The sequence below is a fragment of the Elgaria multicarinata genome, chromosome 11 (genome assembly GCF_023053635.1).
Source record: "Elgaria multicarinata webbii isolate HBS135686 ecotype San Diego chromosome 11, rElgMul1.1.pri, whole genome shotgun sequence".
In the NCBI taxonomy this organism is placed as follows: Eukaryota; Metazoa; Chordata; class Lepidosauria; order Squamata; family Anguidae; genus Elgaria; species Elgaria multicarinata.
Window position 1 is genome coordinate 36,349,348 of NC_086181.1, and position 132,742 is coordinate 36,482,089.

The 132,742-nt window shown below is 44.9% G+C and overlaps 6 protein-coding genes and 4 non-coding genes across 10 annotated transcripts in view; 3 read left to right on the forward strand and 7 right to left on the reverse strand.

Moving 5' to 3' along the window:
• Positions 1 to 46,441, reverse strand: part of SLC39A2 (solute carrier family 39 member 2) — a 378,852-nt gene extending 332,411 nt beyond the window's left edge. Inside the window, exon 1 of the mRNA XM_063137951.1 lies at positions 46,425 to 46,441. The gene's annotated coding sequence lies outside the window, so the exon portion shown is untranslated. The remainder of the gene's footprint in view (positions 1 to 46,424) is intronic.
• Positions 24,976 to 29,065, reverse strand: LOC134405712 (ribonuclease-like). The gene is made up of 2 exons (XM_063136958.1): positions 29,051 to 29,065; positions 24,976 to 25,437 (listed from the first exon to the last, which is right to left on the reverse strand). The coding sequence occupies exons 1-2, from the start codon at positions 29,063 to 29,065 to the stop codon at positions 24,976 to 24,978; spliced, it is 477 nt and encodes a 158-aa protein (XP_062993028.1).
• Positions 30,980 to 37,085, forward strand: LOC134406457 (ribonuclease-like). The gene is made up of 2 exons (XM_063137889.1): positions 30,980 to 31,101; positions 36,334 to 37,085. Exon 2 carries the CDS (start codon positions 36,367 to 36,369, stop codon positions 36,871 to 36,873), a length of 507 nt encoding a protein of 168 aa, XP_062993959.1. The 5' UTR covers positions 30,980 to 31,101; positions 36,334 to 36,366; the 3' UTR covers positions 36,874 to 37,085.
• A 17,564-nt stretch (positions 46,442 to 64,005) lies between the features above and the next one.
• On the forward strand, positions 64,006 to 67,676 carry LOC134406378 (C-type lectin LmsL-like). The gene is made up of 5 exons (XM_063137770.1): positions 64,006 to 64,072; positions 65,557 to 65,648; positions 66,224 to 66,364; positions 66,990 to 67,104; positions 67,609 to 67,676. Exons 1-5 carry the CDS (start codon positions 64,006 to 64,008, stop codon positions 67,674 to 67,676), a joined length of 483 nt encoding a protein of 160 aa, XP_062993840.1.
• A 2,823-nt stretch (positions 67,677 to 70,499) lies between these two features.
• On the forward strand, positions 70,500 to 74,578 carry LOC134406387 (ribonuclease-like). The gene is made up of 2 exons (XM_063137786.1): positions 70,500 to 70,580; positions 73,967 to 74,578. Exon 2 carries the CDS (start codon positions 73,979 to 73,981, stop codon positions 74,441 to 74,443), a length of 465 nt encoding a protein of 154 aa, XP_062993856.1. The 5' UTR covers positions 70,500 to 70,580; positions 73,967 to 73,978; the 3' UTR covers positions 74,444 to 74,578.
• Positions 74,579 to 74,938: 360 nt separating this feature from the next.
• On the reverse strand, positions 74,939 to 75,010 carry TRNAP-AGG (transfer RNA proline (anticodon AGG)). Its single transcript has one exon. It is a non-coding gene; the product is annotated as a tRNA-Pro (tRNA).
• Positions 75,011 to 77,690: 2,680 nt separating this feature from the next.
• TRNAT-UGU (transfer RNA threonine (anticodon UGU)) lies at positions 77,691 to 77,763 on the reverse strand. Its single transcript has one exon. It is a non-coding gene; the product is annotated as a tRNA-Thr (tRNA).
• Positions 77,764 to 78,429: 666 nt separating this feature from the next.
• TRNAP-UGG (transfer RNA proline (anticodon UGG)) lies at positions 78,430 to 78,501 on the reverse strand. The gene has a single exon. It is a non-coding gene; the product is annotated as a tRNA-Pro (tRNA).
• A 13,521-nt stretch (positions 78,502 to 92,022) lies between these two features.
• On the reverse strand, positions 92,023 to 92,094 carry TRNAP-AGG (transfer RNA proline (anticodon AGG)). Its single transcript has one exon. It is a non-coding gene; the product is annotated as a tRNA-Pro (tRNA).
• A 4,090-nt stretch (positions 92,095 to 96,184) lies between these two features.
• Positions 96,185 to 121,523, reverse strand: PNP (purine nucleoside phosphorylase). Its single transcript, XM_063137949.1, has 6 exons — positions 121,255 to 121,523; positions 101,757 to 101,926; positions 101,508 to 101,611; positions 100,193 to 100,368; positions 99,321 to 99,511; positions 96,185 to 97,405 (listed from the first exon to the last, which is right to left on the reverse strand). The coding sequence occupies exons 1-6, from the start codon at positions 121,506 to 121,508 to the stop codon at positions 97,188 to 97,190; spliced, it is 1,113 nt and encodes a 370-aa protein (XP_062994019.1). The 5' UTR covers positions 121,509 to 121,523; the 3' UTR covers positions 96,185 to 97,187.
• Between the last annotated feature and the right edge of the window lie 11,219 nt (positions 121,524 to 132,742).

Below are 132,742 nucleotides of genomic sequence, written 5' to 3' on the forward strand. Positions count from 1 at the left end.
CAGGCCATGTCAGAATGAAAAGGTAAGACTTGAGAAGATCTACATTAGAGCTCCTTGAGTGTGTGAAACAACGCTGCAGCAGTATTTCTTCAAAACACAATAACTTCCATTGTGGAACACACTGATGAATGGGTTGCAGTGTCTGTCATGTTTATAATGCCACACAAAATTGCAAAGAGTTCTCATTACAGGAGGAGGAGACTGAAAGGTCACGTAGGTGTAAATCTGGCTCTAAAGCCAAAGGCATGTTTGATAGCCACTGCAATCCAACAACATCTGGAATGCCATATCTGTATCAGAAGCAGTAAACTATATACACCAGTTGCTGGGGAACATGGGTTTGAGGGTTCTGTTGCACTGTGTCCTGTTGGTGGGTCCCAGGTCAGCCACTGTGTGAACCGAGTGCTGGACTAGATGGAGCCTTGACCTGATCCATCATGGGTCTTCTTATATTCTTATGTTCTAATACAATTGAGTAAGTGAAGGACTGAGATGGGAGCTATCAGAATAAAAAGGTAACACTTGAGAAGACCTACATTAATGCTCCTGGAGTGAGTGAATCAACGCCACAGCAGTATTTCTTCAAAACACTGTCATTTCCATTGAGTAACACACTGATAAATGGGCTTCAGTGTCTACCATGTTTATAATGGAAAAATTGCAAAGGGTTCTCATTACAGGAGGAAGAGATTGAAAGGTCATGTGGGTGTAACCGTAAATCCGGCTCTAAAGCAAAATGCATGTTTGATAGCCACTGCAGTCCAACATCTGGAATGCCACATCTGTATCAGAAGCAGTAAGCTATATATACCAGTAGCTGGGGAGCATGGGTGGGAGGGTGCTGTTGCACGGTGTCCTGTTGGTGGGTCCCAGGTCGGCCACTGTGTGAACCGAGTGCTGGACTAGATGGACCCTTGGCCTGATCCATCATGGCTCTTCTTATGTTCTTATGTTCTAATACAATTGAGTCAGTGTAGGGCTTTGATGGGAGCTGTCTGTTGATCTTTCTCTCTCTTTTCTCTCCCTATTTCTCTTCATTTGTTTCTTCAGATGGCTGCAAAGGGATCCTGTGTGTTCTGGTTCCTTTTGGCATCCTCCTGGATAGTGATGAAGAGTGATGCAGCTGACACGTTTGAATCCTTCAAATGGCAGCATATTGATTATCCGAAGACTGAAGCTCCAACTGCTGATGCATACTGCAAAAAAGTTATGGGGGGAAGAGGCCAGGCCTACCTCAAATACAACACTTACCTTCATACCCCAGTCAGTGTATTTGTAGCCCTCTGCAAGCTATATTCGAAGAACCTTTCTTATCAATATGCCATCTCCTTCTCTCCCATTCCAAACACCACGTGTCGGTATATTCATGGACAGTTCATTGCTTCATCCGGGAGAAGAAGGATTAAGGTTCTGTGTCTGAACAAAGAGCCGGTTGCATATAGAGGGGTTCAATGAATAACCAAATAACTATACGGAAAAACTTTCTCATGAATATGGCCTGTCCTCTCCCGTTCCAACCACCACGTTTCTGTATACTGATAAAATGTGATTCATTTAATAATCATGACAGCAAATGCCTTCCCTCTGTCTGCTATTACAGTCAATGCTCCGTATACAAAGATTGGAAGAAGGGGGTGGATCTAGATGATGAAAGGGCATAGGCAGCAATTTCAGTGAATTTGGGGTCATGGAAAATACATTTTGATTTTTCACGTTCTCTACATTTCCATGTGCAAAATTGAGCTGCACTGTTTTGTCCACTTGGCATCTCCTCCAGGACATCCAGCCTCCATTTTGGTTGGGATCCCACAGTGCCTGGCTGGTCTCTCTCTGTATATTAGGCACCTGTGTCTAAAGCAGACTTCCAGAGATGTCCAGGCAGAAGGAGAAACTTGGGCCTCCACCCTTCTTGACAGATCAGGTAAGACGATGGTCTCCTGTGCTCGGTTGTGAAACTCTCTCTAACATTCCATTGGGGATAGAGAAAGGGAATTTGTAGGCTGAGATTTGTTTATGACAGTATTCGGAAAACCCAAGACCGTTCGAGAGAGAGCAAGTCAGGCTCTCAGGTCTTCCTGAATTAGTAGAAATAACATCCCCATTTCTTTTTGTCCTCACAAACTTTTTTATTCTAGTAGGCCTTTAGCACTTTATTTAGTGCTATTTTTCTTCTTTATTGTTGTGCTTTAATGTATTTGTTTTACAATTGATCAATGTAGTTTTCTTGTTTTGTGTTAGTCCCTATGATGGTAAGCCACACTGAATGCAATTTCTTTGTAGAAAGGCAGGGCACAAATATAGTAAATACATTAACAAGTAGGGATCCTGGAGGTGAGAAGATCTTTAGGATGTAGATTCATCAATTTTGAGTCTTCCAGGGAAACACAGACACCTGGAGTTTATGGCATTCATTTCTGATTCACATGTTCAAATGCTCCATTCCTTTGGAACTTGGACTTGGAAAGAACTAGTTATTCATTTGTCTAAACCACCCACACCATACCCATTTCACATTGTATATCCAGATATATTCATTTTGAATAAATTTGATTAATTTTCCATTTCAGCATACAGCAGAGTATACAATTCAATCACATTGATATATCTCTCGTACCGTTACATAGGTAAGTATGATTTTGTCTTCTTAGCTTTGTTACTTACAATTCAACTGAATTTTAATCTTTTTTAACATCTTGAACTATAACAACAGTTTCTATGGCAATCAGAAATACTTGCCATTTTCAGAGAGTTTTTCTCCGAAATGGCATCCACTCTTTATGTGCACAAGCAGAGAAAACTCTGGGTGGAAGCTCCTGCTCACTTATGACCATGTCTGGAAGGGGAATGCATGCCAGGGATATCAGGCCATGTCGGAATGAAGTGGCAAGTCTTGAGAAGATCAACATTAGAACTCCTCCAGTGTGTGAATCAATGCCATGGCAGTGTTCTCGTTACAGGAAGAGGAGATTGAATGGTCAAGTAGATGTAATCATAAATCTGGCTCTAAAGCAAAAGGCATGCTTGATAGCACTGCAATCCAACTTCTGGAATGCCACATCTGTATCAGAGGCAGTAAACTATATTCACCAGTTACTGGGGAACATGGGTGGGAGGATGCTGTTGCACTGTGTCCTCTTTGGGGTCCCTGGTCGGCCACTGTGTGAACCAAGTGCTGGACTAGATGGACCCTTGGCCTGATCCATCATGGCTCTTCTTATGTTCTTATTTTCTAATACAATTGAGTAGGTGAGGGGCTGAGATGGGAGCTGCCTGTTGATCTTTCCATCTCATTTCTCCCCCACTTCTCTTCATTTGTTTCTTCAGATGGCTGCAAAGGGATCCTGTGTGTTCTGGTTCCTTTTGGCATCTGCTTGGATGGTGATGAAGATTGATGCAGATGACACTTTTCCATCCTTCAAATGGAAGCATATTGATTATCCGAAGACTGAAGCTCCAACTAATGTTGCATACTGCAAAAAAATTATGGAGGCAAGACACCAGACCTACCTCAAGGACAATACATTCATGCCCCAGTCAGTGTATTTATAGACCTCTGCAATAAATTTTCGATAAAAGCTTCTTATCAATACTCCATCACCTCTCCCCTTCCAACCACCAACTGTATGTATTATAATGGACAGTTCTTTGCTTTGACCCACACAGGAAAGATTAAGGTTCTGTGTGTGAACGGAGAGCCGGTTGCATTTAGAGGGGCCAACCAATAACCAAATAAATCTTTCCTCTCTTAGCTTCTGAATTAGAAGTATAGACATAGGCCGAATGAGATCTAGAATCCTGCCCGGTTCAATGCTGCCTTGGTTGAACTTGACTGTATCGAGAGTAAAACTTCCACCTCACTCCCTTTGGGTACTATACTCCCCCATGTGAACCCCAGCATCTCCTTTTTATTTGTATAATCTGATTTCCTTTCCTGCTTTTCTTGCTATGAAATTGTATTAGGTAGCATGTGCAAGTTGCGGTTTGTGTCCTCCATGTCTACATTTATGCCTTTACTAAAATAAATATTTTCCTCGATTAAGCAATAGATCAAGTCCTTGATTCTTTGGAAGTGTATCACCAAAGTGTCCCTTAGATTGGAGGGGGGAATTAAGGGAGCCTCACCCCTAGATTTCTCTTCAGCAATAGTTTGCTTTTGTAATTACATTAAAACACCTCAACCTGGTAAATCTATGGTAGGGTTTGGAACAAAACTAAGAAAACTGCTACTAAAATGGGTGGATGAAGCTAAGGCTGTTAGCAGGGGAAAAGTGCTAGAAATCATGGCTCTGGATCAGTTTTATTTTCGGTTGCCCAGGGAAATAAAGCAGAAGGTTAAGGACAAAGTTCCTGAAAATGTAAACCAAGCTGCTGAAATGGTGGGCAAACTGATTGAAAACTGGGAAGGGTTAGGCCCCAGGGTGGAGTCTGAGAAGAAGGAGGGGAGGAGAAACCCCAGGTAAAAAGGAATTTTAAAAAGCTCCAACTGATTCCTTTTGCCCCAGAGATAGAGCCTGCTATTCATGTGGTCAGACAGGCCATATCAAGAGCAACTGCCCCAAGTTACAGACACCATCACCAGCTAAACTGGGTGTTCCTAAATCTGAACAAAACAAGCCCCAAGGTGTAGCAAGTGTGAAAAAGTCTTATAATTGTGGATTTGTGGTTACAAACCAGGAAGAGATTAATAATCAATTTAGAGAACCTGTTGATGTTAAAGATAAAACTATCATGGCTATGTTGGATTCTGGGGCAGATGTTTCTCTGATCCGGTCTGATTTGGTGTCACCTGAAGATCTGGTACCAGGAATGTACATTGAAATCCAAGGAGTGAAAGGTCCCTCATTTGATGTCCCAGGGCTTTGCTAGACCTGCCGGCTTATGCCGGCAGGGAGGCGGGGCGGCAGCGTGCTGTCGTTAGCGTGCACCGCCGCAGCTTCCAGACGCCGGACGCGCAGGGACATCGGATCCCTGCAGCGTCCGCCATTTTTTGTTTTTGTTTTTAAAGGGGCCGCGTGTGCCCCGAAGCCGCTGGAGAAGGTAAGGTTTTTTTTATTTAAGTCCCCCCGATCCGCCCCCCTCCCCATCTCCATCTCCCATTCGCGCCCTCCGCCATCCCCTTCCCTTTCTCCTTCGTTGCCCTCCGCCATCCCCTCCCCGGCTCCTTCGTCGCCCTCCGCCATCTCCCCCCGCCCCGGATCACACACACCCCCGGCACGATGGGCACAGCGCTCGTATGAGCGCTGTGCCAGGTCCACGGCTTTTCACGGCTACTCGCGAGTAAGCGAGTAGCCGCAAAAAGCCACGGAAGTAGCTAGACTTCCCCCAGCCCCAGCCTGAGGCCGGAGCTGGGGAAAAGGCGCGCCATAAGCGAATTCGCTTATGGCGCGTTAGACGAGGCCTCAGCGCGGCCTGCCACCGGATTCCCCTATGCGTCATGTGGACGCACAGCAGGGAAACCGGCCCACAAAGCGCGCTAAGGCCTCATCTAGCAAGGCCCCCAGTGGCAAGGTTATCCATAGAATGGAGGGGACTGCGAGGGTTGTATAAGGTGGGTGTGATGGAACCTCAAGCCCCATTTGCCCCTATCATTGTGGGAAAAGATATAATGGATCCAGATGCTCAAATATGTGTGGTGACTCGCAGGCAAAAGAAAAAGGAGGAAGCTTCAAGGGAGGACCAGGCAAAAGCTACTCTGGAAAAAGAAAAAGTACCAGAAATACAACCTGTGCTGATTCCTGAGGTTTTAAACCAAACCCGAGAACCTCTCCAAGACAAAGAAGCAGTACAAGCTTCTATGGAACCTGCAGACAATAACCTGATTAACCCCAGTGAAGTAACTGGGGCAGGTGGTTCTGTAGAAGGAAAGGTTCTAGAGACCCCGTTTCCTGATTTAGGTGGAGTAGAGGAGTTCAAGCAGGAAGTCCTCAATGATCCTATTCTGGAGCCTTTAAAAAGAATTGCTCTCTCTCAAGAGGTACCCTTCTCTGAGGAAGAAAGGGAGCAGATTATTTGGGGGAAAGGGTTGCTGTATAGACTCTGGTTACCAAAAACTCAAAAGCTAAATTGGGAACCATTAAAGCAATGGTGGTACCTAAATAATTCTGGCTAAAGTTGCTGGAACTGCCTCATGATGTGCCATGTGCAGGGTACTTGGGGAAGAACAAGACTAAACAAAGGCTGCTGGCAAATTTATTTTGGCCAGGAATTGCAAAACAAGTGGCTGAGTACTGCAGATCTTGTGAAACCTGTCAACGTGTGGGAAAGGCAGGGCACTGCAGTATAGAATCATAGAATAGCAGAGTTGGAAAGGGCCTACAAGGCCATCGAGTCCAACCCTTTGCAACCTCTGCCTATTATAGGAGAGGCTTTCTTCAGGGTAGACATGGATATTGTGGGCCCCTTCACTAAACTCACCCACAGAGGAAAAAAGTACATCCTCACAGTGGTAGATTTTGCCACAAAGTACCCAGAAGCGGTAGCATTAGCCTCTATAGAGGCTTTGTTGGGGGGTTTTTAGAACAAGATTTCCCTCTGAGATTTTGACAGATTGTAGGACAAATTTCCTCTCAGAGATAATGGAATATCTGTGGAAATGCTGTGGGGTAAAACACTTGAAGACCACTGTTTATCACCCCCAATGCAACAGCATGGTTGAAAGATTTAACACCACCCTTAAAGGAATGATTAGGGCTTATGTAAGCACACACCCTAATGACTGGGATGACAAACTGCAACATCTACTTTTTGCCTACAGAGAAGTTTCACAAGACTCAACAGGATTCTCGCCCTTTGAGCTATTGTATGGCAGCAGAGTGAGAAGCCCTCTTGATCTCCTAAAGGCAAACTGGGAAGATAAACTTGTGCAAAACAAAACATCTGTGGTAGATTATGTGCTGAAACTTAGGCATACCCTAGATATGCTTTGTAAACTGGTTCAAGTAAACGTAACCAAGGCCCAAGAGGTGCAAAAATTCTGGTACGATCAAACTGCACGCTCTAGGGTATTTGAAGTAGGGGATCTAGTAATGATATTTCTTCCCCTGCGCAAAGACAAGCTCAAAGCTGCTTGGGAAGGCCCCTATGTAATTAGAGACAAAATGGATGATTTAACATATGTGGTGGTTAAAGAAAAGTCTGAGAAAAACCCGAAGGTGGTTCATGTAAATATGATAAAGCCATACCATACAAAAAGTGGAATGGTTTTAAGAGTGCATAAGGTCCCTGAAGAAAATATGGAGCAAGGGGAAGAAGAGGTGTTAGACATCTTAGGGCACTGGTTGGAAGAATGCAATCCAGACCAGCTAAGATGGTCAGAACAACTCACCCTTAGAGACAGGAAAAAAATACTGACAGTGGTAACAGAGTTTTCTGACGTTTTTCAAAACAAACCTGGAAAAACTGATTTGGCTGTACATAGCATTGACACAGGAGACCATCTCCCAATAAGGTCACCTCCTTATTGAGTCAATGAGAAGGTGTTGGGAGATATACACAGGGAGGTTGAGGAAATGTTAAGGTTAGGGATCATCAAACCCTCTGTAAGCCCCTGGTCAGCCCCTGTGGTCCTGGTGAAGAAACCAGATAACACCATCAGATTTTGTATTGATTTCAGAAAATTAAATTTAATAACTAAGCCAGATGCATATCCAATGCCCAGAACTGATACACTTTTAGATCAGTTGGGAGCCGCTAAAATCATTTCTACTATTGATTTGTGCAAGAGATTTTGGCAGAAGAACTTGGATGAAGCTGCCAAACCCAAAACAGCGTTTGTCACACCAGACGGGTTATTTGAGTTTAACGTATTGCCTTTTGGATTAAGAAATTCTCTAGCATCCTTCCAAAGGCTAATTCATCGATTGCTGAATGGATTGAGTCCATTTGCAGTAGCATCTATCAATGCTATAGCCATTTTTAGCGAAAGTGTGGAAGATAATTTAGTACACCTAAGAACTGTATTAAAGGCTATACGTGATGCTGGTCTAACAGTAAAACTGAGCAAATGTCAGTTTGGAATGCCTGAAGTAGTGTTATTAGATCACAAGGTTGGAAATGGTCATATAACACCTTTATGAGACAAAGTTGAAGCTATTAAAACTTGGGACATACCTACAACCAAAAAACAGGTTAGGTCATTTTTGCGATTTGCTGGGTATTGCAGGAGATTTGTTCCCCACTTTGGTGAAATTGCTGGACCTTTGTCTGATTTATCAAGATGGGTAAGTGAAAGATTCTAGAGATACTGACAAGAGAATCCAATTGTTTCAAGTTCAGATGTATTTTAATTCCTATCGCTTTTCTCAAACTACAAATATATTACTGTGTTTGCTATGAACAGGGGTGGTTGGGGTGGGTGAACCCACCTGTGCTCGCCTTGGTGGGTTCACTCCCCCATCACCGCTACCTGCCAGGTGCTCACCCCATCACCAGCGCCACCTGCTGGGCTGTGCGAGCCTCTTCTGAGGCTCGGCTTGGCCCAGCTAGTGCTCAGCAGCTGCCCCCACACAAGCTGAAATCACACCCTTTCCCCTCCCTGTATCAGTGGCAGCCACCATTGCTTCAACAGAGGGGAAGTGAGCAATTTTGAGAACCTCTAAAAACTGTGCACTGCAGGAATGCTCCATTCATGCCTTTACCCTTGCATCAATGGTGTTACTTGTTTATTTTTGCATTTATATCCTGCCTTTTTTCCCCTCTAAGTAACCCTGGCGGCATACATAATCCTCCTCCTCTCCATTTTTACCTCACAACAACAACCCTGTGAGGTAGGCTGGGCTGAGAGTCTCCAAAGTCACCCAGGGGGTTTCCATGGCCAAGTGGGGACTAGAATCCCCAGGGAGCTTTGGCTATTGGGCGGTATAAAAATGCAATAAATAATAATAACAACAACAATAATAATAATAGAATCCATATCTCCTGACTCTCAGTCCAACATGGAGCAAGGGGAAGAAGAGGTGTTAGACATCTTAGGGCACTGGTTGGAAGAATGCAATCCAGACCAGCTAAGCTGGTCAGAACAACTCACCCTTAGAGACAGGAAAAAAATACTGACAGTGGTAACAGAGACTCTCAGTCCAACACTCTAACCATTACACCACACTGGCTCTGTTATGGCTGGCATCGGCAAGAGGGAGGAAGTGTACAATTTACAGAAGCTCCCGAAATCGTGGACGTCCCCTTCCTGCATCAATGGCAGCCTTGAAGACCCCATGTGGATTTTCTGGGTCGCTGGTGGGGAAAGTGGGATAACACTAATAAAGTTTTGTATCTAGCTAAGCACAGCATGCCCTAGAGAGGTACAACCAATATACTTTCTTTCCTTGTGTTGAGACTTGAGAACTTAGAGAAAATAGAGGATCTGCACTGTATTTTTTTTTAATTACTGTGTTTTGCAGTACTGCCCTTGGAAGTCCCATGAGTAAACAAAGCCCCTCATGTGAAAAAAAAAATACATACCCCAAGCAGCCCGTTAATACGCTTACGCTACGCTCAGTCAATAAAGACTCCTGTCCAAACAATTTGCTCCACCACAATCTGGGATGCTAATTTGAGGCAGGCAACATTCTGTCAATTGAAGGCTTTCTGTATCTTCCTCCAGGACTGATACTGCTGATGTTGTCCCTCAGTGAACATGAAGTGGGCTGGTTGGGGGTTTATTCAGATTTGTCACCATTCCGGCTGATTTTGCTGTTGCTACTACTGCACTATTCTTCCAGCAAGAGTTTGAACTCCTCCAATCATAGCTGGAGGACAACAGTTCAAACTCATTCATACAGACCTTCAGATGAGATTATCATTGGGCAGTTTGTATCCATGACACTGAGTCAAATCACTACCCAGGAGTTTACAAAACACCCAAGTTTTTCCATTGAAGGAAAAGCTTAGTAAGTAGCTCTTGTTCATTCTTTCTTTCATTTATTCATTCTCTCTCTCTCTCTCTCTCTCTCTCTCTCTCTCAGGCCATAGCTAAACCTAAGGTTTATCCCAGGATCATCCTGGGTTCATCCCTACCTGAGAGCTGGATGCCCTGTGTGGCACTTAGATGAACAGGTTTGACCCCAGGACAATCCTGGGCTAAACCTTAGGTCTAGCTACGGCCGCACACACACACACACACACACACACACACACACACACTGTTGTACTAGGCCCAGTAATCATTCTTAGCTTCAGAAAACAGATTACTAATTTTAAGCTCTTAAACTCTTACCAGTTTACCAGTCTTTTCCTTCAATCTTCCATTCTTCTCTAGGCGTAGTATAGTGCAAGCTGGAACATACTTGATTTAATAATAAAGAAAGAAAATCTCATTGCAGCATGATCCCTAAAAATTACCAGCATTTCCTTGCCTTCATTTTTGCCATTTGTGAGATCAACAAAAATGCTGAATTGTTACCCAACATTACCCTGCATCCCAAGATATATGACAGTGCTTTTAATACAAGGAAAAACTGTTGGGGCATTCTGAATATTATTTACACAGGTCAACAGATTCCTCCCAATTACAACTGTGTCAGAGAAGATAAATTAATGGCTGTGATTGGAGGGCTCACCTCTCAAAACTCCATACAGATGGCCAACATCTTAAATACCTACAAGATCCCACAGGTATGTGTTTAGGGTTAGAGAAATGCAAGCATATGGGGAGTTCATACTTGCATCAAAACTGTTGAGGATAAAAGTCTCGGTCCAGCCAAAAAAGGTCTTTCTTGACTGTACAGCCATTACAGTATCGATGTCAATTCCTGGAATAAGAACATGCACACTAAGGACCCCAAGATATGATTGGGGCAAAGCAGAGTTGTAAATGTTTAGAATTCTGTTTGTTTTTCATCATGCTTAGAATCTATTCTCAGTCTGTGAACTGAAATGAGTTTGGTAGGAAATATGAGATGTGATTGTTAGTGACCACAATGTTTGTGATAAGATTATATTGAATGTGATGAATACTTTGGCAGATGTTTGGATGAAATCACTTCTAATCAAGAACCATGTAATGGTTTGTTCAGTACTGAAGATATAACTTTCCTCCCATCAGCTCAGCTATGGCTCCTTTGACCCAGCACTGAGGGACAAAACTCATTTCCCTTCTTTCTACCGGATGGTCCCAAATGAAGACCTTCAGTATGTTGGGATTATTCAAGTACTCAAGCATTTTGGATGGAATTGGATTGGCCTCATAATATCAAATGATGACAGTGGAGAAACCTTTCTTCGAAGCCTGAGACCAAGGCTCTTGCAGAACGATATTTGCATTGCTTGGACACAGGTGATCCCAATCGTGACACTGTTTTTTAAAAACGAAATACTTCTAGAAAAACTGAGACCAATTCTATCAACTCTCCCATTGACTGAAATCAATGTGATTCTTGTATATGGTGACAGTCAGTCTCTGGAGGCTTTACGACTAGTCTTATACTACAAGGAAATTGTTGATGTGGATCCTGTGCAGAGGGTATGGATCACAACAGCTGAATGGGCTTTCACTGCTTTAGTAATTGGGAGCAAATTCCCCACGAATTCCTTCAATGGCACCTTGTCATTCAGACTCCATACAAATGTGGTACCAGGTTTCCAAGGTTTTGTTGAGATGATCAGTCCCTTCCAGACAACGTTTTATTTCTTCCGTCAATTCTGGATCAATGTATTTCTCTGTTCCTTCCCTATGTACAACCTCTATGTCCCGATCAAGAGAAATTGCACTGGGGAGGAGAAGTTGGGGACCCTCCCTGGATCTGTCTTTGAACTGGGATTGTCCGGCCAGAGCTACAACATCTACAATGCTGTCTATGCTGTTGCACATGCGCTCCATGCCATAGTTTCATCAAGAGATAGATACAAAGTAATGGGAGATGGAGGAACATGGGATCTCTTGGAAGTTCAGCCATGGCAGGTAGTTGCAGCTCCAGGAGACAAATTGCAAAACATCTTAAAACTCCATCGCAAAATTAATCCAAAATACAACAAGAAACAAAATCATAAATAAATCAACAGCAGAAAAAAGAGTTACCAAACTTAATTTCTTAGACCACCACAGAAAACAAAGGCCTCACTCTGTGTTTGGAACAGGGTGTCTCATCCAAACATTTATTTTAGCCCCATTAAATGCTGTCTATGCTAGACCCATCTCCACTGAATTATGCATTCTCTTCCTTTAGGAGATCTATTGCCAATCAATTGATTTCACTGGGTGACTTGAAGGTCCAGTATTAGAAGTAAAAAAATAAAAAAAAATCATCTTCTGCTTCTTATTTATTTATTTATTTATTTATTACATTTTTATACTGTCCATCAGCCAAAGATCTCTGGGCAGTGCACAATCCTTAATTATATAAACCTCCATCGTACCTCTCCTTAGTCATCATTACTTTTTAAATATGATGAACCAAAAGATTCCTGATCTTTTGTTTGCACTCTTAGACCTAGATGGTTAAACAAGAATGATGGAGAGCACCCAGCTGATAAACCTACTTGGAACAGGCCACATAACTATGATACAAACACAGAGACCAGATTGTGCAAAAAAAAAAAAGCCAGATGGCAGCTCTGTCCCCATATCTACTCCATAAAACAAAAATGACAAGGTCCACAAGTATGAGATCAATATTAACACTCCTAGTGCAAGAGGCCTACAAAATAGCACTGGGCCAATTAGCTGCAAAATTTATAAAAGAAATACTCACAAGTGCAATTGAGCCAATTGGTTCACATATGTACACAGAGTATTCGCACCTTTACTGTCACATAGATGGCACCTTTATGGCTGCCATTTATGCAACAGGGAAAATGCACACAATAGAGGCTCCATAAATTACATATTTCCTCCACTACATAAATGGCAGCTCTAAAGGCCCCATTTAAGGCAAGAGTAAAGGTGCAAAGAGAACTAGTTCTGGGTAGATGGTGTTCTTCTGCTGGTGCTCTGATCAATGTTAGTTGACATCTTCTTTCCCACCTTTGATAGATATTTTTTAAAGTTTGGAAAGTACGAGATCTTCTGGATTCATTTTTTGGAGGCAATGATTCGGTGACTAATAAGTACTGAAAATCAACTTTGCATAGAGGTGATATTAACAGGTTTCATGCTATTTGGCGCCGTTCATAATTTTTCTCTTTCCTTTTAGCTTCACGGGTTTCTGAGAAACCTCCGTTTTAACAATAGTGCTGGTGAAGAAATATATTTCAATGATAATGGGGATTTGGCAGGAGGATACGATCTCATCAACTTGGTCACCTTCCCCAATGAATCCTTCCAGAGGATACCAATTGGAAAGGTGGACCCCCAGGCTCCTGCAGGGAAAGAGTTTACCATTGATGGAAGCCTCATTACTTGGAATCAGAGATATAATCAGGTAGGAATGGCCACTGCCATCCTCATCACCATCATCATCATCACCATCTCTTACGCACATATCTGTGTTTAGATTTAGCAGCTTCCTTCAGGCACACCTAATATGATGGAGATAAATTTCTCAGCCCCTCCCTGCTCTTCTCCTTCTCCACTCTTCTTTTGTATTTGATCCTGAGATGTATTCAAGAAAATTTCATGTAGGGTCAAATGTCACAAGCAAAAAACGGTATCAAGATTGACAGGAATGTCTCCTTCCTCTGTTGGAATGGGCAACTCTAACCATTTCAGTTTCTCCCCAAACCAATCTTTTTGTTTTGTTTTGTTATCTCAAGTTACTTCTCTCGCCGATATGAACTTCACCAATTTTGGTAATATCTAATTTGAAAAGAAATTGTCACCCATCTGCACCAGCCAAATTGAATGGATGTAAGTGCAGGATGCAGCATTCCTGTCCGAAAGAAGAAGGACCGAGGGGACAGGAGCAGGCAGAAGTAACATCGGGGCCTGCTCCTGCTGGACTCTTCCCCCCCCCCACAGGGCAAACTGCCATCTTGGCCCTGTGGGGAAGAAGAAGGACCGAGGGGACAGGAGCAGGCAGAAGTAACATCGGGGCCTGCTCCTGCTGGACTCTTCCCCCCCCCCACAGGGCAAACTGCCATCTTGGCCCTGTGGGGAAGAAGAAGGACTGAGGGGACAGGAGCAGGCAGAAGTAACATCGGGGCCTGCTCCTGCTGGACTCTTCCCCCCCCCCACAGGGCAAACTGCCATCTTGGCCCTGTAGGGAAGAAGAAGGACCGAGGGGACAGGAGCAGGCAGAAGTAACATCGGGGCCTGCTCCTGCTAGACTCTCTCTCTCTCTCTCTCTCTCTCTCTCTCTCTCTCTCTCTCTCTCTCTTTCTCTCTCCTCCCTCCCTCCCTCCTTGACTCCTTTTCCTTGTGTGTCATGTCTTTATTAGACTGTAAGCCTGAGGGCAGGGACTGTCTTTTTTGTTAAATGTAAGCCGCTCCGAGAGCTTTTTTTGGCTGAGGAGCGGGGTATAAGTATGATAAATAAATAAATAAAAAATAAAATGGGTGCAGCTATTCCAAGCATAATGAAGACTATTCCTCTCATTGTTGTCAGATTCCAGAAGGGGAAGTAAATTAGACTCGCATTTTCCTGAGATTCCTTGTGACAAAAACATACAGTAACCTTTGAGAATTTTGATTTAACTCTGGTAGCCGACAATCCCATATGAACTATCTCTGTATCGGCATTCTTCCAGAGTTTTAAAATAGCCTTGCAAAGTTTTGATATTTGGATTGTTTGGGGGCTTCTGATTAAATGTTTAGAGTGTAGAGTCTATAGCCATAGCTCAGAGGTAGAGCATATACTTTGCCTTCAGATAGTCCCAGTTCTCATCCCCAGGGTATGCAGGTTATGGCTGCCCATTGCAAGCACAATAGAGGGGCGGGGAAAATAAAGAGACAAGACCAGTATGTATGGTTTCAAATTTGGGCCACATGTATTAAGATCTGCAAAGGAAGCACTGGGCGGGCCCTCACTGTGCCCGCAAGTAGCAGTTGTTTTAATGGTCGAAACATTCTATACATGATGAGTGGCATCTACTTGATTGCACCCACAGGCCTACCCTTTCGGGGAGGGGAGGCCTTCCTGTGTCACTCCCCCCTCCCCGATCTGCAAGGCATCAGGTGGAGTGAGGTGAATTGGCCTCACAGGTAACCCTTATCCCCCCACTGGGGCCGCAAGAACCCTCAGCAGAAGGCCTCAGGCATCACCTGTCACCAAATAATGGTGCCACAGAATGATCACCATCACTGTTTTCTAAACATGCCCGCCCCTAACAGCCTAGGCTGAATGTGACCAATTGGTAAAATCCAACTCCTAAGACACTCTCTCCAGACTTACAGTGTGAAGTAGGTGAAAAACACAGAGCCCCAGCCAATCGGGCTATGTGAAAAAATCTTGTCACCAAACGGGTGACAAGATAACCCACGTAGCATACTGGGAGGGAAGGAGGGAGCCACAATCCAGCAGAGCCCAGGGGCTGGGTGAGTCCACCTAATATCGGCACTGCCGCCCCACCCCTAACCAGTGGTGCTATGGAGCCACCTCCAATAGCGAGGAGGCACGTCTCTTTCTCTCCCCCACCCTGCCTGCAACAGCCTCCCCACGGCCATGTGAAAAGGACATGGGCGAAGGTCCCTTGTTGGGAAATCTGGCCCTTTCTGATGTATTCATGCCTTGGCATATGCCCAAAGATACTAACCTGATCCAAGTCATGAGATCTTGTTATGTTCTGAAGAAAAAGAGATTAGTTGAGAGGGAAAATGAGCTCATTTTCAACCAGATAGCTTTCCTTGTCATTGCCCTTAGATGGTGCCCAGTTCCACCTGTGTGAAGAGTTGCCACCCTGGACAGAGCATGGTCGTCCAGCAAGGGAAGCAGATGTGTTGCTATGATTGTGTTGAATGCCCCCAAGGGAGGATTTCAATCCAGATGGGTAAGTGAAGGATTCCAGAGATACTTACTCAAAAACCCAAAGTTTTCAAATTCAGATGTGTTTTGATTCCTATCAACTTTATGTCAATAATATATACATTACTGTGTATACAATGAACAGAGAGGAGCAGAGGAAATGCTGATAGAATCGCTATCCCTGATGCTGAAGAAAGAGGATTTATTTTATGAGCTTGCCTTAAAAGATTCAAGCTAAATAGAGGGAACATTTCTGAACTCAGAAAATATAACGTCTTTGCTCATTACTTTCAGATGCAGACCAATGTGAGACATGTCCAGAAGATCAGTACCCAAGCAGGAATCAGGACCATTGTATTCCTAAAGTCATCACCTTCTTAAGTTATGAGGAACCTTTGGGAGCAGTTCTCACATCGTTGACTCTTTTCATTTCTGTGATCACACTTATGGTTTTGTGTACCTTCATTCAGCACCACAGTACACCCATTGTCAAAGCCAACAACTGGAGCATCACGTGTACCTTGCTCTCCTCTCTGCTGCTTTGTTTTCTCAGCTCCTTCTTATTTATTGGGTGGCCTGGGAAGGTGACCTGCCTGCTGAGGCAAACTGCATTTGGTGTTGTTTTCACCATCGCTGTTGCTTGTGTGTTAGCAAAAACCATCACTGTGGTTTTGGCCTTCATATCTACGAAGCCTGGAAACAGGATGAGGAAATGGGTTGGGAAGAGGCTTCCTGTTTTGGTGATATTTTTTCTCTCTCTGATTCAAGCTGGGATCTGTTTTGTGTGGCTGGCCATTTCTCCCCCTTTTGCAGAGTTCGACATGCACTCCCAAGTCAGTATGATCATAGTTCAATGTAATGAAGGCTCAACCTTAATGTTTTACATTGTCCTGGGCTACATGGGGATTTTGGCCATCATCAGCTTCACGGTGGCTTTCTTGGCCAGGAAGTTGCCTGATACCTTCAATGAAGCCAAGCTGATCACTTTCAGCATGTTGGTGTTCTGCAGTGTTTGGGTGTCTTTTGTGCCCGCCTACATGAGCACCAAGGGGAAATACATGGTGGCTGTGGAGGTCTTCTCCATCTTGGCCTCTGGTGCTGGCTTATTAGGTCACATCTTCCTTCCCAAATGCTACATTATTATATTCAGGCCTGAACTGAACACCAGAGAACAGTTAGTAAGGAAAAGAAAATAGTCACAATTTGGGAGACAAGTGATGCCATCCTTGATTTCAGATTATCATGTTTTTTACCTATTTCCCAACCTGATGTCACTAAAGTGTGACACAAATGGTTCTCCACATTTGCAATGCCAGTTTGTCCTATGGAATTGGTGGCGGCAATTTTGGTTACTATTGGTGGTGGTGTTCAAACTCCATTCACTTCTGGGTGGTGGTAGTTGCCATCATCTAAGATGAGGCATCAAAGAGTTCAGAGAATTTTTCTAATTACAGAGACAAAAATGTTGACCACTCACAAATTTTCCTATAGCCCCTAGGATGCCATGTGGGGGCCTGATAAAGTTGTACTGTAGCTCACTTTGTCTTAGATCCAGGTATCCACAAAGATCCATTTTTCCAACCCCTGATAGAATGAAGATAGCTTCTTATATTAAACCACCCTGTTTAGCTTTCACAGGATCATAAACACACTGTATCTAGTGTATAACTGCATTTTGTGTTGATTCATATTCCTGTTACTAAATATTTATAAATCTTTTGAATGTTTTGTATGAAATATAAAATAAGAATAAAGATAAATTAGGATGCAATCATATGAAGGTTTAGATGGAAAGAGGTCCTACCATTCTTGAAAGTGGACTGAGATTGGGTTGGGTTTCATCCTCATCTTTTTGAGCCAGACATAATTAAATTATTCCTACCCATTTCACTTCTCTTTCCCTCACACCCAGTTAGAAACTGACTTTCTTCCTTCAAAACAATCCTACTTCCTTTATTCTTTCAAACTGGATGCTGATTCTTCTATTTCTTTATCATATTTTGTATCCCAAATTCCAACACCTAGTTTAAAGAGCTTAGATGGCCTACAGAGATCATCCAACATTACTCTCAGAACTACCGTGAGATACTGAGCTGGCTATACCCAGTAAGGATTGAACTCAAGCTTTTCCACACTTTTGATCCTTGACTTAGGCCTCATCTACACCAAGCAGGATATTGCACTATGAAAGCAGTAGGAAAGTGGTATATGAAAGGCAGGAGCCACACCAAGCAGGATATAGCGGTATGGAAGCAGTATATGGCATGTGTCAACGGGCCCCAACAGTTATCAGTGCACTTCAGGACCACTATAAAGCAGTAGTGTGGCTCCTGCCTTTTATATACTCCTTTCATAGCACTTTCATAGTGGAATATCCTGCTTGATGTAGATGAGGCCCAAGTTTCTTGACAAAGCCTCTAGAAGGGCTTATACCAGCTGAATGTGGGGGTGGGGAGCCAACTTCAAGTATAACCCGATGGGATCTGAGCTGGTAGTGACTGACCAAGAAAGAGATCTTGGGGTTGTGGTAGACAATTCAATGAAAATGTCACCTGTGGCTAGATCTACACCAAGCAGGATGTAACACTTTGAAAGTGGTTTGAAAATGGTATATAGAATGTATTGTAGGCTTCAACAGTTGTCAAAACCATTATAAACCATTTGAAAGCAATAGTGTAGAACCTGCCCCAGTGTGTGGATGCTGTAAAGAAGGCAAACTCCATGTTGGGTATTATTAGAAAAGGTATTGAGACGAAAACTGCCAGTTTCATACTGCCTTTGTACAAATCTATGGTGCGACCGCACTTAGAATACTGTGTACAGTTTTGGTCACCACACCTAAAAAAATGATATTATAGAGCTGAAGAAACATACAGTGTGAATGGATCGAATGAGTGTGATGTGGATGGTGAAGGTTTTTCTCAGTGCCCTTGATTGGAAACCCTTGAAATGAATTTCCAAAATAGCAGGAGCCAATCAGCCTTTCTTCAGATGGGTGTTGCTGTTTTGTGATTAATATTGAACAGTTCCTTCAACAGAGTTCCATATTTTGGAGTTCCAACCTTGCCTCTTTTCCAGAAACATCAGGACAATTCCTCTCATTAGCACTGGCTTTAAAAGCACTTTGCAACGTAGCTGAGCTTCTTTGCAAATTGTGTTTAATTTTAATCTACAACCCACCCACCCCCATGCCTGGCAGCAGCTTCTAGGGTCGCTAAGTCAGCCGGGCCTTGAAGGGATCCTCAACTTTGCCACATGCAGGAATAAAGCTGAGGCACAAAAACTTCAAGCTCAGCTGCTCCAAAAGACTTACTATGTAAAATTAATATAGGAAATCCTGGAAGAAATGCCAAAAGCAGAACTGGCCCAAATGGTTTGGATATAAAGCTAAATTAGCAGATATATTGGGTGAGTATCAGCGAGAACTTTGATCTAAATCAATGATTTCAACAGGCCTTTCTCCTCCATGATGATTTAAATCACCATGAATTAAAGCTATCCCACCCACTGGTACATACCCCCTGGGGTCGCTCAGAGAGTCCTTCCCCGACTCTGTATCTTGGCACCCCTAGAGGGGGTCATGAAGAAGGTCTAATTTTAACTGAATGTTAACCTGCAGTCAAGTATCTCAGTGAATGATTTAGCTATCTCTACCTACCAAATATGAAGTGGTAGGACTTTCTAGTGGCTTGGCTAAGAGGTAGGGTGACCATATGGAAAGGAGGACAGGACTCCTGTACCTTTAACAGTTGTATAGAACAGGGGATTTCAGCAGCTGTCATTTATATGCATGCAGCACCTGTGGAAATTCCCTCTTCATCACAGCAGTTAAAGCTGCAGGAGCCCTGCCCTCTTTCGCATCTGGTCACTCTAGCTATACTCCTGCGTAGGGTGACCATATGAAAAGGAGGACAGGGCTCCTGTATCTTTAACAATTCTATTGAAAAGGGAATTTCAGCAGGTGTCATTTGTATATATGGGGAACCTGGTGAAATTTCCTCTTCATCACAACAGTTAAAGCTGCAGGTGCCCTGCCCAGCCCTGCCCTGCCCTGCCCTCTTTTAAATCTGGGCACTCTACTATAGCTCCTGCACCTTTAACTCTTGTGATATAGAGGTAATTTCACCAGGTTCTCAATATATACAAATGACACCTGCTGAAATTCCCTTTTCTATGCAACTGTTAAAGATACAGGAGCCCTGTCCTCTTTTCCATATGGTCACCCTACTAAGAGGCCTGAGGCTGGGAGGAAGGCTAGCGAGAAAGTAAGATGGCCTTGATGACCAGATTGAACGAAAGACCAAACTTAGCACTTTTAAGCTTTACAATTTGACCCTTTACTTCCCAATTCCCTGTGACGTGCCACTCCTTTTCCCACTCCCTGACAAAATGATTATCAAGCCGGCATCATAAATACGCTTAATGGAGGGAACTATCCTGCCTCCCCCACTCCCCCAAACCATGTCTGGGATAGTTTGGTTTCCTGGCTCCAAGGTTGGAAACAGGGCTCTGGCCTTGCAGCCTCAGAACCACACTAGTCTTTCCCTCCCCCAACCCATCCACCCCTGTCATAGCCAGTGCAGAGAGAACTGTGTCAGCCTCTTCAGCATACTTGGAAAAAGGAGATGGAGAAGAGGGGACATTACTCAGGGTGGGGAGGGGAGGAGACCTGGGCAGCTGTGATAAAACTTATCTGGTGGTGGTCCCAATCTACTTCCCTTTTCCTCTGAGGCGCCATCTAGCCCAATTGCCCATCTAGCAGAACTGCAGGGCGGTTGGAGTGCGGAGGCAAAAAAAAAACACCTTAGGCTGCAATCCTATACCCGTTTACCTGGGAGCAAGTGCCATTGAACTCAGTGGCCTTTACTTCTGAGTAGGCATATAACCAGAAGCCTCGTGTGGCGCACAGTGGTAAGCGGCAGTTACTGCAGCCGAAACCCTCCCCAAAGCCTGAGTTCGATCCCAGCAGAAGCTGGTTCTCAGGCAGCCGGCTCAGGTCGACTCAGCCTTCCATCCTTCCGAGGTCGGTAAAATGAGTACCCAGCTAGCTTGGGGAAAGGTAACCATGACTAGGGAAGGCAATGGCAGAGGATTAAAATGTCTCATCTGCATCACTCTTCATCACTATCCAGGTGGATGCCAAAAGTAATCAGAACACACAGGATCCTTTTTCAGCCATCTGAAGAAACAAATGAAAGAAATAGGGGGAAAGATGAGATGGAAAGATAAACAGACAGCTGTCATCTCAGCCCCTCACCTACTCAATTGTATTAGAACATCATAACATAAGAAGGGCCATGATGGATCAGGCCAAGGGTCCATCTAGTCCATCTAGTCACACAGTGGCCAACCAGCTGTCAACCTGAGACCCACAAACAGGACACAGTGCAACACCACCCTCCACCCTCCATGCTCCTAGAAAACCAAGGAAACCCTCCATGAGAGGTGCCTGTCCAGCCTCTTCTGAAAAACCTCCAGAGATGGAGAACCCACCACCTCCACTGTTGTACAGCTCTTACCATCAGGAAATGTTTCCTTATATTTAATCGAAATCTAGGTAACTGTCACTTATACGCATTATTTCAGGTCCCCATTTCTGTGGCAATGAAAAATAGCTCTTGATCATCCCCTCTGTAGCAACCTTTGATGTTGCTGAGCTGAAACTCCACATGGGAGTGGCAATGAAATAGTTACAGTGGGCAGAGCTCCTGTTCTGGGTACCAGCCACTCCATTTCATTGTCCCAGTTTTCCGCCCTCAAGGATCAGTCCACATTTTGTGCCTACTGAGCATGCTCAGTCTTCATTGGCCTGTGCGGTGTGTGTGTGTGTGTGTGTGTATGTGTTCCGTTCTCTGCAAAACTGCACAAACATGTCATATAGATTTAATTCCATCTGGTATCAATATATATGTTATGCCAGTGATTGTATAAATTAAACTAAAAGAAAACAAGAATAGATGCACCCATCTGACAACAGGTAAACCTTCTTATTTGATGCAATGCAGTGATGTCGTTCAAAGAATGGGCCTGAAGTTCTTCTTCTTGAGATCTTTCTGAATCTCCTTCAGCCACCGGTGCGCTTTACATACAGAGGACAGGGGTGGGTTCTTATGCAAGATTGGTACGGGAAGGCTGGGATGAAATGCCAAGGATCAGGACTTCCCAGCAGAGAGATGGAAATGAAGCAGAATTAGTAGACCAACCTGAAATTCTGCTTGTTAAAGAGTCTGAATTCTCCAAAGCAGCTGAGCAGTGCTGTTCTACAGGAAATATACAACTTTTCCTCAACTGGTCCATGGTACAGCTGGCATTTTCATCCAGCCTTATGTGAACTTTTTTTTATTACATATCTCAGGAATATTGTTCATTGTATCCTGAATGGACAGGCCTGTATCCGGCAAGATTTACAATATTTACAGTTCCTATTCCCTCTCCAAATACAATCATTCTCTCTATTTTATCTCTATTTTGGTCTTTTGGTCATTCACTGGAAAATATGAATATGCCAAAAGTAACCAGAACACACAGGATCCCTTTGCAGCCATCTGAAGAAACAAATGAAGAGAAATAGGGGGAGAAATGTGATGGAAAGATCAACAGACAGCTCCCATCTCAGCCCCTCACCTAGTTATTCCCCCTTTCCCGGATTTATTACCCCAAATTCTGACAAATCTGGGATTTTCCTGTCACTTGTTTCATTTCACAACACCACCAAATTGCTTTATTCAATGTATCATTACAATTACAAAATTGTGGAGTTGGAATGGACAACAAGGATCGTCTAGTTCAACCCTCCCCAGTTTTCCACCCTCAAGGGTCAGTCCACATTCCGTGCTGACTGAGCATGCTCAGTCTTCATTGGCCTGTGATGTGTGTGTGTGTTCCTTTCTCTACAAAACCGCACAAACAAGCCATATATATTTACTGTACAGAGTAGCCTAAGTGTGCCCACATCATATATTTATATACAGGAGATATGAGAATGGCAGTTTTATTTTTTGACGCCTTTCCAAATAATCTCCAATATGGAGTTTGCTGTGTTTCACAGCATCTACACCCTGGGAACCTGCCTTCACGGTGCTGAGTTAGCACCACGCTGCCAGCAAACCCCACGGAATCACTGCTGTGGAGTGGCAGACAGTAATCCTCACTGGAAGAGGCAATGCATGCTTTCCAGTGGCCATTTGGCTCACTGGGCCCACAACCTGCCCCTTTCTCGGTTTCCGGTGACCCATCAGAGGTCAACTTCCACCCAGGAATGCCTCCCAAGCGACGCTGGAGTGAAAACAGGTGACAGAAGAGTGACCTCACTCAGGTGACCTCATTCTGGTGACCTCACTCTGGCAGGAAAAGCTGGGGCAAATCCCCAACTTTCCAGGGCGCATCTCCATGGGAAATCCCTGCAGTGGCTGCGAGATGGTTGCTGTGTTCTATAACCTTATAGACAGCCCCTGGGTTGACATTTTCATCAATTATCCATCTCAGCGCCATGATCCCTTTCCTGCTCAGCCATTGCCAGCTTGGACTTCATCAACATACATTTGAAGTTAGGATTTTTTGTCCCAACGTGCGTCACTCTATATCACGCTCTGCCCTCATTTGTATCTGTTAAGGAAAGCAAGGTTCCTCGGGTTTTAACTGTTGTGAAGAGGGCATTGCACCCGGTGCTGCATGCCTACAAATGACACCTGCTGAAATTCCCTGTTTGGCTTGCACTCTAATATGAGGTCGCCAAATTCACACTTCCTGAACAAGATACAAACAAGAGAGCCACTTTCTGTCGAGATCCAAACATTTCCAAAGATCGTGATGCCAACAAACCAAAGAAACAAAAACAAAGTGTGCACCAAGATTGCATTCATCTCAAAAAAGGCTCACAAAAATACATGCATTTTAAAAATGTGCCCAAAATACACGTATTTGAAAAAGAAGTGTGTAAAATGGATTATTCATTGAGAGTCGTTTTTAAAATGTGTAAGTTTGTAAAAAAAATATACACAAAAATAAACAAACATGGATTCAAAATCTGCCACGAAACCAAACATTAAGAAATCAATTTCTGAGAGCCTTTATTGTGTTTATATAGAGTATTTCATTAGATGCTGCTTTGAAGAAATGAATCTTAAAAGGTTTGCTTCTCTTAATGCACTTTTTTAAAAAGAAAGAAAAATGTCTTGACTTTTTTTCTTCTAACATGTGCAGTCAAATACATTCCAGTACAATGTCACACATTTATGTAAGGTTAGAAACATGTATATTTGTAGTAGCAGTAGAGTAATAGTTGTAATGAATACAGAGCAGTCAATATATACAGCACTTTACAAGAGTAACAAGCAGTAAAGACAGAACCCTGCCCCAATGAGCTTACAAACTCTGTTTTGAATGGGGATGGGGCACGGGGAAGATAACAAAAACAGGGGAAGGGAGAAGAAAAACATTAAAAAGGGGAGAAGGGAGGTTTATAAGGAATGAATGTGAGCAAAGCCATTATGTATATTTGGATTCCATTTTTGTTGGATTACTAGAAACGCCCTTTCCCCGTGTCCCAGGATGTGGCCACGGGAAGTCTTTTTGCCTACTTCACACTGTAAGTCAGGAGATAGTGTCTTAGGGAAATCATTTATTTTGGCTATAGGTTAATTTGGTCATGAATTTCAGGCAGGTGGGGCGGGCACACTTAGCGAAAGGTATGGTCAGCATTCTATGGCACTGTTCAGGTGGCAGGTGAGGCCTGAGGCCTTCCACTAAGGGTCGTGCGGCCCCAGTGGGGGGATAGGGCTTACCTGTGAGGCCAACGCAACTCATTCCACCCGGTGTTGGGCAGCCCAGGGGGAGAGTGATGAGGGACGGCCTCCCCTCCCCAAAAGGGGTATGGCCTGGGGGTAGCTATCGTAAAACACCACTCATCAGACATAGAATGTTTTCGCCCAATACAACACACAGCATAGTTGCTGGCGTAGAATAGGGCCTGCCCAATCTCCCTTTGCAGATCATGAATAAAATGTGGTCCGAATTTTAACCATATATACCTGTCTCATCTCTTTATTTCCCCCCTTTCCTCTGCAAGACTAAAGTCGACAAAGAGCGTAGCACTTAAATGGAAGTACTTTTGAGATTCAGCTGGGATGTTTCGCCCCGCTTGGGCTCAAGCAGCCATCACAATCTGGCTTTCATCGTAGTGGACGGGCCATCCGCCTTCGCAGCCGATGACGATGTACCTGGGGGAGGTGTTCTCCTTATACTCGCAGGGCGGGAGGGTTGAGCCACCCCTGAGGGTGCAGCTGGTGACCCTGAAGTGCCGTCGGCTGCGCCGCAGCTCCCCGGAAGGAACCCCTCCTTCGGCGCACACCGCCCGGATCTGCCTTTTGGAGCCGTGGATGAAGGTGTTCATTTCCTTGCACTGGGGTTTGGTCAGGCCACGGCTGCCCATCAGGGTGTCGCAGTACCGGCCGTGGAATCTGCTCCTTGGCTCGTCCCGGTGCTGTTTCAGGAACTTCTCATAGCGTGGATTGTTGCCGCAGGACACGCTGGGCAGCAGTTCAGCCACCAGCAACACGAGGAGAAGAAGGTAACAGGCTCCTTTGGAAGGCCTCATTCTGTGCAGCACCTGTGAGAGAAAATCATGGTGCTGGTAACCCAATTTCGCCACTGGGGGGCAGTGTCGGTTACTGGCATCTCCACGCAGACTGGACAACAAATCTCCATGGCTTTGCCAAAATAGATGTGACACAAATGTTCCATGATCAGATCACATACCACGAGGCAGGGTGAGACAGCTGCCTCAGGAAGCAGATTTGGGGTGTCACTTTTAGGCGACAAATTGTTAGTTCTTTACTTGTATTTCTACTTGCAGGGATGGGGAAAGGCTCTTATGGGATTTTGGATTTCATGCACCAAAAGAAGGTTGTCTGGCTTTGGATATAGACACCTTGATTTGAGGGGGGACAGGGGGGCACCATTTCATGCTCTGCCTCATGCAGCCAAATGTCTTGGGCCGGCCCTGAGATCACCCCACTGATTTATCTTTAGTTCAAAGCAGTCGTGGAGAGGAGAGAGGTGCTAACTTGATCAGCTCAGCAGTGCAGGCAGACTGGGTGCTTAGCTCTTGGATCCTGCACCGTTTGCCCATTCCAAATCACCACACTTCCTGAAGCTGGGAAGAGAAATGATAGAAGTAGATATAGTTTCTTCCCCTCAGCCCCCAAGTAAGGCTATAGGTGCATCAGGTGGGGAGGGGGAGTTTAGATTGGGCAAACTATGCAGGAGGAGTTAAATGCTCCTGCTACAGCAGCCCTTTTGAGTCGATAAGGGACCTCCCACGTCACACCTGTTTTGGAGCTCATATGAGCTCTGATATGTGCACCCAGCTAGGACCTGGGAAAAACAAAATTGGACCAATCTGCTCTTCTTCCTTTTAACAAAAGCTTAAATTTGCAGTTGATGTTTTTCAAGGGGTGGGAAGAAACACAAAGCATGCAAAGAACCCTAACTGCTGTTGCAGGCACAGCTTCAGTGGCGGCTGAAAAGTTGGCAACTCTATAGCCAACCTGCTCCCTGTCTCTACCCAATGGAAGCCCCGAGGTGGTTCCGAATCTGTGCTGCCGAATCTGTGCCAAGGATTCGGAGCCCAGCATCCTGCCTGAGTGAGGTCAGTGCTGTTCTTCCGCCATCTCCCCTTGCTCTGGCACTACTACAGGGGTGTTTCCAGGTGGAAGGCAACCTCCCATTGATTGCCAGAAGCTTTGGATGGAGAGGGGTGGGCCCTGTGAGCCTAAAGGCCACTGAAAAGCCCGTGATGCCTCCCCAAGTGGGGATTTTCTACCGCCATCCTGCACCAGCAATACTGCGGTGGAGCAGCGCCAGCTTGGCGCCATGAGGACAGGCCCTTAGGCTTCTAACAGCCCAGAAGCCTCATGCTTGACCCACACATGTCCTCAGGGCAAAAACATGAAACAAAACGCCATTGCGTGCAAGGCCTGAAACACAAGTAAGTACAATTTTAGAGGTCCTGTGACATAAAGCATTTTAGTCCATTTACACTGTGTTCTTGGCGTTGTACAGTAAATAGAATGGTTTCAAATGACAGAGGACATACAGCTGGTGATCTGCCTCAATAACTGTGGCAATCTAAGACGTTGATCCCTTAGAAGAGCTTCCAGATTGTTTGGGACTTCAACTCCCACCAGCCCCAGCCAGCAGGGCCAATCATCAGGAATGCTGGGAGTTGTAGTTCAAAATGTCTAGAGTGTGCCAGGCTGGGGAAGGCTGTTTTTCACAGTCTAGAAAAGGGAAAACCACAGGGTGTGTCAGAAGAGGGGAACTGGAGAACTCCCCTGTGGACAAATGGAAGAAAGAAGCCAGGATCCTAAAAGGGATCAGGAAAAGCAAAGACAGCAGAGGACCAGGGGAAAGGGGACATGAGGAACTCACCTTTTCCAGAGACAACAGCGTTCGGTCTGGTTCTCAGCAGATCAGACTGTTAATTTACAGTCCCCTTGTGGTTTGGAGCCAATGAAAAGTTAACGGAAAGTTCCATCACTGCTCGTCAGGCAGAAATGTTGGATCGGCCCAAACTCGGGGTTATATAAACTGCATCTCTGCCTTGCAGTTATTCTTTTGCTGTTTCTAAAAAACTTTTTTTAAAAAAAAAGATTAGGATGAAAACTTCTCTCTCTCTCTCTCTCTCTCTCTCTCTCTCTCACACACACACACACACACACACACACACACACACACAAATAAATGTGCTTTACTCTGTGTGAAGTTTACATGGGTAATTTTGTTGCAATATTCTGCAGACGGAGCTAAACTCTTTGCCTTCCGCCAGAAAGATCTCTTTCTCCTCTGGTCCATTTTATTTGTTGAACATCTAGTCAGTGAGAAAGTTTGGTGTAACTCCAAAGCTTGCACACGCCATTGTGAACCCTGCTGGATTTGAACAAAAGATTTACTGCTTCTTTTTGAAGTTTTTGTGTTCTTGGGTCGGGGGGGGGGGATGGAGGATGCCGCTGTGAGCTACTGGATGAAATTAGAGGATAATCTATATAATTGCCCCATGTAATTCCACACCACTGGCAATTGAGCCTGCAGTGTATGGGGACACGTGAGGAATTCGATCTGTGCAAATTCCTGTTTGAATTGATGTGATCCACACCTCCCAGACTAATGTATAGATTGGAACAGAGTGGTCCCCCAATTTTTGCACAAACACAATTCTTGTCTTTAAAAAAAAGAAGTCTCCAGATGTGTTAAAATGGCATCTTTGGAGAGAAATGCATTTAGAAAGGTGTACTTTGGTTTAATTTTACCATAGCAATGTTGAGTGAAGAAACTCAAATAAAAAGAAAGAGAAGGCCACCAATCTATGGTACACAGCTGAAAATGAGGCCTTCTGAAGCTCTGTCTCTAGTGCTGTGGTCTTGGAACAGCTTCCCCCTTGACATGTGTGTCTCAATCTAAATTGGTTGATGGTTTTGGATGTGCAAGCAAGAGTGGGTTATGACACCATTGTAAGGCTGAACAGGCCTCAGCCACTTACTCAACAGGAAAGACCGGGAAACTGGAAGAAGCCTTAAGAAAGATTGGGACATCTTTTTAGGAGCCTTCATCCAATGAGAGTCTTGACCTGCCAGGTCTTGTATGAAAACCCAACTGTCTTTTCACAGCAGTGCGTCTGAATGGACTTCTTTCATGGATGGTATTTTGCCAAAAGCAAGAAAAAACCATCTACCATTTAGCAAGCTCAAGTGACAGTAACTCTAATTTAAAAATGTGTAAGTCTAGAAATTCAGCTGGTGAAGCTTTATGGAGATGATTAGATGGGAAAAGCCTGAAGTAACTAATTTCTATATATCATGGTTCTATCCAAGGCATGTGAGCAATTAAGGGTGCAATTGTATGCACGTTTAGAGAGAGAGAAAAGCCTACAATTTCCAGCGTGCACCCAGCCAGTGAGTTGTAGACCTTTCCTTCTGTCTAAACTTACATAGGATTATGCCTTTCACTGCATCCTTAAACAGGCATAGGATTGTGCCTTAACGCATTCAGCTTTCCCCTTTGGCTAAAAAAGAGGAAGGGCCAAACCAGACTGGATGTTTGAGTTGATGGGCCGTTTTAGGCCTATATGTGAGAGTTTCTAAGAGATAAGTCCTACTTAGGCATGCATTAGTCACACTGTTCTAATCACATGAGGGAAACTGGGGGGGGGGGGGTGTGCTTACTGTCCCTGTCCCCATGCCGGCCTCATACTCATTTTGGGGTGGAATGTCTGCATGGATGGGGCCAGTGAGGGCATGGTGTGGGTAGGTCCAGCGAACACAGCCTTGATCTTTCCCTCATGCATCTTGGAATCACATGAGTAATGAATCCCCGAAGTGGGCTACGGTGACAAAGAAATGCCAGAAACAGATGCAAATTGATATATGAGATGCTTTTTGTTTTCAGGGCTGACCCAAGACATTTTGCTGCCAGAAGTGGAAAAGCAAATTTCTCCCTCTCCCAGAGAAATGTAGATTATGGGGTGGCCTAATAATAATAATAATAATAATAATAATAATAATAATAATAATAATAATAATAATAATAATATAGGGCAGTATCCAAAGTGAGATTCAACAGCCCTAGTGTAGAAGGACTGTGAGCTTCATTCAGTTCTTCTACTGAAAACAAATTTCTGGGCTCAGCATTCTTTAATTTTAAGTATATGGCTTTTGAATCAGACTGGGGTTGATAGATCCCATATGCCAAAGGAGATCCTGTGTTGTCTTGGAGTCGCAACACACTCTCCCACGCTAGAGGCATTCAAGAGGCAGCTGGACAACCATCTGTCAGGGATGCTTTAAGGTGGATTCCTGCATGGAGCAGGGGGTTGGACTTGATGGCCTTGTAGGCCCCTTCCGACTCTACTGTTCTATGATTCTATGATAAGAGGGCCTCAGAAGATGAATGCAGGTTCTGGGGAGGCTCATCATGCAGGAGGAGGTAGTCTCACATATACCCAGACCCCAAGGGAAGTTCCACGTAGGGCATATTACAGTAGTCTAAATGCAAGGTCATAAAAGCATGGGCCAATGTGGCTAGATCCAGTAGTCAGAATGTGACAGGTAGCAATTTCAGACAACCACCTGCTCCCACTCCCACACCAAAATGCTACCTTTTCGCTACCTTTGGAATATGTAAACAGTGTTTGGGTTCAGACCATCAGCAGGGGAAACCATGAAACATCTGTTATTTCCCCTGCTCCCATGCGTGTCGGTCGTGCAACTGGGATTGTCTAAATTACCTGTGCTGTGTCTGGGTTGCTGTGTCGTTCGAACCAGGGATGCAGTGGGGATGCAGTGCATTTTCACCCACCCTATAACCCATGGCTTACAATAGGGGTTTTAGAGTGAGTGAGAACGCAGAGGCTATGTGCTGGGTTTGGACAACACAGCAACCTGCAAGGTGGTCATGGTAATTAGGGTAATCCCGGCTACATGATCATGTGGGAATGGGGAAAACAACGGACACCTTGTTGTTTCCCCTGCTGATTGTGAGGAACCCAGGAGAGTGGTTCAAGTGAAAGAGTTTGAGAAGAAGCTATTCTTGACAGCTATTTCTTTTCACAGCTACAGAACGTGGGGGTGGGTGGGAAAGGATGGTGATCCAGGTAGCACATCCTGAGAAGTAGTGTTTTCACACAGTCCAAAAATGCTACCTCTCTGATATCTTATCCTTTGACTTTGAAGGTAGGACGTGGTCGAGGGGAAAGGTTCCTCCAGGGAAAGGAAGATAACAGTCCAAGTAGCAGATACTGACAGGTAGCGATTTCAGACAGACAACCTGTCAACCTCTCCAAAAGCAATGGTTTCAGTATGATTTTGCTGCCATTGGACAGAAAGACAGGTGCCTCAATGAAACAGTTGGATTAAAATTTGCAGCTCTCATGAAAACAGGTTTGGGGGCTAAGTCCTGATGAAGCTTTACTCAAACAAGGCCCTGATCAACTGGAAGAAGGGCTGAAAACGTTTTTTTCATTTCACAGGGTGCTTTTATTTTGCCCACCCAGTGTTGTTATAGCAGAGTTACTCAAACAGAAGGTTACCCAAATAGGAAACTCACTGGAAGGACGAAACTTCTTCATACAACCACAGGCTTGCACTGAGCACGGACAAGAGATATATAGCTGGAACCCTGAAAGGAGGAAGATCATCCAGCTGGCATCCTCCCCTCTGCTGATAGTGGGATCCATTCTTCTAAGAAGAACCCTGACAGAAAAGATAAAGAATATTTGGTGAGTTCAGCGTCATGGATCACGTCCATTTTCCAAGGCGGTTGCACCATTAGTGTCATAGAGTGTTTATGGATGGAATGGGTGTGTCTGTGGCCTTGTCTAAACCTAAGGATTATCTCAGGAAAATGGAGAGATGGTCTCTGCCTGCTCCCGGGATCCCCTGTGTTAGGGTGACCATATGAAAAGGAGGACAGGGCTCCTGTATCTTTAACAGTTGCATAGAAAAGGGAATTTCAGCAGGTGGCATTTGTATATATGGAGAACCTGGTGAATTTCCCTCTTCATCACAACAGTTAAAGCTGCAGGAGCTATACTAGAGTGACCAGATTTAAAAGAGGTCAGGGCACCTGCAGCTTTAACTGTTGTGATGAAGAGGGAATTTCACCAGGTTCCCCATATATACAAATGACAGCTGCTGAAATTCCCTTTTCAATTCAACTGTTAAAGATACAGGAGACCTGTCCTCCTTTCCATAGGATCACCTCACCCTGTGTGTCATTTGCATGCACAGGAATGATCCTGGGACGATCCCTGGAAGAAAGGCAGGTGTAGAAATGGCCTGTGTGGTAGGAACCTAGGAAGTTACTGAGTCAAACCATTGTTTCATCTTGCTCAACCCAATATTGTCGACACTGACTGGCCGCAATGCCACTCCAGGGTTTCAGGCAGGCCATTGGTCCATTTAGCCCAATATTGTCAACACTAACTCCAGCGGCTCTCCAGGCAGGAATATTTTCCAGCCTTACCTGCCAATGCCGGGGATTGAACCTGGGACCTTCTGCATGCAAAGCAGATGCTCTACCACTGAGCCATGTCCCCTCCTTCATTGAGGTAGTCCACTAGGTTTAGATTTACATATGAACTGGTAGACAGAACTCTTAGGTTCTGTTCATGAACAACACTCAGAGGCTACAATAACTGGAGACATTAGCAAAACTTAAATTTGCTGGCTTGGAAACATGAGGACCTCCTAATGCTCATCTCAGATATGATAGGGTGACCAGATGAAAAGGAGGACAGGGCTCCTGCAGCTTTCACTGTTGTGATGAAGAGGGAATTTCACCAGATGCTGCAGGCCTACGGTTGAAATCCCCTTTTCTATGCAACTGTTAAAGATCCAGGAGCCCTGTCCTTCTTTTCATAGGGTCACCCTAGATATGAGGTTTGTATTATAACCACATGTTCTTCTCTGGCTCGGATTTAATTCAAGCCAGGGAGGAATTAAACTCTTTCCCCTCTTTCACCCAGCCAGTTCCAATTCCCTCTGTTCTACCCAGCCAGCCCCTAAACTCCCAAACCTCCACCCACCCACCAATAATCCTCCAAGAAACAGACACCATTTCCCTGTTTCTCTCACATGTCCTTCCCTGGCTGTTTCTGTGGCTTGGGCAGTGGCAAGCAGACAGGAGGCATGATGGGAGGGAGATCTCACCCCCTACTCATTGCATGTTGCTATGGAGTACACCAAGCAGACCCAATGTGGGAATGCTGTGGATGTCATATATCTTGACTTCAGCAAAGCTTTTGACAAAGTACCACATGACATTCTGATTAACAAACTAGCTAAAAGTGGGCTAGATGGAACAACTATTAGGTGGATCCACAGCTGGCTACAGAATCGGAGTCAAAGAGTACTTATCAATGGAACCGTCTCAAACTGGGGAGAGGCAACGAGAGGGGTGCCGCAGGGCTCAGTCCTGGGACCAGTGCTCTTCAACATTTTTATTAATGATTTGGACGAGGAGGTGCAGGGAACGCTGATCAAATTTGCAGATGACACCAAATTGGATGGGATAGCTAATACCCTGGAAGACAGAAACAAACTTCAAAGTGATCTTGATAGGCTGGAGTGCTGGGCTGAAAACAACAGAATGAAATTTAATAGGGATAAATGCCAAGTTCTACATTTAGGGAATAGAAACCAAATGCACAGTTACAAGATGGGGGACACTTGGCTCAGCAATACTACAAACGAGAAAGATCTTGGAATTGTAGATCACAAGCTGAATATGAGCCAACAGTGCGATATGGCTGCAAGAAAGGCAAATGCTATTTTGGGCTGCATTAATAGAAGTATAGCTTCCAAATCACGTGAGGTACTGGTTCCTCTCTATTCGGCCCTGGTTAGGCCTCATCTAGAATATTGTGTCCAGTTCTGGGCTCCACAATTCAAGAAGGATGCAGACAAGCTGGAGCGTGTTCAGAAGAGGGCAACCAGGATGATCAGAGGTCTAGAAACAAAGCCCTATGAAGAGAGACTGAAAGAACTGGGCATGTTTAGCCTGGAGAAGAGAAGATTGAGCGGAGACATGATAGCACTCTTCAAATACTTAAAAGGTTGTCACACAGAGGAGGGCCAGGATCTCTTCTCGATCCTCCCAGAGTGCAGGACACAGAATAACGGGCTCAAGTTAAAGGAAGCCAGATTCCGGCTGGACATCAGGAAAAACTTCCTAACTGTTAGAGCAGTGCGACGATGGAATCAGTTGCCTGGTGAGGTTGTGGGCTCTCCCACACTAGAGGCATTCAAGAGGCAGCTGGACAACCATCTGTCAGGGATGCTTTAGAGTGGATTCCTGCATTGAGCAGGGGGTTGGACTCGATGGCCTTGTAGGCCCCTTCCAACTCTGCTATTCTATGATTCTATGATTCTATGACCCCAGAAATGCAGCAGTCCCGAAGGCAACTGGCATTTGCGGTAGCCCACGGATAACCATCACTTCTCAGGTCTTCTTCTTGACAGGGCAGCAGGAATATTAAGGAAGAAAGAGGTCCATCCCATCACCTTTCCTGCTTCCTGGAACAAAATCAGCCAGCTAAATACGTGGCAACAAAAGGATGGTTGGGTTTGGAGGAGCATTGATGGTGGGAGAGAGGACCAAGGAGCAGGGCCAGCGCCAGACTATTTTGCGCCCTAGGCAGGCACACCGTACTGAACCCACCACCCGCTCCTGGCTTCGAAGCCAGGACTCTGGGGTTGGGGGGGCGTGGTGGTGGCTTCAGAATGGTGAGCCCGGGCGTGCTGTACTGCCCCCAAACCCCGCCCCCTGCGCCTGCTCCTGCTCCTGGCTTCAAAGCCAGGATGCTGGGGTTGGGGGGCGGGGCGGTGGCTTCAGAATGCCACGCCCAGAAGTGGCTTCCAGGCACGCCGTTCTGAAGCCCCTGCCCCCAACCCCAGCATCCTGGCTTCGAATCCAGGAGCAGCTTCCGGCCGGGTGCTGGCTTCGAAGACAGGACGCTGGGGTTGGGGTGGCGGCCGGGGCGGCGGCTTTGGAACAGCACACCCGGAAGCTGCTCTAGGAGAGCGGCTTCCGGGTGCGCCGTTCCGCACCCTCCTTTGCTTGGCGTTCTAGGCCGCCACCTGAGCTGCCTCTATGGCAGCGCCGGCCCTGCCAAGTAAGCTTGGGGAGCAAAAGAGGGACTAGGAGACTCGTGCAGATAGGTTGGGGGGGCAGAGTAAGGATCAGACCTTGGCAAAGTCTACAGCAAGCAGGATATAGCATTTAGGGTGACGCTATGGAAAGGAGGACAGGGCTAATGAATCTTTAACAGTTGTACTGAAAAGGGAATTTCAGCAGGTGTCATTTGTCTGCATGCAGCACCAGCTGAAATTCCCTCTTCATCACAACAGTTAAAGCTGCAGGAGCTATACTAGATTGACCAGATACAAAAGAAGGCAGGGCTCCTGCAGCTTTAACTGTGTTGATGAAGAGAGAATTTCACCCTCTTCAATTGACACCTGCTGAAATTCCCTTTTCTACATTACAGTTAAAGATACAGGAGCCCTGTTCTCCTTTTCATATGGTCACCCTAGTCATTGCACCTTATGTGTAAATGGAAGAGGGATCTCACGTTAATCACAACGTGAGATCTTCACTCCTCCGTCCCAGGCTTTCAGGTAGGTCTAGCTAACGCAACAGTCTCCAAGGGGCAGGCCCCACTCAAGGCTCACCCAATTTACATGATGGACTGAAAATTGACTTGTAACTGCTGGCCGCCTCACCAGCAATTGGCTGAAAGCTTTGGCAATTCCCCGAGAAGAGGAGGCACAGAGTGAAACTAGTAATTTGGCCCTCCGAGAAGACTGAAGCCAGGGAGCCCTGTCAAGTGGATTGCTTCAACTGCAGGCCCCTCTGCTGTGTCCTGAGAGCATCAGGGAAACCTACACAAATTCCAGCTTGAGACTAGGGACACGAGAGAGAGAGAGAGAGAGAGAGAGAGAGAGAGAGAGAGAGAGAGAGAGAGAGGGAGGGAGGGAGGGAGGGAGGGAGGGAGGGAGGGAGAGGGAGAGGGAGAGGGAGAAGCAATGTGACTTGGGGAACCAAAACGAAAACCAGGATGAATGAGTCATTGACCGAGCCTTGGTCATGCAGAATTCTTTAATGGCTTAACTTAATGCAATTAACATATTATTCTTATTCTTATTTACATATTTATACGGCCCAACAGCTAAGGCTCTCTGGGCAGTTCACTATTAAAATAGTTAAAACTGCAATATACAAAGTCAGAATTTAAAACTTTATTATTATTATTATTATTATTATTATTATTATTATTATTATTATTTTAAAAAGTCACATGAAACCAGGAAAAGTCATAATCCAGGGAAGGTTTGTCTAAAAAGATGTGTTTTCAGGAGGTGTTTGAAAGCTGTTATATTCCCCCCCCCTCCAAAACCGCATGAGGCAGGGTTTTTCCAGAAGGTGGGTGCCGCTACTGAGAAGGCCCCACCACTGAGGTTCTTCATTGTGGCATTCTGTTCACCTTAGAATGAGCAGGACTTCCTCTGATGATCGCAAATCTCATCTGGGCATGTATAAGGGAAGGCGGTCTGCTAAGTATCCTGGTCCCAATTTGTTTAGGGCTTTATAGGATAATAACATAACATTGTAAATGGCTCAGGAGCTAACAGGCAGACAGTGCAGTTCTTTTAGTACAGGTTTTATGTGGGCAGAGCTAGATGTCCCAGTGGGCACCCTAGCTGCTGCGTTCTGCACAAGCTGCAGCTTCTGAACCATACCTTTGGGTAGCCCTTTAAATGCGCTTTTTTTCCCCTTGGGGAGCGGCAGCTATGATGGACCCTCCAATCACAGTGTAGTGTAGTTGATACTGAATTAAATGGACCAGAGTTCAGAATTTGTATAAAGTAACTTCCTACGTGGCAGGCAGTGTGCCTAGTGTGTGAGTTGCTTCGAAAGTTGAGAGTATTCATGTTGTTTCTTGCCTTTGCAGTGAGATACACGCCCAGTTTCCAAGGGCCCAGTCATGTCCCCAAAGGGCCTTCGGCCTCAGGCCTTTCTTCTCTTGCTCTTCCTCATGGCCACCACCCTGCTGCCACGGAGCGAAGGCACCTCTTCCGGTGACACCAAGCTCCCACGGAGCGAAGGCACCGTTTCCGACGAACCCCAGCTCCCAGGGAGCCAAGACAGCTCTTTCAGAGAGTTCCTGAAAAGGCACCTGGACAGCCCCAAGTCAGACTACCAGAACGACCACACCTACTGCAACCTGATGATGAGCCGCCGGAACCTGAACTGCCAGCGTGGCAACACCTTCATCCACAGCAGCGAACGGCAGCTGACTGCCATCTGCAATTCAGCAAAGAGGAACTTGGATGGAAACCAGACCAGCAGAACCCTGTTCCCCATCACCATCTGCCGCCTGGCCGAAGGCCGCAAGGGGCTTTACTGCCGCTACACGGGGAAGAGCGAAATCAAGAAGATCCGGGTCACCTGCAAGAATGGCCTCCCTGTCCATTACATTGCCCATGCCTAAGCCGGGGCGAAATGTGAAGGAGGAAAGATGTGGCGGCTGAAATTACTCTGCTTTGCTTGGCTGATCCTTCCCCAATCCTCCCTCAGAGCTCCTTGTAATGAGGGTGACCCTATGGAAAGAAGGACAGGGCTCCTGTCTCTTTAACAGTTGCACAGAAAAGGGGGTTTCAGTAGGTATCCTTTGTATGAATGCAGCACCTGGTGAAATGCCCTCTTTATCACAACAGTTAAAGCTGGAGGAGCCCTGCCCTCCTGACCAGATGCAAAAAAGGACAGAGCTCCTGCAGCTTTAACTGTTGTGGTGAAGAGGGCATTTCACCAGGTGCTGCGTTCAGACACTGGCTGAAATCCCCTTTTCTGTGCCACTGTTAAAGATACAGGAGCCCTGTCCTCCTTTCCATATGGCCACCCTACTGTGGTCATCATCAGCCTCTGCATCCAGGACATGGTATAACATACTCTGTTTATGATGTCCTCCCTTTCCTTTTATTCTGTGCAGCGCCTAGCCGAATTCTGGTCCTAAATCAGTGTCTCCACGTTAGCAAAGGTCGTTTCTTCTTTCTTCCAGAAAGTATTCACTGGAATATGTTTGCAGCTGGCTTCCTTTCCTCCCCCCTCTGCAATAAATCCATTCATTATCATGACCTCTAGGTGTTCTTTCCTTGTGCTCTATCGCCACGATGTGTCCCTAGAGCAGTATGGCACACACTTCTGTGTACAAAGACATCGACATTGTACTGCTGGCACACCCAGCTCAACATCTGGACGATGGTGATCCAGATGTTCTGGAGATGCTTGCAAGAGAAGCAAGGGGACAAAGGCTCATTTCAAAAACAACACAGAGGCAAATTTGGGATCAGTGCCATTTATTTATTTATTGCATTTATATTTAACCTTTTTTCCTCCAAGGAACCCAAGGTGGTGTACATAATCCTCGTCTCCATGTTATCCTCACAACAACAACCATGTGAAGTAGGTTGGGCTGAGAGTCTGTGACTGGCCCAAAGCCACCCAGTGTGTTTTCATGGCCGAGTGGGGACTAGAAACTGGATCTCCCGACTCCCAGTCCAACACTTTAGCCACTACGTCAAGCTGGCTCTCACACTCAGCAAAGTCACTCAGTGGGTTTCCATGGCTGAGTGGGGACTAGAACCTGGATCTCGTGACTCCTAGTCCAGCACTTTAGCCACTACACCACTACACTACTCTCACATTCAACGTTCAATATACATCCAATAGAGAGCTGCAGCTAATCATAGTTGATTTATGGGTGTCTCTGTAGGGGGCATATGCTTTTCATGTTCAAACTATACATTTGTATATAAATTTATTTATTACATTAACTCGTTAAAAATGTACATGTATCTGAAGTCTGTCCATTTCAACTGATGGCCATCAATTTGGATAGCTTTAAAAAAAGGTAAGGCTATCAATGGCTACTAGCCCAGATGGCTATGTGCTGCTTTTAGTATCAGAGGCAGTAAGCCTGTATATACCAGTTGTTGGGGAACATGTCCGGGAGGATGCTGTTGTACTCATGTCCTGTTTGTGGGTTTTCCCTGGGCAGCTGGTTGTCCACCATGTGAACAGAATGCTGGACTAGATGGACCCTTGGTTTGATCCAACAGGGCTATCATCACGTTCTTAATGCTTTTAAAAGCCATAGTAGGATAGTAACTTTATTGTAGCCAACTAAGAACCAAACTAAATGTGACCTTAAATGCATTATTGCAATTTCTGCATATTCTTTTCTTCTTATGCAGATGTTGTGCAAGGGGGTGAGTTGGGCCACCATTTCCATTATAATTCCCCCCTGCTGTTAGCGGTATTTGCATTGGAATGAAAGTTTCCATTGACTGTATGCCTCAGACCCCCTCCCTGTTTCCTGGTATGTTAGGTGCAATGATGCATTTGATGTCATGTTCAGTTCGGCTCTAAAATGTCACAAATGAGTGTGCAAGTTATTGAGCTCTCTGGAAATCTACAGGCTAAGCAATTGATAACAAAAAAGTTTAGCGTGTAAACAATAAACAAGGTTTAAAACACTAATAAAAGCAGATTATAAAGAGCACTTATATTAACAGAATCAACAGTGTAATCACACATAAACGTAAGGATAAAATGTTTGAGAGTTTTTCACTCTTTCAGTCTCTTGGAGGATTTTCTATTTCATATTAAGGGGAGAGATGTCCCTTTACTCCTATTTTGAGGAATTTTCAAGTCAGCCCCCAAGTTTTATAAATAGCCCCGAGTACTGATTAGCCTAGGTAGGTCCAGTTAATATTTGATTATTTTAAATTCTAAATGCAAATATTAGCACTTCTATGCCTTTATCCTGGCTTTTGTAGCTGTTTTATGCATCCCGCGATTTTATGCATTTCGGTTAAGGTTAGCACTTTTTTATTATGTGCCTGGATGTTAAGCAAAGCAAGAAGTGGGTGTGGGTGTTGGTGGGTGGAGAAAACCTGCACCGGATCTAGACTACTGTAAAGCGCTTTATAACAGTTATAAAGTGCTTTAACTGCTTTAAAGCGCTATAAAACTGTTATAAAGCACTTTAAAGCAATAGTGTAGATCCGGCCCTGGGCATTCCATATATACCTAAATTGAAGACTTTCAGCATTTCCACCTCGGCCAGCCTCTTCTGTCTCTTCTCCTAACTTGAAACAGAATCATAATTATTTAGAGTTAGAATCTTGGAGATCATCTGGTCCAACCCTTTACTTAGTGCAGGATCTGAAATGCAAGGTGAACCTTCAGCATCCCTCGAGAGGCCTTCCATCCTCTGCTTAGATACCTCCAGCGAAGGAGAGTCCACCACCTCCCAGGCCAGGCTCGCGACTCTCAAACAGGGCTTGGGGCCTAAGGCATAGTGAGTGAGGGACATTGGGAGCACGTGAAGCTAAAAACCAAAGGGTAAAAAAAGAAATACAGTGAAGTTTGAGTTATAGAAACATAAACGTAACGCTTCTGCTCTTTGATTGATTGCCTCCGCTAAACTGTCTATGGGCTCATCTACACCAAGCAGGATATTCCACTATGGAAGTGGGATAAAAGCAGTATATAAAAGGCAGGAGCCACACTACTGCTTTATAGCAACATTGAAATGCACTGACAACTGTTGGAGCCCATTGACACAAACCATATACCACTTTCATACCACTTTCATAGTGGAATATCCTGCTTGGTGTAGATTTGACATGGGCCCCAACAGTTGTCAGTGCACCAGCACCACTACAAAGCCATAGGCCTTTGCTAGACTTACCGGTAAGTCTGTGACAGAGGAGGGGAGATCCCGCGATGCGAGTATTGCAGGATGTTCCCCTCATTTACATGCACGCACGACGAGCTCAAGAAAAGAGCTGTTGTGCCCGCCATTTTGTTTTTAGTTTTAAAGGGCCAGCTGTGCAGGAGCACATGAACGATGAACTGTGAGTTTTTTTAAAAGAAAAATTGATTTCCCCCCTCCTGCCCCTGATGGGTGCAGCGCTGTGCCCTGTGCATGGCTCCCGGCTTCGCATGAGTATTTTTTTTCCTCCATAAGTTTAGATCCAGCCCTGAAAGAATCTCCCCAAACTGGGAGGATGGATATTCAAATGCAAACACACTTACCTGTAAGCAATTATAAAGTGATGCACGTTGGGACACTGCTGTCCCAAGATTAAGGGCTTGGCAGATCAGCCCTCTCTCAGTTTAAATGGGGTCTCTCCAAACCAGAGGTGCAGAATATTTCTAAGGTGAAATTGATGCCCCAATGCCCTCCATGTGCCGGATGTCAACAGCGGCCAACCCCTACCTCTTTTTCTCCTCCATCCTGGGACAAGCACAGAGAGCTTTTCTACATGACACTGTTAATCCGCTGTAGCTTTTTGCTGTTTCATCACAGAACTGAGATCTCAACACTACACAAAGAGTGCTTCCTTTCCTGCATTTCTGCTACATGACCTCTAGGTGGGAATATGCAAGTGGAAAAGGAATTTTTTACACTTTCACAAATAATACCACATTTTACCTGCTCTTTTAAAAAAAAAACCTCATCAAACGTGATAGTTACAAATTGAAGTGATTCTGGAGGGTCACAACATCATGTAAAAAATGCCATAAATAACTGCAAGTAAGGAATGAGGAGAACACAATAAATGCCCCGTATAGAAGAGCTCAAAGAAAGGGACAATGTCTGCAATGGGAGGAATAGCCACTCTTCCCAAGTCTGGCTGGGTTATTGTGGTATATGGCACCCCTATGAAAGTGATGCGTCTCTGGTGAGAAACTCAGCTCCAGAAGGAAGAGTTGCTGCTATTCCCAGCCTGGGCTAAGTCAGTGGTTTGGTCACCACATGCTGTGGGGAGCTACTCCACCCATGCTGGGAAGAACAACTTCCCTTTAAGACACTAGCAGAGTCCCCCACCCACATCTCTACTGTTATCTCCCAGGCAGTACTTTGGGCCCGACTGGTGAGTCCAGAGGAGCAGATTAAGCTCACAGGCTCTGGATTCTGCACCTCTGCCCTAAGCTAAAGCCACCGGAGGAAACCAGGACAAAACCTCTTTCACACACAAGGGCTCCTATCACTGCTGCTACCCAAAGGACTCATCTGTGTCAACTATTCAGAGCAGGGGTAGGAACCCTCTGGACCTCCAGATGGTTCAGCTTGTATAAACAAAGCCCAGGTTACCTTCCTATGAACAGGAGATGCCTGTTCAGCGGATGTCATTTGTATGCATGCAGCACCTGGGGAAATCCCCTCCTCATCACAACAGTTAAAGCTGCAGAAACTCTACCCTCTTTTGTATCGGGTCACCCTAGCTAAAGAGGGCAGGGCTTTTGCAGCTTTAACTGTTGTGATGAAGCGGGGATTTCACCAGGTGCTGCATGCATACAAATGACCTCTGTTGAGGGGAGTTGAACCCTCCCCTGCCTAGCATACAGTGTGGGATTTCTGTGGGGTTGGCAGATAAAGCTATGGTGGCTTCACCCTTGTTTCATGTGGAACAGGGGTGCACCTTAGAGCATGCCCAAGGCTTCACTCCACTTGATGTGAAGAATACACAATGAAATGAATTCTACAGAAATGATTTCTACACTGTTGGAAGAAGGCCATGGTGGGTATGTCGATAAGAGCCCCTTGACCTACGTCCAAGGTTAAAGAGTAGAAATTTCCCAATTCATGGCTGGTACTGTTCTCAGCTTTACTGGAATAGATTGTTTTTTAAAAGGAGGGGGTGCAAGAAATCATGGCCAATCATAGGCTTCTAATCTGGACCAGGACGTGGCAGTCTCCAGGGTATAAATAGGAGCTCTCTGAGCTAAAGGTTTCATAGAAGATCAGGAGGAATCCATTTTCCCTTACAAGGGTTCCCGTTGCTTCTGATACACAAGAGTTCATCCATTTCTCTTCTCTCAAAAGTAAGTATGATTCAAAATTGCCTTGTTGTGAGTCTGTCCTTAGTTTTATACACTCAAACACCTTCAGTGAAAGAATGTAGACAGAGCAGAAAATAACTGGTGAGGGCTACTTCAGAGCTTTTAACAGCAGCATGATCTGCAGAAATCCACCCATGGAAATAAATATGATCACCTCTGGTGACACGTCCACTGCCCTTCCACCATCAATCTATGCTCTGTGTTTGGAAAGAGATTGAACATTCTTTTTCCTTTCCCTGATCCTGACTAGCCTGAGATGTACATTATAATTCAAATAGAAGTTTGATCAATAGATTTGTCTCTGCAGAAAGCATTGTCCATCACTCAAGATAGAACTGAACTTGAGTAATACAACCCAGGTTCTGCCCCCAAAACTGTTGCTGTACACCTTGAGGAAACAAAAAATATTTTCTTCATGAATAAGCAAGCACAGCCTTTGAGGGCATGGAACCCTCCCCAGGTTCTTCAGAAGGCAGAACAGACAGAAATTTGCCTCACAAAAGCTTCCACTAAATCATGCAGTTGTTGACATTCTAGAGTTGTCAAGGCTGGTAGTCAGACATTTTGTCCCCACATTAGAGCATATTTAGGAGAACCAATTGCTATGAAACAAATATCAGAGATCACAGAGTTGACAAAAGCTATAGCCTAGGGTGATCATATGAAAAGGAGGACAGGGCTCCTGTATCTTTAACAGTTGCCTAGAAAAGGGAATTTCAGCAGATGTCATTTGTATATATGGAGAACCTGATGAAATTCCATCTTCATCACAACAACGGTGCAGGAGCTAGTAGCCAGATTTGGGGGGGGGGCAGAGGAAACTAAGGGTACACTGTAGAGGAAGAAAATAGCTAATTTTTTATAGCCAGAGACCACCATTGCCACAACGGGTACACCAGATTCCATCCTCACTTCAGGTGGCCAAAGGCCTTCATTCCTGTTCATCCCCCTGGGCCTGTCCCAAGGCTAGTCAGCTCAAGAGAGCTGCTAGAGAAATGGACACTTAATAGAAAATAGAGTCACCCTGGTTCTTTCCCTCAGTCATGGTGTCCTTCTGCCCTGGACCTTGACAGATCACCTTCCCATCCGATTAAATGAGATCACTCTAAGCTAAATGTACCAGAAGAAATCAGGAGAAAATCCGTTTCCCTCACCAGGGCTCCCGTCACTGTTGTCACTCAAAGAACACATCCAATTCTCCTGTTTAAAGGATAAATATGAAAGTGTTTTAATCTCCCTTGGTCTGAGCAGTTCTTTAGCTTTCCTCAGCCAAATACCCTTAATGAAGCTCACTGACAAAACCAGGGGTGGGGGGGGAACCAGCATGCCTTGTGTGTTTAATAACAACAGTATGACCTGAAGAAATCAGCCTGTGAAAATAAACATTATTAGCAGTTCAGTTCACACCTTTCTCCTCAGTATCTCCCTGACTAGAAGAGCATGTTCGCCATAGGCTTTAGGATCATGCAACCAATTGTGTAATTTTCAGTTACAACATTACAAACGTTCAGTTGGATTTGAAACATATCCGTTGGCCTTTCTTCATAAATCTGTACACCCTATTTGGCATCCGGTTGAATATTCTTCCTCTTTTTCCCTGCTCCTGACTTGACTAATTCAGCCAGTCACCAGAGGAAGAGAGATCTTATCTCTGCAGCAAGCGGTGTCCATCACTCCAGACGGGATTGGATTTGGGTAAGTTGGAGGAAGCCACAATCTGGGTTCTGCCCTTGGAGCTGCTGTTTTACACTTTGAGCAAACTGAAATTAGACCCTCTGCCCTTTCTTCTGAGGGTAGAGCTGAAGGGAATTTGGCATGCTCAAATGTCCTCCAAGTCATGCAGCTGTTGGTATCACAGAGCTCACCAGACTGGGGTGGGGTGACATTTTGTGAGGAGGATGTTGTAAGGATACACTGCAGAGGAAGGCAATTGGTGGGGAATGGCCAAAACCCAAATGCAAATAGCCCGATATGTGTAAAGTTACTTACTGTGCAACCCTATATGTGTTCACTCAGAAGAAAGACCCCAAGTTTGGTGGGGCTGTGATCCCATTCTGGGTTTTAGTCAGAACTAAGTCATTTTGGTGATAGTGTTCAGTACCTTGAACAGCTCCTTTAAAGTTCTGGCTGGTTCTGACCAAAACCCACCAAAATTGGAGCCATTAGACTCCATTATGTAAGCCGTATTGAATTCAATGGGATACACTTACTCTCAGCTAAGGGTGTATCATTTTGGAGTCTTACTTATCTTTTGTGACCAAGAGTAGATAGGTTGACAGTCAAGTGACCTTCCACGTATATTAAATTTGGCTCAAGCCTTTGGTTGGTACTATTATGCCCCTCTTCATATTTCAGACAACCGTACAGAAGAGGATACTGGGGCATTTCCTAAATTGCACTGGCAATCGTACACATTATAGTATACTGCATATTTAGAAGCATCAATTGGAAATTAGCCAAATATTGGAAATTAACGAGAGTTGAGGTCAACATGGACTCCATAGGGAATTCTATAAAGAGTTGGGAGAGTGAATGGCCAACACACATTTGTTGGGATTTGAGTGCTTCAAGGGAGAAAACCACAGATTCCTATCATCCCAAAGCCTGGGGCAAGATGAGTAGAATCTTAACAACCTATTTGTCTTTTGAAGCAAGACACTAAGATATTCATGTCCTTCCTGGTAAGCAGATTTAACAGCAATGTGGGTCTGTACATTGCGCAAGACCCAAACCACATCTTCCAGATGTGGCAGGCAAACTTTACAGAATTGTAAGCTTCTGAATCTAATGTTTGACATCTGACAGCATTTGTTTGTTTGCCAAAGTATTTAATGTTTGACTTTTCTGACCTTGTATGTCCAATATTTTATACTGTTCATGCTGCACTGGGTAAAGTTAGATCTATTGTTCGCCATGATGGCAAACCTGCACGTGGACTGTACTAGTCCATACTGCAGTTATGGTGGCTCACACACAGATAGCTCCTCCAGATATATAAAAATGTCACTTTCCTTCCACGTGACCATTTATGGTAGAGGGAACTATAGCTTTGAACTGCAGTAGGATAGGCAAAGTGGAGAGGGGGAGAATTCAAGGATCATGCAGTTGTGTGGTATCTTCTACCCACCAGTCCCAATATTTCCTTAAAGAAGATGAGAGAGGGACAACCATGGGCAACTGAGCAGAATGTGGGTGAAGGACATGTGTACGATTGCACTCTTGGATAAGTGTACTATTTATGGTAGTTCTAGAGATAATAAAAAAAGGAAAGGGCGAAGTCGTTTAACTCAGTTTTCCAGAGGTAAACAAGTCTCTCAGGGAGCAATCCTAGGCACGTTTGGAAAGACAAATAGGCCTTTGCTAGACCTAACTTTAAATCTGTGCAGGGGGAGGGGCGAGCCGACGATTCAAGTATCGCAGGCTGTCACCCCAGTCTAAACGTCAGATGCGACGGGCTAAAGGAAAACCCCGTCGCATCTGCCATTTTTTTCTTAAAGGGCCGGGTGCGCAGGAGCACATGATCGACCAAAGTAAGTGGGGGGGTTAAAGGTTTCCCCACTGCCCCCACACTGCCCCCGATCTCCCCCCCTTCCACGATCTCCCCCCCGCCACGATCTCCCCCCCTGCCACGATCTCTCCCCCTGCCCCAATGGGCACAGCGCTCCTGAAGAGTGCTGCGCCCCGTCCGCCGCTTTTCCCAGCTACTCGTGAGTAATTACAGTTGCCGGGAAAAGTGGCGGTAGAGTCTACACGCTCGCAGTCTCGGGCTCAGCCTGAGGCCGCGGGAAATACCAGGCTACAACTGGAGCCCGTTACCCCAGGGCAAGGGAGGGTTGACCCCTGCCTGAGCCTGGGATCCCCTGTGCGTCATCTGGACACAAAGGGGCGAGCCCAGGGTTCACCCCGGGCTAACCCGTGGTCCAGCAGAGGCCATAGTCTTACAAACCCCAGCATCAGAATTCACATCGTTGTGGCAATGGGAGCATTTTTTCCCTGAATTCCACCACCCCATTCTGCAGAACTGTAGATTGGTTCACGTTTTCATCCTTAAGAAATAGGCATCACTTTTCCATTTCCTTCCTTATTCCTCCCTCTTCTCTGTAGATTCCCAGGTGCTATCATGCGAACCTCCAAGGGCTCCTGCTACCTACAGCTGCATCTGGCCATCCTTCTCGTGCTTCTGCTGGTGCAATCCTGTCAAGGACAGAACTGGGCAACTTTTCAGAACAAGCACGTGAATTTTCCAAGAAGCCAAGCCCCTAACTTCAATGCCTACTGCAACCAGATGATGGTGCAGAGACGCCTGAATCCCCACTTCTGCAAGCCCCGCAACACTTTCATCAACAGTAGTGCTGCATCTGTCCAGGTCGTCTGCAGTACTGGAGGGACCCACGTCAGTGGTAATTTGTTTGACAGCACACAATACTTCAGTATGATTGACTGCCACAACACCGGCGGAACTGCTCCTAATAACTGCAGATACAACGGCAAGCAGCTAAGCCGCCGCATTCGCGTGGCCTGCAGCAACGGTCTGCCCGTTCACTTGGACAGTCTCCAGCCGTAGGCAGGAAGTGACGCCGCTCGCCGAAGACAGAAATCTCAGGGCCTTTTGGCAGTGGAGGCTGTAGACTCCCGTGTCATTGGGGTGGTGAATCCACTCCAGGTGTCAGCCAGAACCAGTCAAAACTCTAAAAGATCTCTCCCATGTGTGGAAGCACCTTGGATAGCTCCTTTAGAGTCCTGACCGAACTCTGGAGCAGATTCACCGCCCCACTGACATCGGAGCCACCAACCTCCACTGCTTTTTGCAAAAGATTCAGTTCCAGTTTGCTTAACGCTTTCTTGACTAGTTCAATCCTACAAATTACTCACCTTGCAGGCTTTTCCAGTCATTTGCTCTCCCCAGGGAACCCTGACAATTGTAGAACTGAGAGGAAGGGGTGTGGGATTCTAATGGAAACTTTTCTGGCTGTCACTCTTTCCCTCTGTTTTGTTCTTTAAGTATTTCTACTCCGTGATAAACACATATAGGAATAACCAATCCTTTTCTGTGTGCCACCTTTAGCACCTTCACCAAAGTACCATTGAAGAAGTATAAAGGCAGCACATTTATTGCGTTACTAGAACCTGATAAACTCCCAGGCCTGGTTCACACATGCATGTTCATCAACCCCAATTGTGTTTCAAGGGTTCCTGTTCACAAATGCATGTACATTTCCTGATTTCTCTGCACAGCATGCTGCTGGCAGCTGCGTGTGTGGGAACCAGATCACCTGCAAGAGGAGATGTAGAAGCTTTGCCTGTGATGGTCCATTCCCACACACCAAGGATGGTTTGATGTTGCCGTCATGAAATGATTGATTCAATATTCCTCCACGTGGGAAGGAGCTTATGGGCAATGCATCTGCGTACATAGAGGGTTATTGTAATGAGCTGGAGCTGGAGCTGGAGCAACCACAGCCAATAACAAAGGGCTTTCCAACCATACAACCTAATTTTAATTAGGATTTTATCTTTTATCAGTTTGTTCTGATCTGGGGCATATTTGCAAAAATGTTGTTTTGGTAAACATACACACCTTTTATGTTCTGTGATACCTCATTTGTCTCTCTACGCCCATCTCTGTGCCCAGGTCAGTTATCCAAAGCGTGAGATAGATGATTGATAGATTGATAGATAGATGATATAGAGATAGTAGTCCCAACTTTCTCATTCAGTGCTCACTGCTGCCCCCCAGTGTCCATTAGAATCATAGAATAGTAGAGTTCGAAGGGTCCTATAAGGACATATAGTCCAACCCCGCCCCCCGCTCAGTGCAGGAATTATACAGAAGAGCACATCTCTTCCCTTCTATTCGCTGCCTAGCTAGTAGTTCAGCCCTTCCTAACTTTACTCATATGCAGGGAAACCTGAGAACTGTCAAGGCTGTTTATTTACATGGTTTATGTGTGCTATTCTCCCAATAAAGCATATTCTTGCAAGTGCAAACCATGTGTGTCTGAATGCCCTTGAAGTGCTTAAGCATTTAAAATGGTATTGATATAGAAGAAGAAAAAATATTAGCCACATAACGATGTCCTAATCTTCTTATGCAGTGAGGTGTAGTGGTTAGAGTTTTGGACTGGAACTCAGGAGTCCCAAGTTCTAGTCCCCACTCGGCTATGAAGCCCATTGGGTGACTTTGGGCCAATCACTGACTCTCAGCCTAACCTACCTCACAGGGTTGTTGTGATGATACAATGGAGAGAAGGAAGAGGACCATGTGAGCAAACCTGCATTCCTTGCAAGAAAAAGAAAGCCAGGATGTAAATGTAATAAAAAATAAAATAAAACCCCTTGTTTGTGAGCTTTGCAGAAGCAGCTGGTTGGCCAGTGATGGAAATAGGAAACATTGCCATGGCATTTCACAACTCACCTGCTGTCCATAGGCATTGATGAATTCCATGCAACCAAGTAAGTGTAGTCCAGCAGAGGAGGGCTGGATCAAGATCACATTACGCCAGTCCTTTTACAACTTCATTAGCTGCCAGTCCAGGTCTGGGCCCGATTCAAAGTGCTGGTATTGACATTCAAAGCCCTAAATGGTTTGAGGCCAGGTTATTTGAAGGAACGCCTCCTCCCATATGTACCTGCCCAGACCTTAAGATCATCTACAGGGGCCCTTCTCCGTGCGCCCCTGCCAAAGGAAGTGAGGCAGGTGGCTACTAGGAGGAGGGCCTTCTCTGCTGTGGCACCCCGGCTGTGGAATGAGCTCCCCAGAGAGGTCTGCCTGGCGCCTACACTGTACTCCTTTCCTCGCCAGCTGAAGACCTTTTTATTCTCTCAGTATTTTAACACTTAATTTTAATTTAATTTAAATGTTACAGTTCTAACTCTGTATTTTAATCTTATATCAATTTTGCTGCGTGGTTTTATCCTGGTTGTGCTTTTATACTGTATTTTGTATTTGTGTTTTTAACCTGCTGGTTGTTTTATTGTGGTTTAAATTTTTGTGAACCGCCCAGAGAGCTTCAGCTATTGGGCGGTATAAAAATGTAATAAATAAATAAATAAATAATAAAGCCCATCTAGCAAAAATTTCAGGCTGGAGGACAGGAAGGGGAAGATCACCTCCACCGTTCCTCCCACTCTACAGTGGATGATGGGGAGGACTTCTAATTATTGAGACCACATTGACTAGGATTATGCCCTAAAGGGATTTCTGTAAATTCTATGGAACATCAGTTAGGTAAGCTTGCTTATGGCTCAGCTGCCTGGGACTGTTCACACAACACAATAACCCACTTCAGGTGGTTGAGTGTGGGTTGTTGTTGAACCATGGGCTGTTTGTTGAACCATGGGTTAGTGTGTTGTCTGAACCCAGGATCCCTCATACGTTTTCTGTAGGGTGGCTTGCTAACCAACCTGAGCAATCCAACAGCAAACCATGGGTTCTCAAGGTGGTTTGTTTGAGAAAAATAAGCTACACTGCAGAAAACAAGCCACCCTAAAGAAAATACCCTGGGTTCAGACAACACGCTAACCCAGAGTTCAATAAACAATCCACAGTGACAACAACTCACAATCACTGAGTGTGTGTTAGAATATTAGGCAAAACCAGCTTTGTTGTTGCTAATCCTAAAGTAGACCCACCTGAGATCATAAATGAGTTGGAAGCCTATGGGTTGGCAGTAGGGTACAGAACGGATGTGGTAACATCTGAAATGCTAAAGATAACTTGACCTTTCTCGTTTCAGGTAGAGTTTATTTATTTATTTATTTATTTGATATATTTGTACACACAAAAATTGCACTCAAGGTGGCTTACAAAACAATTTAAAGTAGATTAAAACTCATTAAAATTCAATTTTAAAAACTATTAAATACAGAAGAAAAGTTGAAGAATGTGAAGAACAGAGTCGAAGAACCAGTTTAGCTAGCCTGCAGGTTTCTACCGCAGTTCATCTTAACACATTGTATAAGCTTAATTATACACCCTTGAAGGAAGGGATTGCAAGGTGAACAGGCTAAGAGCGGCCTTTTCTGGTCATCAAGAATTGTCAATGTTTTCTCTTGCATCCTGTTCTTCTTTTCAAATACGACCAGCGTATTTAGAGCCTAAAATTCAGAGACAATAGCAGATCTTGATCCAGACACCTGGTCTGGATATAAACCCCAGGATAAAAAGTTGCAGGAGTCTTTTGTTACAGGAGGATTTGCAGTTCCAAGCTTGGAATGTTAAGCACAGTTGGGGTATGTACTCACAGTTAAAGAATGACAATCAAAGGTTTCCAAGGGGACTTCACATTTACATTTGATCATGCAAAAATGGTAGTTTCATATTAGTATTTTAAGAGCTTAGCTTCTAATGGAGATGCCAGAGAAATGTGAGATGGACTAAAATCAATTTCTAAGAATCTGACCTGTGCAATTGGCTGCAGACCAGCCTTGTCAGGCCATGCAGAGTCCATGGACATTCAGAGATCTCTCTCTTTCTCTCTCTCTCTCTTTTTTAATTTCCCAAAAATGTATGCAAATTTATCCATAGGAAAATATGCACGTTTCTGCTGAGACTGGAAAATATACACAGGGAAAACTGAATCATTGCAAACCCTCTTACTGGATTATTTGCATATTTTTCTGTATAAAAAATAAAAAAAATCAATCCATCTGTGAATGGACACCGGAATGAACGAAACTGTATAATCCACGAAACATGCATGGGACAGGTTTCACAAAATCTGGACATCCCTAGATCTTAAAAGTCTGAGTTGTGTATTCAACTATGTTTGTGGTTCTGAATTAGGTTTGCCACATTTTATTTTATTTTTTGCCTGGCAGGCTCCTCGTGTTTAACATCTACGCGGCAGGCAGATACAACCTGGTCCTTACTATGCAGGAAATAGCTGTATCTCTTGATTTTGCTTCAGTTTGCTTTTGGTGAGAGTTATCAACATTCACTCATTTCTTCATATATGGGATGGAAAGAACTTGAGATTTAAAAGAAAATGAATGTAGGAGCAAATAAAACTGAGAGATTCAACGATGCCTAGTCAGGAGCTGGGGTGAGTCATGTAGGGCTGTTCCCACATCCTCTTTTGTGCTGCAGGGCCAGAATTAGACATGTGAACTGTGGACAACATGATGCCAATATTACATACTAAGGTTTTCTTTTTCCCCAGGAAAGTCTGTGAGCAGAATATGAGTGATGGAAATGGAATTTTATTTTTATTTCATTTTTGAGCAGGGGGAGGGGATACAGATTTTTTTTTTCATCACAAGGTACATGTGCTCTTAAACAGCTGCAGACGTTCAACCTGTAAAATATTTTCCAGTGTGGAGATGCAGTGATAAATAAATGGGGGCTGGTTTTATTAGATCTTTCTCTTCAGAAAGTTTAGAGCCGTTCAGAGCAGCTCCCTGAAAGCCTCCCTTCCAGCCCATGATGAGGTTTAGTTTTAGCGACGTAAGAGCATTATGCGCCCTTGAACATGCTCCTCATGCATGGGAAGTGATCCTGAATGTAAACGTGGGTGAACAGTTGAGAAGGAGGGCAGAAAAGGGCAACTAAAGTGATCAAGGGGCTGGAGCGTCTCCCTGACGAGGAGGGAAGGTTACATCAACTGGGATTGTTTAGCTTGGGAGTGGGAAGGAGGCTAAGGGGAGACATGATAGAGGAGTACAAAATTTTGCGTGGTGTGGAGAATGTGGATAGGGAGAAATTTTCCCTCCTCCCTCAAAATACTAGAACCCAAAGGGGTCATCCCATGAAGCTGATGGGTGGGAGATTCAGGACAGACAAAAGGCAGGACTTCTTCACACAGTGCATAGTTAAATTATGGAATTCACTACCATAAGATGTAGTGATGGCCACTAATTTGGATGGCTTCAAAAGGGGGTTGGATAAATTTCTGGAGGAAAAGGCTAGCCCTGATGGTTATGTGCAACCTCCGGTATCCAAGGCAGCAAGCTTGTATGCACCAGTTGCTGGGGAACATGGATGAGAGGGAACTGTTGCACCATTTCCTGCTTGTTCATCCCTGGCAGATGGCTGGTTGGCCACTGTGTGAACAGAGTGCTGGACTAGATGGACCCTCAGTCATGGAATCATAGGATCATAGAATAGCAGAGTTGGAAGGGGCCTACAAGGCCATCTAGTCCAACCTCCTGCTCAGTGCAGGAATCCACCCTAAAGCATCCCTGGACAGATGGTTGTCCAGCTGCCTCTTGAAGGCTTCTAGTGTGGGAGAGCCCACAACCTCCCTAGGTAACTGATTCCATTGTCGCACTGCTCTAACAGTCAGGAAGTTTTTCCTGATGTCCAGCCAGAATCTGGCTTCCTGTAACTTGAGCCCATTATTCCATGTCCTGCACTCTGGGAGGATCGAGAAGAGATCCTGGCCCTCCTCTGTGTGACAACCTTTCAAGTATTTGAAGAGTGCTATCATGTCTCCCCTCCATCTTCTCTTCTCCAGGCTAAACATGCCCAGTTCTTTCAGTCTCTCTTCATAGGGCTTTGTTTCCAGACCCCTGATCATCCTGGTTGCCCTCCTCTGAACACGCTCCAGCTTGTCTGCGTCCTTCTTGAATTGTGGAGCCCAGAACTGGACTCAATACTCTAGATGAGGCCTAACCAGGGCCAAATAGAGAGGAACCAGTACCTCACGTGATTTGGAAGCTATACTCCTATTAATGCAGCCCAAAATAGCATTTGCCTTTCTTGCAACCATATTGCACTGTTGGCTCATATTCAGCTTGCGATCTACAACAATTCCAAGATCCTTCTCATTTGTGGTATTGCTGAGCCAAGTATCCCCTATCTTGTAACTGTGCATTTGGTTTCTATTTCCTAGATGTAGAACTTGGCATTTATCCCTATTAAATTTCATTCTGTTGTTTTCAGCCCAGCACTCCAGCCTATCAAGATCACTTTGAAGTTTGTTTCTGTCTTCCAGGGAATTAGCTATCCCACCCAATTTGGTGTCATCTGCAACTTTTATAAGCATTCCCTGCCGAGCTGTATGACCCGGGCGGAAGCCAGCGGCAGCTTCTTCCGCCGAGCTCTCCGACCCGGGTGGGCCCGGGTGGCTCTTTCGCCAGCAAAAGGAGGCCGGCGGGTAGGTGGGCGGCAGCTGATTCCCCGGTGAAGCCGCCGGGCACGGCAACTCTTCATCCCGTCCCCGCGAGGAGCGATGCGGGGCCGCCGCCGCCTCCTCCTCCTCCTCCTCCGCCTCTTCTTGGAACAGTTAAGGTAGGGTCTACATCATCGATTTCGGGGCGCCCTAAAGCGCCTTCAGGGCGTCCCAAAGCCTGTGTGTGGATCTGCCCTCTGAGGATCGAGAAGAGATCCTGGCCCTCCTCTGTGTGACAACCTTTCAAGTATTTGAAGAGTGCTATCCTGTCTCCCCTCAATCTTCTCTTCTCCAGGCTAAACATGCCCAGTTCTTTCAGTCTCTCTTCATAGGGCTTTGTTTCCAGACCCCTCATCATCCTGGTCTAATCCAGCATGGCTCATCTTCTGTTCTTAAGAAAAGTACGCCCTCCTGAATAACCTCAGCAGACATACCGAATGTTCTTTATTCACACTGTTCGTCAGCCTGCTGTTGTTTTTATGTGAACCCAGCTAAGCCCCTTCACCTTGTGTGCAAGGAAAATAATGCTTTTGTTATTGCTTTCAGTTTCATGTGTTTGTTCACTGAAATATTAATGCATTAAGCAACAGCCCTTACGTCGCTGATTCCATTGCCTCCATCTCAGCCGAAAGACTCAAGAGTTTAATCCTTCTCTCCTACTGCCATCTAGTGGCATGGAAGTGTTATGGGCACTAAATGCCTTCTCTTGCCTCTCATAACCGTTGCTGACTTTCACTGGTGCAGCTAGATCATTTTAGACTCTGGATATAACCATGGTGCGAGGTGGGTGGGTGAGCTTTAGATGGCCATACATACTATTTCAGTTGTGAAGCACACAATTAACATTCCTCTTTCTTACCCTACCCCAAAACTGCCATTCCATGCTATTCAACTGCTTCTTCATTCCTGCCCTCTTTTGTATCTGGTCATGCTAGGCAGGGCTCCTGCAGCTTTAACTGTTGTGATGAAGATGGGATTTCAGCAGGTGCTGCATGCTTGCAAAATGACACCTGCTGAAATTCCCTTTTCTGTACAACTGTTAATGATACAGAGGCCCTTACCAAATCACAGGCATGAAGGGGTCCCTGCTCTTAGCTGGTGCCAGGTTAAAAACAAGACAGGCACATCCATACACCATTGGGCAGTTGCCAACAGGCCAAGCCCTCAGGAAGGCCCAGTGCTTATCTAAAATGCCAACTAGGGCCACCCATGCCTGGCTTTCCTGCTGGAGCCCAAGTAGCTATCTCTAGAGCCAGTCATTTTAATTCCCCACAATGCCTCTGGCACCTGATCCTAGCATCATTCTGGATATCTTACTTCAATACCGCAGAGAAACGTAAGAGAAACTCACCTCCCAGTAGGGAGTTTGAAACAAGGAAGCTGACCAGAAGAACACTTTGGTCAATGAGAGACCTCATTTTTTGGCTCAACTGAAAATACATAAGTGGAGATGTGACCGGGAGAGTAGAAGAATCATCAGCCTGTATGTCAAGATGAAGCTGTCTCCACAGACACTCATAATGAAATGCAAACCCACAATGTGTCTTCTCTGACCTGGGTTCCTGTATTCAGTTGCTGGACCTCCAGGAGAAGACCTTGTTCTGTTGACCAGAAAAAAGAAGGCAGGCTCCTATTACTTAAACTAGGCCTTGCCAGTCTGGAAGCAGGGTGACCAACTGTCAGGATTTCCCTGGATTTGTCCGGGTTTTGTTCTATCCTGGGTGTCAGGGGGGATTTTCTGAAATTTTGTATATTGTCTGGGAATGACACACTGTTCCCTTTAAAGCTGCCATTACCATGGCAAGGGAATCATGCACTTTCCAGAGGTGTGTCATCCACCCCTGTCCATGCTTTCCCCTTTAAGGCCCAGAATGGAGCAGAGGAGGTGAAAGCACGTTTTCCAGGGCCTCCGGAAAGTCCATCATTCCCTCACTATTAGCATGGGGGGGGGGATGACATAATTTCTGGAGGCCCCAGAAAGCATGCTTCCCCTCTACTGGGTGTCCTCTTTTTCGGTTTCCCAAATACCACCACCCTAAGCTTCACACTTCCCGCCAATCAGAGAGGCCAATATTGCCATCTGATGACGCTCTATAATATAGGGTTGAATCTAGATTTAGAACATGCAACAGGGCTGTTGGAAGTGGAGGTCTCTTCTCTTCACAGCAGCCTCTCCACCATGATCAGGAGACCTCATTGAATGGGGTAAGATAGGTACAGGGGAAAATGGGAGTTCTATGAGAATTGGGCAGAGGCACCTTCTATAAGCAGAAGATACAAATTCCTATCAATATACAGCCTATATAAATATATGAGTTAAGGGTCTTGAGTTTGGTGTTAGCTGAAGCTCTGATCCCAGGATTCCACGTGGCCTCTTCTTCCAGGAGGATAGAGTAAGACTTTGGATTCCTGATCCAAATGACTGACTTTTTGACATGGTCTTTTGCAAGATATGATGTACCTGCATATGGATCAGCTAGGGAAAATACTAGAACTTAGAAGAACCCAACATTTTGCTCAGGTTATTTCCTTGATTAAAATCCTGTGTTCTTTGTGATTGTTAGTAAACCCAATATTCTGGTTAAGTAAGCTTATTTTACCCTATATTAATGCATTCATTGGTCCTCACAGCCAAGTTACTGAGAAAATGTATGCTGACCTTTTGGGGGAGTTGTTGGGTGGTTAGAAGTTAAATGCTGGTAGATTTGTAAATCTGTAGCCCAAGAGATCTCTCCTCCATACCACTAAAAGGTCTTATGTTCTTTAGCTTAGTAGGTGGCAGTGGCTATTGAACTATTTTAGAGTAGATTTAGCCCAAGTGGTAAAGCTAGAGCAAATAGACTAATCCAGTTTAACCAGTGACACACATACCACCACCCAGTATACCATATTATAGAGAAGGGTAAGGTCTCTGCAAAGAACTCCAGAGTCATCACACAACCCAGCATCAACTTTTTACAGCACAATGGTGAATTTAAAATTCTTCCCTTTTTACACAGGGGAAACGGAGGTCAACAGACATTGATGTGTCCATGACCAACCAATGTTGACTTCACAGTAGTTCTAGAAGCCTTATTTCCAAGATCTGGATCCAGCCCTGTTTTGTTGGTGTTTGGATAGGCTCTAAAGGAGGGATGAGAGAGAAATTGTTCAGTTTGCATTTAATGCAAACCTTCCTAATTTTACCCTTTCAAACTAATATGTAAAAGAAAACTCACTTGCCTTTTCAAATTTACAGTTCTCTGAATGTTGCAAAGGAGTTCTCAAAACAAAATCTGTGTACAAAAACATGTATATTAGAAGGAGGTACACACACAAATGCACATCTCCCTGAAAAGAATTATATATAATTATATATATATATATATATATATATATATATATATATTTGGAGAACTTGCAAAAACTGTGTATATTAGAGAAATGAAATCATGAAAAATATTAGAAGATCTGCACACAAAAATGTATATGTATTTTGTGTATGAAACATTTTTTTAAAAAAAAAAGTTGGGGTGAACTTTTAAATTTAGAAAAATGAGAAACTGAAAGAAAGCGAAATTGACACATTCGTCCATCCCTAATCTTAAGCAATTTTTGACCAAAGTTTACCTGCTCACCTGAGTCTTTCTACTGGCTCTCTTTCCTTGGAAGATGGGCTGAGGCCATCTGCTGAATTTGGTGGGCTCTCTGATGATCTCCTGATCCGTACATGGCTGTAATATAGACCAGAGATGTGCATGATGAAACACAAGGGGCAAGAGGTTTAAGGAAAGGACTTCACTGGAGCCTCGGATTAACTTCCAACTGTGCATGAAGGTGGATACATGAATAAGCTCTCATGGTGCCAATTTTGAGGTTTCTAATGTGAAAACTGATAGAGTTCTAGAAAGGGGTGTGAATGGGGGTTAGGGGGTGATGCTTAAAATGAAAAAAAAATCACCAAAAATCAGGGCATGCTCAGATTTGCTTGAAACTTGGTGTGAATGTGTACCTAGATGGCATCTGTGAGGGTGCCCATTTGCAAGTTTGTATCTGTAAAAATATCAGAGTAAATCCTATTTCTGAAAATGGGGTATCAGATTTCCAAAAATTCCTCCAAAATCAGTGGAGGCTCAGATTAAATTCCAACTGGGCATGAAAGTGTATACATGGATAAGCTCTTGTGGTGCCAATTTTTAGGTTTCTAACATGAAAACTGAGTTCTAGCATGGGACTTGAATTGGGGTGAGTTAAAAGGGGGGAAATCGCCAAAAATCAGGGGATGATGGGATTTGCTTGAAGCTTGCCATGAATGTGGATATAGATGGCATCTATGAGGGTGCCCACTTCCAAGTTCGTGTCTGTAAAAATGTCAGAGTAAATCCCATTTCTGAAAATGGGGTGTAGGATTTTCAAAAATTCTTGAAAAATCAGTGGAGGCTCAGATTTCCTTCCAACTGAGCATGAATATGGATACATGGATAAGCTCTCATGGTTCCAGTTTTGAGGTTTCTAACATTAATAGAAAAAAGTTATAGGCATTTGGATTTCAATGCAAGTCTATAGGGGGGGGACACGGAGCTCCAATTCGGATCCAGAGCTCTGCAGTGAAGCGGAGTGGACCACTGGCGAATTGACATGGAGCAGACCCGATCCGGAAGTTGCGGATTGGGATCCAAAGCAGATTGGGGGGTCCGTGCACAGCCCTACTGATAACATGAATGCTTGTTTGCTGTACTAGATTTTTATGTACTTGTCAACTGCTTCACTTGTTCAGTGGTAGCAGTATGCTGAATCTGTGAGTATGAATATGAAAAAGGTAATGGGGAAAGAGTGTTAAATGTTAGGAAAGGTTAGACTATGGTCATCCAGTGAAGGATTTGCAGTCAGAAAAGATATTTGAGGGAAGGGAAGACTGTATCACACAGAGTATAGCAAATGCGTCAAAGTACTGCAAAAGCTACAAAAGTAGGAACGAGTGAAGTTAATTTCAGATAAATTGAATATCTCACTTGTTCTTTGTTCCAGTGATTTTAACACTAAGATGTTATGTAGAACAGATTTGTCTTAATTGTGTCCTGTGAAGTCAGACTTGTGACCAAGGCCATGTTTGGGTGGGGGCTGGGCATGTTGGTGGGCATGCCCCCTTGGGGGTGTCCTCCTTTTTGGTTTCCAAAATATGGTTACCCTAGACATTATGTTCCAAAAAACCTGGGTTTTCCACCAGGTCTGCACTCCAGAAGAATGAGGTTCAGCCTGATTCACATTTGTTTGTTTGTTTATTACATTTTTATACTGCCCAATAGCCAAAGCTCTCTGGGCAGTTCACAATAACAGGCTTGTCAAAGTGTCAAGCCTGTCCATACTGTGTACACAAAGTGGTGTACACTGACATTATATCAAGTGTGTACTAAAGTCCCCAAGTCAGTAATTATCCAGCCCAAGTTATATGAGGTCAAATTTTGAAATCAGCACATTGGTCAGTTAATTCAAATACGCAGCTCTTCTTGAAGTTTCCATTGAAATTTCAAGATCTTTATCAAATCTACTAAATCTTCTCTGTTAAGTTAATCAATACCTTGCTTGGGGGATGTGAAATTTTTGTTTTTATTTTATTTTATTATTGCATTTATATCCCGCCTTTTCCCCTCCAAGGAACCCAAGGTGACGTACATAATCTTCCTCCTCTCCATTTTATCCTCTCAACAATAACCCCATGAGGTGGGTTGGGCTGAGAGTCTGTGACTGGCCCAAAGTCACCCAGTGGGTTTCCATGGCTGAGTGGGGACTAAAACCCAGATCTCCCGACTCCCAGTCCAACACTTTAGCCACTACACCACATCATCCCTCTTGTTTTAATTTAACCCATCACCTTATCTCAAAGCCTTTAAAAACATTTCATTCTGCACACTCTGCAGCCCACAGGAACCATTCAATTCAGATTTAGGACACATCTCCTCTGCCCCTCACATTGTGATGCTCTTCTCCTGGCTGGACAGATGTGGTGGACAGCTGTGCCTGAAGCATCTCTGATGGCCTCTCACTTTCTGGCCACCAGTTATATAGAACCATAGGCAGCCATGGCGCAATATGAAGATGAGCTAAATGCATCAAGGAAATCCTGGTCCACTGTCTTCAGTTTTGCATACTCTAAAGCCAAACCGGTGAAAAGCAGCTCCTATCACCAGCCATCAGCATTGCAGAAATGCTGTCCTTTATTTAGATGGGGAAAGGTAAAATGAAAAATGAAAAACAGAACTTTGAAATAACTATGTCATAATGGGAAGGGAGAGGAAGCCAATAATTTTGGCAATCAATCATTGAAAATCCTTGATGGTTTTCTTCATTCCACTGGCATTATATTCTAGCTGGTTGCTTCATTCCTAAGTCCCTCTTCCATTAAAACTAAAATTTATTTATTTATTTATTTACTTATTACATTTATATACCACCCCATAGCCAAAGCTCTCTGGGCAGTTTACAAAAGTTAAAATCAGTGAACATTAAAAAGCAATATACAAAATTTAAAAGCATTAAAAGCACAAAATACAAACAAAAACAGACAATATCTATTTAAAAACAACTATTCTGGCGTCAGTTAAAAAACTCAGCATATGCTGTTAAATGCCTGGGAGAAGAGTAAAGCCTTGACCTGGCATCAAAAAGATAACAACACTGGTGCCAGGCGAGCCTCGTAAGGGAGATCATTCCATAACTGAGGGGCCACCACTGAAAAGGCCCTCGCCCTGGTTGCCATTCCCCAAGCTTCCCTTGGGGTAGGCACCCGGAGGAGAACCTTAGATGTTGAGCATAGTGTATGGATTGGTTCATGTCAGGAGAGGCGTTCCATCAGGTATTGTGGTCCCAAGCCGTGTAATCAAGTCACATAGAAAGCTAGCATATCAGGAAATAGGATTCTAGCCTATTCTCTATCCTGGCTTAGGGTTTACAAGCCACCTCTCATCCCTGCAGTGATCTGAACCAGACTACCCTAATATCCTGCTTGGTGTAGATGAGGCCACAGTAAATAAAATCATGCATTTGACGTCGTAACTAGTTTGGCCTTGAAACATCTGTGTGTGTAAACTCAGCATAATCAGTTCCTTAAAGTTATCATACAAAAAGACTTCTTAACAGACCATCTAATCTCACAGTGAATTGGATTATACAAAAGTGTTTAAAAAGCCACAAACACACCAATTCTCCACAACTCAGTGCTCAATGATTGGTCGGACGGGGGGAAGTAAACAGAGGGCATGGGTTGAATCAGTAGAGGCTGGTGCCCCCCACCTTGGATAGTTCCCTTATTTATTTATTTTATTTATTTATTACATTTATATACCACCCCGTAGCCGAACCTTAGAGGTCTGACTGAAACTCAGAGCTGGTTCAACGCCCCAGTGACATCAGAGCCACCAGCCTCCTCTGGTTTGAACTAAACTATGAAATGAGGTTATGCCACAGAAACAGCAGCATCAGGACAAAATATGGACAGTGATTTAGCAAGAACCGGAGCCAGAAAATTGGGACTGTCCCTGAGAAAAATGAGACCAGGAGGAGCATGTGACATTTCCTCCTCAGGCTGCAAAGAGCACTGAAAAAGTAGTCATTGCTACTGGACCTTTAAATGTCACATCACATCCATTTGATGGATGAGACTCGGACCTGGCTTTTCTTTGGTAATGCTTCTTACCTGAGTTTCCCAGGCCATCTCCCCCTACAGTCGCAACTGCCTGTGAATGCATCAACGGTGGGTTGTTGGGGTGCTTGTTAAGCCACCCGCAACCTTAAAACAACCCATGGGTTCTGGATGGCTTTTCAACCACCACAACAACCCATGCTTGCCAGCTTTGCACATAACGACAAGTTACTGTGCACCCTCCTCCATAGCTGGCATATTCAAAATGGTGCCTGCAGCCACAAGATTCCCCTCAGGGAAATTTACCCACAGTGGCTTCTCTTAACATGCAAACCAGCCAATGTTTTGTTACCTCTGTTACTGGAGTTGTCATAATTTGAGGTTCAGACCCATTCCCAGACTAGTTTCAATATTTATTCATTTAAATTGTTTAGACAATGCCTTTCAGAGTTACCCCTTCCAAGGAAGCTCAGGATATGTTGAACACAAAATATCATAAAATCATAATGCAGAACACAAGACATGCAGGAATAGAGCAGCAGCTAAAAACAGCATCAGTACAATACAACATAAATTTCTAAGTTGGGGTAGGAGAAGATATCTTCTTCTTCTCTCTCTCTCTCTCTCTCTCTCTCTCTCTAAGGAAGTGTTTGTTTGTATGTCCTCAATGGACTCAAAAACGTACATCCAATTCATACGAAACTTTCAGGAATTGTAGTACCTCTACCTGGGATGGTTTAAGGCATAGTAAAAATGTTGACCTCCATTAAAACAAAATTTTGACCTCCTTAAAACAAAATGGTGGTCAATCAAAATATTCAGACACTCACTGACTCTACGCCATTTGATCGATTGTTATGAAACTTTTAAGATTGCTTCTACCTCTGTCCAGGATGGGTTTTGGCATAGTGAACATTTTGACCATCATCTCAAAACAAAATGGCAGCCAATCAAAATGTTCAGACATACACTGCCTCTATGCCATTTGATCAATCGTTATGAAACTTTTAGGATTGTTCTACATGTATATGGGATGTTTTTAGACATAGTGAACATTTTGACTGGCATCTTGAAACAAAGTGGTGGCCAGTTGAAACTTTCAGACGCTCGCTGGCACTGTGCCATTTGATTGATTGTTATGAAACTTTTAGGATTGGTTCTACCTCTAGCTGGGATGGTTTTAGTGGAAAGAAATTCCACAATCTTGAAACAAAATGGTACCAAATTGAATTTTTAAAATATTTATAGCTTCAATACCATTTGATCAATTTCAACAAAATTTGGCATGACGATTCAGCAATGTAGTGAGGCAATTTTTAACTATACAAAAAACACTACAAAGTAAAAACTAATAAACAAAAACTGGAGTTGGCTGAAAAGTAATAGAAATACAATACACGGGTAACTCCAGGGCAGGGGACATGCCTAGGGGTTCCAGTGGATGTGACTTCACTAAGATGGGACAGGCCCATTGTCTCCAAATCTGACATGTGCACAAGACTTTGTTGTATCAAACTAAGGACTCTTCCCACCCCTAGCGAAGCTGGGTCCATTTTCTAGTATCCTATACGGTATAGTGAATTCATCCTCCAAGGGTTGATACCTATGCAGCCAAAATGGTACCATTGATGAACAAGTGGGAGGTAGCAGCAGGCAAAACTTTTCAGATATACAAAATAACTTTAGAGGGGGGAAATGCTAGAGGGGGGAACCCCAAACACCCCAGTGAGTTAGGCTGAAAGAAAATGGTAAGAGTATTTAATTCCCCAACCCCCAATTCCTACAGCTTGTTTGGGTGCTAAACACAAAAAATCCATCAATTCCCCAACCCAGTGCCCTCCAGATGTTTTTGGGAGAACAATAAGTAAGGGCTTTGAGGGAAATTGGGTCTTAAGGTGGGATAGTGAAACTTTTTTTACTCTAACCTGGTTACTCTTTGGAATTTAAAGCCAGTGGTATAGGGAAAAGGAGCATTGTAATGGTGGATAATAAATGTCACTCTAATGGCTGATAACAAATGTTGTTTTCCTCATCAGCCTACGACCTCTTAAAGGGGGTTTCTGCAATGCTGATGGATGGCCGTAGATTATGCAAAATTGAAGATGGTGTGGACCAGGATTTCCTTGAAGCATTTAGCTCATCTTGGTATTGCACCATGGCTTCCCGGGGTCTATATAACAGTTGGCCAGAGAGCAAGAGACCAACAGAGAGGTCCCACTGGCTCTGTGCCATTTGTCTATCACATCTGTCCATCCAGGAGAACAGCATCGCAAGGTGAGTGGCAGGGGAGATGAGTTGAAAGACTTGGTTCAAAGGTTCCTGCAGGCAGTACAGGGTGCAGATGTTAATCTTTTCAAAGGCTTTGAGATAAGGTGGTGGATTTGGGAACAAGGACTTATGAGAAAGGTAGGGAGAAGTCTTAAATTAAAGCAAGAGGAATGATATTTAAACCCAGACATAGAGAAAACACAAGAGAATTGATAAGGAGCTTGAACCTTCTATGTAGGTTAAACGTAGGAGAGCAAAACTTAATCGGTCCATTGGTGTTGTCACCAATGCTGATTAAACTACTGGATAACAGGACTTTGACAGACAGAAATTTGCAAACATGTATGTGCATCACATAGATACACTTGCTCACTCTCTTAAATGCACACATCGTGACAAACCTGGATTTCTTGGACTGTAATGTGCGAAATGACCCTTTAAAGAGCTTGCCCGGTTCTGTTAGTTCCATTTTTGCTGCACGATATCAGATGAAAACGAAACACAGCGAGGGATTTTCCTTTCAGTTTGTATCTAAAACAGTGTTTGTCTTCAGTGTAGTTTTCCTCCTAATAGGAAGGACCTGAGGCAAGTGAAAGTGCTGTTTCTCAGCAATTTCCTTTCTTCATTTGCATTGTGACATTAGACAAATGCCATTCACTCAATGGTGCTCTTGAACTTCCTGTTCTTTTCCCTTCAGAGGTCAAAACAGAAGATGGGACGCCTCACCTACTTTGGGCTCTGCCTTCTTAGCATTCTGGTCTCCAATCCTTTCCAAGAAGGTGAGTTCCTTTAAGAAATATTGACCTTATATGCACAATTAATGATGGTATGAATAACTGTTGTATTCAGATATTTCTGTTTGTGATCTAAAAAGTTATTAGAAGTGAATTATCCTGAAATCTTTTTCAGACTTGAGTGGTCATTAAAACAGATACAGGTGCTTCATTTTCAAGTGATATAACCCACTAAAATCCACTAAGTCTATGGCTGTTTAGAACAAAGGGATAGCAAGCATCAAATTGAACTGGTATTCATTAGGATAAAAAAAATAATCAATGCTGTTAATCAATGTTTCCATAATCTTTTTAAAAATATTAGAAGTGAATTATCTTGAAGTCTTTTTCCAGCTTGAGTGCTTTTTAAAACAGAGACAGGGGTTGCATTTTCACATAATATAACACATTATGCTCCACTAAGTCAACAGCTCTTCAGAACAAAGAGAATAGCATGCTTTGAATTAGACTGATGTTAATTAGGATAAAAATTATTGAACCTTTCTTAATGGAATCACATTACATAACGCCTTGGGAGACATTGGGCTGTATGCAATGTTAGTCCTAATTAGAGTAGACCCATTGCAATGAATGAGACTTAAGTTAGACTAAAAATGGATACAACCCAAAGTAGTTAAGAGATGGAATAGCAGTACAATGTATTTTGATTGGTAGTGATAGGAGCCCTCTGTCTGGAAGCATCCTGAAAGCCACTGTGTGGGTTGAACTCAGACTTAGCCATGCTTCAAGTATAAAATAATGGGACATGTAAGTCATGACTAACTTGTCCCATTGATTTCAATGGGTATACTCTAGGTAAGACTAAATCTGGATCCAACCCAGTATAAACGTCTAAGAGGAATAGAGGCAAAATATCCCTTCTCATCCAAGAGCATTCTCATTCTTTGGGCAACTGAAATCCATATATTCATTATCTAGTTATAGTTCCGGGCACCCATTTACCGCTTAGAAAGGTAGGCAGAGGTGCTTACCCATGAGTATATGTGTTCGTGAGTAAATTCTCTCACCTCTATCCTTGAGAAGTTAGCATACAGGAGAACATGATTCCTTCCAATGTTTCTTAGTACTGACTTCCTTCTGGCAAAATTGGGAAGTGGAACTCAAATTAAGAGCTGTAGGTACTTCCGTATGGATCACACTAGCTGTTTATCTGACACAGCCCTGGAAAAGAACTGATGTGAGCAACACCAAGAGAAAGATTGTCTCACTGAGGTGGTCTTTTAGTGAGACCTAGGAGCAAATGGACATCGATGTCAACCCATTGCAGCAAGGCGGAATAATTCCACCATAGGTCACCTGATTATTTATCTGACTACTTACGTGGTGAACCACGAGATCCTGAACATAGATCCACATAGCCTTCCCAAAAAGAAATCATGTGTCCCATGTCCATTCCACCCATTATCTAAGTCTAACCCATTTGTCCCCACAGCCCTTGATTTCTTTCTTGTCTTTTTCTCTCCATGCAGTTGGGGCTGACACCTGTGCCAGAGAGTGGCTGCAGAACCAGGGCAACTGCTATGCCTATTTCGATACTAAACTGAGCTGGCATGAGGCAGAGGTAAGAAGCATTTCTCACCTACCCAGGTGTGATCGCATTTATTATCTTCATGTGAGCGTCATGGTTCTCGCAGCATGGGGAAGAGTCCATAAGAGTTTGGAGAGAACAATGATTATCCAGGTTACCAGGGCTTGACTATACGCTCTATAAACTCCATCATGGCGGCGCAGTTGTGCCCCATCGTTTATATGATGCAACTGCCACCTCACAACCACATTGTGCTATTCCCTGTGAAGCTGCACATTTTCGATGAGTCCTTTTACTGTGAATTTTACATTGTTCTGATGTCACCACGCGTGTTTGTTCGTGTGTCAGTGGTGGCTTCCGTTTAGAATAAGAGAGAAGGCATAGTTAGGGGGCAGATCCCAGTGCCGGGTAGGTGTGGGAATACAGGGCAGGGGGCAGACTTGACAGGCCCCAGATGAGTGTTTAGTAATGGCCACCACGGCAATATTTAAATCTGGAATGAAAGTAGGGACAGTTATTATGTATAACGCATAAATTCAATGAACTGCAGCAGCATTCAATGATTGGTCAATGGAGGCAATGCTCTTTCCCCAATTCTCCATCTTTAGATTGAGTGCCAGAGCTATGGCCGCGGGGCCCATCTTGCCTCAATCCTCACCAAGGCAGAGACTCTTCTGGTGGCTCAACACATCTCCACTTACCAGCGAAAACTAAGTGAAGTCTGGATTGGGCTCCATGATGTCCGTGAGGTGAGCCTCACTTGCTCCATTCCTGGTGATTATCACTGAACAATGGTTCTCAAAAACCACGTTGAACAAAAATATAAGAACTGCCCTGCTGGATCAGACCAAGGGTCCATCTAGTCCAGCACTCTGTTCACACAGTGGCCAACCAGCTATTGGCCAGGGATGAACAAGAAGGACATGGTGCAACAGCACCCTCCCGCCCATGTTCCCCAGCAACTGGTATATATAGTTTACTGCCTTGGATACCAGAGGTAGCACATAGCCATCAGGACTAGTAGCCATTGATAGTACTGTCCTCTCCTCCATGAATTTATCCCATCCCTTTTTAAAGCCATCCAAATTGGTGGCCATCACTACATCTTGTGGTAGGGAATTCCATAGTTTAACTATGCGCTGTGTAGGGGGGGGGGAAGTACTTCCTTTTATCTGTCCTGAATCTCCCACCTATCAGTTTCATGGGATGATCCCCGGATCTAGCATTATGACAGAGGGAGAAAAATGTCTCCCTAGCCACATTCTCCACACCATGCATAATCCCCTGCATGCTGCTTCTCTGTTGTTTTCACTCGGAGTCCTCCTTTGCCATCTCCGTCACATTGACTGCCAGCTGAACTTTTCCTTTCTGCAGAGCAAAAGATGGAGGTGGGCTGATGAATCGACCTACAACTACAAGGCCTGGATGAGCCAGCAGCCAGACAACTATGGTGGTCGTGAGCACTGTGTGGAGCTCCGACATTCCACAGGTAAGCAAGCCCATTCCAAGGCCCAAGGAAGGACAATCCACATCCAAAATATACTCCAAGCTAGAGAGCAACAACTAATCTATATCATTTAGTTGCATGTGATTACCATAATTTTACATAGAATTTTTCTGAGCCTGATGTTTTCCAGACTGCACACTAGAGGGCATGTTCCATTTCCACAGTCTTGTTAAGTAGACATTGTTGGCCTTAGGTGTTGAAAGACCGGCAAATTCTTGATATAGGGATGTACAAATACAGAGATAAAAAACCGGTGTGTGTGTGTATGGAATTGAACCGCATTGTACTGGCCATCTTAGTTTTGGACCTTAGAGTTATTTTGTATACATTTTTTTCTTTAAAAAAAATGTTTTAGAAGCATGAGGACTGCTTTTCATTTTCATCAATGAAAGTCAACAATCTTCAGAGGTTGACAACATCTTGTGACCATTCAGGCAAGAATGAGCATACAACGAGCTAACGCTGGACTTCTCTTTTGCATTTTAGGTTTTAAGGAGTGGAACGATGTTCAGTGCGAGAAACGAAACACCTACATCTGCAAGCACGAACTCTAGAGAAAGACGTAGCTCCCGTCTCTGCCTGCTGAGATGCATTCAGATCCATTTGTGTGAGATCAGCTGATAGGGTGGTGATACCATCCCATAAAACGAATGACCAGTTCCCCACACATGCTCCTCCAAATGCCATCTTGGAAGAGCTACCTTTGGGGTTTCCCTCTTCTCCTGACTTTAGTTCATGGCTGCAGCACAGTGTAATGTCAATAAACTTTTTCCTTGTGCATTGATTTCTGGGTGTGTTTGCATCATTCCAGAAGGTTTTCAATCCACCCATTCTCCTCTTGGGTAATCATGCTGCAAAGGAGGAACACAGGGCAGTCCTCCTGCACCACTAACCTTTTGGGCAGAAAAGAGAATTTGGGCAAGTGCAGCTTCATTCACCCCTGCACTACTACTACTACTACTACTACTACTACTACTCTTCCTCTTCCTCTTCCTCCTCCTCCTCCTCCTCTTCCTCTTCCTCCTCCTCCTCCTCCTCCTCCTCCTCTTCCTCTTGTTCCTCCTCCTCCTCCTCCCTGTTCCTCTTGTTCCTCTTCCTTCTCCTCCTCCTCCATTAACGCAGGGGTGTTGAACTTCAACTCTAGGGTCAAAACTGTCCTGCCTAGGTTCTCAATCCAGCCCCCTAGGGTTTGCCAGGTAGCCACACCCCTTCCCCTGACCACATCCCCTTCTCCCACCCACACCTCTGATCATTTGATAATTTCCCTGCTCTTGCATGTTTTTCCCCATTCTAAAAGGTTGAAATATCTCTCCTAGGGTTTTGTTACTTTAGGTGATATACGGTTTTATTCTGGGCATTTCTCAGAAGTTCCTGCCAGCATGACCAATGGTTAGGAAAGCTGGTAGTTGAAGTCCAAAACATCTGGATGGATCTCACTTACTGCTTTTCTACACAAGGCAGTTATTGTGGACTTGACATTCACTATTTACAGTTTACAAGTTCTTTAGAAGATATGACTTTCCAGTTTCACATCAGTACCTAAACAGCACTTTCGGCGAGTTTTTTTTTAGAGCAGGGAAAAGCAGCATTTAATTGTAAAACAGAAAGAAAACACTTTTTTTACTTGTATATTTCCACTATACCACAGTGCCACCTAGAGGTTATGTAGTAGAGAAGCAGGAAAGGAGATGTTCCTCAGGTGGTGCTTGGATCTCAATTCTGCGGGCTTTTCTACATGAGGCTTTTAACTTGTCATTTTACCGAGAATTCTGCTTCCAGATTCTTTGTAGGATTAAGATTTAACATCTTTGTTTCCAGGGTTTTTCTTTCTCTGCCTTTCTTTAGGTTCCATTACACAACCACTAGGTGGCCCTGTGGTATAGAGGAAATATGGAAATACACTAGGGTTTCATGCTGCCATTCAGAAATATACCTGCCTTTCCTCATCAGGAAAAAAAATCTGCTAAAATGGTTGCAAAGCATGAGAGAGGCCCTGGAAGATGATTATGTCATATAAATTACTTGCAAATTACCATAAGTGAGAAATCATGAGCACGCAATTAATGACTCATGTAGAAAGGCTCTTTGATGAAACCAAAAGAACATACAGCTGATTAACAGCCTCGTACAGTACATTGGGATGACAGGGAATGATGCAACATAGAGTTGAAGAAGAGGCAGGGAAGGAAAGACAGAACTTACTGATGGTACGAGCTGCTTGAGAGTGGAACAGACTATGGCTGTTTTTACACCAGCCCGAAAACGCAGGCTGGTCATGGCCGAGTCCCTGTGCGTCCAAATGATGCACAGGGACTCCCGGGAGGAAGGAGGGACGAGAATGGGTTTTCTTTGGGATAAGTAGTACTCCCTAGGAAAATCCGATTCTTCCCGTGGTCTCGGGATCGTCCCGAGACAGCAGGAGGTGTGGCCACCCATCCCGGTTTCTTCCCTCCTTCCCCACAAGTACTGGGGAGCAGTAGAGGGAAGGAACCAGGCAGGGAGGAATGGGGGTGGGGGGAAGCAGGGTCGGGGGCCTCTTTTTTTAAAAAAAACCCTCACATTTCGTTGGAGCACACATGCGCTCAGCTCCTTTAAAAAATAAAATTTTAAAAATGGCGGGTGTGACAACCTCCTTCCTCCCAGGATGTCGCTCCCGCTTGTGGACTAAGGGGAGGATCTCATGATCAAGATATCACAAGATCCTCCCTCTACACCCGTATGGTGTAGAAATGGCCTCGCTCAGAAAGTGGTCATCTTTCATTAGCGGTTTTTTAAGCAGAGGATGGATGGTCTACATCAGAGTCACTGTAATAATATATTTCCTGCATTGAGCAAGGTGTTGGCTGAGATGACAATAACAACAAATTAAAATAAGCGACACCCAAAATCTGCTGCCTGGGATAGTTGCCTCTCACTCTACCCAAGAGCAGAGCCGGCCCTGTATTGGTTCATGTAGCCCAGTACTGTCGACACTGACAGCCAGCGGCTCTGCAAGGCCTAAGGCGGGGGGGGGGGGGAGAGTTCAGCCCCACTTGGAGATGCTGGGGACTGAGCTACAACCCTTCCCCAACACACCTCAAACACTCTTGTACCATTACTTTGGGAAACATCTGGACCAGATTAACCACACAGGCTTATTAAGGTATATTTCTCTCCCATTCTCGCCCTCTCCTCCCCAATTTCTGGAAGCCCACCTTAGTTTTCATTTTGAGAGAGAAAAAAAGGTTTCTAGTCCTCATGGTGACAGAGAGATTTGGCAATTTGAGGGTGCCTCTGGCAATTTCTTGATGCGCTGTGTTACTGCATGGAAACATCTCTGGTATTTCCTGTTGCACTGCCTGCTCAGCTCACTTGCCGGTCATAACTATATACTTCCCTCCCGCTGGAATATTAGCTTCCTTGTTTCATATCCAGGACGGTGTCAGAAGAGACAGGAACAGCATCTTCTTAACACAAAGGTAGGCTCTGAGAACTAACTGGGTTAAAATGTATATTTGAGGTGCAGAGTTCCTTATATTGTAGGAGCAAGTTCTAATGATAGTGAAGGGCAGGATAGGTTGCTACTCCCTAACTGTAGGCAAGGAAGGATATTATTAATTTCATTCCCCTTTTCTTTTGGAAAGCAAGATCATCACAAATTCACTAAACTTACTTGGAGAATTTTTAAAGAAAGGCCTGCTGATCCATAGGAGGTTAACAATAGATGTCAAATCACAAGATTTGAAAGAGGGGGAAAAAAGAGCAAAACAATGGGTTGGTTCCAGTTTTATGAGTCGCGACTGATTTAAGTCCCATGGATTTCAGTGGGTCTACTCCAAGTATAACTAAATTTGGAAACAACCCAATGTTTCCAGAAGAAACTTGGAGCATTCCATGTTAGGTAGGGATGGAAATAAGGAACATCACTAAATGGATACAATTTATCTCTAATGTGTTGTCTCTCCTACCCCAATGTTATTTCCTATGGTGGAAGAAGCGACAACGTATGCCTTCATAGAATCATAGAATAGTAGAGTTGGAAGGGGACGATAAGGCCATCGAGTCCAACCCCCTGCTCAGTGCAGGAATCCACCCTAAAGCATACCTGACAGATGGTTGTCCAGCTGCCTCTTGAATGCCTCGAGTGTGGGAGAGCCCACAACCTCCCTTGGTAACTGGTTCCATTGTCGTACTGCTCTAACAGTCAGGAAGTTTTCCCTGATGTCCAGCCAGAATCTGGCTTCCTTTAACTTGGGCCCGTTATTCCGTGTCCTGCACTCTGGGATGATCGAGAAGAGATCCTGGCCCTCCTCTGTGTATTTGAAGAGGGCTATCATGTCTCCCCTCAATCTTCTCTTCTCCAGGCTAAACATGCCCAGTTCTTTCAGTCTCTCTCCATAGGGCCTTGTTTCCAGACCCCTGATCATCCTGGTTGCCCTCCTCTGAACATGTTCCAGCTTGTCTTCTCTCCCCCCGGGGAAGCCAATTTCATGAGTTCTGTTTGTTCATTATAATAGACTGTGAGCATTTCCACATCAGGGAAAATCTCGCAACTTTACCAGGGCTTTTTACCTCTGTTTTCATTATGTGCCGTCTTTACATGTGCTTCCCTCCCCCCTCCCATTTTCCCCTTTATCTGCGAGTTCTATATGTTTCATTTTTGCAGCCACAAGATGGCACTGTGGTCTGCCTCTTCTAATCGCAGGATTTCCTCTTTTCATGCTGAAAAAGAAAACAGGACTTCGTGTTACTACTTCATTTCTGTTTCAAATTAAGCTGCAAAAATCCTGGAAAGTACAAGAGGTACTGGGGGTTGACAGTGTCATGTAAAAGACCCGCCAACTTCCATGAGTGGGCAATCATGACAATAAATCGGTCATTTATAGGAGCCCTGTGAAAACACTCAAGTGTGATTTAAAAAAGGAAAAAAGACAGAACCCAAAAAGCTGACTTTTACATATACGACACGGTTGAAATAATTTGTGTTTTTATTAAATTAACTTCCTCCTCCCACCATTGTTTAAGGACGTTCATAGGTTTTGCCTGGGCAATTCAGCAGCTCTGGTTCACACCCGTATCCTGTTGGTTTCTAGACTACTAGATTAATGTTTTTGATAAAGAAAGACAGTGAGTTTGAAAAAGCTTCCCTATTAAGCAAAAAAGAGACCTTGCATGAATTCTATCTCGTCATTAAGCAGCCAATTCTAAATATGATGCCAAAGTAATGATATCTACTTTATGTGAAGTGCCAGCGAATGTCAGTTCTATTGTTTTCCATTGTTATTTACTGCCCTGATAGCTTTTTAGCAAATAAGACAGCCTATAAATGTTAATAATAAATAAATAATCTTTATAAACCTAAGAACTTGTGCTGGTTTGTGAAAGACATCCCAGGGAAGGGTCACAGTATGAGATGTACCCATTTCATGTTTTCTAGGAATGTTTTGTTCCTTTGTGTGTTATTGAAGAGGTCACCTGTTGTGGAATTTTCCTTGAAAGGAACCTTGGTTCCATGTCAGTCTGGGCTGTCTCTATAAACAGCTGATAAAGACAGATTCACCTTTGCAGAGGCAGCTAAGTCCAGGTCTCCCCACAATCCGAGGACTCAGAAAAGGCTGAGAGTCTTGTGACAGAGGGCAATTTATGACTAAGAGAGAGGGAGAGTCTTGTGATGGACGGCAATTTCTGACTCAGTCACAGCTTATGACTCTCACAGCTTTAGCCTCACCTGGAAAAGGGCATCGTGGGCAGAGACATTTGGTATACACCAAACCCTGCCTCTTGCAGTAGTGGTGGCCAACCTACAATGCTCTGATGTCAAATGCCCTCTCCAAGCAATAGGTTCAGATCTCTGGAGAGAACTATCAGCCCCGTCCCCAGCAGAGAGAAAAGGAGTGTGTCAGAAAGAGAATTTCCATGTCAGCTTGTTCCATGACAGGAATTAATAATAATAGTAATAATATGGTGTGTCTCCACCCACCACAGGCATCTGTCCAACATATTACTCTTGAGGGAATGCAGCCCTCAACCAAAAAAAAAAAAGCTCCCCATGTCTGCCTTACAAAGTGAGAGCTGACATTATGTCCACCATAAGGATGCCACCAAAAATATGAAACTGCTCGACCCCCCTGATTGGCTAACAAATGATTGGTGGTTGTGGGGAAGGAGGTGGGCCTGGGGAATCCCAGAGGGTGAAATTGTGGCCTCAGGAAGGCCGGACTGGAACCGCAGGGCTGAGTTTCCCAGTCCTAGGGCAAATTTCCCTCTCCTGCATAATCTTCAGAAACGTCTCACTATACAATATAAGAACATCATATTGTGGGTGTTTCTATGAACAGGAGCCAATTATGTGGTACTCTTGTTTTTTCCCCTGGTGAGGAAGCGACACAATTTAGATTCCTTTTTCCTCAGGTGCTACAGTCTCATGGGGCAGGTTTCTGGCTATACTATTATATTTAAAACAACAACAGGAAAATGACTTTTTTTAGTTTATGAAACTCTCCAGAAAACCACAGGGTTTATTCTCACTTTGTGACCAGATTTATTATATTTATTTATTTATTTATTACATTTTTATACAAAAAATGTATAAGATACAGATACAAAGGAGGGCAGGGCTCCTGCATCTTTAACTGTTGTGATGAAGAGGGGATTTCACCAGATGCTACATGCATACAAATGACACCTGCTGAAATTCCCTTTTCTATACAACTGTTCAAGATACAGGAGCCCGGTCCTCCTTTTCATATGGTCACCCTATCTTAGCACCCTTTGCGTTTCTGCCTCAGGCACCAAACGCCCTGAACTCGTTTCTGTTCCTGCCCAATTTCACCCTCATACATCCTTTTGTCTCCATCACTGACAGACAGAGGCAACAATGGCGGAGAGAGGCCCACGCTCACAGCTAACCATGCCTCTTATCCTGCTGGTGGCCTGGTTGGCTGTGGCCAGTGCAGAAAGTTTCCATAAGTTCCTGAACCAGCATGTGGACTACCCAATGACCGAGGTTCCCGACGCCCAGCGTTACTGCAGCCTCATGATGAAACGGCGCAACCTGGCGACCACCAACCATTGCAAACACCTCAACACTTTTGTCCACGTGGACGTTTCCCAGATCCAGGCCGTGTGCGGCCAGGGAGGAGAGCCCACCACAGGTGACCTCCGAGAAAGTTATGCCAGCTTCCCCCTCACGCTGTGTAAGCTTCAGAGGGGCTCCTGGGCCCCGGATTGCAAATACGAAGGAACCACCAACACTGAAAGAATCATCATAGCCTGTGAAGGGGGAAACCCTGTCCACTTGCAGACAGAAGTCCCGAATTATGGAGGGCCCGACGACGTGTGAAATGGAGGCCCCGGGAAGCAATCCAGCTATCTCCCCTTCTGTCCCTCTTTCACACACACACACACACTTTCCCCTTATATCTACTAAGAATAAAATCTCATTTCAATTCACATATTTCACTATCTCAAAAATAAATTTAAACTGCATTTAATCTAATAATTCTGCTTGTTTTTTATTTTTGTTTGTTTTTGAAGAGGAGTGTTTTATTTATTTGGAAATAGAGCAGTGCTTTTGCTTTGGTTTGGTCGGCTTGACATGGGCAAAACAGGTTTTGGAAGATTTGTCGATCCAATAACATAAAAAAAAAAGAAAAATATTTCTGAAATATGCAGTTTTAGAATAAAGGAGGTGATGTTTCCAAGATGGGGAATTGATTCAGCCTGTTCATAAAATTAATCATCATCATCATCATCATAAAAATAAAAACACCTCCTGAAGTTGCTGCAATCTTTGGTCATATTTTGAATATAATTGAAAGCAAACTAAGCAAAAATAGGGCTCGTCCGGGATTTGAACCCGGGACCTCTCGCACCCTAAGCGAGAATCATACCCCTAGACCAACGAGCCAACTCGTTATTTCATTTTCTAAGCTACGTTTTTGTGTTTTAGTGCCACCTAGTGGTAACACTGGTGGTGTCTCCTGTGGATTTGTCACCAATTCTCCTCTTGTGTAAATTTTAAGCATTTTTCCCCCAAATCAAACTCTCTCCTGTTCAATTATCTTTGCTTGTTAAAAAAAAATTGGGAGGAGTCCAAACCTATCTCCATAGAGCAAGATTATTTTTATTTTTAATTATTATACGGATTGAGATTAAATCGGGTAATTTCTAATGATAGGAAACATTTATAATTCCTTCCAAGGAAGAACTAGAATCCAAGAAATCAGTCACGCTTCTAACTATAGGACGAGGACAGAGGAAAACAGAAGAAAAACAGACGGAGAAGCGCCTGAAACTGAAAACTTCCGAAAATAAACTGTTCACAGCAGCCTTCCTCCAAATCCAGTTTAAATACGAGGATGTGTTCAAATCACAATGCTCACTCTGAAGATTTTTTTTAAAAAGAGAGACCCTCCATGAGCATGTACAGAATGCCCCCTCCTCCATGCAACCACAGCTGGGATGGAAAGGTTTTCATCCCAGCATCTGTTCCTTTTACCAATGCAGGGCTTTAGCAGTGCAATTTTAAGTATGTCTACCAAGAAGTCAGCTCTGTTGCGTTCAATGGGATTTATGTTCTTTTAAGTGCGTATGTATTATAAGAACTGCCCTGCTGGATCAGGCCAAGGGTCCATCTAGTCCAGCACTCTGATCACACAGTGGCCAACCAGCTGCCGACCAGGGACCAACAAAGCAGGACATGGTGCAACAGCACCCTCCCACCCATGTTCCCCAGCAACTGGTGCACACTGGGCGTATTGCCTCGACTTCTGAGCCACCTCAGTAGAGACTGGTGGCTCCAATTTCAGTGGGGCTGTGAATCCACTCTGAACTCTAAACAGAGTCTAAAAGAGTGGTCCAAGGCGCTGAACTCTGTTCCCAAAACGAATTCAGCGCCTTGGACAGCTCCCTTAGATTTCTGACTGGTTCTGATTGGATTCGATCATTTCTGTCTGTCTCTTCTGCCAAGATGCTTGTTCATGCACTGGTTATTTCTCGGTTGAACTACTGCAACCTTCTTCTCTCTGGCCTTCCTTCTTCTCACATCAGTCCGTTGGTCTCAGTCCACCACTCTGCCGCTAAGATCATCTTCTTGGCTCACCGCTCTGATCATGTTACTCCACTTCTGAAATCTCTTCATTGGCTTCCAATTCACTTCAGAATCCAATATAAACTTCTCCTGTTGACCTTCAAAGCTTTTCACTATCTAGCTCCTTCCTATCTCTCCTCTCTCATCTCACACTATTGCCCCGCTCCTGCTCTTCGCTCCTCTGATGCCATGTTTCTCACCTGCCCAAGGGTCTCTACTTCCCTTGCTCGGCTTGGTCCATTTTCTTCTGCTGCCCCTTACGTCTGGAACGCTCTTCCAGAACATCTGAGATCCACAAGTTCAATCGCAGCTTTTAAAGCTCAGCTAAAAACTTTTCTTTTTCCTAAAGCTTTTAAAACCTGATGTTGTTTGGACTCTATACTGTTAGTTTTACCCTACCCTGTGCCTGTTTACCCTACCCAGCGCCTGTTTGCATTCTCTTCCCCTCCTTATTGCTTTACTATGATTTTATTAGAATGTAAGCCTATGCGGCAGGGTCTTGCTATTTACTGTTTTACTCTGTACAGCACCATGTACATTGATGGTGCTATATAAATAAATAAATAAATAAATAAATAAATAAATAATAAACCCAGAGCGGATTCTCAGCCCCACTGACACTAGGGCCACCAGCCTCTGCTGGTGTGACTCTACACAGAGAGAGAGAGAGTCTTGTGAAGGGAAAATCCTATTGAACCCAATAAGGTTTACTTCTGAGTAAATATGCATAGGATTGCTGAGTAAGTCTTTCTCTCTTTTCCAGGCACATAAAAGAGAGGTCTGATTTTCTCTTCTGCATCACTGGATTATTTAGCCAATTTTAGTCCATATCTTAATTGCCAAATGGAACGAGGAAAAGACCTGGATCTTTGGGAACAAGGTTAGGGTGGGAGTGCTGGATCCCATCGCATCCGTGGGGGAAGAAAGGGTTGCAAAGAGAACAGGGAAGAGAGAGCCGCCACCAATAAATAAGAAGTTATAGGACTGCGCCTTAACATGCAAAAAGTGGACAGGAGCTGAGCTGAAGCCTCCTCATCCCAGCTGTGGTTGCCTGGAGGGGAACGCATTCTGTACATGCTCACAGAACCTCTCCCTTAAAAGGAGAGAGTGAGAGAACTCCAAGGTGAGCGAGCACTGTGATCAAACACGTTTAAATTCTGGATTTGCAAGAGATTGCTGTGAACTGTTTCCTTCCGAAGTTTTACATTTCAGGGGCTTCGCCATCTATTTTTCACCTTTTGCAAAAGCAACGAAGAGATTTGTGGCACCAGCCAGACTTACAGATTGATCGCGGCAGAAGCTTTTTCACACTTTAGAGCTCACGTCATCGGATGCGAATAATGGACCTTCTAAAAGAAAAATGCCGATATTACAGAAATCACCTGGAACAAAGCTCCAGCATTTGCCAGCAATCAGGAGACAGGAGCGCAGCGCTAGTAAGAATTCGACATTGAGAATTTCCGGCGTTGAAATTTTGTTGCAAGCGCGAACATAACAAAGGCCCCAGCGAGATTTGAACTCGCGACCCCTGGTTTACAAGACCAGTGCTCTAACCCCTGAGCTATGGAGCCTTGTACAGTGTAAGAGTTTCACACACTGTCCTAGAGAGGTCGTAATGCGATACTGTAACGAGGAAGTGTTTCTCACTTCTTTGTCGGATTTATTGCATATTTATTACTAAACTTATATCCCACGAACCTGCAGCATGCAAAGGATCCCTGGGGCGGCTATCAATGCAATACTAAAAATAATTCAACCCCCCACCCCCACCCCCAAAAAATCCCAAACAAATTAAGCAATAGATAAAAGTTAATCAAACAATGCATTCGAGAGATTTAATTTAAAAAAACCAAAAAACGAATCTCACCAAAGGTCACTTCTACATCGATACATAGTCACACAAAGTGTTTAGTATTGCTCGTTGCAGATTTAAAAGCCTGCGAAAAAACTTCACACACATTCACCAGCCCCAGATGTGTGGGGCAGCAATGCTTACAGGGCAATTCTATGCAAGTTTTTCTCGGAAGCAAACCCCGCTTGGTCCAGTGGGGTTTCTTACTCCTCATAGAATTAATTTCTACACAAACATACAAACTATGATCTCCCTGTTTCCCGGTTGGGGGGGGGGAGAAAACGGCAGCTTCACATTCGATCGACATTATTTTAAACGTTGTCTCTTTTTTTTCTCCCCAGCGACATTTTTAAAGTCATTTTTGAGGCAGGGAGAGGAAAAAATTGGGCTCGTCCGGGATTTGAACCCGGGACCTCTCGCACCCAAAGCGAGAATCATACCCCTAGACCAACGAGCCAGCTGACAGCAACTCTCTCCAAGCAGTATTTGAAGTTGGAAAACTAGTTGCGTTTCACGTGTTCATTACTGCGTAATGACTGAACTTTAGCGACGCCTACTGACGAGAATTTGAAGATCACTCTGGAATAATGGGTGGGGTGAAGGAAGAGTTGTGGGTTTTGTCTCTCTCTTTCTCTCCCCCTCTCTATCAATCAATCCTGTGCATGTTTAGGGCAAATCCTATGGAAATTTAGGCAGAAAAAAAGTCCTACAACTTTGGAGCTGTAGGACTTTTTTCTCCCTAAACATCCATCGCATTGCAACTTTAAAGTGTTTTGTTGGCTGCAAATTCGCCTTGCCTGAGAATGAAACGTTTCATGCATAAAGTTTGGTAGAGTTGGGAGCAACGTTCGAATTTGTGATTCATGAAATCAAGATTGTGATAAATTTGTAGGATTATCAGACAGTGGCATAGGAAGTCTTGCTTTTTCGTTTTGTTTTTTTGAAAGACGCACACACACATACTCGTGTCCTGCATCATCATCATCATCATAAATTTCTAACCCTCCTCTCCATTCTGATTGAGGCGGGGGGGAAACAGCAAGTATAAGATACATAAAATATTAATCAAAACACAATATACATTATTAAAACTTCCTTAAAGCATACTAAAACATCCTAAAAGCATCCACAATTGGTGTGGTAAAGTGGGGTGAAGTGGATAATGTCAAAATCCAAAGTATGTTTCATGAAAACCAAAGTAGTAATTAAAATATAGCCCCAAATTTCACCCCATAGAAGCAATTAAAATTTACTCCTATTCTTTACTTCCCGTCCTCTGCATGGTCAGATTTTTGCATAGGGTATACACCACCACCATAACTTTCTTCCCATGGAGCATTATTATATTTATTATGTATTTGTATCCTGCCTTTTGTTCAATATTGTGCCTCAAGGCAGCCTTACAAAACTAAAACATATGCATTTTAAAACCTACAGGCTGCATTGATTTCCCATGATACCAATGCAGAAATGTTTTCCACGCAATTTTCTATTCTGCAGTTACCCATCTATTGTCCATGACCATGCCAATAGATGAAAAATGGGAATATTGTGTCCTCTAGCCGACAGGAGCTTCATAACCCAAGAATTCCTGCAGGGTCTATCTCAATTTCCAGTACAGCCCCACAAGCAGAAGTGGCTTCTCGTAAAATAGTGGCCCACCTTCCAAAGGGAAGGCCTACAGTATATCCGTGTTTACCCTGAGTATCCTATGGCTTTAATGGAGCAGGTGCCCAATCCTGGCTAGAAGTTGATTTGAAAGTTGGGAATGTAAGAAACACTAGCGCACACAAAGCATTAATTAAAAATAGTGTCTCGGGGAATGCCCAGCGTGTAATTCCCTCACCATGTGTTATAGGGAACGCCTGAGATATTTTATCGATTTGTGACATTTGTATGTTACCTCGTAAGATAACGTTCTTACAGCTTACGATAAAGAAACAAAAATAATTTAAATATGAAATAGAACTTAAAACCTTGAAAGCCAAAGCAAAATGAAATATGACAACAAACCCAAACTCATAGCACCCCCAAAATTAAACAGATTTTGAAACTGAGATGCTTCCAGACTGCATGAAATATTTAAAAGGCCCAGGTGAACAGAAAGGTCTTTGCCTAATGCCAAAAAGACCTCAAGTCTTTTTTAGCAAACCAGTCTGGATAGGCTGTTCTCCATCCGGGGAACCATTGCTGAAAAGGCTGTCTTCTACGTAGTTACCTTCTTCACTTAATACAGTGGAAGCATTCAGAGTAGGGCGAAGGAAGAATGTAAGGTTAAGGTGGATTCCCATGGGAGAAGGAAGTCTTTCAGGTAACCAAGCCATTTTGGTTTAAACCATAGCTGGTCAAACTGTGGCCTTCCAGTTGCTGTTAGACTGCAATTCCCATCTGCCCCAGCCAGCATATCTGCAGTCCAACAACATCTGGAGAGCCACGTGTCGCCCGCCCATGTTTTAACGGTTAAAACCAACACTTTTAAGTTGGGCTTGGAGATGAACTGGGAGCCAGTGAGTCAAGCCAACAAAGCACAGGTGTAATATGGTCAAATTGGCTGGTTCCAGTTAATAATTTAGCAGTCCAATTTTGAATCAACTGCAGTTTTCATGCCATTTTTAAACCAGATCCAGATACAAGACATTGCAACAGTCTAAACAGGTGCTTATCAGGGTTTGGGTAGTTGTGGTCCAGCTACCTCCATCCAGGTAGGGTTGTAGCTGCTGGCGTATCAGGTGAAGCTGATAAAAAAAAACCCACTTCCATCAATAGTAGAACATAAACGCCTCCATACTGTGACCCTGTAGTGCAGTGGCGCAAAACATCAGGGCTTAGGACAAATCTGACCCTCCAGAATTCCCCAGAAGGCCATCGTCCTGTCCCTTGGTTCCACCCCTTTTCCCCAACTTTTGTAAAGTCCCCCCCCCCCCCGAGATTGAAATGTCTCTCGTAAGGGTTAGTTACTGGCAATAAGAACTCCAAGCTAAACTATGCCAGCACTTTTAGTATTCTGAATCTGCCCCTTTGTCCCTGCCTACCTCTGGAATGCAGCCAACAAGAGCTTCTCCAAAATGGAATTTGCCACTAGGTCAGAAAGAGAGTCTACATCTGTCTAGAACAGGCCGTCATCCAATCCATAACTGTACCCAAATGCTGGTTCAGGACGCCCACAGGCTCATCTGCAAAACAGAGAGAAAGCAGAGAATCATCTATATGGCACCTCAAACCTCTTCCTGCTATTTCATGCAGTTTGTTAACCAGGGCGGGAGAAAGAGTCAAACCCTGCAGAAGCCTAAAGCATGACTTCCAAGGGGGCAAGCAGTAATGTGGGGGTGCACAGCTCTGGGGCTTTCTTTCAAAAGCAGGAGCAGTGACTTCATCTGCCGGCCAGGGTAAAGTTGGTGATAATGAAGCATTCAAGTTTACTATGGTTTGTGGCAGATTAGCATAGATGTGAAGCCTCGTTTCAGCTTGGGAGGGAGGAAGGGAAATCCCTTCTCTCAAGTCTCTAATCGGAGATGAGGCACAGGGAACCTTGAGGGCCATATGCAGCCCACGGACCAGAAGTTCCCCATCCCTGGCATAGAGGAATCCAGAGAATGGAGGGAAATAATCAGGCAGAAGCTCAATATTCAGTTTTTCCTTTGCTTTGATGTGGTTTCCTCCTTCATGCTAGAAGTTTAAATGGTAACACTTCAGTGCAAGAAGGTCTGCAGTTCTACTGAAAAGCAAAATGTTGTGTTCCAGCTGGCTGAAGGATAATCTTTGTTAAAGCACAATGTGTTTTACATGTTGAACCTCATTATTTGATTTGATTTGTACCCCGCTTTTCTACCAATAAAAATGGCAGTCATTCTTCTAAGTTGCTGGGGAACATGGGCAGGAGGGTGCTGTTGCACTCATGTCCTGCTTGTGGGATTCTCATGGGTTGGGCACTGTGGCCTTAGCTAGACCTAAGGTTTATCCCGGGATTGTCCCTGCCTGCTCCCAGGATATCCTGTGTGTCATTTACATGAACAGGGATGACCCCGGGATAAACCTTAGGTCTAGCTAAGGCCACAGGCGACAGAAGGCAGGAAGAGATGGACCCCTGGTCTGATCCAGCAGTGCTGGTATGTTCTTAAGAAAAATAGCAGTCATATGCAGTCAGAAGCATGCATCACTGAGTTCAATGGAGCTTACCCCTGGGTAAGGATGCATAGGATTACCATCATGCTGATGCTATGATGTGATCATAGCATCAGCTATGGATGTACTATGGAATGTGATGCTATGTACTGATGCTCTTTGGTGGATGGGTGGATGTGTAGACACATTGTCATGATGAACTCATGCCCCTCAAAAGGTACTACTCCACCATCCCTTCTATTCAGAGGTTAAAAGCCAGAAGAATTAGAACCAGTTGTTCTTAAGGAAGGTACACGTGCTACACACCTTCATTTCCAACAATCTCTGGATTTAGTGTTCTCCTGGCTTTAATATGTGACAGGCAGAATTGTATTCAATTCTAGTATGCTGCCCTCAGTACACAAAAATGCCTCATCACATAGATTAAGTAGGTTTCAGCTGCTGCCAGTCCAGTCAACATATGTATGTGGAACAGGGATGTGGCGGTGCCATCTTGTCCTTCGCCTCAGCCTATCGAATCTCTTGGGCCTGCCCTGAGAAGGATCCAGGTTGAGTTTCCAGCTAAAGAACTCAGATCGTAAGACTAGGAACAACCTTCCCTGGAAGGGGCAATTCTAGGATTGAGGGTAGCTCCTTATGAACCATCCAAAAAAGAGGAAATGTATTACCCCAAAAAAGGACAAAAAAAAGAGAACACTTTGCATGAACTTTGCATATGCTATCTTACAGGTATGGATGCAAATTTGGAAATAATTGCTATGGTTTAAGTAGAAATACAATACATCACACCAAAGACTGTTGCCAGTTTGACGTGTATACCTGCCTGTGCAGTAGATTGTTCAAGTGCAAAATTTTGATGGGCAACAGTTCTTAAGCTCACTATCTTTATAGTAGACTTGGACTGGACAGCTCTCCAGACAGAGGGGCTGGAGCATCTCCCCTGTGAGGGAAGGTTACATCAACTGGGATTGTTTAGCTTAGAAAAAAGGAGGCTAAGGGGAGACATGATAGAAGTGTACAAAAGCATGCATGGTATGGAGAATGTGGATAGGGAGACATTTTTCTCCCACTCTCAAAACATTAGAACCCGGGGTCATCCCATGAAGCTGACTGGTGGGAGATCCAGGACAAATAAAAGGAAATACTTCTTCACACAGCACATAGTTCAATTATGGAACTCACTACCACAGGATGTAGTGATAGCCACCAATTTGGATGGCTTTAAAAGGGGGTTGGATAAATTCCTGGAGGCAAAGGCTATCAATGGCTACTAGCCCTGATGGTTGTGTGCTACCTCCAGTATTTGAGGCGGTAAGCCTGTGTGCACCAGTTGCTAGGGAACATGGGTGGAAGGGTGCTGTTGCACCATGTCCTGCTTGTTCATCCCTGTCCAATGGCTGGTTGGCCACTGTGTGGACAGAGTGCTGCACTAGATGGACCCTTGGTCTGATCCAGCAGGGCTCTTCTTATGTTCTTATGTCCTCTGCCAGCCCTTCAAACACAGGAATGCCCTTTGTAAAAGATGATGCATGGCCACCCTGTGCTGGCTGGATCCATGAACTGCTATTTAAGAGTCCCACAATACCCCCTGCACAGCATCACTCTGGTGTCTTGTGGGGAAATTAAATGGCACCTCCTAGACCCAGCCACTTTTTCAAAGCGGGGCACAAGCCTTGCCACTGAAACTAGGCCTAGCCAGCGTGCTGGGACCTTGGAAAGTGCACTGAAGCCTCTGTCAGAACGGACAGTACTAGGCTACATGGACCAATGGTCTGGTTTTGCCTAAGGCCCCTTTCTACGATCATATAATTAATGTGTCCCAATTCTTTCTGGTAGTAGAGGTATTCCCTCCCCAAACACTCAGCAAGACTAACACGCACCCAAGAGAGCACAGCAGTGTAATTAACAATCTCGCCAGCCTTCTCGTCAACTCCCCAAATCCCCGACAGAAACGAGCGAGCTGCATGGCTTTAATGACACCCCTGGGCTCCACAGGGGAGAGATAATTGGTGCTCCTATTAAGAGCTGGCCCGCCAGGGATATCATGTGCCCAATTATGATCCCGCCTCTAAGCAGGTGCTCTGATGTCAGCCAAGAGACCTCATTAAATCCTGTAAAAGTTTGTCAGGAAACTTTGTTGCACTGGGGGTATTTTTGGAGCAAGGTGGAGGCGGGGTTTGTCTTGTTAGAGCCCGGATAATGTAGACTAGCCACCAGGGATGGCCTGACGCGCCAAGCTTTAATGACATATGAAAAGGGAAAATAAGAATTTTAATAGTGCTCTGGCAGATGATAAATTCCTGTGGCCAACTGATTTTGGAGTAGTGTTGCCAACTTTTCTTCCCGGCTTCTGTGCCTATGTCTTTAACAGCAACTTGTTCTGCAAACACATACCGGGGTGGGTGGGGAATCTTTCTTATCCCTACACTCTGGGAAATTCCTCCACAGCATGCTGCTATTAAAAGAGCAGGCTAGGCTATGTTTTTCTAGCTACTTGGCAATGTTATGTGTGGTTTACTCACAAATTAAGAGAGAGGGGGGGATTTATTTATTTTAGCAACATCTTGTAGCCAGGGGATATCATCATGTCCCTCACAAACTTTGCACAATGTCTGATTTGCACTAAACATTCTTGTGTGGGTTTCCCCCCCTGGATCTACCTAAGCGTTGTAACTAGTTTAGCCAGCTACAAAAATAATAAGAGATTAAAATGGTCTTGAGTGTGATCCAGCAAGGCCATTCCAATATTAACTGGACAGAAAAATGTGGGGGTTTCGCTTGACCTTCTCTTGATCCCTTCAAAGATCAACAGGTAAAGCTTTTAATGACATACCACAGGGAGAGAAGTTTTACCACCTGGTAAAGCAGGTTTTTAAAGGGCGCTAATTCAAAGCAAACTGATTTTAATTAAAGGGAGCTGAATACAGGAGCGGATTCAGATTTTGGCAACCTCTCCATTATCTTATTTTATTTCAAGTATTTATAGACCACTTTTCTATTAAAAAATATTTTCCCATTGCTTACAGACTACAGTCTATAAATCAAGCAGCAAGCGCAATCAGTTCTTTCAAAGTTGCTGTTTGGAAAAGGGCAATCAGTCAATCTCAGGTCACAAACCAACAACAGCGAAAGCTATAGTCTGGGTGAACTTAACCTGCCTCCTATGTTCACTGATGTTGCCTTTACCTGCCAAGGAAGGGCATTCTACTGATGGGGTGCCACTGCTGAGAAGTCCCCAGTTACTGGTCACCTAACCTCACCTGGCAGAAGCACCCGCCAAGTCATATGTACTAGGATAACTTTTAAAATTCAGAATCCTTCGTTCCAAGGCGTTCCCTGACCAGCATTCAACAGCAATCACCCTGCTTGGTGGAACATATGCTTGATAAACCTGTTAAAGCATATGTAGGTTGTATCACACATTCTAGGAGGAAGTTGTGTTTTTGAAGATGTGTGTGGTACAGGGAGAAAGTGTGACAAATCACAGTTCTCTGACACTATGATATACACAAAGACACAGAGAGAGAGATTAAAATGTGCTGACAATGTAACACATAAAGAGGCCCTTATTAACTTACCACTACCTTTGACTAGCGTTGCCAAACCCTGTACCTAACTAGGGTTACCAACTTTTTTACCAGCATCTCTAACCATCAAGGGTCTAGCTAGAGAATCTTCCCTATGAAAAAGGAGCTCGTTATTTAAGGGTGGGGTTTTTTTTAAAAAAAAAAAATAGGTGCAGAGATTATGGTAGAGGTTCATTAAATCATGCATGGAGTGGAGAAAGTGGATAGATATATTTCTTCTCTTGTAATACTGGGGGTCATCTGCTTAGACTAATTGGAAGGAGATTCAGTCAGGACAGACAAAAAGAGAGAGAGAGAGCAGTAGTTCACACACAGCATAAGTGCCTGGTAGAATTTGCTGCCACAATACGTGGTGCTAAGAACCACTGGCTTAAATGGCTTTAAAAATCAATTAGGATTTAAAAATCAATTGGATCAATTAGGAATGTAGGAAGCAGACTTATACTGCATGAAAGTATGGTCTATTTGGCCCAGTATTCTTGACACTGAATGGCAGCAACTCTCCAGCGTTCCAGACAGGATTTTATTTATTTATTTATTTATTTATTTAAGGGTGACCATATGGAAAGGAGGACAGGGCTCCTGTATCTTCAATAGTTGTGTAGGTGTCATTTGTATGCATGTAGCACCTAGGGAAATTCCCTCTTCATCACAACAGTGAAAGCTGGAGGAGCCCTGCCCTCTTGACGAGATACAAAAGAGGGCAGGGCTCCTGCGGTTTTCACTGTGGCGATGAATTTCACCAGGTGCTGCATGCATACAAAGGACACCTGCTGGAATTAGGGTGGCCATATGAAAAGGAGGACAGGGCTCCTGTATCTTTAACAGTTGTATTGAAAAGGAAATTTCAGCAGGTGTCATTTGTATATATGGGGAACCTGGTGAATTTTCCTCTTCATCTCAACAGTTAAAGCTGCAGGAGTCCTGCCCTCTTTTAAATCTGGTCACTCTAGTATAGCTCTTGCAGCTTTAACTGTTGTGACGAAGAGGAAAATTCACCAGGTTCTTCATATATACAAAAGACATCTGCTGAAATTCCCTTTTCTATGTGACTCTTAAAGATACAGGAGCCCTGTCCTCCTTTCCATATGTTCCCCCTATATTGTAGCATACTGTTATTTGTGACTGTAGCTGGTGATTTATACCCAAATGTTTCTCATATTCATACACACACACACACACACACACACACACACACACACACACACACTAAACGTTTATAACTTGGCTGCAATACCAGTGGTCATTTGTTCTTTTGGGGGAGTTTGTCAATAGGCAGGGCCTCCTGATTTGTCTAAGCTGCACTGAGAAGCAAAAGAGCAGACCAGGCTGGTTCAGAGCCAGTGTGGTGTAGTGGCTAAAGTGTCGGACTGGGAGTCGGGAGATCCGGGTTCTAGTCCCCACTCAGCCATGGAAACCCACTGGGTGACTTTGGGCCAGTCACAGACTCTCAGCCCAGCCTACCTCACAGGGTTGTTGTGAGGAAAAAAATGGAGAGGAGGAAGAGGATTATGTATACCGCCTTGGGTTCCTTGAAGGAAAAAAGGCAGGTTATAAATGCAATAATAAATAAATAAAAATCTAGTCATTGGGCATCGTTATGCTGTTGGGCTCACAGTGTAGACCCAACCCCACAGCGCACTCGAGAAGTGGTGGACTGCAACTCCTATCAGACCCCAGGCTAGTCTAAGTGCCCCTCCCCACTTTTCAATGCTGATTCTAAGGATTGGTTGCAACCAGTTAAGGCACATCTATATGACAACGTTTGATTAGTTATGTTGTTATCACAGGTCTGTGCCTTTGAATGCTTGCATTCAGCATCGCAGCAGTTTAACTTCCATGGTTCCACCGCCAACTCCCCAAGGGATCGTGGGAACCTGCGTAGCTTAGCGACGGTGCTGAGAATTCGCTCCTGTTTTTCACAGAACCGCAGTTCCCACGATCCTCCAGGGAGAAGAAATGACGATGGCAGCTGCTTAAGGCCGTGTTATAATTATAGCTAGTCCTGCTTTCATCTGTCACCTGGATATAGGTCTGCATGCTTCTGGGACTGGATAAAATCGGTTCGGTGACTGTTATTTTTTTAATTGTCTCTAAAGTCGCCACTCTGCCCCAGGCTTCATATCCTTGCTTAACCTTAACATTCTCTAGGGTTTCACAGCTTAACCTCATCATGTTGTGACCTTGGAACAGAGGAAGAAGGAAATGTTGAATTTAAAAGTACACGGCCCATTTCCGACCAATCAGCAGTTCCTTTGTGTGTTTCTTTAGTGCACGCACAGAGCCAAATTTAATAATAGGGGCAACAGGCCTGAGGCACACCTGTCATCTGCTTCACTATCCACTCATGCAATAGTGCCGCTAAGCAATTTTAGATCTTGGACTTAACAGTCCTATGAGAAGGGGTTGGTTTTTTTAAGATGGCCCTGTGTATTACTTTAGTTGTGAAGCACATCACTAAAAAATTCCTTCCCGCCCCCTCCATAACCACTGTGCTTTGCAACTGCTTCTACATTCCTGATATGTTAGAACAACTACAACAAAACTGTTTGCCAATCCTTTTTTTTTTTTTAAAGCTACGTTGAGCAGGGCCGGCCCTATCATTAGGCAGGGTGAGGCAGTTGCCTCAGGCAGCAGATGTTGGGAGACGGCAGCAAGGTGTTGCAGGAGATTGCTTGTATGCCATACGACCAGATCTGAACTCCCTAAGCTAGCCTGGTGCGCTCAGGAACAGGGGATGATGTGCTTTTGTCACCGGTGTGGAAGGAAGATTCAAATGTCAGGGCCAGTTTGCTTTTGTACATGGCATGGAAGGGGGTGTTATCTTGTTCTTTGCCTCAGGCGGTGAAATGTCTTGGGCCAGCCCTGACCCAGAGCCTGTGAAGTTTTGCCTTTTAAACTCACTTAGATCATAGCACCATTCTGACTACAGGAATAAAATGGAGTTTGCTTCTGCCTCATCGCCAGCCTGCTCCCTGGGTGATAATTTCTCCCCTCTCCAAACTGTGGGGGCACTGGACTTTGGCGCCCAGGTTGAACCCTAGATCCACCGATAGGGCAAACATTTTTGCTTGAGTAACTGGCAACGTTGTCAGTGTGGTTTGCATTGCCCTGTTGTCATTGTTGTGGTTACCATTATCGGTGGGGAAATTTTACAATACCAGCACCCACTTGACAAGTGGAGCACGTATGAGTGATTATGCTCAGGTCCGTGTGTGCAAACTTCTCGTCTTCTATGAAAGGGAGAAATCGTGTGCACAAAACACGGCTCAGAGTTGCGAGACGGGTGACGAAGAATTACCCTGTTGGAGTCTGTCGACAGATCAAGAGCGTTTGCCTGAATTCTTGCCTCATTAACAGTGAGACAGGGTTAAAGAGTTAATTGAGGCTGAATTACCCTTGACAGCTGTTTATCGTGGCTCACAGGGACTAAAACGGTGACAATTCTTTGTCCACCTGTGTCAAAGAGCCTCTAGAGAGCCTGAGGGCCTGGTAATTGAATCAGCAGGCCCAGACAAGCTTCATGCGAATGCTCAGTGGCCATTACTCACCACTCTGGGTGAGTTGCATGGCTGTAACTTTGGCACAAGCAGGTGGCATTGTGGGAAATTCCCTAGCTGGTTGTGCCTCTGAGAGCCATGCTCCTTCCCGTCCCGGAGGGTCTCTAATTGGGCTAATGGCAGGGCTGTGGAGCAGCTGGAATTGCTCAGGTGGTGAGCAGGAAAAGGATGAAGAAACCTCCATGAAGTCTCCCTCCCACAGCAAAAGTCAGCCTGCTAATCACAGCACAGTGGTGACAGACACATGGAAGCAGAGTCCGCAGTGTGCTTTGAGCACATGGCCTCATGTTTACAAGATTAACGTTCTAATCACCTGAGTTTATAGAACCACATCCCTAGCAAAAAATAATAATAATATCTGCTTGGCCCCTTTTCAACCATAGTTGCCAAGTTTTATTTGTTCATTTAAAAAAAATGGGACAGCTACTGTGCTCTTAACAGCTCCTGACATTCAGAAATGTAGCCAATGGACGATTTTGTGGCCTAAACATCGTGATGGTTAAAATTCCACCCCGCTAATTTCAGGCTGCTGTTAAAGGAGCAGGAAGAGAGAGAGAGTAACCCCTAAGATTGGGGCTCTGTGTTGTTGTTAGTGGTGCTGTCGTCGTCTTTCTTTGCATTTGAAATAATTTCATACAGAGAATTCCACACAGGGTGATGATGGCATAGGTCATAGCCAATTGGCACTGGAACTGTGCTAGTTCCATTCAATTATACTGGACTCTTTCAGTCCAGGAATAGTGAAAGATATTTCAGCACATGAGGCAGGAAATCCAAACAGCAACCCCTGCGGCAGTCAAAAGTATCATCATAATAGTAAAAAAAAATGGCCATTTGCTACCTTCTGAATGGTATCTTAACATCTTACGCCAGCGGGCCACATCACCCTGCCTAATGGTAGGACCGGGTTTTTAAGGACCACTATCAGTGGCACACTTCCTACTGCATATGTGCACACACACACAACCCTCAGAAACTCTTGAAGGCAGAAACACACATGTGATGGGTTCTAGGAACATGGGGACTTAAAGAAGCTGACTCAGATTGAGGTCAGACCATTGATTCCTCTAGCCCATATTGCCGACACTGACCACCAGCAGGAGCTGTCCAGAGTTTCAGGCAGGAGTTTTTCCAGCCCTACTGAGGCCCTTTCTACACCATCGTTTTTTTGGAAGGATCATCCTGGGAGCATCCCTGTGTGTCCAAATTCAGGGGATCCCGGAATCAGGGAGGGATGATCCCTCCATTTCCCTCAGTTATTCCGGTTTTACATGCGGTCCCAGAACGATCCCGAGGACTGCAGATGGTGTGGGTGCCCATCCCGGCTTCTTCCCTCTTCCCCACGAGTAGTGGGGGGGTCATCAGAGGAAAGGAGCCGGAATGGGGGGGGAGTCCAGGGCCATCGGGGGTGTGATGGGGAGCAGGGTCAGGGCTTTGGGGTTTTTTGGGGTTTTTTTTCAGATAACCTGGCCAGAAAAATGTCCTACAACTCCCTGCATTCCCCAGCCAGCTATGCTAAACCTGCATAGGATTGCATCCTAAATATTTCACACATCTAGACATACACATACACACAGCTGCTTATAGCTCTGCCAGGAGTAGGGGAGGGAGAATATAAATACCCGTATCATGCCTACCACCACCACCACCCCACTCACAGTACAAATAATAGCATCTTCGGGATGGCATTAAATTGGAGCTACAGGGCAGGAGATTGAATTAACCTCTACTTCCCCAGTGCCCCTCCTCCAATCAAAATCGCCTCCACCACCACTGCTTTTAAGTTAAAATATCTGTAACTCTCATTGCAAAACTCCCATGTCGAGTCTGTTTTTGCCCTCAGACTTGAATATTTATCATGGAATCATAGAATTTTAGAGTTGGGAAAATATCCCTAGAGGTCATTTAGTCCAACCCCCTGCAGGATCTCCAATGCAGGAATGCCTCTCACGCATCCAGGATATTAGTTTATATATTCAAATACTATTTTTCCCCTAGTATCTGACCCAATCTCTAGGACCATTCCTATAGAAAGAAGGACGGCCATTATCTTCTTTATTAAAAGCTATTTATCCCATGGTAACTGACATAAATGGTGAGGGGAAATGTACCTTCATTTGTTGCTTTAAAAAGTGATAGGTCTGGAAAGCCTGAGAAGAAAGTGTTTAAGGAAATAAAATTATTTCATTTATTTATTTTTTAAAAATACTATTCACTCTTTTCTGCAGAGCTTCCAATTCTAGATGTGTTGATGCTTGTCAGGGTTGGGATAGGAAAGCGCTCTGCACATGGTCCAGAGCACTCTCCTTTATTATTATTTCACATACATTGGTGCTATGTTTGAAAACTGACTTATTTTGGCCATGAACTGATATTGTCCAAGTAGAGGGACGGAAGTCATATGTAGATATAAGAACTATTAATATTCATTCATCCATTCATCTGTGATATCTTGGAAAACGGTATACCAGTAAGCATATGAAAACCAGAATATGGGAATGAAACTTTCTTTCCCAGGAGCAGAGTTCAAAAAATAAATAAAAAGGAAGTTGAAATAATCCTTTTTTAAAAAAAAGACGCATCTTATACCCCCATAGGAAGAATTTTCAGAAGAGTACCTCTGTTGAGTGTATTGCATGGGGGAAAGGGTGTCTTGTGGCACCTTATAGAGGAAAATTTGACCGTTTTTTAAATATTGCAATAAAAGTAGGGCTCGTCCGGGATTTGAACCCGGGACCTCTCGCACCCTAAGCGAGAATCATACCCCTAGACCAACGAGCCAGCTGAGAAACACTAGCTAAAAAAATTGCATACCAACCTCTATCATTATGTGCCACGTTGAATTGCAGGACATTTAACGTCCTATTGCGTGTGTAAATGTGTTAGCGCCGCCTAGTGGCACAGGAGAATTACTTTCTATGTCCGGGATCATTTTGTTTGCAATTCTTTGAATTCTGATTGTTGTAGGTTTGGAAGCACATTGTAAAGAAGTATTTCAGATTATATGATCCCCAAATGTCCTTCTCTCTCTCTAGCCTTGTCATTCTCGTGTAGATATACGTTCATTCTGAAGTGCTTTTCTTGGAAGTATTTCCTGATTGATGATCTAAGAAAGTCACTTAACATATTCAATTAAAGCTCCGTTCAGCTCAGTATGTAATTCTTGCCCTTCAAAAGTTGTCTGTTTAATAGGCACTGGACTGATGTGCAAATAAGAAAGCTTTTTTTATTTCTTCCGGCGGGGCTGCAGTGCCTTTAATAGAGGTATGCAGCAGGCTGAAATCCAACAGGTGAAGATCTCCGAACAGGATGGCACAGCGATTGGGGCAAACCGCACACCTGTTGGATTTGTGCTTGTCATGCCAGGATTTATATCAGGATCACTGGCAAGCATGCCTCTGAATTGCAGTTGCAGTGGGAAGGTGCTTGCACACTCATGTCCCACCTGTGTAGGTGACCATATGGAAAGGAGGACAGGGCTCCTGTTTCTTTAACAGTTGTATTGAAAAGAGAATTTCAGCCAGTGTTATTTGTATGCATGCAGCACCTGGTGAAATTCCCTCTTCATCACAATTAAAGCTGCAGGCGTATAGCTATAGTGACCAAATATGAAAGAGGGCAGGGCTCCTGCAGCTTTAACATGCTGGCTGGGACATGCTGAGAGTTCTATGCCTTTTTTTCTGTCTAAAAAAGCATAGAACAAGCTAGAGCCTGTTCAGAGGAGGGCAACCAGGATGATAAGGGGTCTGGAAACAAAGCCCTATCAGGAGAGGCTGAAACAACTGGGCATGTTTAGCCTGGAGAAGAGAAGATTGAGGGGAGACATGATTTTGTTGTTGTTTATTCGTTCAGTCGTTTCCGACTCTTCGTGACTTCATGGACCAGCCCACGCCAGAGCTTTCTGTCGGCCGTTGCCACCCCCAGCTCCCCCAAAGTCAAGTCTGTCACCTCCAGAATATCATCCATGGAGACATGATAGCACTCTTCAAATACTTTTGTATACACTCTTCAACCTTTTGTCACACAGAGGAGGGCCAGGATCTCTTCTCGATCCTCCCAGAGTGCAGGACACGGAATAACGGGCTCAAGTTACAGGAAGCCAGATTCCAGCTGGACATCAGGGAAAACTTCCTGACTGTTAGAGCAGTACGACAATGGAATCAGTTACCTAGGGAGGTTGTGGGCTCTCCTACACTAGAGGCATTCAAGAGGCAGCTGGACAACCATCTGTCAGGGATGCTTTAGGGTAGATTCCTGCATTGAGCATGGGGTTGGTCTCCATGGCCTTATAGGACCCTTCCAACTCTACTATTCTATGATTCTAGGATTGTACCCTAAGGAATGTTAAGATTTTATTCAACTTGCAAAGAAGTTGAGATGAGTCGTGCCTCATTTTCATCCAACAAGCTCAGGTCTCAAGGACGGAAGGGGAGCCTTGCTGGACTGTAAACCAAAGGGCCATGCGGTCTAGCTTCTTGTTTCCTGCAGTGGCTGAACATATACCTCCAGGAAGGCCGCAAGCAGGCTGTGAAGGCAATAGCCCTCACCTGCAGTTATTCTCCACTGCTGAACTGGTATTGAGTCACATACTACTGACCCTGGACGCATATCCGCTCTGGATTTCAGAAGAGGACAAAGTTAACCAGGGGCTCAGCAATTCTTGAAATCCTTCTGGGAGGTTCTCTTGCACAAGTATCTTCCACGAGTTCTGCTTTTCTGAGGCATGTTCATATATATACCAGAGGTTCAGAAAATCAGGCCCAGGGCCTCTATCCCGCCCTTTAAGTTTCCCAAATGGCCACACCCCTTCCCCCAGACCCCCACCCACCAATCATTTGGAAGTTTTCCAGCTTTTGTGCCTTTCACCCTGTTCTAAAAGGATGAAATGCTTTTCCTAAGACTGTTACTTGCAGTAAGACCTTTAAGCTAAATTGTGGTGGTATTTTCGGCTCCGCCCCCTTTTGACATTGGAACCGCCCACTCCAGTTATACGCCCGAGAGCTTCTCTGAAACGGAATTTCGCCTTCGGGCGGAAAAACATTGTGAAGCCCTGCAGTACCCAAACAAAACAACCAACTGTGTTTGGTCTGTTCATTCCAACTTTATTATTTATTCATAATTATTAAACCAGGGATCAATTCATTTAAATAAAATAAAAGTGCAGAAGGCTGATGCTCTAAAAAAATATAGGTATTTATATTTATTTCTACACCTGCCGAGACCAGAGTCACTGAATGGATATGAGCCGACGTCCTTCATCCATGAGCTCAACTTCTTATATCTCCGATTTGTCCGCAGTCATAACCCACCCTAAGGTGCAAAGCTATGGGTGGCTTCTTGGTCCATGGTGGACATACGGTTCGGGTGAAGACAGAAAGGGTGGCCGTAAAGAGCTTGTTGCAAGTGGAAAGCATTGGGAGGAGGGAGGGAGGGGGGCACAGCCCAGTCTGCAAAGCAATTAAGCCGCTGCAAATGAAACTGCACCATGCACATTCATGAGAAAACTACACCGGGTGGAATCGGTGGCTTCCAAATCCCAAGCGTGGATTAAGAGCGAAGCTGGATTTTAAAAACAAAACGTACAAGAGTCCGTTTGCTCTGGTTTCGGCTCAGTGGGCCATCTTCTCCCTGCGTTTATGTAGTAGGCCCAGTCCAGTGTAGCTCTGCCAACTTTTCAGCTTGACACAGCAGCTGTGCCTCAAACAAGAAGGGGATGTGCAGGCCTTCGGAGAGGACGTTTCTTTCCGCGCTTGGCAATGAGCTGCTGTGAAAGGCACAAGGGCAGACCAGGTTTCGGTCAGTTGGCAACCCTTGTCTGGCCTATGGGGTGTGCATACACACACACACACATGCCCGGGAAGCTCTCCTAAAACCAGGAAAGTTTTCTTCAGTGCTTGTCCGTCTTCTCTTCTGCCTGACTCCCCCTATCCTGTTACACAGCCTGGGTCATCTAGGCAATTTGGGGGAAGACATCTTCAAGTGTTATGGAAACCACTCTTTCTTAAATAATAATAAAAAAAGCAGCTGTGGTCCTGGACACCCCAGACCCTGGCAGGAGGGCGCAGGGCGAATTTCTTGGCCTTGCTTAGGTGTGGTGAAAGATGGGCTTTTTGATCACAGTGGCACCAATATTGAGCCTGGATTCTTTCACACAAACGCACACACCCATGGGTCTCACAAGGATTCGCTCCAATTTTTAAAACAATGATGACGATGCTGAGATATGGATAGCAGCCATCACAAAACAGAGTGTTCCCCTGTGAAGGGAGAGAGACAGAGACAGAGAGAGAGAGAGAGAAAACTCTAGCCGGAGCCAAATTCAGACTGTCTATAACAAAAGAACTGCTCCTATTTAAATCGCTTTTGCCTCCACTGGTTCACTCACATTCCTAAACAAATGTGTGTAATGTGCACATCACATCTCTTTCTGCTGGCTGGTTTGTCTCAAATTCCAAGGAATGTCATGGGCATCCACTGTGGAAGAACTGAAAATCCACAGCCCTCCCCAGTGGCCAAGGCACCCCACCCCGCTGGCCACTTCAAGTGGAAATCCAGCTGGGAAGGTTGTGGGTTTGGAAGCCAAAGGTGGAACCTCCAAATGTGGACAGAGAAGGACACGTAGGAGGATTCTTTGGTGACTAGAGGGATGCCAACCTAAACCCAAGGCCATTAACTGGGTCTCAGCCTGGGAACGTAAGCCTCGCAAACAGATGAGGCAACAAAATTACTTCAGAATGTATGTCACTGAATGCTCCTTCACGTAAACAAATGAAAAAATCACTGCACATAGAAAACTAGCATGTCAGGGTTCTAGTCCAGCCTTCTCCCTGATGTGCCATTTTTTTTCTTTTACATGAAAAGGAGGGGAGAGTTAAAAAAAAATCTTGTATAGAGTGGGCATTAAATCACGTAAGCTCCCTGTTTGAAGTGGATCCAGACACATGTGTTAGCCCCTCATCGGGTGCCTGTGTATTTGCATTACAACATGAGATTTGTTCCCCTAAAGTGTTCAATGAACAGGTGAAGAATGGAAGGCCGAGGAGAGGAAGAGAGATTAACAAGGCATCTGAAATAGACAAAGGGGACAAGATGTAGATCCCCCATGAAGGGGACACAGATATTATGCCAAAGACCAGAGGCCAAATCTTGGTGTGTTGGGTGAACATGGCGATTGCAAGAGGTCATGCAAATGATGCTCAAGGCAATGCAGACACATTAGCATCCAGGGTGGAATAGATGACCTTTGAGGTCCAGCTCAACCACTATGATTAGGGAGACTGAATCCTTGCCTTTGAGAACAAACAAGCAGAACAGCAGAAATGCATTTGCCAGCGTGACCCTGTGGACGAGAGCGTGGGCACTTTGAAACGGGAAGCGGAGGCCTTCCGAGTGTGAGGAACGCATTCTCTGCATCCCAAACTTTTCACAGCTAAACAGCCATGGAAAAGTGAGTTGTCAGAGGCCTACATGACCTTGACAGCCACCTACATGGCCCTGGCACGGATTACGGAGAGAGACAAGAGAGAGACGTGAAAAGCTACAGGCAGAAGCGAGGTTCTGAAACCGACGGAGAAGCCCACACACTCACTGACAGATGGACAGACACGGCATCAGAGGCTAGAGAGCAAACGCAGGCATAGAGGGACAATCCATCAGTGGCCAGAGACCACCGGGCACTGCAGCAGGACTCAAATCCGGGACACCGTCCGACAACAGACAACCTAGCAGCAGGATCTGACGAGGAGGAATATTTCGGGGGAATGGATGGAAAAGTCAACGTGCGCTTTTTGCCGGGGAATGCGTGAACAATCCTTAGCGGCGGAGAGACGGCACAACCAGCCAAAGATCCGCGGCAAGCCAGCCCGGACAGGGCGCTAGGCCAAGTTGTTGTTGTGCTCGATGCGCTGCACCATCAAGGAGACCATTTTCTCGAGGGTGCGGGCGCTCTGGCGGCTGGCCTCCAGCACCTCGGCGTGGTTGGCCTTCTCCTTGCTCTCATAGTCCAGGATGGCCTTGTTTGTGATGAGCGAGAAGCCAAAGACACGCATGCCACAGTGGCGCGCCACAATCACCTCTGGAACGGTGCTCATGCCTGGAGCGGGGAGAGAAAAGGGAAGAATGAGAGACACGCTCAGAGGACTCACAGCCGGGTGTGTGTGCCGCCAGAAGACCGGATTCCAGTGGTGGGCGGAACCAAAGGGAAAGGGGCGGAGCAAAAATCACAGCCTATTTTAGCCTGAGGCTCTTGCTGTGGAATGGCCTGCCGGAGGAGACTCGTCAACTTGACAGTATATTAGCATTCAATAAAGCTATCAAGACTGATCTCTTGCGGCAAGCCTATCCAGTGGAATTTTAGGATGTTTTTAGGATGTTTTAATGATGTATATTATGTTCTTAATTCAGTTTTATGTATTTTATATTTACTGTTGTTCCCTGCCTCGATCAAAACGGAGAGGCGTGTAAAAATACATGTTAGTATTAGTAATAGTAGTAGTAACTAAGCCTTAAGAATGGCTTTTCAAGCTCTTAGAATGGGGATGTAGTCATCTGGGGAACACCAGAGGGCCAGGCTGGGACCCTAAGCAGGCCAGATTCGGCCCACAGGCTTGAGGTTCTGCACTCCTGACTTACATGGTACAGCTCTCCTAGGAGCCTACCACTTGAAGGAGGGGTTGCACAACTGAACTCTCCCCCAGACTCCCTGGCCATGGAAATATAGCTTGAGAAGGAGAGGCATGGCTCGAATCCTGCTCCATCATAGGCTAGCTTTCTTAAGGCAAGGGTTTTTTAATATGCGTTAAGGTTCAGACATGGAAGCCCAACTCGTATTTTGCAGTGGCATAGTGCTCCCCTTCCCCATGGAGGCCTATCCCATGTGACTTGCAACAGCTCTAAATTTCAGCCTGTTGTACAGGTATGAATGGATATTTGGTATTAATTAACCAGGAGGGAAGGTTTATAAGTGAGAGTGCCAGTGGTGGGCAAAAGAGTATATTCTACCACAGACACATTTGTTAAAAGCTGACAGGAACTCAGGGTGCCTCTTTCAAAATGGACGCCAGGCGGCAACTTGTGCTGGAATGCAGCATCATGGATTAGACTGGAGGAATAATGACAAATATATGCACAGCGTCTACCAGCTTTTCCCTATAAACAGGGCCGGCGCTACCATTAGGCCAACTAGGCAGCCGCCTAGGGCGCAGACCTCAGAGGGGTGCAGTACTGCCCTTTAAGCTGTTTTAAGAAAAAACAACATAATAAAAGGAAAATATAATAGTTCAGAAACTCTTCTTGAACAGCTGAATCAAAGCTGGCAATTTTGGGCGTGTGTGTGTGCAAGTAGTTCGCCTTGCCTAAGGCACAAAATAGTCTGGCACCGGCCCTGCCTATAAAACCTCCTCAGTGGATACAGAAGGAAGCAAGAAAAGAATAATCTTTTCCTCACTACCTACTAGAAATAAGGGCTGCCTAGCAAGCCTAGCCAACGTTTCTGGATTTCCCCCATCCTTGCTTGCCTCTGAATGGGAGCTTCCACCCACTTTAGTTATAAGAGGTGGCGATCTTAAGCACATCCATCCCATAAACCATTTGAACCTGTGGGGCATACCAGCATGCCAGCTTCACTGTAACTGGCAGAAAAAAAATCATCAGCCAGGTTCTATCTGATGAACCAGTTGACGTGAGGGCGGCCATTTTGAAATGTGAAAGGGAGGCCTTCCTGTGCATTAGAAGCACTTTCTTAATGTCCTGAACTTAAAAAGGGGGGGATTAAGGCCACCAAACAGTTGAGATGTAAGAGACCCATGTGATACTGAGGGTTGGGACGAGCAACCGTGGCCTGCCCCACAGCGTACTACAATTTCCCCCTGTATTTCCTACCGCAACGTTGGAGCCTGGTCGAGTGGAGAGGAAGTCAAGCCGCCCCTTCACAACCGCTTTGGGATACGCCCAGCAAAGAAACCTTTCCCTCCAACCAATGCTTCCCCTTAACTCTGCCGCCAACTGACCTACAGCATCCGCGCCCAGTCGCTGCAGGAAGCGGCATTCAGCAATGGTCTCATAGTTGGGGCCTCCCACGGAGCAGTAGACTCCCTCGCGCACACAGCCAGTGGAGCCCATCTCCAACGCCACCGTGTGCGCCAGTTTCCTCAGGTCTTCGTTGTAGGCATCCGACATGGCTGGGAAACGTGCCCCAAATCTGCGAAGGAGGGAAGGGGGGGGGAGAACGGGAGAGGGAAAGGAGGCGGAGAAACACAGGTGGTTGGAATGGGACCGACCGTCTAGGACCTTGACCCTCTGATGTGAGGGTCTCTGGGTGGCCGTAGGTCAGTCCTGATCTCTCAAGGTTGTTGTGGGAATAAAATAAGGAGGGGGGAGTTGCAGAGGTGGTGGGGAGAGCAGGGGCTGCAGAAAGAAAGAGAGGAGAGGAGATAGAAGAAGAATTAGAGGGGGGAGAGAGACAGGGTGGCAAAAATAAGAGGTGGGAGAAGGAGAGGAAGAGAGAGAGAGAGAGAGAGAGGGGAGAAAGGGGGTTGCAGAAACAGAGAAAGAGAGGGGAATTGCAGAAACAGAGACAGAGAAAATAGGTGGCAGAAACACAGAAATACAGAGAGAAGGGGTGGCAGAAACAGTGAGAGAGAGAAGGGGTGGCAGAGAGAGAAAGAGAGAGAGAGAGAAAGTGGGGCTCTGGCCACATTTGGCTCTGGCCTTGCCCACTGCTACCTCTGGCCCCACCCATCACAGGCATGAAGCCCTCACAGAAAAAATAGGTTCCCACCCTGCGCCTAAGTATACTAGGCCCAAGCTGTTGCACCTCACCACCGCAGAGGCAGGACTGTGGCCGGGCAGCACCGAAAAGCGTGGGCAGGCCCCACCTTACCTCTCGTCATTCGGCCCCACCAGGGGGTTCTCGCCAGAAAAGCCGGGCATGTTGATGTGGTCACGGATCACCATGATGTCCCCCACGTTGTACTCGGGGTTGAGCCCCCCGGCTGCGTTGGTGACAATGAGAGTTTCCACGCCAAGCAGATGGAAGATCCGAACTGGGAAGGTCACCTGGGAAGGAGGAACGGAAGCAGGATTGAGGAGAGGCGGGAAGCGTTGTGCACCCAGAATCAGAGCGAGCCGGAAATGGCAGGTCTCGGATTTTCTCCCAAATGAAGTCCGGGAGAAAACGGATCGGGCTTTTCCAAATCCATCTGCAACTGCACCTCACATTATCTGAAGGCCACTGCGGTGTCTGCCTGATTCTATGATTGTATCAGGTGTATTCCATTCATCTCTTTCCAAAATTCCCAGAAGCCAGGGCCGGCCCAGGGCATTTTTCCAGCCTGACGCACAGCAGCCAATGGCATCCCCCTCAGGTCAAGGTGCACATTATCCCCCAAGGTCGTTCGTGTTATTTGGGCACTTGAGGCAGAAAATCCCACAAGCGCCTCATCCTCCTGCCGGCGCTCAAAATACAATGGGTCGGATCCAGATTTTGGCCTGGACTGGCGGAAGTGGAATTTCCCATCCCCTGCAAATGGTACACAGAGGACCCTGCTGAATAGGGGAGGATGGGGGGGGGGAATCCCTGAAATCCGGCAGAAGAATCCTCCGCAACCCTTCCATCAACGGAGGGCAGATCTTGAAGCCAAATTCCGAAGTATCTGTTAAATAACTCAACATTTGCTGCCCTTTCAGAACACTCCAAATCTGCTACCCAACACAGCCTAACGGTAGGCCCACCATTGATGGCTCCGATGTCAGTGGGCGGCGAATCCGCTCTGGGTTTCAGTCAGAACACCAAAGGATCTTGGAGAGCTCCTTTAGAGTTCTGACTGAAACCCGGAGCGGATTCACTGCCCCACTAACATCGGAGCCACCAGCCTCCACTGAGGGCCACCATTGTTCTGTCTAGCTCACGGGTGGGCAACTTGTGGCTCTCCAGCTGTTTTTGGCCTATAGCTGCCATCAGCGCTAACCAGCACAGCTAGTGATGAAGGACCATGTGAGCTGTCAGAGAAAACATCTGGAGGGCTACAAGTTGTCTAGCTCAATATGACCGACTCTGACTTTCTATTATTATTATTATTATTATTATTATTATTATTATTATTATTATTATTATTATTATTGATTGTGAAACAGCCACTTCCCAAAATTAGACATCTCTGTTTTCAAAAGCGTTACAGGTCTGTGGAGCATCTCACCTTCCAGAGCGGGTAGCCTTCGTACATGTGGAAGCGGCCCTGCATCACCACACAGGGCGTCCCGCTGAGGTTCCCAAACACCAGTCTTCCGGCATGGCCTACAACTGGAGTGAAGCAAGGAAAGGGTTAAATCGCTCGCTGATGCCCCCTGGCGGCCATGTTGTTGAACTACAGAACCATCTTCTCCCTCCGTTGCTTTCTAGCGCCCCCTAGCGCCCTCCAAACCCACCCTTGACCCTCTCTTTTTACCTGTGCTCTGGGGGAAGTTGGGGATCTTGGTATAGTCAAATGCGACTTGGTCCTTGAGGAGGTCAGCCAGCCCTCCAAGGCCCGAGCCGCAGATGATGGCCACCCTGGGCCGGTGCTTGGTGTTGCCCAGTAGCCAGTCTGACGTCCCCTTGCAGTCCTCATATGTGTACCTGAGAGGAGAAGAAGAGATGTGTGAGTGGCTAAGATGGAGATTAGCAGGGCCAATAAATGCACACGTTGCATAGGATGACCATATGGAAAGGAGGACAGGGCTTGTGTATTTTTAACAGTTGTGTAGAAAAGGGAATTTCAGCAGGGGTCATTTGTGCGCATGCAGCACCTGGTGAAATTCCCTCTTCGTCACAACCGTTAAAGCTGTAGGAATAACCAGATACTAAAGAGGGCAGGGCTCCTGCATCTTTAACTGTTGGAGGAGCCCTTCTCCACATCCCACCAACGCAACATATACGCTATGATGGGACAAGGGAGAGGGTTTTCTCTGTGGTGGCACCCAGGCTGTGGAATGCCCTCCCCTTGGAGCTCCGACTGGCACCAACGCTGATTTCATTTCAACCCCAAGTAAAAACATGGCTTTTTAACAAAGGCTTTGACAGTTAAATTCACTAAGATGGCATATTGTTTTAACTGCTTTTAAATTATATATTGTTTTAACTTGGTTCTTGGTTTAATTTGTTTTTAACTGTGCATATTTATTGTTTTATACTGTATGCTTTTATCTGTACGCTGCTCTGAGATCTTAATGATATAGGGCGGGATACAAATGTTTTAAATAAATTAAATAAATAAATAAACTGTTGTGATGAGGAGGGGATTTCACCAAGTGCTGCATGCACACAAATGACACCTGCTGAAATCCCCCTTTTCAATACAACTGTTAAAGATACACAAGCCCTGTCCTCCTTTCCATAGGGTCACCTTACTTTGCAGGACTAACTGCATACCACTAGGGGGCAGCAAGCACATACAAACACACACGTGAACACATACACAGAGGTTCGTCCTGAGATTTTGTAGTCATAAATTTACAGGGCTTAGAAACCATGACAAGCGCTTCACAATGAACCGTAAACAGTTTATAATGCATGTCAGCTGCTCAAAGCACCTCATGCACACGCACTGTTCCAATTATCCTTCCAACAGCCCTGAAAGGTAGCACACTATTATTACCACCACCATATTTTCAGTTGTGGGGACTGAAGTAACACCAGTTCGCCTCATACCACTTGATTTATTAGTTTAGTATGTTTGTATCCTGACCTTACTCAAAGGAGCTCAGAATAGCGAATATGGCCTTCTTAATAAGAAGAAGAAGAAGAAGAAGAAGAAGAAGAAGAAGAAGAAGAAGAAGAAGAAGCCGCCGCCAGTGTGGCGCAAGAGTGTTAGACTGGGGTTTGAGAGATCCAGGTTCTGGTCCTCACTCAGGCCTTGAGGCTCATGGGGTGACTTTGGGCCAGTCACTGACCTCCTCATAGGGTTGTTGTAAGGAGAAAATTGAGAGGAGGAAGAGAGCCATATAAGCCACCTGGGTTCCTTGCAAGAGAAGAAAAGACAGGATATAAAGGAACTAACAATACCTAATTTTTTAAAACCTGCACAACAGCCCTGCAAAGTCAGCAACACCGAGAAAATGTGACTAGTCCAAGGTCGCCCACCAAACTTCATGGTTGAGAGGGGATTTGAACTCAGATCTCCCAAGCCATTCTAGTCCTCCAGTAATCTTAACCACTCCAGCTCTTACAAGGGGGCTTTCTAGCCAACATGAGGCTTGAATTGGAAGCTTTCCAGATTATAGCTTAAGCTACTAAAACACAATCCTAGGCATGTTTTGACAGAAAAAAGTCCTACAACTCAATGCTGGGAGTTGTAGGACTTTTTTCTGTCAAAACATGCCTAGGATTGTACCCTAAATCACCCTGGCTTTCAAAAATGCAGGCATTGACCATTTGCTTGATGTACTTTTCTTCCAGTTTCCCTTTGAGCAATGTTGTTCTTCCTGAAGAATATGGATTCGCCACACAGAGAAAGAGAAATTGGGCCGCAATATTTCGAAACACAAGGAACTCCGTTTTAAGCGACAGTAACGACACATACTCTACATGCCGGTGAAACTTCCTGCAAGCGGCTCTTTTCCCTCCTCCCTCCTCCTCCACTGCTTCCTTCTCCTCAGGCCGTTTCAATCGGCTGTTGTACAGGAGCTAAAAATTTCCACTCAGTGAACCGGCTGGGCAGCAACTGCCTTCGTAGCTTTCCGCTGCGGAAGACGTGGTCCAGACAACTGACGTGAAACGAGTCAACGATTTTTGCACATGCCACCAAAGGTGGCTTACACCCTCCCTGCATTTTAGCCTTTTGGGGATTGATCCAGCAAGTCCACAGTCCGCCAATGTTCCCTAGATGAAAAGGCAACCTGCCGCCCTCAAAGTGTTTTGGACTCCAGTTCCCATGAACCCTTACCGTTGGCCAGCATTCCCCCGCTTGGTTTGGATTACAACTCCCAGCATTCCTGACCACTGGACATGCTGGCTGGTGCTGATGGGAGCTGAAATGGCAAACTTCTGGAGGGCACCAGGTTGAGTACCGCTCAGTTAGAGTGCCTTGCCCTGGGTAGGCCCAGAAATACAGCCCCATTCAGCCAGGAAGCTCACTAGGTGACGCTGCTGTGTTTTCCCGGCCTCGCCTATCTCGCAGGGCCGTTGTGAGGGGACAATGGGAACAGAGAATAATGTCCGTTGCCAAAAGCTCCTTGGAGGTGTAATAAATAAATAAATGCCAAGGATGACTGCCTGAGCACCTCTAACTCACTCTTCCACCCATTTATTCAGCGGTAGCAACTTCTCCCCTGGTTTAAAAGCCAAGAGGGTGATTTTGGGTGTTGGGTTAAGCCAGCGTTCCCCAACCTGACGCCCCCCAGATGTTCCAGACTATACAGTTGTCAGCCATTCTGGCTTCAAGCTGTGTTCTGACACAACTGGAAGGCAACCAAATCTGAACAAGGCATTGCCCAAAGGCAAGTGCTGGGAGGAAATCAGGGCAGTCCTTTATCATCAGGGCTGGCGCCATCATCTGGCATCCTCAGGCAGCTGCCAAGGCCCCAACACCTGACTCCAGCCTTGCAGGGTGTGCGTTAAAAAAAAGTGCAATGCTCCAGAGTGATGCTACATAAGGGACATTAAGATGGTGGCCGGACCAAGCAGCCCACTGCTTCTATCTTAGACCACCTGATGCAGGAAGGGACCCACCACCAGAAGACACTTTGCCCAGCGCCCCTTCGAACCTGGAGCCAGCCTTGTTTATCGTGAACAAATACCAGAAACTCAGAACTGCAGCTGGTAAATGAGAACCATAGAACTACCAAAGAGTGCTTGTGGATCTCACACAAACCAACTATGCACAGTACTAAGGTTGCCAACTTTTCCCACCAGCCTCTGTGCTGTGGTTTTGGAAGCAGCATTAAGCACAGAAAGCTTCACCTGGTGATATTTTGCAAACCCACGTAAAAGGTACAGGAGCTGACAAAGGTGGTATGTAGAGATGTGAAGGCCTGGAAAAAAATGGAAAAATTCAGAAAAAACCGGGGGGGGGGGGGCGTTTTTTTCCAAAGTCTTTTTGGGGGGGTTTCCGGAAAATTGAAAAAAAATGAAGAAAAAACGGATTACGAGATGTTTTATTTTAGCATGATGAATTAAATGTTTAAGAGAAGGTGTCCAGATATTTACTTCTCCAAATGATTTCTAAAAACTGTACAGTATCAGATTATTACAATTTCTGTGCACCAAGGACAAGCAAGTCCTAGGTTGCAAACTGAGACTACAACTCTCAAATGCAAGAGCAAGATGCTCTTCTGCCTCTAGGGGGCACTGCCACTGAAGCAGAGACTGAAACTAATAAGGATAGCTATAGGTCAGAAAATGAGTCTGATTAAATTTCGTGCATTTTCATTGAATCTTGGTCCCCCATTTTTCTCAGTTCTTTTTATGGGAATAGGTGACACTGGAAGACTAGCGGAGAAATAAATAATTTTCTTTGTTACTAATGTTGGTGGTTTCTTCAGTTGTTGTTGTTTTAAATTGTTTTTTTGCCTGCTCCTCATAAACTGGCAAAACCAAAGAGGTTCCTTACAGTTCAGATGTTCCTAACAGTTCAGGAGCTTGTAGCTCCATTTGTTACAAAAAATAAAGAAATAAAAATAAAAAAGTAAATTAAATTTGTAATCATTGTTTGAATACACTGTACTTTTAATATACCAAATGTAATAATTTTATGCCAAACCAACTTGGATATAATTACATTTTATGTTCCTAAAGTAACAAAGTGACTTTCAATCTGTAAAAAGTGCTAATATTGCATTATTTCAATTTTTCCGAAAATTTCTGTTGTTTTTTTTTTAAAAAAACAACAACCTGGAAAAACCCAGGGTTTTTTCTGTGGCTTCAAAATTTCCGGAAATTTTACATCTCTAGTTGTTATGTAATTTTTGTTGCTGTTTTTTCTTGGTCATTAAGCAATCACAATAGCCCCATAGGGTGGGGAAAGAACATCCCTGGATATTGGGGAAATGTATCATTGGTCAAAAAAACTGGAAGTGCTCCCTTGACAGAAGGCGCCTTGACCCTGCAGCAGAGAAATGCCACATAGGCCCTGCCATGCAAAAGCAGCCCCTTCTGGGAATGAGTACCATAGACTCATAAAACAGTGTTTCGGTACAATTCTTCAGCATACAGAAATGGGACGGCGCTTGTGGTCAAAACACTTCCGAGGCTCATCATGTGACAGGACAGCTTCATGCAATTCACAAAACAAGAAGTAATTGAAACTATTCCTTATACTGAACTATTACGCCAAATCATCACACCAGATTACACAAAGCCTGCCCGTATAACCACAGAATAGTCGACAGCAAGGAAGTTGGCTTCACCAGGTAAGAACTGTGGGTCAGTGCCGTGAGCCCAAGCGTGGAAGAGAGTGTCAAAGAGACAGTAGAAAGAGACCAGGAATAGAATTCCCCAATACATTAAAAAGCCTTCCCAGGAAAGAAGATTTCCCCTCTTAACTGTATTCAAAAAGCCAAGAGTAAAGAACTCGGAACTGGCTTTATTTTAAGACAGTGCTGAGTGATGTATGGCTATGGTTTTCAAACTGTATTGGCAGGAACTTTAGGCTCCGAGAGGAGCCTATGAAATTTTTCCATGAGAATCTGAGACTGTAAACTCCTCTTCCATGTAGCTTGTGCAACACTGGAAGTCTCCACATACACTGAAGGGGAGGCGAAGTACTAATAATAAAATGGCCAGCAATGACGGAAAACTGTGTGAAAAGGCTTCTCTGCCTTTGGCTCTAAACCAGTCTCAAGGGTGCATTAGGTGCATTCTAGCACAGGGACAGTCAGAAATTTTGACCTACTGGGAAATCTCCAGGTGATTTACAGGAGATGAGAATGGGTTTCTGACTCCTAGTCGTTTAAAAACAGTGACAGCCAAAACCCTGGTTTTCTTCCAAAATTAGGCTGCAACAAATCCTGGGAGGGGGGGGGAGGGGGGAATCGGAGATTTGTGTGTGATACAATTTGTGTATGCGTCCAGTTCTGGTACTGGAAAAATTATTATTTATTATTATTTATTTATATAGCACCATCAATGTACATGGTGCTGTACAGATAACACAGTAAATAGCAAGACCCTGCCGCATAGGCTTACAATCTAATAAAAAGGTTCCTGGGACCTCAGGGTTCTGGTGAAAAAGGTAGATTCCATAAGCCTAATGTCCCCTGTTCCAGCACATGCCCTGAGCTTAAGATGAGCAACAACTAGGCCTCACCGGCCTGGTAGTTTCCTTGAAACACTGAGAAAACACCCTGGAAGAAGGGTGCAAAACCACAGGCCCGGGAGACAAATCCAGACTGCCTGAGGTCCCAATTTGGGCATTCCCCATTAACTACATCCTCTTCACTCAACCACCTATCATTTTGTGTTTTTCCGGCTTTTGTGAACCTTTCCCCCCATTCCAAAAGGTTGCAGCAAGAACTTTAAGCTAAGAGACGCTAGTATTTTTTATTAATGTTTTTATTTTGGTGCTATCCATTTTGCCTTCGGGCCCACCCAGCACTGGAATGCAGCCATGAACTCCTCTTAAATTGAATCACCACGAGGGCCGAAAGAGGTTTGACACCACTGTCTTAGAACATGTCCCTACTTTCCCAGAATCCTTTGCAGTGTGCAGGGATTCCCTGGTGGCTAGGGTGACCATATGAAAAGGAGGACAGGGCTCCTGTATCTTTAACAATAAAAGGGAATTTTAGCAGGTGTCATTTGTATATATGGGGAACCTGGTGAAATTTCCTCTTCATCACACCAGTTAAAGCTGCAGGTGCCCTGCCCTGCCCTCTTTTAAATCTGGACACTCTACTATAGCTCCTGCACCTTTAACTGTTGTGATATAGAGGGAATTTCACCAGGTTCTCCATATATACAAATGACACCTGCTGAAATTCCCTTTTCTATGCAACTGTTAAAGATACAGGAGCCCTGTCCTCCTTTTCATATGGTCAGCCTACTGGTGGCCAGAGCACAGATGCTTCCTGGCGGAGAAAATGACACAAAGAAAAAGAAAGAAGTTTTGAGGGTAGATAGCAGAGGGTAACTCCAGAACCCAGGAGAACTTCCTTGCCTGCTTTGCAAGGGGTTCGCCGCTCCTGGCTCAATTCTCCCTTCTGTGTAAGCTCTTAAAATATACAAGGCTTCACTAATCTCGGCCAAGGAGAGGCAGACAACCTGAGGTTGGCATCTCCTGCCCCTGGGAGCAAAATGGGAAAAGGCCCCACTGAAATTTGACAGTGAAACAAAGTATGCATCAGAGCACCAGGACGCTGGGTCAAATGGGTTTCCCGAAGAGCATGAAAGCAGCCGTGCCTCATGCTGTGTTCACTGACGTCACCCTCTAATCTGTTGCTTAAACCTATTAAAAAATCATTCTTGGAAGTGGAAGGATCTTTTGCCACCACCTGATGCATCCTTCGGCCAAGGCACAGCAAGAACAGGGCTGCTTTTACTAGGGTGACCCTATGGAAAGGAGGACAGGGCTCCTGTATCATTAACAGTTGTATTGAAAAGAGAATTTCAACAGGTGTCATGCAGCACCTGGTGAAATCCCCCCTTCATCACAACAGTTAAAGATGCAGGAGCCCTGCCCTCTTTTGTATCTGGTCACGAGGTGAGAATAAACCCCATGGTTTTCTGGAGAGTTTCATAAACTATAAAAAGGTCATTTTCCTGTTGCTGTTTTTTAAATATAATAGTATAGCCAGTTGCTCTTCGCATGCAGAAGAACCCAGGTTCAATTTCTTGGTCAGTTCTAGAAAAAATCCTGCCTGAAACCCGGGAGAGCCATTGCTGCCGGTCAGTGTCAACAATACTGGGTTAGATAGACCATTGGTCTGACTGAGTATCCAGCAGCTTCCTATATTCCTTTTGGGGGGGGGGGGAAGCAAGCAGTATAAAGTAACTTTTCTACTATGTTTTACATCCCCTTCCATCCCTTGAAGGGTGCTATACTTTATCTCCTCCTCCCCAACAGCACACAAGCACTTAGAAGGGAAAAAAGGACCCAGGAATCCCGCCTGCCAGCTGGCCTGCTTAGACTAACCTGTAATCATCTGTGCATTCTCATGGGAATTCAAGCAAGGAGGAACTGACCCAGACAGGGCAGAACCCAAATAAATGGGAGTTCTATAACAAGACGGCTAAGACAACGTCAAATCTGCTTCTAAGCTAGCCTTCCCCAGCCTGCGCTCTCCAGATGTGTTGTACTGCAACTCCCATCATCCTCAGCTACTGGTTGGGGATGATGGGAGGTGAAATCCAACCATCTGTAGTTCGATGCATTTTAATGTGTGCGAGTGTGGTTTGGTTTGGTTTTACTTTTTTTTTTACTACGTCTGTGTTTATGATTCTTGTTTTCTGAAGTTTTTGTAAAACCTGCCCTGTTTGCTTCTGGAAAGGCGGTATAGAAATGCAGTAAAGAAATAAAAATGGAGGATGCCCAGTTGGGGAAGGCTGCTGCTCCCGTCTGGGCAGAATCTAACCGTCTGATGCAGATGTGGGCATGACTTGGGAGGAACTTCCAGATGGGTGCGGATGTTGCTATCTCGCACCCACAGCCTCATCGTAATCAGGAAGGAAACATCCTGTGTTTTGATGGAATTAGAATGGACTTGGTTGACAATTGGAGTAAAAAAGTATACAAACCCTTAGCTCTGGGCATAAAGGGAGACAGATTTTGGCCAAGCCAGATGGCAGCCAAGGCCTTGTCCATCTGTTCTAATTCCATAGACTTACTATGGAATTAAGAAGTGCTTCCTTTTTCTCTGTCCTAAATTGCCCACCATTCACAGCTATAGAAACCCACATGAGCATAAACTGCTATTGACCTTCAGAGCCCCAATCAACTTGGGGGGCCCAGATACCTGAAGGAACGCCTCTCCCCGTTTCAGCCAGCCTGTGTCCTTAGATCTGGGGGAAAGGCCCATCTCATTGTCCTTCCTTCAGGTGATAATATGAGACAGGGCCGTCTCTGTGGTAGTGCTCCAACTCTGGGATGCCCTCAGCCAAGAAAAATGCTTTAAGGTGCAATCCTGCCGGGATGCCCATCAGCCTCCAAAGTTGGAGGCTGAAGGGCATCCTATGCAGAAATGATGGAGCGTGGAGGCCATCTTTGCCTCTTGCACTTCTCCCGCATTTTTGCTAGATGGGCGTTTTTGCCCATCTAGCTAGGGCTCTTCAGAGGGGGAGGGAAGGCTCTGGCTATTGGGTGGTATAGAAGAGAGCTCTGGCTATTGGGCGGTATAGAAATGTAATAAATAAATAAATAAATAAATAAATAAATAAATAAATAAATAAAGGAGGCTCGGGAGGGGAAGGGATAGCTCATATCCCCACTTCCCCAGTCTCCTCTCCTCCCCACCCACAGAACTGCCCCTTTCCCTCCTTTCTGAGGTCACTTTTTTCTCTGCACTGGCTGCGAGGGGAGCTCAGATTTCTGGTTCTGAGTGGGAGCGCTGTCTCCGACCTCAGATCCAAGAATCCGAACTATCCTATGGACCCAAAAATGCTAAGGTTCATAGGACTGTTCTCCTCTTAACATTTCTGTACCAGGCTAAGAACTACGGCTTTGACTGAGCATTTATGACGGGCAAACCAATAAAACTGGATCTCTGTGGAGTGTTTGCTTCTCTCCGCCAACTGCTATTGGTTGAATTATTGTTTAATATTGTTCCTTGTATTTTATTGTTTAAACATCATTACCCGCCCTGGCATTTTCATGAAGGGCAGGGTATACATAGAATTAAATGAACTAAGTAAAACCTCGTACATATACCTGCAAACCCACACGGGGACTAAGCACAATCTAAGCAACTGTTTGCACAGATAAACACACACCCATCTGCATAGAGAATCACTTTCGATTCTGGCGAAAAGGTTTCATTTGAGCCTAACCTCCTCGCCTCAATTAGATTTCCAGGAAAGGCAGTCAACACTTCCTCATACTTTAGCCCCAAATCACCAGAACTGAACCCCAGTCTACTCATGCAGTGAAAAGAGGCAGTAGGACAGACCGAACCACTTTACTTTAAAAAAAATGGATTTTTATAATGGGGGAGCATTAACAAAACAATGGACACACACGCCTTACAGTATGTGTAACCTGAAGTGGTACATTCTGCTGTGCCACCCCAATTGAGAGCCAGTGTGGTGTAGTGGCTAAGGTGTTGGACTGGGAGTCGGGAGATCCGGGTTCTAGTCCCCACTTGCCCATGGAAACCCACTGGGTGACTTTGGTCCAGTCTCATACTCTCAGCGCAACCTACCTCACAGGGTTGATGTGAGGATAAAAACAGAGAGGAGGATTATGTATGCCGCCTTGGGTTCCTTGGAGGAAAAAAGGTGGAATATAAATGTTATAAATAAAATAAAATAAATAAATTGTACAGTATGTGTAGATCAGGCCTCATTTTCTCCTTTGTAGTGGGGGAAACCCTGATCAGGACAGATGCTACCAGCAAGCTGACTCACAGGTTTGCGTAGTCATAACAAAAGCCTTTGCGGCAGCTGTCGCTAGAAAAATGGAAAAGTTATTTGCACTGCACACAGGGCTTGCCTTTGCAAATGGGTAGCAAAGACAACCACATTGCCTTCCCATCCTGTTCAGTCTCTTTCTCTCATTCTCACTCTCTGTCTCTCTCTCATTCACACACACACACCCTACGAGAGCTTCGGCTATTGGGTGGTATAAAAATGTAATAAATAAATAAATATGTCTGATGCTTTTATGATATGTGATGCACATTACCAGCACTGGACAATTGCAACCAAAACGAAAGCCTTCCCAAATTATGTTCATAACTTTTCCTTTTTTTTGCCTTCTGTCTTGCTGAGGGCAAAAAAATTCCCCACTCGATTAAACAACTGACAAACCCCTGAGGCCAGGAGCTTATAAAGGTCTGCATTCATCACTTCCATCCTTGCCAGGTAGGGCTACCAACCAGCCAGGAAAATAAAACTAGTCTCGCCCGCTTGCATGCCTTGGATGGCCGTTCAAGGTTGCTTCCTTCCAAATCCGCCAGCTTAGGATCACAACCTCAGCATCCTTGAACGTCCGTGAAAGGCACGACAACGGACCGGAGCAGTCTGCTCACCCTCCAGGCGTCGGGGGCTTCAGACAGGATGTCCCTCCCCAGGCACACTCCCAGGTTAATGACTGACAAGTTACTGGCTCCTGGCTGTCACTGTTCAACCCCTTTTACGCACAAACGTGAAGCCTGGACACTCTGCTCCGCACCGCAGGGTCGTTCACCTCTCGTGACGGATTAAAAGGTCAAGTGTTTCATGGACAGGATGAACCCAATCCAGTCCAGAGAACTTAAGGAACTCTCCAGAAAACCATGGGGTCTATTCTAGGATGACCATATGGAAAGGAGGAAATTCCCTCTTCATCACAACAGTAAAAGCTGCAGGAACCCTGCCCTGTTTTGTATCTGGTCACTCTAATATAGCTCCTGCAACTTTAACATTTGTGATGAAGAGGGAATTTCACCAGGTTCTCTATATATACAAATGACACCTGCTGAAATTCCATTTTCTATTTTATTTATTTATTTATTTATTACATTTTTATACCGCCCAATAGCCGAAGCTCTCTGCAGTTTTCTATGGAGCTGTTAAAGATACAGGAGCCCTGTCCTCCTTTTCATATGGTCATCCTAACTTAGAGAGTTTTTTAAATATGGACAGCGGTATATAAATCTATTAAATAATTAATAGTTTTATAATAATTCCCTGAGAAGCCATAATATACAGCTCATTGGTTGATATTGGACCAGTCTCTCCCTCCCTCTCTCAGTGTAAACTACCTCATAGGGGCGTTGTGAGGATAAAGTAAAACCGCAAAAGCCTCCTTCAGCATCTTGGAGGAAGGGTGGAATAAATGTGCAATAATGAATATAAATATCTGGACAGGCAGTGAGTAGAACGGAAGTTAGCATGTTAACAGCATTTTTTTTTCTTTTTAAAGGCAGCCCCTTAAAAAAAATATCCCCCCCACCCCCCGGCAAAGGCAAAATGAGGACAATAATTTACCAAGGACAGATAATAGAAAACAGGGACTGCCCCTGGTAAGTGGGGTCAGGTTATAAGAAGAAGCCTGGAAGGTACTGGAAAACAGGAGGTGGTGATGGGTTCAAATTGAGGGCATGGGAGGCGGGGGGGGGGGAACCCAAGGAGAAATTGCACAGTCTCAGAGACCCAAACAAAATTCCAGGAAGCACAGAAATGTCTCAAGGAGCAACTTTGCAGCATAACTTCGCCTGCACCACTTGGCAAGAAGGAAAGGGATTGGGGGGGGGGGAGATGGGTTGCGTCAGCATCCCCGGCTTCTGATTGGCCTCTCTGCCGGAGGGGTGTGTGAGCCAGGAAATGCTGTCATTGGCCGTCTGCCTGTGGGAAGGGCTGTGATGTAATGGGGTGGGACGGGGGAGGAGGTGCTGAGAAGGAAATTGTGCTACTGAAGAGAAACTAAATCCAAGAAAGATAAGGAAAAAAATGAAAGGGTGTGGGTGTGTTTGTGTATGTGTGAACAGGTTCAGCAGACCCGCAATGAGCAATAGTGGCTTAGCAGGTAAACAGACAGAAACGAGAAGTACTGAGGTTTTCCCTCCTTGATTTCTGGGCATTGTGTGACTTGCAACAGGGCTCTCACGCCACCCTTGCTCAGAACAGCCGTCATGCTCCGCTTTCAAGAGAAACAGGAAGGAACGAGAATGTAGCAAACCGCTCGGTTTCTCTGCATCAGCATGACTCCTGATTCTGGGGACATGCGACACTGCCCTGCCCTGCTTCCAGAGGTATCTGGATAGCTGCCGCTGGAGCCCGGACACTACGCATACATAGACCTTTGGCCTGATCCACCAAGGCAATTCTTACAAAGAGTTAGATAAATGCAGAGCAGAGCAGGCCTATCAGCAAATAATAGCCTGCTTTCCCCTCCAATGGCAAATGCCAGTGGCAGAGGGTGCCAATAGGTCTGGAAACAAAAGGAGGCCAGGGGAAAGAAGCAGGAGGTGACAGGTGACAGCATGCTTGGGTGAACCCCAAGATATGCAAAAGAACACTTAAAAAAAAAAGTAGGAGCAACAACAACACCCCGAAAACAGTCTAATGAGGACTGAGCATGCTCAGTAGTCTCCAGGAATCATATAATATGTAACTGGAACCCTGAATAGGAGTATTCCTGTTAGGCGAGAAAGATACGCCGCAACATTTTGTTGTAGCGTCCCACCTGTAAAGACTAAAAATAAACTGTGTTTAGGGGAAGCATCCCTTTGAAAGCTGGATGCTGAGGACAAGCAGAAGGGGGATAGACATCCTGGGCCTCATCTACACCAAACAGAATATTCCACTATGAAAGTGGTATGAAAACGGCATATAAAAGGCAGGAGCCACACTACTGCTTTAAAGCGGTATTGAAGTGCACCGACAACTGTTGGGGCCCATTGACACATACCATATAATGCTTCCATACCGCTATATCCTGCTTGGTGTGGCTCCTGGCTTTTATATACCACTTTCATAGTGCAATATCCTGCTTGGTGTAGATGAGGCCCTGCTTGTACATCTGATGGATGCATCAGCACCGTTGGGATCATGAGAACTGCTTTGCTGAATCAGAACAAAAGTACAGCTAAAACTCCCCACTGATCCAGAACATACTTCGGACCTGTGCTTTCGTACACAACAGCAAGCTCAAGGCGTAACTGATTTGGCAACGATGTGGCTGAGGAAGAAGCAATGATGCAATCCACCAGAAAAAGAGTTGCAATGGAGCCAAGCTTTAACTCTCAGCCTCATTTCCCTGTTAGGTAGAATGGGCACAATAGGAACCTACCCTATGGGGCTATTGTGAGTGAGCTTGATTCTAACAAGTTAATTTGTAAGCGACCGCTCCTAAGCCAACAGCGTGCCAGATGCTATAAGGAACAAGGAAATAGAAATGCCCAAGGTTGGACGAATACCACAGTTTCATAATTGTAACCTGCCAACTACAGTGAAGAAATCTGGAAACTCATTTCATTATTATTTTTAATTATGTTTCTCGCCCTTAATGTCAAGGATTACAATGTATGAGTACTCCCTGGTGAAATCTCAGAAGTCTGTAAGTAGACAGGAATCTAAGCAGGATTCTACTGGACAGGGTGTGATCTTTCAGTGACTAACATACTTCTTCGTCCCTCTGTCTTGATTACCAGTATCCAAAATAGAAGCAAGCACATGACTTCATTTGCCTAAATGTACATAGGTTGCAGAATTCCATTCTTGTCGGCGCAGAATTTTTGACTTTTTTTTTAACATTTGCCTTCCGTAGCCAAATGCTAAACAACAGCAAATTCATAACGATGACCACAAACTTTAGCATTTACTGCTATCAAAAAAACCAAGTTCCCAACTGTTATATAACTCCAGTCAGTAACGGAGGACCTTGTCCACGTTTGGGAGCAGTTAGGTTTGCAGATATGAGGGACACGGACTTCTCCGCAGTAGCCCCACACTTTTGGAAAGCATTGCCATTTGGGGTCCGCCAGGCCTCATCATCACAGGCTTTGAATAAAGCCCTGAAAACCCATTTGTTTCCTCTAGCTTTTACCCAAGTCATAGTTTTTGGAGGATAATATTAATGGTTCTTAGCTGCTGAAGGAGTTTTTAACAGGATGGATACCGTCTATTTGTTTTCTTGTTCTGTTTTTAACTTATTTGTTTTTATGTTATGTTGACTTCAGAGTTTGCTTTCAAGCTGTATTTTATTACTGTTAGCCACCTTCAAGTGCCGTTTTGAGGGAAAGGCAGATTATGAATTTAATAAATAAATAGTAATAATTCCAAGTTTAGATGGCCCTTACCCAACCTGGTGCTTCCATATATGTAGGCTATTGGTTTTTAAGCTGTAAACCTGAATAGTTTTGATAATTGTAAGTTAAGGGAATGCTCCTTCCAGTCCCCAACAAGGATCAAGGAGTTCTTATTCCTCATTCTTCTATTCTATGTGAGCTACTTTGAGAAGGGAATGCAGGAATCCCGAATTCCATGAGTCCCGGAAATGTATGATCCATTACATTCCCATTACTTTGACAGATCTGGAAAAGGCATCACATCATACACTTAGGGCTCATCTACACCATGCAGGATATTGCACTATGAAAGTGGTATGAAAGCGGTATATAAAAGGCAGGAGCCACACCAAGCAGGATATAGTGGTATGAAAGTGGTATATGGTATATGCCAATGGGCCCCAACAGTTGTCAGTGCACTTCAATACCACTATAAAGCAGTAGTGTGGCTCCTGCCTTTTATATACGACTTTCATACCACTTTCAAAGTGCAATATCCTGCTTGGTGTATATGAGCCCTTAGTTTCTCCCAAGTTCAGAAGGAACAATTCCACCCCACTTGCCTTTCCTGTCTGACAAACAACTCTTTTAAAACTACTAATTTTCTTCATCACTCCTGTAACGTCTACCTACCTGCACGTGCCCTCCATACCTTTTATTTTCATAACAGTATGCAGGCCGCTAAGAGACCGTGACTTCCCTGAGGTCAGTTAGTAGATGCTGTGACTGAGCAGGGATTTAATTCTACATTTTTTGGAGCTCAGACCTAGCAAGCTCTCTCTTGGCCACATCAACACTCTACGAAAAAAGGAACCTCCAGAGCTTGGAACAATGCCAGCAACCCATAGCAGGAAAGCCCCTGTGTTCCTCAATCCCTCAAATCAGCAATTCCCCCACCTTCATGCTACCAAGCAGAGTCCAAGGTTCCACCGAAAAAGAAAACTGGATCCTTATTTATTGACCGTGGCCAACAGGGTAGAAAATCCAGCTTTTAACCCAGGTCCATGAAGAATGAAACCTCCTTCCTGCCCCAACAGAGAATAATCCTCATATGCTCAATGAGTTATCTGAGCACTTTTATGGAAACGAGTCCAACATTCTGCAAGAGGGGAACCAGGGTCCCTTATCCATTAACAGTGACTAGCGGAGAAGAAAATGAGACCTCTTGACCCACCACAGGACAGATGCCCAAACCTACCTCTTCACAGGACAATTAAAGTTCTTATTGAGTCAACAAGGTTCCCCCTCCCCCGTGGAAGAAATTATATTTTTTATCTATCATACAAGTTGTTTTAAAAGTGTTGTAAGCTTCCAGACCTCACAAAATTCATCTCCAAGTGTTGACTACTGGCTTCATTTCCACTTGGCTCCTCTCTTTTAGTTCAAGCTGCTATACCAGGAGCGAGCAACTTGTGGCCCAACAGATATTTTGGCCTACAACTCCCATCCCTCACTATTGGCTATGCTGTCTAGGGCTGATGGGTGTTGTCCACCAAAACATCTGGTGGGCCACAAGTTGCCCACCCCTTTGCTAAAGAAACCAGAAATGGTTTGTTTAGCCAAGGCTGGCTGGGTTTAATAGGAGGTCTAATCCAACACATCTGGAACACATCTTTCCCAGGTTGGGAAAGGCTGGTTTAGCATATGGTCTGAATCCAAGATCATGACTTTTTGCTCCTTTTACAAACCAGGATCATAAACTAGGGTTTGTTCTTGGCTTATGAATCCTAGCTTGTTCAGAAGCTTCAAGCCATGATCCCAGGTTTCAACAATATATTAAACAAACCCTTTCTGGTCTGTTTAGCAGTTATTATTATTATTATTATTATTATTATTTATTTATATAGCACCATCAGTTCAGGGATGAGCCAAGCAGAAGCAAATACAGGATCCTCCAGAATCTTGGCTCACCATTCTGTATGAATGCAACTACTGTCAGCCAAAACCACACGCTTGCCTGAAGCTTCCTACTCCATTAAGCAGCTAGTTGCTTTAAAGGAAACCACTGCATCACCACCCTGAGATCAAGGCAGCCTTTCAAACTTTGTGCTGGCACTGTAAGAACTTGTCTGTGTATACTCGCTACCAAATGTGGACCTGAAATAAAAGATGCAATTGTATATTATATCCTGCGGGCAGCCACAACCCAGATCATAAACTACTTTTGACCATGAGCCAAACAGTTCCTAGACACAATCCACGCTAGGAAGAAAGATAAACCGCTGGTACATCTTCACCAGGATGAAAAAAAACACACTCTAGTGAAGGGCTATTTATGCCAACTATTTATGTTGGCATAAATAGTTAAGTAGTTTCACCGGAGTCTCTTTTGCAGCCGTGGCTTACCCCTTGTTGTGCCGGCATATCCTACGCCAGCCTTCCAGCCTGTTGGACTGCAACTCCCACTGGCCAGGCTGGCTGAGGATTATGGGAGAGGTGGTCCATCATTATCTTGCAGAGAGCACCAGATAGGTCCTATCACATATATCAAGATTGGATTGCACTTTAAAAGCGCCACGCTAAATAAAAAGCCCCCTTCTCTTTGTACTTTTAAAGATGTGCTGAAAATGTTGTTGTTTTTTGGTGGTTTTTACTGAGGAGGGCCTTTTACAATTGGATTTACTGTGTATGTATGCTGCTCTGGGCCTGAACTCAGGGACTGGGTCACCTCCTCTGTACCCATGGGAAGAGTTTCCTAGACACCCCTTCTTTACTTCTGAGACCTTTCTCCCTGCCCCTCCTACTTCCAAACCTATAAGGCAGCCCTCTAAACAGTTGGGCTACAACCCCGATCACTGTGTCTGGGGATAAAAGGAGTTGTAGTCCGATATCTAGAGGGCACCTGGTTGGAGAAGGCTGCTTTAAGGCCACCTTCTCACTTGCATGTGTCTCTCTCTCCATGTGACTCGCCCCTTCCCTTAAACATCCCCCATAAGACACCCCATTCCCCTCCTAGAGGTTTGGATAACTGGGATCTGATCAAGCTTCATAAGGACTTTTGGCCTTGGGAACCCAGCTTTCACAAAACAAGGCTGACCCTTGGAACTCAGGGAAAGAGTGCTTCGGAGTATGCCTGGAGTGCTTTTCTACAACCAAGAGGTAACGTAACCAACACTTCCGTTTAAAAGATTTACATTCTCAAGGGTGAGTCAAAACAGGACAACTTTTGAAGGTCAAATGGAAAGAGGACAAAACCTTGAAACCGAGTTTGTGAGTCATTAGGAGAAAGAACGTAAAAGCAGTCTTAAGTCTAGACCTGACTGCAACTTCAAAGGAAAGCTCACTTTCAGCATGATGCATCATCTACAGACACATCTTTTCCTCTCCAAATTGATTTTGGGGTTGTCCACCCCGGACCTGCCTCTTCTCCCCTCCTCTAGTAACTAGCTTCATTCTTAATAGCATTAAATATGAGAAAGCTGCAAAAGTTCCTCATTCACAGAAAGCTCAAGGATAATAATAGTACTGGCCTACCTTACAGGGTTGTTGTAAAGACTGCAAGGTTTAAACAAGATTCATGCCCCCCCCAAAGAAACTCACTAGCTGACCTTGGGCCAGTCACTTTACCTCTACCTCTCTTAACCAACCTTGCAGGGCTGTTGTAAGTATAAAAGGGGGAGGGAAACTATATATTATTCTACTTGAGGAATAAAAGCAAAATAAATGTATGAAGGACTCTGAGCAGGTCCGGGAGAAGCAGTGTAAATTGCTATACATTCCCATTATAATTCTGTAATCCATCAAAACAGAACCCAGGCGTCCTGCTGCCTGTCCTCACCTCTTTGGCCTACTAGAAGACCCCCAAGAACAACTCAGCCTTCTTACCTCCCAACTACCTTCTATCCCACAAGCTTCAACTTCAGCCCCATTCTATGGGGGCAGAACCCAGAGCTCCTGACTGACACTACCAGCTCTCTCTGTGTGTCTCCCCTCACCAAACTACTTTGCTCCAGAGCAGAGATTTGATTTGTAGTACAGCGATGTCTCATTTTTAGAACCCACAGCAGGAAAGGGGGAGATGAGGGGCCTGGAGAGACCCCAAAAGTGGAAGGGGGGCAAAAAGCACCCCCATCCTAACTGTGAGAGCCAGTGCTAAAAGACCAAGCTAAGAGCCTGTGTGGTATAGTGGTTAGAGTGTTGGACTGGGTGTCGGGAGATCCAGGTTCTAATCCCCACTCAGCCATGAATCTCACTAAGTGACTTTGGGCCAGTCACAGACTCTCAGGCTAATCTACCTCACAGGGCTGTTGTGAAGAGAAAATGGAGAAGAGCAGGTCTGTGGAAACTGCCCTGGATTCCTTGCGAGAGGGGGAAAGGCAGGATAGACATGTAAAAACAGGATAAATACATCAATAAGAATCAAGATTCTTTTTCTCAGCCTCAGGCTCTACATTCTACAATATCCTCTAAGGTGGTGTATATGATCCTCCTCCTCCTCCTCTCCATTTTATCCTCACAAAAGCCCTGCGAGGCAGGTTAGGCTGATTAGTCAGGGACTAATGAGATTCATGCCTGAGTGAGGACTAGAACCAGGATCTCCCGAGCCCCGGTCCAACATTCTAACCACTACCCCACACTACCATGGTGGAAATAATAAATATAAAACTGTCCTACCTTACAAGATTGTTGTGAGAATGATAGCAAGATCATACTATACCCTAAAACCCTTTTGAATCCAGAAAAGGCGTGGTAAGAAATGCTAGCTGTTATACATTAATTAACGGACGGGTTACGTTCATAGTACCAACTCTACTATTCTATGATTCTAAATGACGAAGCGTCCTGTGGCACCCTGAAGACTGAACACAGGAATCGCGGCGCAAGCTTTCGCGGACTACAGAGCACCGTCACCGGATGCGTCATAAGGATCCGCTCTCGAGGGAGACACGCTGAAAAGAAGGGAGGGAGGGGGATCTCCGGGCAGGGGGGGGGGGGTCCCGAAAATCTTTGCCGCAATGGATCCGGGCACCACGTGCTGGCAAGCGTCTCCCCACTTGGGCTGGCGCAAAGCGGCACCCCTCAAACCCCCACCACCCCCGTGGTCCTGACCTCTTTTCTCCGTGGCTCGCCATGTCCGATTTTTCCCCCGCAAGGTCGGTGGTGAGCTTCTCCCTCTCTGCTTTTTTCCTTCTCCTGCCGGCCGGATCTTTTCTCGAGCGAATCGCGCTGGGCTGCGGGAGGCACAGCGCTTTACCGGCCCTCCGAAAGAGAGGGAGCCGTGTCGTCACGGCCGCGCTAGCCAATGGCAGGCCTCCTCCGCCGGCAACAAAGGTTGCCACGGCGACGCCGGGTTCCATCGTCATCGCCGTGGACCGCTCTGGCCCTGCCCACTCCATTCATGTCCGCAGCGCAGCCCCTGGTGGTTTGGATGGGGAACAAAGGCAAGGCAGGTGGCGGAGCAGCGCACGCGGCCGCAGGCTGGGCCCGAGGAAACCCAGCGCTGACAAATCCCCGCGTGACACAGGACGGAGGGAAATTATGATCATGATGATGCCATTCATAAATACACGTGCGTGTGCGTGTGTGCTGGCAGTTGGGTTATACATATACAGATTATTATTATTATTAATAATAATAATAATAAAGATGATGATGATGATCTTTCAGGCACGCTTGGTGGGAACATGGGAGAAGGCTTTCTCGGTGGCTGATCCAATGCTCTGGAACTCTCTTCCTGGGGAAGCTAGGCCGGCTCCCTCCTTGATGGGCTTTCGGAAGCAGGCTAAAACTTTCTTGTTCCAGCAGGCCTTTGGAGAATAATCTGGCCCTCCATCTATGTTAATGTCTTATAATTTTGTTGTGTATTTTAAACGTTTATGGTTTTGTTCCCCCCCCCCCCATGTATGTTTTAAACTTTGTAAGGCCGCCTTGAGGCCCAGCATTGGGGAAAAGGTGGGATACCAATAAATATAATAATAATGAACTTATTATTTACCTTTTTCTTCTGCTGCCCCTTACACCTGGAATGCTCTTCCGGAACACTTGAGAACTACAAACTCAATCACAGCTTTCAAAACTCAGCTAAAAACCTTTCTGTTCCCTATAGCTTTTAAATATTGAGTTTGTTCTGACTCTATACTGTTTAGCTTCACCCTACCCAGTGCCTGTTTACACTTCCCTGTGCCTGTTTGCATTCTCTTTCCCTCCTTATTGTTTACTACAACTTTATTAGATTGTAAGCCTATGCGGCAGGGTCTTGCTATTTACTGTGTAATCTGTACAGCACCACGTACATTGATGGTGCTATATAAATAATAATAATAATATATTTATTATTAAATAAATATATAATAATGTGAACCGCCCAGAGAGCTTCGGCTATTGGGCGGTATAAAAATGTAATAAATAAATAAATAAATAAAATTCATTACTGTACTGCCCAACCAACAAAGCTCTCTGAGTGGTTCACAACAGTATATATCTTGTACTCTTTCAGGAGCCAGGGAAAACCTTATTTTCCCAGGCATTTTAGCCTTTCGGTTTATGTCTGGGGGGGGTTCACTGTATTTTTATTTTATTTATTCGATTTATATCTCACCTATCTTCAGAATACTCTAGGCAGCATGCAAAGTTAAAACAACTGAAACAAAACCAAAGCCATTAATAAAATACCATTGGCAGAATTTCCAACCTTTTCACTGCTGCTAGGTTTGATTTTGGTGTTTTACTTCTATTTCATACTGTAGTTTCAAACTTTTATAGTGTATCTTATATTGTAGTGTATGGTTTTAATTCTTGTGAACCAGCCAGAGAGCTTCAGCTATTGGGTGGTTCAGAAAAGTAATAAATAAATTATATATATATATATATATATATATACATATATATACATACATACACTTATAGATAATATAATAAAGGGCGTCCTCAGACGAGCATTTTATTGCATGTTCATTACTGGGCACTCACGGATTTTCGCGGGTCCCGCACAACTCCCGCCCCTTCAAGCCTTCTTCGTGCAATAAAAAAAGACCCTGGTAAATCCGAATTATTTTTGAGACAAAGTTACTCCTATCTCCTGCTGTGTGCAGAAGCAGGGCGATCAAAACGGCCCACTGAATGGGCCAAGTGCATGTTGTTTACTTTCTCTTTCGAAAGAGGAAGTAATGAGGGACAAACGTGTGGGTGGAGAAGCAACGGAAAGGAAATGTGATTTCCCCCCATGTGACGATGCTCTAAGTAAGCAACAGGGACAGGATCTACACTACTGGTTTAAAATGGTTTATAATGGTTTTGACAAGTGTTGAGGCCCAGGACACACTCCACATAGAGTTTTCAAATTGTTTTTAAAGTGTTATATCCTGCCTGGTGTAGATCTGTCTCATCTCTTCTTAGGAAAGGCCAGGAAGGATTTGAACCCAGGCCATTAAAAATATACACAGTCTAAAAATATTACATACAAATATATAAAACAAACAGCACACAGACACACATATATCTCAACAATTTTAAATAATAAGAACAATACAGAACCTGGTTATGTTTTGTGTACAGTTTTCTACCGCCATCACCCCATGCGGGGACGCGACGGGATTGTTTATTTTCTCTTTTAGATAGTTTTTATGTTAACAATGAATTGCATCTGAATCAGCCTCCCTTACTGGGCACACTTCACCCCAAACCAGCACAGTCACAGTTCATCTTGTACTCTAAGAGATCTGGAAGGGCTCTGCATGATCTTGGTAGACTAAAATTAGTCAAACTTTGCTTAATATCCGCCCTGATTAGTTCCGGAGAATTCAAAAACTTGCTGACTATTCTGGAAAATACAAGCTGTGGGTTTTGATATATTTTTTTCTTATATAGACCAGCACAGCTTTCTTTGTGTTTAGCCCTATTAAAAACCAAAGTGAGAACATACATTTGTCATGATTAATTTGTCACATTGATTCCTATTGGTCAAAAGTGTATCTAACTAATAATATGCAAATCTATACGTGTCTCTTGAGAAGTAAGTCCCATTGAATTTATTGGGACTGATTCCCAGGTGAATGTATATGTAGCCCCAATCTGACTCTAACCACATTTTTATTTTATTTTATGTGGCTTCTTTTATCCCCTAAACCATTTGACTTCATTGGATTACTTAAAATATCACCTAATCCCCTAGTGGCCTACTTGGTCGCTGCACTTAACAGGACCTATCCTCCTGGCGGTACCCAAAATTTCAGACTTTTGATCCATCATGGCTTGGAACAGGGCCTTTAGTGTTGTACCATCCTCTCTCCACAACTCCCCACCACTGCGAATTAGGCAAGCGCCAACCTCTCTGGGGCCTCATCTACATCAAGCAGTATATTCCACTATGAAAGTGGTATGAAAGTGATATATAAAACGTAGGTGCCACATAACTGCTTTATAGTGGTATTGAAGTGCACTGACAACTGTTGGGGCCCAGTGACACATACCAGATACTGCTTTCATACCACTATATCCTGCTTGGTGTGGCTCCTGCCTTTTGTATACCACTTTCATAGTGCAATATCCTGCTTGGTGTAGACGAGGCCTAGGTTTTCGGCACCTACTAAAAGCATACCTTTTCCAGCAAGCAATTTTGTCATCTTTACACCACTTAGACATTTCTTTAATATAAGTGATTCAGAAATATAATGTATTATTATTAATAATAATAATAATGAAAATAATAATAATAATAGATTGTGAGCCTCTTAACTTAAAAAACTCTGCTATAAACTGTTCTGAGTCCTGGGTTCAAGCAGGATATCAATCAAACAAGCCTCAAGTCTATCTCCTAATTTTTGTTTGTTTATTTATTTAAAATGGTATTTTGGCCACCTTTAAGAGTAAAACCCTTTCAAGGATTTAGAATACACCCCACCTCCAGGATTCTCAACTATCACATTTTAGCTTTTTCATATTCACAGACTCTCTTAGCATTTCTCTACGGCTCGTTTCACACAACACAACAACCCTCACTCAACCCAAGGACAAGGGTTGTCATTGAAACATTCTTAATTAATACATTATTATTCATTAATAAAACAAATAAAAGATTTACTTAAATTATTATTCATTAATGAAACAAATAAAGTCAGCTACAGAGTAGGCGGCAATGGCAGGTTCTACCAGGGCCCAGGTAGATGACCAAGAATGCCACATGAATGACACCAGCCCTGGGGAAGGCAACCCACAGGGCGTGTTCACTTCTTTCATTTAAACAGCTTTCTGGGAAGCAAATTAGTCGGAACAGGTTGTGAATTGCTCACAACAAAATGAAAAGTCAATCCCCTTGGAGCCTAGGGGAAGAGAAGGTATTGTTTGCTTCTTGTACTTAGCTCCTCGTGGCTGATTGGATCATGGGCACCTATTAGAGAGACAAAATCCCTGGAAAAATCCAAAGCGACTCGAATCATAGGAAGTGAATGAGTGTATAATGAGCCCATGAGTCTTCCTCAGGTGTTTGTCTGTTGGGATAGGCAGGACATTGGGAGAAGATGACTGATCTAGGCCAATATGGGTAGCAGTGGCAATCTCCTTCCCTCTGAGCTGATGGCCATTGCTTCCGTACAGCCCTGAGTTAATGGTTTTATGCTGAATAATCTTCATCGTATGAACCTCAGAAGGAGGAACCCCTCTGGTCTGTGGGCCCTGCTGAGGTCTAGCCTCCAACCTCCGTGCCATGGGCCAAAAGCGTTGTCTTTCCCCTTGGGAAATGAAGAAAAACACCCAAGACAGCTCTGATATACAACTGTCTCTTCTCTCCAGACAAGAAGGAGACCTAGACACCTCTCAAGAAAAAGGTACATCGGGGATTGCATCAGAAGGCTGAAGGGAGCAAAGAAAAGGAAGCCCAACAGAAAAGATTGTGGGAGAACAGCGGGAGGCCATGGATGGAGCAAGAGGCAGGAAGATTCTGGGAAATATATATATATAGTGGGTATAATGGCACAAAGCTGGGCTTTGGGTTTACCCGCAATTCTATCAAGGTTGGGCTTTTGTTGTTGTTGCTGATGATAATGTCAGTTTTTCCCAAATAGTGGGGCAGCCTCCTCCCCCAACCCCATGGAAACTCAGTACTTGGAAAGGGGCATATAGGAGCTTCTGCCCCATTATCGAGCTGGCTTGTTTTGAGAGGGAGCTGGAAAGCCAAATTTATTTGTGAATTACTGCCCTCTTTAGTATAGCTCCTGCAGCTTTAACTGTTATGATGAAGAGGGAGTTTCACCAGGTGCTGCATGCATACAAATGACACCTGGTGAAATTCCCTTTTCTATTCAATTGTTAAAGATACAGGTGCCCTGTCCTCCTTTCCATATGGTCACCCTAAGGCTGAAGCAACCAGCTCACTTTGCCTACGGGTAGGACTGGGCAGGGGCAAGGATTAATCAGGGACGTGGGGTCAGGTAATACAAACTGCCTGTAGTCAATTGAGTTGAAGCAAATGTGCTATTCAGCATTAAAGTTGCCCCAGAGTTTAGACAGCTCCCCATCTTGGATTGAAGAGCAGCATTTCGCAAACTGGGCACCCTCCAGTTGTTGTCAGATACAGCTCCCATCGTCCCCAGCAGGCATGGCCGGTGGTCAGAGACAATGGGAGTTGTAGTCCATCTGGCGACCTAAGGTTGAGAAAGGCGGCTTTAAAGGAAGGGCAGTCCTCTAATTCATGGATCATAGGTCACTGGCACACACGCTTTACACAGAGACGGCTCCAGTTCAGCCTCCAGCTAAAGATCTGAGAGAGCAGAACTGGGGGTGTCTTTCCCTTGAAGATCTGGCTCTAGATTTGGGGTCAGCGGGGCTTCAGTAAGGTACCTTCAAATGCCCCCCTCCAATTTAGGTGGAAGCAGCAATGCCAGATGGCTTGGTTTGGGAACTCCCATTTCTATTTCCCACAATGCCCCTACAATAGCTTCACTCAGGAGCATTGTGGGAGATTTTAATGGCAGCTTCTGGGCCCAGCTGCATTTTCAAAGGGGACAGAGGTGCGGTATCACAATATGTTTTTCTACCCAACCTAGGGGGAGCCTACACCAGCCGTCTTTTGCAGGACTGTATCACAGTCCTCCAACCTCTCAGTTTTCCTGGAATATCCCTGACTGCTTTTGTCGTGTTTTTCCCGGCTCTCTTGTGTCCATTCCAAAGAACATTTACGGCGTTCCCCCCTCTTGTGAGATCGTTGCTATTTGCCACAAGTTCCCAGCTGAGAGGACAGCCAATCAGCTGTGAGGGGCGTGTACATAGTTATCGGAGGTGTGCCGAAGTGGAACTGTCCGCCATTTTCATCACATGGTTAGATGGGTATCAGCATGTTTTACCGCCAAGTTGTATGGCCTGGAGGCTGGCGAACCATGGCTGGCTGCAAAGGCTTCTGGGTGAATGGCTGCTTCTGCTTCTAAGCTAGCAAACTGTTATTGAATTCTGTACCAGTCAGCAACATTCCTTTGTGTTATGGGAATGATGGGTCAAAAGCACAATTACAGTGATCTCATAAGAACATCAGGTGTCTTATCTGTGTAGCCTGGTACTGTATGTGGAGGCTCTAACAAGCTGACATTCCAGTCTCTCCATCCAATTAGTAAAGGCATGAAGGGGATGCTTATGTGTGCCAAAGAAATGCCAGGTTGTTGTGATAAACAAATGCCTTGTTTATCACAACAATGTAGACGTATGCTATAGATTCTTATGATGAGAAGAGCTGCTTTGTTATTAACAACGTGCAATTCATCACCTAAGCTTAACTTGGCAGCAGTGCCAAGTACAGTTATGCTATAATTGTTCTTGTGCCCAGGGGTCGGGGTACAGATTTTGCCAAATGGTCATTTGTGCAGGGAGCTTTTGCAGTCTGTTCCACTTTTATTGGGATATGCCAATAAATTTAGTCTCCCTGTAAGCAAACCAGTGAGTCTGGCTACTATTGTCTCCTTGGCAACCCTGGAAAAACTTGAAACCCCCACAGCTCTTTTTTTTTTAAAAAAAAAATACAAACATATGTAAATACAAACATATGTAAAAATATAAACATATGTATTCTGTGCAGGAGCGCATATTCGACCGAGTTCATATCCTCCCATGTGTTGTTGCACATCTGTGCTCATGCGCATCCCTCATGAGTCATTAAAAAAACCCTCTGCCCCATACTCATCTAGCCCCGCCTACTTCTACCGATATACACCCGCAAGCACTGTAATGAGGCAAACGTGCTCCCACAACGGCACTCCTGTAATTGCGGTAAACACCAGTCACATGTGCCCCATGAGCATCAATCGCAGATGCGGGAAACATTTGGTAACAGCCCTCTTCTGTTGCGAAAGGGCTGCAGGTGTAGATGGCCCTGTTGTCTATTAAAACCACACTTCCACCCATTCTAAACCACTTACTTTTCCTATTCAAGCAGCCCAGCAATCCTACCTGCTTGACCAAATGCCTTTGCTGGGAAAAGTACAGTCCACATTAGTATTCCAGGTCACATATACACTTCCAGATAACGGTTATAACTTTATCTACGGTTCGCACACTACGGCATTGATCTTAAACTCTGTACTGAAGTCCATATTTTACTATTTTTACTCTGCCTGGAAAGCTTCCAAATGAAACCTGAACTCCTTTTCTACTCTAGTGAAGTGGAAATCTCGCCAAACCTGCAAATTTTGGCCAATTCTTCACCAGCCCGAAAATGCAGGCTGGTCACACAGCCGAGTCCCTGGGTGTCCAAATGATGCACAGGGACTCCCAGGTCAAAGGAGGGACGAGAATGGGTTTTCCCAGGGATAAGTACTCCCTGGGAAAATCCGATTCTTCCCGCAGTCTTGAGATCATCCCGAGACTGCGGGAGGTGTGGCTGCCCGTCCCGGCTTCTTCCCTCCTCCCGGTGAGTAGCGGGGATCAGTAGAGGGAAGGAGCCAGGCCACGAGGAATCCGGGGTGGGAGGGAGCAGGATCGGGGCTTTTTTTTTAAACACCTCACTTTTCGTTGGAGCGCACATGCGCTCAGCTCCTTTAATATATATACATATGGCGGGCGCGACACCACACCAGAAGATGTCGCACCCACATTTAGACTAAGGGCAGGATCTCGCAATCAGGATATCATGAGATCCTCCCCCCTCCCTCCCTCTAAACCAGGCTGGTGTAGAAATGGCCTTTGTTAATCAAAATATGGCTGTCAATCAGCTCTGAACAGCAGTGTCTCGAAAATATGAAGCTGACTTCTGATTTGAGGAGCAAACTATACATGATGCTATTCCCACTTCTTTAAACTGGCCACTTTTATTTTGTAAAAGAAGAAGAAAACAGCTGTGGATGGGTTCCCGATCCAGAAAATGCTTTCGATCTGGATTAGAGGGGGGTACCAGTTTTCTCCTGAAAATCCCTCCTCCCTCATGGTGGGGATTTATTCCTAAATGTGCAGTTTGCAGTAAATCGCATCAAATAGCAGTATGTGGGAGGGATTTGGGGCAGGGAACTGGCGCTGCGCTCTGATCCGGAGCAGGAGCATATTGTGGATTGGGGCCCCACAGCTGCATTTCCTGCCCACCCCCCCTTTTAAATCAGAAGCGGCCAGGTTTAAACATGCTTTTTAACAAGCATGAACGGAATGATATAGTGTAGTTTGGTATCAAGGACATGACTGCACTGTCTTGCCCTATACATGTTGCCCTCCGTTAACAAATTCTAAGGTGGTGTATAAAATTAATCAAAACAACAATTGAAATGGAAATAAACATCAAGAGTAAAACAGAAGTCCCCATGCTGGCTTTCCCCCCCTGTCTAAACATGAAAAGGCTCGTGCCTTAAATAATAAAAGGGACCCCATCCAAAGAGGGAGCCCTCTGGTTTGCCTCAACCTTTTCCAAGCAATAATTCTAAAAAAAAAAAGCACCTTAAGAAATAAAACTAAAATTAGGAGGGGCAGAAAGCCTGGTGAGCATCAAGAAAGGTGTTCATGGGCACCACATTGGAGACCCCAATACTGGTGATAAGAACAATTTGTTCCCATTTCTGAGTTGATGTTGCCCTGGCTCCCACTTATAACACTTCGGGGGGGGGGGGGAATCTTGCTCCAAGGTGCTCAGACTAGCATAAAAGTTTCTGTCTTCCTGCCCTTTGCCCTTACAACAACCCGTACAACAGGGCAGGTTAGACAAAGAGTTAGCATTCTTCCCCTCTTCCGGTCCACTACCGTAACACTACACCACACACACACTATGGGCATGTCTACACCATAGGAGGGAGGGGGAACTATCCCGGACTTACCTGCTTCCGGGATCACCCCTGGCCATCTATACGGAAGCCCAACATCCCAGAAGGGAAGAGGGATGTTGTGCCCATCGCGCCCACCATTTTTAGAAAAAATAGCGCCGCAGCACTTGTGCACAAGCGAAAAAGTACGTAAAAAACAAACAAATCTCTGACCCTACTTGTCACACACACCCCAATGTCCCTGGACTCCCCCCGTCCCGGCTCCTTCCCTCTGCCGACCCCTGCTACTCGCAGGGAGGAGGGAGAAAGCCAGGACAGGAGCCCACACCACCTGCAGTCCTCGGGATCATGCCAGGATCATGGGAAAACCCTGGGGGGGGGGGGAAGTGGTCCCAGAAGTCCCGTGGAAATGAAGGGATTGTCCCTGCCTGTTCCCAGGATCCCCTGTGCGTCATGTGGATGCACAGTGACGATCCTGGGGGGAAAGGCAGGCGTAGACATGTCCTAAATTGCTCAGAGTAGGCCCAATATATCAAAGGGGGCTGCCTTTTTGGGTGTGTGTGTGTCTCTCTTCTTCATATCGAATCCACACCCTACATTTTGATAAGGCTTCATGGGGCAGGGAGAGGTTGTAGAAGGCAGGCAGAACACGTATTCCAATTTCACCAGCAAGAAAGATAAGAAGAGCCATGACATTAATCTGCTTATTCAGTAAAAGTTGGTTGACCCTATCGCAGCAGGCAGAGAGCCAACGAGAGATTGCACGATCCTGTTATTGATTCAGCGCTATATAATATCTTGCTTATTTTATTACAGCGAGGACGCCTAAGTCAATAAAAGATAGTGGAGCAGAGGCAAGAATCTGTAAAAAAGAAGACAGCGACAAATCTGGGGTGGGGGGGAAACTTTTCACAAGAGCAAACAGCACAAAAATGCGCTGCCGTTTGATTTGCGTCCATAGTGTTCTTGGAAGTGCAATGAGAGGACGTCAATACTAAGTGTGCCAAGCCAATAATCGTATGCCATGGTGGCTGACCAGAGGGCAGGTGAGGGGCAGGGGTGCGGTGGCACTGCTGGGATTGGACAGTTGGGTAACGAAAGGGAATCAAGCTCTTCAAATACATTGCAACCCTTTTACGCAAGAGCAATTGCAGATATGTTGCATAGCAAGGGCATTGATTAAATTTTTCCTCCTCTTTTTCTCGTTTAAAATAATTTTAAAAGTTGAGTTTAATTTATGACATTTTTACACTCCCCATTACACTCAAAGCATCCTCAGGCGGGTGGATTTTCACATTTCCCGACTGTCGTTATGGCCTCCTGCTGCTGTCCCACAATAGCGATGGTCTCTTTACACGGGGAGAGAAAGCGGAAGCAGCAACGGCCACGTGGCCCATTCAGGGGCAGTTTTTATCGCGCTGCTTTTCCTGCAGCACATTCGGGTGTTGTTGTTGTTTTTAAAAAAAAGACGGATTAAAAGGGGTCTATTTTGCGATGGAAAAAAGAGCGGGAGGCGGACGTCGTCGCCTAAAGGACGGGCAAACATCCGTAAGTGGGCAGTAGCGAGCGTGTGGTAAAAGGCTCATCTGATGACATTGAGAGGTGGGCAGTTGTGGAAGTTAGCCCATTTTATCTTCACAACAACCCTATGAGGTAGGTTCAGTTGAGAGATAGTGACTAGGCCACAGCTGCATTGGCGCTCTGTTTGGATGTGGGCGAGCGTTGAGCTCATCTGCTTCTCCTCTTCTGGCGTAGCCACAAAGAAGAGATCAGAACCTTTTAGATATGTGGTTTCAAGCGCTCTTTTCTCCTTGCTTGGTTGGGGAGAGGGTTGCCCCCACCTGGGCAGGGAAGGCTCAGGCACTGCCTGCCAGAGGTACCGTGGGTCGCCTATTCCTCATTTAGGGCAGCAAGCCAGGAACATAAATCACAGTTGAAGTTGGTGTTTCACTAAACCAGGAATGGGCAATTTGTGGCTACAGTGGCCATTTATGCACTGACAAAAAAAGAGGAATTGCATCACCCCAAAAGTGGACAAAAGGACACAGATTTGTGTTACATTAGCAAATGCAAATTCATATGTATAAGCACAAATTTAGAAATAGCTATTATTTAACTAGAAATACAGTAAGAAGAGCCATGTTGGATCAGACCAAGGGTCCATCAGCACTCTGTTCACACAGTAGCCAACCGTCAATAGAAAATCCACAAGCAAGACACTGTGCAACAGCATCTTCCCACCCATGTTCCCCAGCAACTGGTGTATATGGGCTTACTGCCTCTGATACTGGACATCTCATCATAGCAGAGAAGACTGGCCAGGTGACCTGCATGCCTGCTCAGTCTGATGTCCAGATACTAACTCTTGATGCGCAGCT

Bases quoted from the DNA above. Each gene is read 5' to 3' on its own strand.
- PNP (XM_063137949.1), bottom strand. From the start codon at position 121,508: ATGACGATGGAACCCGGCGTCGCCGTGGCAACCTTTGTTGCCGGCGGA. The intron at 101,927-121,254 runs GTCAGGACCACG...TTCTCCTCTCAG, and splicing joins GCGAGCCACGGAGAAAAGAG to GTACACATATGAGGACTGCA. The intron at 97,406-99,320 runs GTCAGTTGGCGG...TCCCCGCTCCAG, and splicing joins ACTGGGCGCGGATGCTGTAG to GCATGAGCACCGTTCCAGAG.
- LOC134406378 (XM_063137770.1), top strand. From the start codon at position 64,006: ATGGGACGCCTCACCTACTTTGGGCTCTGCCTTCTTAGCATTCTGGTC. The intron at 65,649-66,223 runs GTAAGAAGCATT...CTCCATCTTTAG, and splicing joins TGAGCTGGCATGAGGCAGAG to ATTGAGTGCCAGAGCTATGG. The intron at 66,365-66,989 runs GTGAGCCTCACT...TCCTTTCTGCAG, and splicing joins GGCTCCATGATGTCCGTGAG to AGCAAAAGATGGAGGTGGGC.
- LOC134406387 (XM_063137786.1), top strand. From the start codon at position 73,979: ATGGCGGAGAGAGGCCCACGCTCACAGCTAACCATGCCTCTTATCCTG.
- LOC134406457 (XM_063137889.1), top strand. From the start codon at position 36,367: ATGTCCCCAAAGGGCCTTCGGCCTCAGGCCTTTCTTCTCTTGCTCTTC.